The sequence below is a fragment of the Sander vitreus genome, chromosome 13 (genome assembly GCF_031162955.1).
Source record: "Sander vitreus isolate 19-12246 chromosome 13, sanVit1, whole genome shotgun sequence".
Lineage (NCBI taxonomy): Eukaryota > Metazoa > Chordata > Actinopteri > Perciformes > Percidae > Sander > Sander vitreus.
In genome coordinates, this window is record NC_135867.1 from 21,406,963 (window position 1) to 21,551,141 (window position 144,179).

Sequence of the window (144,179 nt, forward strand, 5' to 3'; positions counted from 1 at the left end):
GAATCAAATTGCTACCAAGTTATAAGTGGCTTTGTGTTAAAAGCTGCATTACAGACTTTATATTTAAGTGTATTTTGTGCTCATCTGGTGCATGTTGTTAAATACATTGTGTTAATCAAACTGCCGCAAACTAATATAGATATAGAAAACCTGGGGCAAGGTAGCACTCCAGTGTGTAGCAGTACTGGTTGGTTTGTGAGTCTCTCAACACTAAGTCTCGCATTGCCAGACCTTCCTCCACAGCGCTGCGGAGGGTCTGGCTAGTCCACACAGCATTACAGGATGGGAGAAAAACATGCTCTGGTTTATTGGCATTTCTTTAAACCAGTCACAATCGTCTTGGGCGGCGCTAAGCTCCGCACAGAGCCACCGTGCCGCTGCAAAATAGCCTCGGGAAGCGAGAGAAAACTCAGACTGGACAGATAGTCTAGCTAGCTGTCTGGGTTTACCCTGCAGAGATCTGAGGAGCAGTTAACCATAGTCCTCAGAAATCCACCGGAGTTTAAAATACCAACACAAAGAAAGCGTCAGGTAACAGACATTGGCTGAAAAGACATGCATCCGGCGGAATTTCCGGCGGCACCGGAGCAATTCCGGAAGTGGAACGTCGTGGATGTAGACTGCTGTGTGTATTTGGCGAACATTTTAACAATTAATCTGACCATGCATTTAGAACACTTAATCCAAAAACATTGTTCTGCATGGTACTGTATGCGTAACATGTTATGCTCCATTGTACCTCTGACAGCAGGTACATGACAGAAAGTTCGGCACCAAGAAACTACAGCATATGAAATAAGGCATCTACAACATGTAACCTGAGCTCAGATTCAATCATTTACTTTAAGTGAACCAATAATGGAATTGTCTCTATGCATATTCACCAAAGGTGGACTTTTCCCTCAGCGATGGCAGTGTTTTATTGGGTTAATATTCACACTGTTTTCAGTTTAACTTGGTGTGGTCAGGCATTGTGTACTGTACCATTTAAAAAAAGATATATCCACACAAAGCTACCGTAGTTGGACACAATGAAAAATAAATGTAAATGTCATGGTTTCAAACTCAAATTGTTACTTGTGCTATTGTGTCCAGTAAAGCTGTTGATTACATTTTATTTTAAAAAGCTGTAACATCACACAGCAGAATATAAATATGACAGCTACACTGTTGAGAAACTCACAAACCAACCAGTACTGCTACACAGTGGGGTGCTACCTTGCCCCAGGTTTTCTGTGTCTATATTAGTTTGCGGCAGTTTGATTAACATAATGTATTTAACAACATGCACCAGATGAGCACAAAATACACTTAAATATAAAGTCTGTAATGCAGCTTTTGACACAAAGCCACACGTTTATGCAATATCCAATGAATCAAATTGCTTGCAAATTGCAAGTTATGGATCTAGGGTCTCTTTCTAGCACCTTGTACTCCACCTAATCACCCACATTGGTGGGGCTCCAAGCCATTACGCACCGAGCTGTTCCCGTGAGAGAGGCCAGCAGGCAGAGTTAAACAACTTTAACCAAGAAACAGTCAGTTTTTACACAAACTCCTGGGCAGTTCAGTGCTTATGATTCGTTTTAGTGTTATAATGTTTTAGTCTTGTAAAACACCTCAAAACGAAAAGACAAGTCTGATTGCTGGGTACATGATTGGCCTAGCAGGGTTTGTTGTTGTTTTATTTCTCCAAAAGTTGAATCTGTCTCAAAGGCCGCTGCGTTTTTTCCGGCTCCCCCCTGCAGCCCCCACCGCTGCAGCCTAAACACACTATCCCCAGTCAAATTGAATGGGAAGAGTTGCGCATTCGCTGTACCTCCTGATGACTACCTGAGTGTATGTGAACGCAGCCTTATTCTGTCTCAAGTGCACAACCCTGCACACAAAGTGGAAAAAGACCAAGAGGGATTTAGTTGCCAAGTTTTGGGGTAAGAGGACTTACAGTCCTGCAGCAGCCTAGTGTGGAAAAGGAAACAGTGTTCTTGCTAGTGAAATCTGCTGGCTTCATGTCAGCCCAGTTTGGGTCCCGTCTGACATGAGCAGGAAGATAATTATAGTACAGTTTTTAAAATGGGGAGCACAATATGGACAGGGAGATACCATTACTATACGCTTTTAATACCATAGCAGCCAGCGGAGTCTGGCAGCTTGGAGATGCTCATGCCTTATTGCTGTGGGTTGTCCTAAAGACTGATGCCTCCTTGTGGGCTGCATGCAGTGTTTTTTTTTAAACTTATGCATAAGAGTGGCAGTTAATCTTACATAAATCTACATCCATTACGTTCCACTTCCGGGATTGCTCAGTACTTTAGTTCGGATATCCGTTACCTTGGGCTTCCTTTGTGTTGGCATTTTAAAATCCGATGGCTGTATGAGGACTATGGTTTACCTTTTCTCAGATCTCTGCAGGGTAAATCCAGACAGCTAGCTAGACTATCTGTCCACTCTGAGTTTTCTGTTGCACGACTAAAACAACCTTATATATGTTCCACCAAAACAAGTTCCTTCCCGAGGCTATATTGCAGAGACGCCGTTGCTCCGTCGGGCGCTTATCGCCACCCAAGATGATTGTAATTGGAAAGAAATGCCAATAAACCAGAGCACATTTTTTCTCCCATCCCAGAATGATGTGTGGACTCACCAGACCCTCCTCCACAGCGCTGTGGAGGAATGTCTGGCAATGGGAGGCTCATCTTACAAAAAGTGACAAATAGGGACCTGTCAGCCCTAAGACAGTTAGTGATGCACATAGGCTACTCATGTGGGCATACTGGCATATAGACAGTGTACGTAGTGGTGCATATTCAAGGCCAGCTGAGTCTGAGTGTGCACATCCTATCCATGAACATCGGCCCTCACACACTTTCTCTGCTAAATGGTGTAAGGGCCCTCATGGATCCTCATGTTTAGGGCTGGGTATCGCTAAAATATGTCAATACCGATACTGGTGCCAATACCCTGATTTTGATACCGGTTTCTGAATGATACTTTTTTCCAATACCAATTTCATCAAAATCCATTTGAACAAAAAGAAATTACGACAAAACACATTGCGGTACAATTTAGAATTTAATATTAAAATACAAAGCACACACACGTGCCCCATCTCTGTGCTTAACGTAGTATTTTTCCTGCATGCCTAGTTAGAAAGCCAATAAAAAGCATTATTAGATATTGGTAAAACCATGCTGCATGCTTATTGGCTCACTGATGCTATTGAGATTTACTCCTTAGGTATTGAATGACGGGGCATTTTTCGATACTATGGAGGCAATATGGACGGTGCCTAAAAGTATCGTATTTCTGTACGCAGCCCTACTTATGTTGCACTCAGATCAGATCTACTCATTTGCTGTATGCTTACAGTACATATAGTGTAGATGGCAAGCTTTTATTACCTGTTCTGTTCCTATATAACCTGATGTTCTGCAGTACAGAGGTCATTCTGAGTTTTTTCCACACACTTGACACAAGGCCTATGGGCATTAAGATAAGAAATTACATTTAAGATGAGTAAAAATGCTTGTGCTACTCATGCTAGATGCCCTCCTCATTTCAAGTTATTGTGTACTTTAGTGCATTTTACAAAACAAACAGTTCAGTCCTATCTTTCCAAATATGCTTTAACCTTTAATAAATCATACATTAAGATTAGTCAAAATCAGGTCATGCATAGTATTTGATGCAATTTCTATTGATTGTACATAATACCAATATTTTCTCTTTCTGTATCCCAGGGCCTGGAGGCCATGTGTCAAATTACAGCCTTAGCTGGCTAGCTGAGAACAGCTATGAAGGAAAGAAGCGGAGCAACATCCAGCCACGCATCCTTTGGAATTCACACATCTATGAAGAGGCAAACATACCCTCTGCCAAATGGGACACGTTTATGAGCTGCGATGACGAAGTAAAGAAGTTTCTTCAGAACTATCTTCTGTATGGGATCGCTTTCGTAGATGATGTCCCAGCTACAGTCGAGGCCACAGAGGCGGTGACCCAGAGAGTCAGCCTCATCAGGTATTCAGTGCTTCTTTTTGGCTTCTTGCTACTGTAACATTCTCATGCAACTATACTGAATTAGCAATTTGCATTCAATGGTGATAGCGCACAAGATGTTCGGCTTTGTCCACTTATTCCTAATCCGCTTGTGTTTTTTGTTATTGATCCACAAGGGAGACTACATATGGAAGAATGTGGTGTTTTACTTCCGATTTTTCCAGAGGAGACACTGCCTACAGCCAGCAGGCCCTGGACCGTCACACTGACACCTCCTACTTTCAGGAACCATGTGGGTAGGTGCAGCAGAGATGAACTGATATGGAATCTAAAAAACAGCCCAAATACATTTTTAAGGATTTTTTGTTTGTGAAGCATTAAAACAGACCACAGATCTTAAAGCAACACTAGAGAACTTTTCCTGCTTCGGTCTCTGCTTTAATGTCAACAGTTTATAGTATACTGAGCAGTTTTAATTTACAACGTATCTCAAAGGGTAACTTCGTTTTTTTTTTTTAACCTGGACCCTATTTTCTTATGTTTTTGTGTCTAAGTGACTGATGGGAGCAACAATCTTTGAAACTGGTCCAGTGTTAAGCAAGACCGCTGCATTTGGCAAGTTATTGGGCAATTGCGCACCTTCAATTTACATCCGAAAAAGTGCTTGTTTTACCACTGACATGCTCAGGTCATTATTCTGTGTTATGAAAAGGATCCCTACAGATCCAGAGATAGACCTTTAGCGATTTCTGAAGTGTTTCTGGTTAAACATAAAGGATCCTACTTTTTAACAAAAAGGTCTGTCTCTGTAGGGATTCTTTCCATAATGTTGTCAGACACTTATAATAGACAATTAATATGAGCCAGTAGTGGCAGTGGCAAGAACAGCAACTGTCCTTTTATTGGACAAAATTGACGATGCACATTTGTCCTATACGATTACATTGCAGCCTGGTTTGCGGCTCTCGCTCAATACTGGACCAGTTTCAAAGATTTTTGTTCACATTAGTCACTTAAACACCAATGCATGGGAAAAGAGGGTCCAGGTTAAAGCGAAATTAGCCTTTAAACAAAGGTTGCATTTTCTAACTCGATACCGCTGATTACTGTTGCAGAATCCAGGTATTCCACTGCCTCAAGCATGAGGGAACTGGGGGAAGGACACTACTTGTAGATGGGTTCTACGCTGCTGAAAAAGTACGCCAGCAGTCCCCTGAAAACTTTGAGCTGCTTTCCCATGTGCCCATCAGGCACGAGTACATTGAAAACTCTGACAACCACCGAAACCACATGACAGGCATCGGCCCCGTGCTCAACGTCTATCCTTGGAACAATGAAATGTATCTGATCCGGTATGTCAGCGCATTAGTTTGATGTCATTTTACTCATGTTTGTGCAGTAGTGAATTACCAGACATTAAAATTTTAGGATTTTGATGTAGGGGTAAAGCTTTACACGTCACGCTATTTAGTTATTAATTACTTCCCTTGCGTAAATATAATAACAAGGCAAACTCAGTAGTTACAGGATATATTCTCAGTTACAATGCAGTCTGCATAGAGTGCTGCTCGGGTGTGTAGAGAGTGTCCCTCTGGTGCTCTTCAGTTTGGGGATCCTACTAGTGTAAAAAGGTTGTGCCTCAGTTTCCTTCAACCTATTTATATACGTATTCTGTTTCGAAAGGAATATTCTGTAGTTTTAAAGGTATGATGAAATAACTTAAGTAGAAGGAGTCTTTTGATTTTCTTGACAACCATTCATCCAATCAACTTTACGCTTAACGGGTGTATTGCTGAGGACCCAAGGAAGCACAGTGTTGAGTGAGAGCTCTCGAAATCTATGTGACACCGCTGACACTGCTTCAGCGCCGAACGGCATGCTGGGTACAGCTCACTCTCCGTAGCTCACTACAGTACATTCAAGACGAGATGAGGAAAGAGAGACTACATTGTAGCGAACTCAAACATTACAAGCATCAGCAATGTCACTTTCGGGATGAACGCTTTTGTTCCCGGATTGACTTGTCCCAAATAGCTATCTATTAGCAAATGTGTTATGTCATGGCATGTGGACTGCTCAGAACCCAAGGAAGTGCAGTATCGAGTGTGAAGTTGTTTGGATGAGCCGTTCTAGAGAAAGCTGCAAACAGGAATACCATAGGCCAGGCAAGGTGTCTTAACTTGCAACAAGCAAGATTGTTGTATTATTTCTCTCCAACAGATACAACAACTATGACCGATCAGTGATAAACACAATGCCCCATGACCTTGTTCAGCGATGGTATGAGGCACATCGAGAGTTGACGACAGAACTGAGGCGGCCAGAGAACGAGCTGTGGGTGAAACTGACTCCAGGGAAAGTAAGAAAGTTACACTTCTTAAGGAGGGTGCATTCCGAAATGCCCAAGCCAGAAAACTAATATGTGTAAATGCTTCTCCAAATGTCAATTTCGATGAATTAATTTGCAGCTTTAGGATAATTGTAAAGAAAACAGAAAAGAGAATGTAAATGTAATTCAGTGTAATCTAAGGATTGTATCCTCTCTTTTCTCCATGAGGTGATCTTCATAGACAACTGGCGTGTCATGCATGGGAGGGAGTCTTTCACCGGCCTGAGGCAGCTCTGTGGATGCTATCTGACCAGAGACGACGTCCTCAGCTCTGCACGCTGCTTCGGTCTGCAGGCCTGATCCTGGATATGAACCTCCCCTCACCTCTTGGTCAATGTGAGACTAAAGGTGGTGCAAGTAGACTCCCAAGTTGGCTCCATAATGTTGTCAGGCAGCTCAGTTAAAGGAAACATTGAGGGTCTCTGTGCTGCCTTTACGCTTAGCATTGACAGAGGGGTAGCCAATATATGGTTGTGCCAAAGAAGGAGCTCTTTAATATTTAATGGGGAAATAAAGAAAAGAATGTCCATAATTTGTCTGCAGCTGTTAAGAGTTGGTGACCAAACCAGTGACTTCTGGCCTATACTTTACCCCCTGGAATAAAATGGTTCCTGTTGTCACCACTGCCCTCCCAACCATTTCTAAATGAATAAATAAATCTGTAGAACGATCTGAAGTCTTCATTAATCTATTGTCGATGTATAAAAAGTTGGAAGTTGAGAAGTTATCTTGAAGGAAAAGAACATCTGACCCTACATTCAGAACTTCAATCTTGTTGTCAGGTCACAAAGAGTTGCCGTGCTATAAGGCTGCGCCTGTAGCCACATGGCTATAGCATTATATAATATTTAATGTCATCTGACCCTTTACAACACTAAAGAAAGAAAGCCACTGAAACCCATACAAGACAAATCTGCATTAAGATCTCAGGGACTCTAACCTGGCCGAGTGCTTGAGCTACAGTGTGAGGCTCTAGTGTAAGTTTGCTGCCACCTAGATGAAACTTGATTATCAATTATGGTCACACCCTAGACGATCTACTATCTAATCAGAGTCTCTGAAGTTTATTACATGAAACAGTCATACTTCAGCCACAGCTGCTTGACAGTTTGTATTATTACAGAGCAACTAAAGATAGATCCGTGAGCCCATTGACCCTTCACTTCAGGAGTTAATTCCATTTTTGTATTTGTAATACTTAAGATATCTTATCATTTAAAAGACTACATTTGAATGTTGGACTATCATTTGTTTTTTTAAACATAATAATGTATATATACAGAAAATAAAAATCATTCTGATCATTTGCATGATGCAGATTCTACTCTCAAGTTTCTTTCTTTTTTGCGTCCTATCTCATGCAATTATTTGGTCTAATATTATGTAGCTTGTATTCCCAATGCAAAGGGCTCATCAACAAACAAAAACATTACAAGCATATCTACATTCATTGGTCTACATTTAAGCAAAAGTCAAATAAAAAATGGCACATGATAAAAAAAGCTGTTAAAGATTAAATTGATGGTTCAAATGCGAGCGTGCGCTCCGTCATATTGATTACATTGCTAAAGACTGGACATCCTGTTGTTCAGAAGAGTGCTGTTGCTCCAGTTGTTTTCAACAGGCCTTTTTTCAGGCTTCTGGCTCATCTTCCTCAGCATGGAGGCTGCCAGCTGTGGTTGCCACGGGAACACTCTCCGAGGCTTCCTGGGCCTGAGGAGAGCTCCTCCTAGTGGGCAGAGAGAGAGTTGATGTTACACACTTGAATTAGGAATGGCATGATGAAATGCAACATCAAAAAACCTAAAATCTCACTTCATCACGTGGGCCTCTGATACTTTGACCTCCTTGTACTTGTGTTTCTTCACCGTGCGAGCGATGAACCACACAACCAGGATGATCAGGACACACCCGAGCAATGCGCCGATCACCGCGCCAGCAATCACTCCATCTCCCGCTTCTGTACAAACATCAGTGAATGAAACCCTTTTTTTTGTATTTGTGTTGATGTACATTTTTTGTCAAAAAAAATTAAAACACACCAGGATTTAGCTCTATAGTGCAAGTTGAAAATCCCACTGCATTTGTAGCGTTGCACTGGTACTCCCCAAACTCAAACTGGGATATGTTTTTGAATTGCAGTATTCCAGATGTGGTCACTAAGGAAACAAGTGCACACATGTTAATAAAAAAAATAATGTCCACATGTCAACAAGTATATCATGCACGCACGCACGCACACACACACACACACACACACACACACACACACACACACACACACACACACACACACACACATAGTACTGACCTAGTCCCAGTACAGGCCTCCTTGTCCGAGTCTGATCCAGTCTGGTCCAGATATATGTTGGGTTGGGACTCCCACGCTCACTGTGGCAGGTCAGAGTGACCAAGTGACCTGATTCCACGTCACCGTGGACGGCGCAATAAGGAACAGTGGGCTTCTCTGACAGTGCACAAGGAGGATGCATGAGTTCATCAGGTGACTTTATATTTAATAAATCTACTTTATTTTACATTTTTATGAAGCACATGTTCTATCAGTAGACATTATTGATATTATCATACTATTTCAGCAAGAGCTTCAGACTGAATTGATCCTGAGAGGTTTAGTAATAGAATTTGTGTCACTCTGAGTCTGATATGATTATGTATTATTGGTCAATCAATCACTGCCAGCTTCATCTAACCACTATAATTATACACTATGACAGTGGTGGAAGAACTTCTGAGACCCTTTAGATAAAGAGTAAAAGCACCAGTACGCAACTTGTAAAAAAAAAACTCCAGTACAAGTACATGTCCTGCATTCAAAATCCTACTTAAGAACAAGTAGACAAATATTATGATTAAAATAAACTTCAAGTATAAAAAGTAGAAGAACTACATGTTGTTCTGCAGAGAAATGTCCCCTGTCAGTGATATATTGTTTTAAATGACATTATTAGATTAGTAATAGTGATGCGTTTGGGCAGCATTTTACTATTGTAGCTGCTTGAGGTGGAGCTAGTCTAAATTACTTTATATACAGTCCAGTGGTTTCCAAACTTGTGGTCGGGTCCCGCCAAAGGGTCACAAGATAAATCTGAGGGGTCATGAGATAATTAAAGCTTTGTTCATACTCACGCAAGCCACAGTGGTGCGGGCCTTCTGATTGGTCAAAAACTACATAAATATGGTTGTTAATGCTGCCAGCTGATCTTTATCTTGGTTTGTTTATACAGTATAGTGTGTTTATCACAGCCATCCTTTATGACAGAACACACACGTTGGGCTTTTGTGCTCTGCACCATGCCTGGATGAACCCTTATTTATAATGCTATAATGAATGATACTGTAGGAGCAACATGTTATAATGGTCACATCAAAGAAATGAAAAGATGGCATATATGAATCTGTGTACCTTGTAACAAAGACAATTTACAGATTCAAGTTTGTTAAAATGACAAATCCTTTGCTTATCGTTAATCAAACACGCCGTCACGTGTCTGTCCATTAGTCATCACGAAGCAGGAAGTGTGTTGGGAGTGACCTTACAACTCTCTGCTCCTGAGCTGAGATTCCTTACGGTATATTCCACGGTGCCAGCCTACTAATCATTAGGCTCTTCAGTATATTGATTGGACAGTAAATCACCTTTAAAACGACACTACTTTATTTAGATATCTACTGTGTTCTCACAATAAGGGTCAAGCTTACACACTTAATTGTAATTCATAATAGACTACTCACTCTCTTTAAAATACTGTATTACCATAATTATATGTAACAGCAAGTGATGATGAAAATCTTTGATCCCATGATAATCAACATGAGAACAGCAATACATATTCATACTGCACTTAAGTATGCATCACATTCGGCATGTAGAACCTGTCCTGCAAACATTTCCATAAAGGTTACGAAACACAAGACGTGTGTTTAGCATGCAGCAGATGCTGATATATATATTCTGTATGCAGCACAAGGACGCAGTCACAGTCCTACTCTAATTTCCAACACTGACAATGAGGAGACTGCTGCAGTAACCATGGAAACTGCTGAGGATACTGAGGCCTGCGAGGTTGTCCCTGGTAACTCAGTAAATGAGAGGATTCAAACTGAATGTAATTCCATAATCACACTATTCAGGGCCACTGCTTTAATAGATGTGTTGATGTTACAACACTGATGATAGCTACAGCAATGCCAGCACTAAGACATCTCATTAAAATTAAAAAGTACTCTTACTTTTACCTACTTATGGGATTTTATCTTAAAAAAACATACTCAGGTGAAAGGGAAAGAGTAGCTCCCTCAGACATGAGCCCTTCTTTTACATAAAAAAATATAGAGAAAGACATTCTCAGAAACCAGAAACTTCAGAGCTTTGGCTCTCCCATTTCAGGAAACCACACCCTAATTAGCAGGAGAATAATGGCCGATCACCAGCACAAGGTTCAGATTATATTTTGTTCAGCTCTTGTGCTGCGGACAGGTCCAGGTGTGAACACTGGTATAAAAGCACCATCACAGCACCAATGCGGACACAAACATTATCAGCTACTTCTGCTTGCCTTTATATTGCAAATACACAGCCGATACTGCTAACGGGTGTGGCCCAGTAGCATGAAATCCCCTACACACCCATTGTGCATTCTCACAGCGTTTTTGATTATTTTGCCTGATTAGACCTTTTCTCAGGACTTTATGGATGTGTACAGACCATTATTGTTGTTATATACTTTCTAACTCTTACCCAGTTAGTTATTGGACTACTTTTCCGACCAATGGGGGAATAAACTTCTTTTTTTTTTTACACCCTGTGGAGTTAACAAAACTTACCAAGAACGTTCACAATGATATTGGCCTCAGACTGTCCGTCCACATCAGGAATGTTGTGAATCTGACAAGTGTACACTCCGGCATCTGATGGTTGCATATTGCTTATTACTATTGAGGCGTTTTTGGTCAAGCCGGGAGAAGATGAAGGTTGAAGCCTGCCCTCATAAGATTTTGTAATGACATCCTTTCCTGATTGATAGTAATACACCTGAAAACAGATGGCCCCAGGTTAGACTATTTGACACAATAAAGACACAAAGGTTTCTGTATACTTACTTTATGCTATTTCAGCGTAAAACCTCATTGTTATAAAGCTGGTTTAATCAAGAGGGCCAGATGTTAGGAGGCTAAATAAAGTAACATTGTTATAATTTATAGAATACTCAATGATACTTGAGGTACCATGTGCTCGTCTTTAAAAGTGTTTCTATCAGTTGTATTTTCAAGGCAGTTTGTTAAATTAGCATTGCCAGAAAAGAAATGTATCACTTAACATAAAAAAAATAATATGGAAAAAGTAGAAATACATATGTTTTTGACTTAGTCCCCATTAAATAAAGTAGAAAAACTACTTAGTTTAAAACTCTGAATAATAATAATACTCCTGCGATCATTCGGAATGTTTAAAAAAAAAAACTTTGTTCATCTCACAGGCTTTGTTGTCTCAGTGAGGTGTGTCTCCTGACGGTTGGTCAAGAATACGCGACATACTGAAAAAAGGCGCTAACCTGTACACAAGATGTGTTTTTGGTGAATGTTCAAGCTTTGTAATAAAGTGAATTTGAAATGAAAGCAATTGAAACTTTGAATATCTTCCAAAATGTTGAGTTTTTTCATTAGAGAAGTTAAGACATTAGCCACGTTTTTTAAGCACATTTGGTGCAAAGCTGTGCAATCTGAGCAGCAGTGTGTATCTACCTGCTGTGGTATCATGGAGGCCGATGAAACAAAGTCCCACTGGATGGTAAGGCCGGAGGTGTCTACATTAGTCACGAACATACATTGGAGTAGGACACTTTGACCCAATGTAACATTGACATTTTTCTGCGGAGTTGTGACTGAGATCAGTTCAACACATCCTACAAAACAAAAGAAAACAGGTTTAATCCCAAATCAAACATTACAAAAAGCTCTGTGTAATTCAAACCTACGCACTAAAGTACTTCCCGAAATGCAGAATGTTACAAGAGTAAGAAGAAAAAATACCTATTATGCTCATAAGCACCAACAAGCGCAGCGTGGAGCCCATCTTCACAGAAAGTTGGAGTACACACACAGGTCTTACTTAGAACTGAACTTTCTGCACTCTCCACCGCTGACTCTTGCAAACAGCACCAGAGGGGAGGATAAAAAAAACGTTACCGTGTCATAAGCAAGGTTACAGTATGCTTGGTAATGGACTGGCTGATACTGTGCATGTTGATAACACAATGTTTGCATATCCATGTTTACCAGACTGGGTGTGTACTCTATTGTTTTTTTAAAAAAACAACGTTGATTTAGCCATTAATAATTTTGGGTGGGGGCAGATGAAAACTAAAAAAGAAAAAAACATACGTGTTCATACATATTTAATGTACTGTATATTTAATTGAATTAAAGCAAATCAAGTTAGAGTCAGTGCAGCCTGTTGTCTGTATTGTTGACTTTACAAGGCAGCTTAGGACCACAGTGTGTTGTGACGCTGATAAATGGATAATTCATTTTTCAGTACTTTGGCAGTAGTTTCACTACAGCTCATCACTTCAGCCTCCTTGTCTTGTAAGTCATTCTGGGTCAGGACTTCTGGCGAAGGAGAAGGAATTAATGTAATTTAATCTCCACCTGGCCTTTATCACTTGCCTCAAGGAAGTGTAAGCCAAAGCACTGCAACATGCTGCTTATCATTGGGGAGTTCACTCCCTGGTGCTGCGTACACTTAATAAAAGCAGTTTCACCTTTGTCGGTTTCGCTCACACAGCATAGGGTACAATGCTGACAGAGCGAGACAGTGAATCACACATGATTAATTACCTATATCTATAATTACCAGAAGCTGACATAAGCGATTAAGAATGTGAAAAAATGTTGATCAGGGGGTGACTGGAGGGGTGAGGGAGAGAGGCAGCGGACAACGTGGGAAGTGGATATGGCATGTGGAGCTCATTACCCAAAAGACACTAACGTGATAGGATGGGAAGTGAGACGATCTTGATGTCTCAAGACTTTGTCTGAAGAAAAGAACATGTGTTGGCAGCTGTGTGTTTGGGCAGAAGTGTACGACGCAACAACAAGGGGCAGTCTTTAAATAAATGAAATCAACAGCATGACTCATAGGCAACTGATCAGGATCCAAGACGAAGAAACACTGATGAAGAATCAAGTTGCCAGCATGAGTAAATAAGTGATGAGAGGGGATTAATCAATGTTGCATTGCATATCAGGTCCAGTCCACACTTCTGATCATGGCATCTATCTAAATTTATTTATTTTCATATTACAAAATATTATTACTTAACATATTGAAAACATCAGATTTTTTAAAACATCAGTTTTTCAGCGTACCTTTTTTGTGTGCATGGTTTGGGTTCCTATTGATGTGCTATTTTTAACTCATTTGTGGTGTATACTTTTCTTGAACATCAAATTATACAATTTTACCAAAATAGAAAACTATCGTCTCAAAATAACACTTTTGCAAGTAATTTGTCATAAATCAAAGTTTTGGATAAATTGTAAATTTGACATGCTGGTGGCACCAGAGGAAAAGTGGGACTAATCAAAATCATTAAAGGTGCTGTAGGTAGGATTGGGAAGATCCAGGACTTAGCCAAAAAATGTGAACATCGACAACTTCTCAGTCCCTCCCTCCTTTCTGATAAAGCCCAAAACGGTCTCCTAAGCCCCTCCCCCCACAAGGGAGAATGAATGCGTGTGTAAAGTATTTAAAGCTTTCCGTGTGTCATTTTATGCCCCGTTGTCATTCACAACTCGCAACATCTGAACACTTTCAGGACCCCTTGAGGTCACTTTTACGCAGGAAACTATGACGCTTCACTATGACGCTTCATGGTTCAGGTTTGGGATGAATTAAGAACGATTGTTAGCTTAAGTTACATAATCAACATAAATAACCAAAATCAACGATTAACATTTGTATTCATTTATTTTTGTAACATCGTTATTTAGAACACAGATGAAGATACCTACTGTAACAGTAATGAACAATCCAAGTACGAGTTCTTTCTAAAATAAAATAATATTTTGTTCGTTTCAAAAGGCACTGCACAGTGGCGACTAGCAGAGGAGGCTGTCTGTCTCGTCTTTTGTTTGTTTGATTAGTTGTTTGTTGCGATTATTTTCGGTACGAATCATCATTAGATGCATTGTCTTATAGACCGTTACTATGAGCCACTATGTGAGTCGCGTATGGGAGCTGGTTTTAATATTCGGGTCTATACTGTTTGTTATCAGCGTGGCAAGTGAGCCGGCCAGTAATGCGGAGTCGCATGTACGCTACAACAGAGACTTTCTCCTACAACTGAGCGCCTACGCAGGCGATTGGAAGCATACCGAAGCAAACATACCCACGGAGATAAAAAGAACTTTTAATGACAAGGAACACAAGAGAAAACGAGGGAAGGGGGAGGAGTGCGCCAAAGACTCAGGAATAGGAAAACAAAGGTTCCACTTCCAACTATCATTCTCTCAAACGTCCAATCGATAAAAAAAAAGCAGACGAGTTGCGAGCAAACACTCGTTACCTGCATGAATACAGGGAAGCCTGTCTCTTAGCCTTCTCTGAGACTTGGCTTAATGAGACCGTGCCAGATTCTGAAGTTTGACCTGACGGATTTAGTATCGTACGCTTGGATCGATGCAGCAAGGCTACAGGCAAGGAACGCGGAGGGGGCGTGTGCGTCATGATAAATGACAGATGGTGCAAAACAACTGTGATATTGAACTTTTATCAGTTTCTATGCGACCCTCCTATCTTCCCCGTGAATTTCCACAAATATTTGTGACTGTTGTCTATGTACATCCAAGAGCAGACATAAATAAGGCAGCAGACATTATTTTTAATACCACCCAAGAATTGGATGAAATCTCACCAGATGCGCCAAAGTTTATAATGGGGGACTTTAATAACTGCACCCTCAAAAAAACTCTGTCTACCTACTCGCAGTATATCACCTGTCCAACATGAAAAAATAAAATAATTGACTTAGTTTAGAGCATCCCGTGCTCTGGCCAACAACTTGAATTGAAATGAACATTTTACCCGCTTTGAAATAAATGACAGTGACACTGCCTCTGCTTGGCAACAGATTGAAATAGACGATGCTGGGATGGAGAGCACTTTGATTATTACGGAGGAGATGGTCCAACGAGTGTTTGAGAAGACTAATGTGCGGAAGAGTCTGTGGCCGGATAACATTGGAGGCAGAGTGCTGAAGCACTGTGCGGTCCAATTAAGTGGAATTTTCTGTTCCCTCTTCCAGCGCTCAATGGACACTCAGGTGGTTCCACTGCTTTGGAAAACAGCAGTCGTGACCCCCCTTCCCAAAGTCTCCCATCCATCCTCATCCAAGGATTATAGGCCCATCGCTCTCATCTCTCTTTTAGTGAAATCACTTGAGCGGATCATTAAAACACACATCATTAACTCCTGTAGACACGCCCTTGACCCTTTACAATTTGCCTATAGATTTGGGAGGGGGACGGACGATGCCATTGCAGTGCTTTTAAAATATCTGTATACCCACCTGGAGGTTGTAAAACGCGTGCTCGCGTTTTATTTGCAGACTTTTCATCAGCATTCAATACAATCCACCCACACATTTTAGCAAACAGACAGAGACAATTTCCAGCTAAACCCAACATTAATTAAATGTTTTTTGGATTTCCTGAGTGGGCGGCCACAAAGAGTAAGGGTGGGAAACACATTATCTGGGGTGCGCTTTATCTCAATTGGGACACCACAAGGTAGTGTCTTGTCACCACTGCTCTATATATTGTACACTGACTGTTGTCGTAGTAGCTACCCAGGATGTCATATAATTACATTTGCAGATGATACTGCTGTGATTAGTTTACTGGAGCGAGATAAAACTGAACGTGGTCCAGTGTTGCAGGAATTTGCTGACTGGTGTGAAGCCTCCCTGTTGCAGTTGAATACGTCCAAGACAAAATAATTGGTCTTTGATTTTAGACGTGGGGCTCCCTCACCCACTCCGACTCTGATAAGAGGAGAGGAGATAGAGATGGTGACGGAGTGTAAATATCTCAGTCTCATCATTGATCATGAATTATCCTGGGATCAGTGTGCTGATGTCGTTTTTAAAAAGGGTCAGCAGCTTGTATTTTTATTATTTTAATGTCGACAACACAATTTCGACTCTTTTTTTTAAACAAGTCCATTATCGAGAGTATTCTCTCCTACTGTATTGTATGCTGGTATGGACATTCAAAAATCCCCCATAGGAACAAATTGGGGAAGATTGTTAAAACCTGTGGAAAAATCATTGGTAGGCAACAGGTAGACCTGCACCAACTATATCTGACCAGATTTGCACAGAAGGCAGATAAGGTTTGTCTGGATACAACCCATCCACTTTCAGTGGAGTTCAAGCCGCTCCCTTCCGGTCGTAGATATAGATACCCCAATGTCAGAACCAACCGAGCAAAAAACACATTCATTCCTATGGCAATAACCCAATTAAATAAGGTGTAGGGAGGTGTATGACTGAAGGAATAGATGTGAAGTAGGATAATGTGCAGTAGTTTTTATTTTTGTATTTTTATTTTATTTATTTATGATATTGTGCAATATACTCCTTTTACTGTATTCTATTTATTGATGTGTTGGATAGGTAGCGCTGTGGATGTCTGGTTCAATGTTTGTGTTGTGGATTATGTGTCAATATGCCTGTACTGTTGCCTCTCGGGGACATTAAAGTTTTCTAAGTCTAAGTCTACACCCACCAAACAAGAGGAAACTAAAGCCTGTTACATTCCGTTTCACACCGTTTCAAGGAAACATGTGGGTCAACCCGGAAACGGTAGCAAAACAGTGCACAAGATTGAACATTCACACGGGACACAAACACCACTCTTCTGGGTCAAAGTGTTGTATTTATTGGACCCATCCACCTCTCACCCACCCAAAACGGACTTCTCAGACTTTATACAACGTCTCCTCACTTTCGGAGTAACTTTGCTCTGAGTGGGTAATATTGATGTGGATAAGTTTACAATTGCAAGCCCGGTGTGACTACATGGCGTAAAATGGTCCGCAAAAAGCAAGAAAAGTGTTGTGATACCAAGCGAAATGACTTAACCAACTGGCGTGTTATTCAAACGGCATTTCGTGAGACCAACCGACTAGTATACCGACAGTAAGTTATCATCTAGAGAGCCATGTCGCTAGCACGGATAAAAAGGTTGCTTAGAATTTCTACAGATAATCTACTTATTGTTCATTAGATTGTTGACATTATCTGATTGAGCTACTCCTTACCAACCCTTAATTACATTCCAATCACATTAATAGTCATTATTAATGCAGTTTAAATGTGAGAAGAGGGCCGATGACGGATCAGCCTCCCAGCATTCACAAACCTAGAGAGCTGTCTCACACAGTGAAATGAAGGTTGCTCGGCCTGAAACTGTGTCCTACACAAACCTCCAGCAGGACTCAGTGCAATACCTCCACACAGACCTATTCATCCACCCACGACAACCAGTGTTTCCCTTTCAGCAGACTGCGAGGAGGTGTGAATCAGAGCTTTGGCTCCAAAAGAGCGAATACTCATTGAAGGTGTGGTGTTTTCTTTTCCTTTTTGACAGACCTGTCTGAAGATATAGCTTTCACATTACAAATACAGGAACAACAACGACAACAACGTATAATCAAATATTTATCAGTTGATTGTTGTAGTAAAATAATTATTTACATATATAGTGTATTTGGTAGCAGTAGGGTTTGGTTGAGATACTGTAACTGCTGTTGTTAATAAGAAAAGCAGGGATGCAGTTCAGAAGTTGGCCAGCAGATGACAGGCTAGGCTGTTAGATGTAGGGTGTGTGTGTGTGTGTGTGTGTGTGTGTGTGTGTGTGTGTGTGTTCTTGTTTAACTGTATTCCTGGGGTCCCGACAGCTTTGTGGTGCCAAAATGCTGGACCCCACAAGGTTAAAGGGCTGTTTGAGGGTTAAGACTTGGTTGTAGGATTAGGGATAGACTTAGGTTATGGTTAGGGTAAGGGTTAAGGTTAGGCATTTAGTTGTGATGGTTAAGGTTAGGGTAAGGGGCTAGGGAATGCATTATGTCAACGGCGGGTCCCCACAAAGATAGTGCCACAAACCTGTGTGTGTGTGTGTGTGTGTGTGTGTGTGTGTGTGTGTGTGTGTGTGTGTGTGTGTGTGTGTGTGTGTGTGTGTGTGAGAGTGAGGGGAGCTTGAGACAGCTGATGGCAATAGAGCCGAGAGTGCCACACACTGTCCTCGCCCTCTTCTTTTGCTCTCAACCGCCTTTGGGGAAAGAAAATATATATATATGCCTTACATTTAGCATGACTTCACTTCCCTATAAGCAACCATACCACTAAGTTATAGTACAAAGCCAAATCATATGCGAGAACAAGACCACACAACCACAAACAATCGTGTGAAACATCATCACAGAAGAAAATGTCTCCTTTGCATTGTATTTTTTTTTTCATGGCACTATAAGCCAAATGCAGTGACACTGAACTATCATCTCACATTGGCATCAACTGCAAGCACGAAACACTGCTTTCACAGGGATAGACACAACTGTGCAAATAAACCTTTATTCAAAAAAAGTGGGCCACATGCAGTCAAAGGCAACATCTCCCGATACTTTTGGCATTCCTGAAATACAGAGTCTGTTATTGGAGAAGTTGACCTGTCACAAATTTGGAAAAGGAAGAGAGTGAAAAACAAAGGGCAGAGGATGGGGGAAAGGTTTAGATCAGCAAACACAGTGTTGCATTCAAGCTCTAACTTTCATAAAGTGCCGGCAATAAAATACGGAGCGAGCACATAGCTGACCCTTATTGCCATAGAGAAACATTACGTTTCCTTAAGACACATCTCATGCCATTTTTAATCATCTAATATCTGTCCTACAGTGACTGACTTTAATCCAGGGAAAATGCCAGAATAAATTGAGAAGCCGGCTGTTGAAATATGCCAGAAAAGTTTAATTTTATGTGTTTGACTTGTCATCTTAACACAACTTTCACTTGGCAAAAGGCAGTTTGTGCTTTTCGACACAGCGTACCATCTTTTAAAGCAATTCTCACAGTGCTTTCTCTGTGTCTTAATATAAAATACTGTAGAGAGATTTCAGTGTCTTAAAATGAGTTATTGTGCGCTGATTGATATTCATGTCATAATGCAAATGTTGGAGGGCAATGACCCGCTCATACAAAGCCACGCAGTATCAATTAATTGTGAAAATGGACTTTGACACCAATAGCATGTGTGCCTCCTTAGTTACATTCGTCACACCTTGTGCAGTGTATGCATTTTCTCTGGCACATATATGTAGCTATAATCTTACCTTTAACTGCTCCACCACCACCAACACCATCCTTTTCTACTATACCCTCAGATTTTCTAAGTGATGCCCCTGAGGGGGTTTTGGATGTAGTGGTTCTGCCATGGTCACATTGCATAAAAGAGATGTGTCTTAATATTTTATTAGACACATTATGTTTCCACTCTTCTTCATCGCTTCACTCTCTTTTCAACCCCCAAACAAGAACTCCATGGCAACACAGATGAACATCCTGTTAAAGGAAAATAGATGGACACGCGTCGTTACAGGAGAAGCTTGACATTTTATCATGTCAAAGATGATGTTTAAAGCGTTTGTGATTCTTGTTTGGGATAAAACACTAACATCGAATGTTTATTGACTGAACACTTGACGATTTTATTTGACGTTATCTATCCGGTCAATCCAAGAAAGTTATAGTGAATCCTTAAAACTGTATATCCTGTCCCTGAATCGGTAGCACCACTGTGTTGTAAGGTCTACAGTAACATGAGCTTTGCTTGAAATACTGAATTTTCTTTTAAGTATTAGCACGACTATAGCAATCATGACTGTAACGCCAATGGCTCAGCATTCTTGACTGCTTCTTTATAATTTCTAAATGCTCCAAATATTCCACATTGTTCAACCTAAATGCATTGGTTAGAATCAGTTAAGACAATTTATTAAAAGCAGAAAGCACAAGCATTCAAAGCCACAAAGCATCCGCTGCTTTTTGACCACTTTACGTTTTGTTTTTTTCTCACAGAGGAACAGCCATCAATTCCTGACCCATGTTAATGCACCCTTTTAATATTTTATGTTTTTATATGGAGTGCTGACAATAGAACACAGAAATGGAAAGCGCATTCTGCCGAGCTACTTCACTGACTCTGTATCCATCTTTTCAGCAGAGTTTTGCACTCTGAAGCAGAAAGAGGAAAATAATGGCAAAATCAGCAACAGCAAACCTGCCGATGTTTTTTTTCTTCAACACAAGCATTGAAATGAAGCAATGTTTGTACATCTCCTTCTTTTGTTGTTCCACTTACAGTACTTTTTAATTAGTTGTAATTTGATATTGATTTAGTATGGGCTGATTACTGTACATTCTTTAAATATTTATATACCTTAGCTCCTCCCAAGGTGAACTCACTTAGCAGCGTAATCAACTGTCAAAGTGCCTGGTGGAGGCGACTGAGAGTAAATTAAAAGAAATCAATTAGATGAGACAAACCTGTGCATTAAATCTACCTCGTATCTGAAGGAGGACACGCCAGGAGAGGATCATTACACAGGTCACAGCTACTAGAAGAGGCTTAGCATGATGGAATACATCACACACAACAACATTAAAAGAGCTTAGACACAATAAGTTTTTAACACAGCGATCGATCAAATGGATTTTGTGGAATATACCTCGTAAGAACTTTAGGGCAATAGATCTTCAGCCACTTCAGCATAAGCAAAACCCATAAACCACTTTAAAAAAAATAAATAAATAAACACGGAAAAAAAAGCCCAATCTATTTCAACACCTAACCTTTATCTGTTTTAATGATACGTTCCAGCACTGTGATCACATTTAAAACAGGTCCCGTATACGTTACGTATACGTTAGGCCTTAATTATTCTTTGGAATCAATATTTGACCCCTGACCTCAAATAACAGGGCCCTCCGAAGCTTAAGAAGAGTAACTGTAGTTTCAGATCAATTGTTTGACAATGGAGATTTCTAAATAGCAACCCCTTGTCATTAGATTTGTAAAAGAAAAAAGACAGAAAGAAAGACTTGCTGTGCAAAACACTTCTATACATTATATGCACACTGTGTATGAAATACTCAAATACATAAAAATACATACTGTGTGTTGTATATTTCTTGAAATAAAACCATTCAATATTGCCCTTTAATACTTAAAATTGTCTGTTGTTTTTTCTAATTTTCAAAATCTAAAACACTTACAGAACCATGAATCTGACTAGATCATGTATCTATTTTTTAACATTTTGTGTAAAGTACATTGGTATATACTGTGTACATTTAGCGAATGATTCTCTCCGAACTGTGCTGCTGCGTGCCTTTTCTTGCCGCTATGCATTATTTAATAAAACAGCTATGTCAACTAGTCTCAAAAAAGAAATGACATGGAGCAGAAAAAAGGGGAAATGGGTAAAAACAAGAGCAAGGTAGGCTGTAGCTATTATTTTAATGGTTACTAGGTGGTTGTTTTGCATGTTTGAGGTTAGGCATACAGCTGCTGTCCAGCTTGGTAGCTTAACCAAAATGTTGTCCTTTTATCTTTCTTTCTTTTTAAAGCTTTAGTACGTAACTTTTTGATATTAATAAACGTCTGTTACATAAGCCATTGCCAAATGAGTTGATACAAAGCGAAGTGGTGCGCGATCACGGAAGGCTTGTTTCATGTGGACGCACCGACAGTGTTGTTGTCATTACTTATAATTCCTCATGGGGGTGACATAAATTACGCACTATAGCTTTAAACATACATTTTGGCATTTAAGTGGATAAAAAAAGAGTGGATCATTGTGCGTAAGAATGAGCTTAACATCAACCTCTTTCTGATACCCCTTTTTGAATAGCTTGAAAGATTTTGTGATGCACCATTCGATTTTTCATTTAAGTCTGACTTACTCTAGCAACAATATAATTTGGCATTTTGAGTTAGAGATGTTTCGATACCGTTACCACTATTGGAAAGGCCTCCTAAAATGCTGGAATCAATATCGGAAAGTACTAGAGTTTATGCACCAATCCAATACTACGTAATTTAGCCCTGAAGAAAATCTACTTTAAAGTAGTTTATATATGTTATTTCACTGTTTTGACTGACTGTCAAATTGGACAATCTTTGTTCATGTTTCACAAAGAGTTTAACCTGAGCCAGGCCACACAACAAAGATAACAATCATATCACATCCATTCAGGAATAGTAGTATACAGCTGTTAAAACATAATAAAATATATGACACACTGGTATCGGTTCAGTACTCGTTATCGGCTGATACACAAGTTCAGGTATCGGAGTTGGTATCCAGAAGCAAAAAGTGGTATCGGACCATCTCTAGTTTGAGTAAAATAGAAGTTAGTAATGCTGTTTGGAAATATCATCCAACATCATCAACCAATCTTTTCCTTTTTCACCAGAGGTTGTTCAGTTGTATCAAACGTTGTTTGGCATCCATTCCTTGCCCAAATTTAATGAAACAGGACAACATAATCCACGATGTCACAGTAAGAAAAGCACAGAGTGCACTGGGGAACAGGGGACAACCGCTAGGCCACCAGGACGCCCCATCACTGTTCTTTTCTTGACAAAGTCATGTTCTCCAAACTATTTCAAAGAGCTAAAATGTCATTAATTCCAATATGATTTTGATATAAGAATGTAGAACTTGTTGCCATGGCAGGGATGGCAATGGGAGTTCACTGCTTTGGTCCAGACTGAAATATCTCAAGAACTATTAAATGGATTACCTTAGGGGCGCCTGGGTAGCTCACCTGGTGGAGCGTGCGTCCCATGTACGGAGGCTCGGTCCTCGCTGCATCAGATGCAGGTTGAGTTCCGACCTGTGGCCCTTTGCTGCATGTCATTCTCCCTCTCTCCCCTTTCATGTCTAGGCTGTCCTGTCAAATAAAGGCCTAAAATGCCACAAAAAAATGGATTACCTTGGATGTTTGTAAAGACATTGATGGTATTCTCATGTGATTCTAATGACTTTGGTGATCAGTCAAACTTGTCCAATGCTTTAGTTTGTGACTTAATGCCAAATGTCATTCCCATCAGCCTCAGTTGAACTTTGTGTTTAGGGTTGATTAGCAGATGTAAGCTAACACGCTACACTGAGACGGTGAAACTGCTAAACATCAGCATGTTAGCATTGCCATCGTAAGCATGTTAGCATGCTGACATCAGCATTTAGCCCCACAGAGCTGCTAGCATGGCTGTAGGTGATTAGTCTTGTTTAATCTCTTATACCTCTTTCACACCACTGACCAGGGTTGGGCCAGGGTTGTCTGATCAGTGTTCAACCCATTCTTTTGGAAATGCAAACCAAGCCAGTCTACATTGGTATATACATATATGCATATATACACATAATTTGTCCCGCCCCGGCAGGTAGTGACCCAGGTCGTTGAAATCGAGCCTAGTCCTACCCTGATCAAATCCACCTGGCGACCTGGGTCGCGATGGTTAACCCATTCAAACACACAGTCGTCCTGGGTATAACCCTGGTTGAGCCATTGGTGTGAAAGGGGTATTACTGTAATTTTTGCGGTTCAGGATTTCAGGGATTTTCATGGGTAATATAACACATATTCCGTTTTATCTTTAATGCCTCAGAGTGTATAGTTTGTTTTTTAATAACACTGGTGAGTTATGCATCACCATAGCCCACACCTACCCCCTAACCCTTCACCAAATCTGCATACACATGATGTGTAGAATGTGCACTCATGTCCACTTTTCTTTTCATGATGTGAATACTAAACACTACACGCCGAGCTGTGTATGTGTTGTGTATGTATGTATGCATGTGCACCATTCACACACGAGGCCTCAAGTTTCTGCTCCTGACAACATTGAAAGATTAGTGTCTGGGGATGTCACTGCTCAAAAATCATTATTGTGGCCTGGAACTGATGACTATTTAAAGTCATCAATACACAATTAACAACACATTCTGCTATGTGTTGAATTTGGTCAACGAATGATCAGTGTTTTTCTGACCATATAAATTACAAATACACTGATATTGACATATTATTGAAGAGTTTGACATATGTACAGCCAGTCATTCGTTCTTAACTGCTCATCCTGTTAAGGGTCACTGGGGGCTGGAATCCATCCCAGCATGCATTGGGTGTGAGGCCTGGACATGTTGCCAGTCTATCACATAGCCAACACACATGTAGACAGACACATTCACACTTACAGGCAATTTAGAGTCTCCAGTGGACCTGACCTGAATGTCTTTGGACTGTGAGAGGAAATCACAACACCCGGGGGACATCCACACAGACGCGGGGTCAACATGTTAACCCAACTGCCATACATGTAAAGTAGAGTATATGAAAGAGGGGATTTTTGTGCTGTTTAAGGCTGGTTTTCCAGATGTATCTAAACATAACTGATGTAAATAGACCATAAACAGATGGTATTTTTTTATCAAAAAAAAAAAAGATGGTATTAATAACTTTGCTGGGGCTTTGAAACAAGCTACACGCTAAAATGGTAAGTTTTGAAGAAAATTTGGATCGTGCAATAAGGCATGTAATGTCTTACTGGATCATTTCTGTTACTGGATCATTTCTGTTCTCTGTGCTCCAGGTGAAGTCACATTAGAGGATGTTCTCTTCACCTTCACCACTTTAGAATTTTGCTGTGGTTCAAGTCCAGAGTGCATCCAAAAAAAATGAAATCCAAATGTGTTACCATATATAGTGCCATGTCCTCCACCAGAGGACAAAACGTCTCAGCAAATTTATAAACCCCATCTGTCCTTAAATTTTTGTTCATGTCCAACAGTCCATAAGCAAGACAACAACTAAGAGGTGAGAGCTCCGACAAGGACCTGGATAAGCAATGGCAAATACACGATTGTATCCTCTTATTTTGCAACATTGTATGCTATTTACCTTTTGTGGACTAATATCTGAAACTAATTTAAATGCATAAAAAAGTTAAATCAAACAATATAGTATATTAGTCCTCAAAGGGCAAATGAAAAGACATTAGCTTTCTTTACTGTATAAGCCTTTATTTGTAAAAAGTCTGTTGTTTGAATGATAACCCTTTTTATACCACATACTTGAACACCTTGTATTTGTAAAAAAACACATTTTGTTCAAACACCTAAAAAAGCTGATTGACACTATAACATTAATTTGCACTGACAAAAAAAATACAACTTCATACTACACAAATGTTGATTCCATGAGTATTGATACTCCCAATGAAATCAAACACCTTATTAAACAACTGAATCAAATAAGCGCCCAATGTGAACAAAACAATTACAGTACAAAAACCAAATGCATTTTTCTTCCAGTGCCAGTATATCAGGTGAATTACATTTCCTTCTTATGATAAAACAACAACAACAGTAAGAAGAACAATCCATAACAAATGCAACAAATACAAGAAATCAGAAATGAACACAGAAATGAATCAAATCATTTACTAATTCATATTGAAAAAATAAAATGGGCTGTTGGTCTTGTGGGTTTCTTTCTTTTCGTTGCCAATTTTTATAAAGTGTTGGAAAAACAATTCTTTCTGGTTAAACATGAGATAGTCTCCCTGGCATGCTCTTCCAAAGAGGGAGGCATACTGATGAGTAACTGGGATTTAGCACAGCTTCTCGCAAGTATCATCACACAGTAATCAACAACAGACCATAACCAGAGGCAACTTATTAAAAGAAAATACAGGGAACACCCACTCAGTGTGCAATCACATGGCTTACGTTCAGATGCTACTGGTGAGCATCCTTTACATCCTTTGTAGTTGAAGGGCAATTGATGTTAATGCTTATATGCTGAACCTGATAAAACTACAGCATGCACTTGGTGCATCTATTCCAAATTGTGTGATTTACAGTAAATACATTGTATAGAAGTACATATTCATGATTCGCACGAATCACACCGTGTACGTTCTATGTTTAAGTTTTTCCTCCAGTTTTACGAACAGTTTGTTCCAGAAGATTTATAGAGCTGGCTGTAAAACAAGTGCAATTTGAGCATGTAAACACTGGTTCTTTCTTTTTCCTGGCTGTGGAGATGGATCGGATGGTGTGGAGTAAAAATATATGAAAATAAACCTTTCAAAACTCGGGTCATGCAAAACAAAACCTACAAGGTGAATACAAAATAATGACTGCACCAGCAAAAGTTCTTCCAACAGTGAGGAGTCTGTCAGCCTTGTTCTGGTGTTGTGTGGATGAAATTTTCTTGCGTGTTTGTGGTCCACTCTTGTTTTATTAGTGGTCAGCCTCCGTGCTATTCATAACTCAAAGAACAGTTTTGTGTTCACAGGTTCGGCCCGTCATGCATATCTTTTATCAGGGAGTGGTGTAATCCCAGATGAAACGGCCTAACATGAAGACTCGAGTCAACAAAAAAATGACATGATTTATAACTTTTACCATTTTAGATCCCAGCTGGTAATTATAGCAATGGCGAGATCACACTATAATACTGGGATTCATTTACTTGCAGAGAACCAAGGAACATTTGTGGAACTGTTTTTTTTTTTTTATCTTTGCATTTATCCAGGGGACAATTTCCTATCAATACCCTCACATAGCTAAACATATTTACTTCCGGAAGCTAGACCGCACAAACATAGACTTCTATTGTTAGCAAGTGAGCAGCTGCATTAGGGCAATTGGCCAAGTGCCTTGCTCAAGGGCACACATGACTGTCTTATTGAGGAACAGGAAAGAACATCCCACTCGCCTTCTTAAGGCTATCCTGCTCCTCTAGCCTCTATAAGCCAGCTAGCCGGTCATGCCCATAATATTTTTTTTTTGTAGATTCCTGGAGGACTCAGTCATTTGTTGTTGGCTGAGGTAAATGCTGCAGGTATAGGCCTACTGTGCTGAAAGCTGCAGCAAATCCTAAACTGGGTACGGTAAATGGGAGAGAGAATTTCATTCAAGATGGCACCATCCTATTTGCTGACAGTGAATCAAGGCATACTGTAATTTCAGCAGCATTAGCATTAGCCTTGTTCTCTAGGGAGCAGGTGAACCAATACAAGCTCAGAGCCACCAGAAACTCCATCACTGTAAGAGAGGACTTTGCATTGATTTCTCCATTATTTTGTTCACACCGTGTATTTCTTGTGTTTCATTTTTTAGGTTTTGTTTGCAGAAGTATGCCAATGCTAGAGAAGCTGTCCATGCCATTAGCAGTGAGGCTAGCTGGTATTACGAACTGCCATGTTTTTGTTCATGCATTAAGAACTATTAAGTGAAAGATATCATATTTACAGTACAATTCACATGTAATTACACATATACACTAGAGGCAAGAAAATTCACATTGAAATCAGTTCAACTCTTTTTTTTCTCCTCCTCTACTCCTTGAACATATGTGTCAAAAGAAATCTATCTTCTCTCTAGTATAAGCAAATATCCTAAAGTAAAAGCATAGAACAGAAGATCCTCACAGCTTTTGGGATGAATGTGCTGATTTCATTTCCAGAAAGCAGGTAATACATGTTCTGAGTGAAATGAGTGGTGAGTATATTTTGCAAGCATGCAAGGGCTGCTAATGTTTCTCCTTTGTATGTGTTTGGAGTTCATTAAAGATATGCATCAACTATATAAAAAAAAGAGTTAATACCTGAATAGGCATGTTTATATTCATTTCTGGGAATAAACAGACCTGAATGAGAATTTGATACTTGTTTTGGTTTGCATTACAAAATGTGCAAGTTGAAACCACAGAGTAGATGGATTAGGCTTCTTTCTGGTCAAACATGTTCCATTGTTTTAGTTAAAAGTTAACACTTATGGTTGCTTTAAGTCCTATATTTTTACAAACAATATGAGCTTGTCTTGCACTGGAACAAATAGTTTCCTCTGGCCTCACACTCTGACTCTACTCTTAGTAAAGATCCATCATATTGCCTTTGAACAGTTTGACAAGCTGTTGGTGTGCAGACCAGGATGAAATGATGCAACAAAAAATAAATTGTAAAGGGTATAATCCACTAACTATTACCACCTTCTTTTATTTTTTATTCTAAAGAACAAGGTTACCTGAAACATGTGTGAATGTGCACATCAAAAGTGCTGAAAACCCCTGACTTTCTATCCACATCAAACATCATATACCATTGAACCAACCATGGAGTAATATATACTGGAGAAAACAATCAAGATCTGCTCTCTATCTTATTGCGAAAACAAATAGGAAAAAAGAGAATCATATCTAGTAATGACTTCATTGCAGCGTATCAAATGAGAAGTTAGAATTGCAGCATGCATATCTCAGGGATTGTTAGTTAAAGGGGAACTCCACCCACTTCACATACCAAAGTATGCTTACAGTTCTTGGGGAGAACTACTGCATAATGTGGAAAAAGTAGTATAAAGCCTTTTAGTCTGATAAAATTCCTCAAGTGATGTCACTTGAGTCAGCGTCGGTTGGGTCTGAAGACTACAAGTTTGAAGATGAAATAAATCTGGGGGTATGGAGTTAGAAAGAAGTGAGCTTACCAGACCTCTCCTCGTCTTTGCTTGAGGCTAGCGCCCCGAGGCTACATTACCCGCTACTAGCACAACATACGCCCATGTTCAAACAACTGATGCTACTGTATTCAAGATCATTGCATTTCAATCTTGACTCACTTCCATTTGGCAATTTTTAAAGAATTTGTGCACATATGCCACCATTTCAGCCTTTAGGCTGCATTCACACTGAATCAGGCATTGCGGCAATATGCACAGGGTTGTGCGGTAGTGTGGGAGTGTCACTGAAATGGCCCATTTGTTTCTCCATTGTGTTTCCCACTCCATTTTGTTTTGTCTGATTGCCGGTAGGTTACGTGATTAGCCACCGCAGTGTGACGCAGGGATGCATTTCTCCAAAATTGGATTATTTTTCAACTTTTTGCCCCCACGGCTGCTGTGTTGTTGTTTTTTCCAGCATCCCCTGCGGTCCCCACCGCCGCAGCCTAAATGCACTACCCACATTCAAATCAATGTGAGGACTGCCGCTTTCGCCGCAATGTCTGATTTGGTGTGATTGCAGCCTTACTCTTACTAGTCACCAATAATACTGAATATGTATTTTCTATATAACACAATAGAAACTGATCACTTTTTTAACTGTGGCACACTTTCTCATAAATAACAACAAATTTACTTTCTTCACATATAAGACTTATCACTATGTTTCGGTCGTGTAATCCTTTGAACCTCACAGTTGACTGAGAGACAAACAATAGATTGTTGCAGTACTGCTGCAGACAGAAACAACACTTAGCTCAGTATGTCTTCCTGTAACTCTCATCCCACCTTGCTGTATACTTTCATGGGTTACTGGATATTTAAAAGGGGATCTTTTTTTTTCTTTCTTTTTTTTCCCTTTTGCATCTACAGTACAATGACAACTATGCATAAATTTAAACAAAAATAAATACTAAACTCGGATCACAGCTCGGGCCACATCACTGTACAAACTTCACTCTGACTTACGGGAACAAATTGGTTTCTGATCAGTATTCCTTTTCGGAGACATCTTATGCATACTACTACACCCTGCACTCCGGAGGGGAGTGGGTATTTCTGATGATAAATTGATCACTCTGCAGCCCTTCTATCTCCTCTTGTTTGTGTACTGTATATGTACATTTCCTTTTCTTCCATATTTGAATTTCTCAGGGATCACCATGCGCTGTGTATTCTAATGAGCCAATCACGTTTTTTTCTTGCCACAGAACCCAATGGTAGATTTGGTTGTGTAGGTTTTCACTCCCAATTGAGCCTGTTTGTGCCTGAAGTGAAGATGACACTGAGGAAAATGCTGATCTGCACTTCAGCTGAAGCTAAACAGGCATGGGAGGATTTCTTAAAATGTGTTTTTTTGCCCTACAATGTCCACTGTGCATCTGCCTCAGTCATCTAATGCTCTGACTTCATCTTAACTCCTACAGTACTTTTTTCCCCCCTTTGCAAAATGAACCTGAGCACTGGAAATGCAGTGTGTGTGTGTTTGTGTGTGTGTGTGTGTGTGTGTTTGAGAGCGAACAAAACAATAATGCATATGGATTATAGGCCTTTTGGTCGTTATTTCAATTCATGGCTATTTATCACACATTTTCTCAAGAATCACTGCACCATTCCTGATTAGGCTGATGTTTCTGATCCTCAGGGTTCGGAGCATTTGTGTGGCACTGATTGAGTTTCGAGTGTGAAATGTTGAATCCTTCTCACGTCTTCTGCCTGGGCTGCCCATTACTATCCCAATCAAATAATCTTGCTTTCAAAAACTGTGACTCCAACACAAATGCTCAACAAACAAACAAAGAAATACTGTATACTGAATGACAACTGGTCAAACTGCAGGCTGATATGTTGACTCTTTTGAATATACATGTCAGTACATCATTGCTGTGGAATAAATTCAAACGAATCACAAAAGCAATCCTCCCTTTACCTTATAGCAAACACAAAGCAGGATATGACGTCAATGAACTCAGCATCTAAAGAGCATGAGAATCAATCAATAGGAGGAAATAAACAGTACAAGTATACTTTCATGAGAATACTGAATGATAAAATGTATAGAATGTTTTTTTTTTCACACAATCAAAATGAGTAATGCATACCTTTGACTCTTTTATCTCATAATGCCCTAGCTCTAGAACATGTTCCAACACTCTCTGAAATCACAGTATTTTTCAAGACAAAATCATATCTACAATAATCAGCACTTGTTTTCAACCATAATGAAAAAAGACCCCCCTCCCCCCCACACACACACCCCCAAGGACATGTTTCTTAAAATAACATGAGAAGAGAAAGGAACACAAGTTTGCGTTGACTCTGGGCGGGAATGCGGCCGTCAGTCATCCCATCCACGCGGCCCTTTAATGGAACCCATTAGGCCAGAGCTGATGTCTGATAAAGAGAACGATATCACTTCAAAAAACCCAAGGAACAACACATAATCCAAACAAGGTTTCTGTACATCATAGAACCGGAGATTTCCGGGCATGTTATCCATGGGCGATGGGCGGGGTCGTGACGGAGGGGGGTGGGTTGGGTGGGGGCGGCGGGGGGGTGGGGGGGGGTCTGTTGGGGGGGGTGTCAAGGATCTCACTCAGCTGATGCCTGAACAGACGAGCCACCACTGATTTTATGAGCTGCAGGACAGGATTTTTGATTACAATAAGTATCAATAAAAAGTCAATGGGACTCTGAGACATCTTTTCTCTCTCAAGAGCGTTCACTTTCTCTTTTTTCTTGTTGTTGTTGGTTTTTTTTTAGCAAAAATATCATGCAGTCTTTAGTTCCAAAACCCCATGTGGGATCTTGTGTGTGTTTGTTTGTTTCTTTTATTCTTTCTTTCAGGAGGAAAAAGAAACTCAAAGCCTTGAAATTCTTCTCTCACGATTATTCTTAAACATTCAAGTCATCCTATTAATACTTTGTACAGAAGAAAGGTCCCTCAGATTTCACACGTGTATATATAAATATAATATATAGAAATATGCATATACATATGTTCAACTTGTATATGTGTATACATATTTTGGAACTGTATCAAAGCCAATTCAATGTGCTCTCAAAATATGGCCCATGATTCCTAGTGGGATGCACATCAATTCACATAGTACAACCAGTAGATTAGGTTGAAAAATCCAAAGGTGATAGGAAAAATGACCCGGGACCACTTGTCAATGGTGCTAACATCTGACAGGTTTGGGATCTTCAACTTGAGCTTGGAGGAGCGTCGTCGTAGCCGACAGTTGGCCCGGCTCCGCATGGCACTCCGATCTAGCGAGTGGTGGCTGAAGCCATCTCGGGGCGCCATGGGCTTCCTGAATTGGACCCCGGAGCTATCGAAGGACATGACTGAATTCCGAGAGTCACTGACGCTGCTTCCCAGGTCTGAAGGCATCACTTCGTTGTTCATCTCCAGTGTGGTGAGGAGGATGTTTCCATAAGCATCCACCTGCGAGGTGACGGGAAAGACACTGAGAGTCAGTGAGAGCTGAAATGTCGAGCAGTAGCCCCAAATTCCCTCAATAATGAAACTTATTCTAAGCCCCCCACCCGTCCCCCAAGCTGTCAAAATGCAGGGATGATATGGAACTTGCATGCCACAGAAATAGTTAACAAATAGTTTCTTTATACAGATATCTATTAGTGACTTTTCACTTACAAAAAAAGTGACACAAGTAATTTGAACAGCCTTAATGATCTGACTTTACCGTGAGGGCTGGCCTACATTTGATATGATTTCTAAATAAATGTACCCCAACTTTTCTTTGTTCCTCGAGATACAGATTTCTTCGCTGTGTAAATGACCTGAAGGTGTTGGTTTGAAACGGCACGGAAATGGAGTCCTTGCAATGTGAAAGAAAAATGAAGAGAACATTAAAACGGCTATAAATTCTGGCAAATAAGCACATTTTCTCAAAATTAAACAAAGCATGTGACATAAAGTTAACAGTAAACAACCTTGAATAAGCATAGCATTTAGTACTTCACACACAAAAAACAGGGAGGGTGGGCTTCATTCAGTCTGACCACTTTAGCATCTGCCATTGCCAAATTAAATTCCAAAGGCCTCATTTTGATATTTTGTCCAGTTTAGCTGGAAAATAATGTATGTTAAAATACAAGGCGGCAGAGTGAGAATGAATGAAGCCTACAGCATAAACATAGACAACAACCTAAATAGGAAATGAGAATGTTTACAGCACTGTTGAGCTAGATGAATCGCTATCTCAATGAAAAGGGCTATGCTCGATAAAAAGCAGTCAGTGCTTGAGGTACAAGCAATGGATGATGGTTGGTGAATACATATTGGGCTGTGGTGGCATCAGTATGCTTCTGGAAGATTACTTCAGGGAATACTGCATATGTGTCCGTGGAAACAATGACTATGGCTAGAAAACTTATGTGCAGAACATCGCTGTTTTGTACTTGAACTCTGGCTGACACAGAGAGTAAAAGAGAGGTAGGAGATATAGATGCAAACCTGTTCCCTCAAGCGCTTCTCTTCATATCTTGTACGCTCGTTGTTGGCTTTGTTCAGCCTCTCATTGATTTTCTTCTGTTGCGCAGGGCCCCGGCCAAAGAACACGTAATTTACAAAGGCATATTCGAGCAGGGCCAGGAACACAAACACAAAACAGCCCATGAGGTAGACGTCGATGGCTTTCACATACGGAATCTTTGGGAGAGTCTCCCTAAGGTGGGTGTTAATTGTTGTCATGGTAAGCACCGTTGTCACACCTGAGTACAGCAGCACAAACACAGAAACAAAGAATTCCCCGTCAGACACAGAAGTTTCCCTTTAAACATTCACACATTTACATTTAGACACGCTTTATAACTTACACTCACGTAAATAAAAAATACTACAGTAAGTAAAAATACTGCCACTGTAAAAATTAAATCCTGCATTCTAAATTTGTAAATAAAAGTACAAAAGTATTACCAGCTAAATAAATAAAACAATTAAGGTAGTCACTAAGTAACAGAATTGCCCCTTCCAATGTAATATTGTCATACACCATATTGTTTGAATAGTACTACTGATGCATATAAGAAGCATTGTAATGCTGTAGCCAGTAAGGGGAAAATAATTGTAACTATACTATTTCATCTACAACATCATATTTTGTTGGATGATCTTGTATGTATGGGAAATCTGTAGTAAATAAGATGTCAGAATGCAGTGCAGTAAGAAGTACGCTATTTGCCTCTGAAATGTGTAGTTTAACAGAATAATGCAGGTGCATTGTGAAACTCACTGCCCATAAAGTATTTGGCACTCTAAATAGGGCTGGGTATCGTATAAGTGATACAGATATCAACAGAATACCTTTTTTCCGCATCATTCGATACCCATCATGTGAACGGAGGCATTCAGTTATGAAAAATGCCACCACCACTTATCCACTAGCTGCTGCGGTAGTGGGCCAATCACACGTCACATTAAATCCAAGCACGCTTGCGGTGATTGGCTGCGAGCAAAACCATACAAATCTAGATATAAGTACAAAGAGGATTGAATGCAGGTCAAGTTTGACTGGAGAAGTTTCAATACTACTCGGTACTGGGGTATTTCGGTCGATACTTTAAAGGTATCGAGTACCGATACCCAGCCCTAGCCCTAGATATTTGTATTGTTTGACAATTAAGCCAAATACAGCAAGAAGTTGCACTTAATACACTTAATTTGTTACAGTGCAGTGTCCTACCTTAGCCTTTTAATTTGGAGAAGGCCACATATTTCAGCATACAGTAGCATAAATAACACTTTTAGAAAATTGGTTAAAACAATGTTATTATCTGCCAACTTAAGTCAAGTTGTTTACAGAGCCCCCAATATCTATTATATACTGTATATATATACACAGTATATATTTGTGAAATTTTGGCCGCTGTTTAAACGTTTGTTAGACAGTAAAATAACTGTTTCATAGGGTCAAAGGCCTGTAAATACTCTTCATATATGTGGGATCTTTTGTCAGAAATATGAGTGATCTGTGAGCTGAGAGCTTCTTTGTCATACAAAGTAATGTACATGTATTACATGGCTTAAGCAAAAGTAGTGAGAGGGTAACTGATATTGATATTGTGACATTCTGTGTACTTCTTTAAGGTAATTTAAGGTATTATATTATGAGTATGCATGTCCCTCAGGCTTACTTATAGTATGTAATTGGTGCTCTCAGATTGAAATGTCACTCATAACTCCATATTTGGACATTATATTTGGACATCATGGACATCAGTGTGTCTACTGTCAGTGTTTACACAGCACTATTGCGATTTGAATAAAGTTGATAGTTTCACGTGCAAGTAAATGTAGGCAACAACATTGAACATTGGACAGCCACATGCTGTTAGTTCTGCTGATAATCACAGGATTTCCACAGGTACCGTTGGAAGTTTAATAAATTCAGCGGTGGCTGTGTCTTACCCAGGGCCACCCGAGCTGCAGAGGCATCATAATTGATCCAGAAGGAGACCCAGGAGAGGATGGTGATCAAGATGGAGGGCATGTATGTTTGCAGGATGAAATATCCAATGTTCCTCTTAATCCTGAAACTCAGCGAAAGCCTTGGATATGAACCTGTAATAAGGAGAAATTGTGATAGTGAGTGATAGTTTGAAAAAAGAGCTGGGGCAGAGTAAAAAAAATCTGTGAAAAAAAGGAGAGAAGGGGGGGGGAAACGTTGGCGCAACTTAAGAGTTCCAAAGTCTGCACTTTGACAACACGCAGGGTAGTCATTTCTCCATTTGTTCAGATGGAGCACTTAATTTCCCCAAAGCGATGGATTCCTTTCCAGGGACAAGTTCGATTCCAATTAAACATGGCAGAAAGTCGCAAACACGGCAGATTTTTCTGCAACCCCCTATCTCAGCAGGCAGCTCCAGCATCCCTCTGAGAATTGTCACAGAGAGCCGCTGTGCTTTTCTTTCGCACTTTCTCTGTCCTCTAAACATTAGCAAAAGGACATTTCAGAGGTGCATAATTGCAACGCATGCCTTTACACTAAAAGAGGAAGGAAAATATATGTGGTTGCAAGGTGGTAACTCATTCCACTGAATGTTTTGCAGGGAAATACCAGCCGCTTGTGCCAAGACATTAATTGGTCTTTTGACTGCATTTAATTTAAACAACCACAACAATGCAATGCTGATGCAAACAGCAATATATACATCCAGGCAGGATCTCTCCACTTCAGCTATAACTAGATATTTACGAGGTTGGAAACAATACAAAGTGCTCTAAATACAGTTAAATTCCATTCTATGCATTCTGTCTACAGTTTTATTTCCAATATGTCACCAAAGAAAAAAAAAGGCTTCAGATAAGCCTGATGGTTTTTAATCTAAAAGGCTATTTGCTATGGGGAACATACAATGATGAATGACCTCATCATCTCCAGGTTCCTGTAAATCTTTTAATGAATCAATACCTTAGCATACATACTTCATCAAACCTGAGACAAGTGGCTTAGATCACCCAAGTACATCCGAGATTAATGGTGGTGACAAATGTTCACAGGTTTCATTAAACTCCAACATGACAATTACACTTGAATTTGACTTTTGAAAACTGGGGTTCACATTTTCTATTACCAACACATCACTTTTTTTGGTCTTTTTTTTGTTTTTGGAGCTTTTTCACTCTTGAACTTGTCTAAAGTCTATTGGACATCTCTATACAGTAGGTCAACGATTTAAATATAGAACTAATAGCATTCTGCATGCCATCACCACACCCTAACACAAATGTCCAAAGACTATCATACTGAATGTAGAAAATGCAGTGGAAAAAAGTCTACTTTCCAAAGTACTGTATGTGTTGCACTTTTTTGTTACACTGTACTGTAGTTTAAATCCGGATATTATTGTGTAACATTTTGGGGAGTAATCCTCTCAATGTGTCTCAGCCAGTGGTGGAAGACCTAATCAGATTCTAAAAAAAAACAGTTTGACATTTTGGGGAATAAACGTATTCACTCTCTAGCTGAGAGTTAAATGAGAAAATCAATACCACTCATCGCTGTGCACTAAATATAAAGCTAAAGGCAGAGATGCAGTTAGCTTAGCTTAGCATTAAGACTGAGAACAGAGGGAGATAATTAGCCTGGCTCTGTGGTGAAACAAAATCTGCCAAATAAAGGTCACTCTGAAGTAGAAAGTTGCACTAAATAGAAATACTCAGCAAAGCACCACAAACTTGTATACAAGTACCAACAATTCCTGTACAGTACATGTATTGTGCTTAATTGAAGTTCTGATTCTAATAGGAACACTGATGATGAAATATGTCAGAGAACAATTGCTGTAGCTATGAGTCAATGTTTGCTACTTTAGTTGCACTTTGCTTGGTTTTTGCAAGTCAGTGCACATTTTATACATAAGTGGAAATGGCTACCTACAATCTGCTGCATGGAAAAGGAAGTTATCTTCCTGCACGACCCAAATATAATCATATTCCCAGTGACAATAACATTTTTACTGTTGCCCCCACTCACAGAACTCCCAGTGGTGATACGGATCCAGAGGTGTTTATAAAGCATGTAAGCATCATTTTGTGTATGCAGTGGACACTTTCAGCCTAATTAGAAGCATTTTCTACAACAGCCTTACCTGTAGTAAACCTGACCTCCCTGGACACCAAGCGGAGTTCTACAATGGAAAACTGAGGTAACTCCAACTTGTCAACGCCCGTCACGGCGCTGTCTCCTCCTTGCCAGAAGAATACGATGTCATCTGTGGTATATCCATCTGTGACAAGGTCAGGGCAAATTCAGAGGGGAGAGAAGAGAGAGGGGGAATGAAACATGTGTAGTGTTAAGTGTGGTGAAGAAACAGACATTAAAGATAACCATGTTTCTATTTCAAGTCTGTTCCAAGAGTTTGGATAATGAGTGGAGGTCGCTTTGACAAACAACTTATTTTTTTTATCTACTTTATGTTTCATTACAGTCATTTAGAGCTAAGCAAGCCTCACATAATATTCAGTCTTTTTATGTAGACTTTTGGAGGTCACTGCATTGCAAGAATCTGGGACTCCATCCTATTAATTTACATCATTCTGTTCAGTAAGACCTCCAAAACTAAACTAAATAAAATTAAAATAAAAAGATTTTTATGCCGCTAACTAAAGGACACAAGCTCTGGTTCCCAAAAAAAGTTGTACATGGGGATTTAATTTTTTGGCTTAAAAACGCATACCGAGTGCTAAAGATGGGTCAATCAGGTTAACACATTTTTCAACAAGACATCACAGTTTTATTATATTAATCCTAACGGAAGCATTACGGATTGTAGCCAGACGGTCAGAGGTGATGGGGTTTAAGGAGAAATGTTTTCTCCAGTAGGACCACGCAGCACCAAAGACGGCACTAAAACAAAACAAAAACTCCTTCAGTGGAAAACATTTCTACCTAAGACTTAAATCCGTCTGTTCTTTCAGTGTGCAATCCCCAGAGGTGGAAAGTAGGCTAACGAAATACATTTACTCACGTTACTGTATTGACTAGTTTTGTTGCGTATTTTGTATTTTTCAAGTAGTTTTTAAAATCGGTATTTTAAAATGTGCTTGATTATGTTTTCAGTGAAGTATTGCATTTCGCTACATTACAAATCCCATACGTTACTGAGTAAAAAAAAAAAAAAAGGAGAAAAGAAAGAAAACAAATCACGCCCGGAACAACTACACCAGACCTTAAAAAGAAGTAGAAGAACAACTGCAATGTGTCGGACCCATGGATGTGGCGGCGAGCCGCGAACTGAGCGGGAGATGTTAGCATGGACGTGAATGAGCTGTTAGCCCTCAAAAATGACTTCTAAGTATTTATTTACTGAAGTCAAAGGTAAAGCCGTGTGCTTAGTTTGCGGAGAACAGATCGCTGTGTTAAAGAATTATAATTTGAATCGCCACTACAATACTAAACACGCAGAGAAATGTAACAACTTGATTGATGCAGAGCGGGCATGGACATCTGTAGCTATGCTAGTTAAGCTGCAAAAGCAACAAGGCATCCAGCGATGCAGCAGTCAGGACCAGCTTTGTGATATCCCACAAAAACAGTAAGCCATTTTCTCAAAGGGAGTTAATTAAAGAGTGTTTGGTGGACTCTGCTGCGCTAATATACCCAGAGAAAAAAAGAGACGTTTGAGAACGTGCCGCCTGACATAAAATTAATATTGAGCAGAATTGAGTTTAGCCTATTGGTCCGGCCCTCCACAACAGTCCCTGTTTCTCGTGTGGCCCCTTGAGAAAATGAATTGCCCACCCTGCCGTGGGACAACGTATGTAGGAGACTGGCTAAATGAATTCACATACATCTAATTAGCTCATACGGGCTATTTAGGTGTGTAGAAGCTAGCTGCTAGTCTGGGCTGTGAACAACCATAGACTGTTAATATTAATACTTATAATTAACAGTCTATGGGTCTAACCCATTTATGGAGTCAAAACACGTGATTTATGTTTGTGAAGAAAAGAAGGATGGCCCTCAGAACTAACAATGTATGGTACTTTCACTTTCAGTTGATTGTTTAAAAACGTTTTATGGGATGGTCTGAACTAAAATTGCACATTATACATTTCTAAGGTCTTAAATGTCATGTGTGACATGTGTTATGTTGTTATTACATGTGTATACATTTGTATAGATGTTAATAGATTTGTAGAAATTTTTCTTTAATTAAAAACAAAACAGTTTAGTTTAGTTTTAGGATTTATGACCCCTTGTCCTATTTTCACTACATGGGAGAGATCCCCCCGCCCTGTTTTACAGTTGTTGTTTTTTATGTAAATAAGTAACTTTTACTTAAAGTACATTTTAAATGAACTACTTATTACTTTAACTTGAGTATTTTTTCAGATAGGTAACATCACTTGTACTTGAGTAATATTTCATCAAAGTATTGGTACTTTTATTTGAGTACAATATTTTAGTACTTTTTCCACCTTTGGCAATCCCATTCTCCACTGTCCAGACTACTATGGAGCTATATCAATGCATGCATACCTGCTGCATGAATATTTATTAACATGTGTCACTTGGTATGGCGCTCCCACACATCCTTAACTGGCAGTGCAATTGAAAGTGACCACAGCAGTAGATTTATGTCAATAGGCCAGTATGCATTCACTGCAGAGCAATTTCTCAGTCTGGGAAGTGTTACAACATTTCACATTCTACTACCCCACGTCCAGACCTGGATGGCATTAAACTCCTTAAGGGACCAGGACTCATTGCCATTAAATCTCCCTCTGAGGTTATAGGGAAATGTGACATTGTCCATGAAATTGAAACAACTGCTTTCCTAATCAATCAAACTGATGGTAAATGTGCATGGCTCTCACTAGTGCAGAGCATTCCTTGAGCACAAACAGCAGATATTTTTGCAACTCTTTAATTTATGGCATATCCATATTTCATTGCTTACTGATTTCCCCGAAGGTAAACACTAAGCACTTTTATCTTGAACAACAAAAACCACAAATATCTGCCATATTGAGCAAGTGTGTTGATTGATGGAGTGGTCAATGAAAATGATCAAGCAAATACAATGTTTAATTACACCACTAGTACATTTTTCAACTGGATATTGATTTGTCTAAATTTTTTTTTGGGGGGAGACATGAAATATCAATTAAAGGATATTTTGTGATATCATGTAAAGTCTGAAATTACGTCTTATTTTCATCCTATGTGTATATACATACCTGATGACTTCACAGATACACATGCAGATGACAACGTTTCATTTTAAGAGTCAAGCTACCAGTTCACAATGTTCCATATCTTTTTTCATCCCATTATGATCTGAAAGGGCAACTCCATCAGTTTCACACATAAAGGCCAGTTTATTAGCCATGGGGAGTACTGCTCAACCCTTAATGGATCATAACTCCTGTGGCTCTCGGGGTAAAAGTGCAGAACAAATCAGGAACAGAAGGGCTAACCACGTAGTTCCTGAATAACTCTAGGAATAGTTGGAGATTTTGAAATTTTATTTCAGAATTAGCTTTCTTGCCGAGAATTAAGAAGATTGAATTGAATACCACACAACAAACTGAAAATATGAAGCTAAAGCCAGGAGACGGTTAGCTTAGCATAGCATAAAGAGTGGAAACAGGGGGGAAGCAGCTAGCCTGGCTCTGTCCATATCTGTTTGTTTAATCCAGATTATGCCTTGTCTTGTTGTTTTCATCTAACTCTCTGCAAAAAAGCAATTTCCCTAAACGCTGAACTATTCCTTTAAGGACAACGTTAGATAATGATAAGTTACTATACTTGAACAATATCTGGATATTTACAAATTGACCACGTCCTTAATGAATCATTCCTGATTAATCAGACGCTAAATGACACTTAACCCATAACTAATTATTATTTGCTTGTTACTTACATATTAGTTACTAGTTATGTGTGCAGGGTATTCATGATGATGAAATGATTATTGTGGATGGTGTGTGTGTGTGTGTTTTTCAGACATTGCACGACACTAGGGGTTAAGAGCCATATTGAGGGTGATGCAAGGTCGCTAATATTTATGTTATCATTTTTCCTTTACCACTCAATGATCCAGCAGTGGCCCTTTCCATCTGTCAAACTGACGGAACAGTAATCAATGCACTGTGATTTCTTCACTATTTCTCAAGGCAGTCATCAACTGCAGAGGTCAAACATCTGACAAATGGCACACATTGGCAAATAACAGCCCCAAATTATTTATTATAGAGGTAACGTGATATTTTTTAAGATAGCACTAACAGCTTTGTGGCAGTAGGGTTGGGTATTGTTTGGATTTTTACGATTCCGATGCCGAACCGGTACTTTTAAAACGATTCGATTCCTAAACCGATTCTTGAAAAACTGAAAAATTACATCAAAGATGTAATAGGTTTACTAGCGATCACGTGCAGTGAATGGTTAATATGCTTGTACGTCCGTTTTGATGAGCCCAGAGGGAAAATGTGGCATTTTAAAAGTAGCCTACATTTATGGTAGCTAGCTAACGGTAGACTACAGAGAAAGTGTGATATTTTTACGTCCGTTTCGGAGCGACGGAGGGAAAATATTTCAGTTGACACATTAAGTGGAACCGAAATGAGGAACCGAAATTTGCATTCTAATCCGGTCCGATTCCTACCGGTTGCGTAGGAACAGGGTTTCGGTACCCAACCCTATGTGGCAGTCATGCTTATTGCTTCTGAAGCTTGCTGTAAGTTAAGGGTCTTTCTTGTGAGAGATAAAGTCAAATTATACTCACAACTTTCAATTTCCAGGGTGCAGTTCTGTTCATCAAGCGGGTACCTCCTCAAGTCCATCATGCAAGCAGCAGTGGTGGTTATTCTAAGAAAAACAAAGAGAAACAGAACAGAATAGGAGATTTTCTAAAGATCTGGATACACACGAACACAGGCAATTGTATGTAATGTTTTCCCACAAATAAGAGGGAGGTGAGGTCACAGATTAACTTTAATATGTTGCACAACATGATGAACCACCAGTTTGTCCACCACTTAAGTTGCACTTTCAGAGTCACTATTTTGTAGCTGTTTGTTAAAAGACATTTAGGCAATATCGTTGGCATGTATCTTAATGGGTTCGAATGTAACTGTGCAGCACATTCATACTTCAGGGTCAAGGAAGATGGAGACTCTGCCTGTGTACATGAGGCATTGAAGCATTTCTCTGTTTTATCAAAAATGGGGAGAATTTTCCACAGTATTTGTCCTCCTTTACCAGAGCCTCTTAAATATGATTTATTCTTTATGTTTGAGTGTGTAGTATTTACTTTTATATGGATCACTAACTGCTCAGCATCTGTGGTTTTGTCAATGCACGTTATTTATTGCTAGTTCCAAGATGTGCATTTCCAGGTAACTTTAGAAAATATGTATGCATAGCAGTTTATTAATATCAATAAATCCAGTGGCCCAGGAAAAACAGCTTTGGCTACAAATTACACATGTAGGGGTCTTTGGCATTTCACTGAAATATTTACCGGTGCAGCTCATTTTAGTGATTACATTTCTGCTGTTCATACCAGCTGCTATGTGTTCATCATAGTAGCTTTCATTTGCTTACTGCCCTCCTGTGTAAATGAAATAGAAAAATTAATTTTCAGCTCATCATCTCAGTGTCAAAAGCCACCAGCTCTTTCTCCCTGTGAACGTGCTGATGGCTTCTGACACAGAGAATAGAGAATAATATGAAGTTTTACCCTTTAAAGCGCGTTTCACATTTTGGATACATTATCAAATGTTTAAGTCCAAGCCACCAATGCTGCTACAGTCTGTAGTTGTACATGGCTGCAGTAAGCAAATGTACACAACTAGCTGCAGTACCTAACATTATTAATACAGTAGATAATAAGCTGTTTGCATTGGAAATATATTGCTTGAACACAGGGTTTCTAAATTGGTCATGGTGAGGTGAACAGAGTGCTGTCAGAGGGTAATTGGAAAACAAAATATGTTCCGCTAAAGATGATTGGGCCAGATTAATACACAAGCATGTGGGGCCTCCAGGTCCATGATAGTAGGAGGCAACAGAAGGGTATATAAAATAACACATAAACAAAATGTGTGACAGGTATATATTTATTATTCACAATGACACTGAGCTGCATTCTGCTGCACAAGCATTAAGCTGCTCCAAGTGCATTCCGTTCAGCTCTACTGTACTGCACCTCCCTGCTGCCTCACAGTGCTCCTCTGCTCCGAGTGTACAGCAGAGCTACTACTGACACACACTGGGAGGAGATCAAATCACGTCTAATTACATTAATAAGAAAGGTCACTTGGAAATCATTATTTTCCAGGCAAAAGAGTTTGAAAAAAAACTGTCTTTTCAATGTTTCTCAGTAGCATAAGGTAGTTACGACAGGCCCCAAGGCATGCTAGTTACTAGTTATGAAACACACACACACACACACACACACACACACACACACACACACACACACCGTTGGTGTTCGACTAGCAGATGTGCTCAGATTTTCAGTCTTGACAGATTTTGCACCTAAACTATATCGTATCATCTTGTCACATGACCAACATCAACATACATATTAGCCAGCAATCATCACTGAATATCTGTATATGACAAAAATACCAAGGAAAATAAGAAATTATTCATTAAATTGAATATTTTTTTTTGTTAGTTTATTTATAATTTTTTATACTTTATGTAGAATAAGCATATCATTTTGTCATAGAATGTTTCTGACTATTTTATCCAAAAAAATGGCATAAAAAAAAGAGATGGGTTTGCCTTTTCTAGGGCATAAATAGCAAATTGCACAGTTTTTCATTTAACATGGGTTCTTCGAGCACGCGTATTTTCAAGGTGGCAATCTGAGTCACTCGCAATGGCCCATTCTTCACCCTTCACATTGTTGCAAGGCTTCAGTTATACACAGAGAAAAAAACGAAAGCCATACTCCTGAGTGTGTTGTAATCTGAGCATCTCTGTTCTTTGTTTCTATGGTCTGTGAGAGCCGTGTGGAGGCAATCCCAGACCACTTTTTTTTAGTACAGCACCTCTACGTGTTATGACAGTGAACTATAGAAACTTCCAACACATTATAACGACAGCCTTGGCCCTAAACACTGAAGTACTGGTAACAAAAATACATCACCAAAAAAAGTATGCCAAAGTTGCATCTTATTGTATGCAGTGAAAAACTAAATATGGAGAAACTAAAATGTGCTGCCTGAAACCTAAAGCTGTAGTGTGTTCCTGTGTCCTCCGTGATCATAAACAGGAAAGCATATCCTGTCAAGACACAGTTACTGTTCTTAAAAGACAATACCCCTGGTAGCACAGTGAAGTAGTGAAACCCTGGCAGCAGCAGCAGCAGCTTGGAGTAATGGATTTCTTCACCCCCTGGCAGAGAGAAGGAAGAAAAAAAACAACCCAGGACGAATAAAATTGACTTTATATGTGACAGTTAACAAGTCAGGGGAGAATCCTCATTGAGTAGGCACAAGTTGGGACGGCTCACAGCAAGGGCCTGGGATTTGGATATGTCAGCAGATGTAGGTCAGCAACTTACAGTCCCACCAGAGATGGTCAGCAGCAGTCCAAGACCTGAGCAGGCACTGCAGTCCCACACTCAGCAGTCCCTTTACTTTGTAGATTTCAACATGATATGCAATGTTAGAAAGTTTGTATTGTTTTGTCAGTTTCAATAAGAGGTATGAGACGACTACAAATTATAAAGCAAATAATGCAAATGTAACTTTAATATCATAACAATGCAAAACAAACTAAAACCAAGAACTTTCTAGCAGGCGCAGAGTCTGAGGAAGTAAACTTTTAATTCACAATTAAAGGTGCATTCCACTCATTTCTACAGGCCACTCTTGGCTTTTTCTGACCAATTATCGTGCCAGCATTACGTCACAACTAAAAGCAATCTGGAGGTGGATCACAGAGCCTCAGCACTATTAGTCTATATCGACGACGTTTCATTTACGGGATTGATCCGTGCCGCCGGAGGTTCTGACGGATGTCCCTCTTTTTAGGCCGGATGTCCCTCACCTTCTGCTTTCTTTGTGTTGGCATTCTAAACTCCGGTTGATTCGGGAAACATCCTCTGAGCTAGAACCGACAATCAAATTATATTTATCTTTTTTTTGAGTAATGTTCTCATCACACACTCGACAGCCATTTTGATTCCAGAGCTCGCATCCCTACATACAACCAAAACAAGTTCCTTCCAGAGGCTATTTTGCAGTGGCACCGTACCTGCGTCTGACGCTTACCACTGCCCAAGACGATTGTGATTGGTTTAAAGATATGCCAATAAACCAGAGCACTTTTTTCTCCCATCCCAGAATGTTTTGTGGACTAGCCAGACCCTCCGCCGCAGCGCTGTGGAGGAAGGTCTGGCAATGCGAGACTACAGCACTACAGACAGGGAAGCTTTCAGATATATGAGCAATAGTTTTGACACCTACACAGTCTACTCCTGTAGCCCTCTCTGTGAGGCAGCTTGCTTACCAAAGAAGATCATAGTACTACACCATGGTTTAATAAACAGAGGAACACGAGATGGGAAGAGAGAAATCACCATCTGGCGAAAGCTTAGCTCAACAAAGCCCTCAATGCTCTGAGGATCCAGTGCACTTCCAAACAGGATTGTCAGTCCGCTATCAATGATTCAGCCTCTCAACTCACTGGCAAGTTAGACAAAAGCTGCTCTATAATGCACACAGGGCTGGACACTTTCTACTGACACCGACTTCTTTTATTGATGTTTGGAATGACTTTGTTTGCAACACCCAAATGCTCTTCTGCACCACTCAGCAGTCTTCAGACCAGTCCCCCTCCCTCCTCTTCACATAAAAATAAAGCACAGGGTTGAAATCGAGCTACAGTATATCTCAAGTATACAAAAATGACAATTTAAGCAAGGTTTGCAAAATAAATATTCAGTGGAGGGACAGGGTTGGGGCCAGTTTTCAAGATTTTATATGAATTTTGGACCTACAATACACCATCATTCCTCCATCGTTTGATTCTCACAATGCATGGCCACCCTTGGGGGAATTAATTATGGGTAGGCATATGCACAGTTATAGACTATACATAGTCTCCAATGCACTATATTTACATATCATTGGCAGTGGTACTCAGTTTGTTTACTTAAGTAAAAGTACCAGGACACCAATGTAAAAATGTTCTTGAGTAAACCTCCTTAGTTTCTTTCCATCACTGCTTGTTGGACAATGGGAAGAATCTGGGGCACAGAAACACACATACCCACAGGTACCAGTCACCCATGTTGGGAAGGTTACTTTGGAAATGTAATAGGTTACCGATTACAATTTAAAATGTAACAGTAGAGCAACTATTTCAATTACTTTAACAAAATAATGTAACTTATTACATTTCATTACTTTTTGATTTCTTTTCTAAATTTCTAATGACAGCTTGAGAGGCAATTTAACTGTCAGACGGGTGGCGCTGCAAATTCAAACAGGAGAACCAATCGTAAGCATCAAAACAGCATCAAACTTTACTCAACGGCTGTGGCTAGAAATGGCAAAAGAAGACAATGTGCACATGGAAAACATGCAAAGCAACGAAATTAATAATCTTCAACATATAGCCACGCTTTTTACAGAAAATATTCAGATGTAACCCCCAATGTTACCCATTTTCGTGGATAACTGTAATTTAATTTCCCATTATTTTCCCAGGAACAGTAATGGATTACAGTTACCTTTATTTTGCAATTAAATTATGTAACACCGTTGCAACTAGTTACTCCCCAACATTGCCAGTCACCTTGGAAGGACTGGGAGCCATGATCTAAACACTACAACGACCACGAGGCAGCGCTGATTACTGTGCTGTATGCTACCCCAAATCACTACCAATGCATTCAAATATGGAAGATTTAGCAACAAGGACAACTATAGACTAAGTGTATTAAATCAATATAATTGATGCAATCTAAAAAAAAAAAAAAAAAGATGCAATCTGCATGGTTTATCCACAGAATAGAGACTGCAGGTACAGAGAATGCACCATTTAATGCTCAACACGAGATCAGTGGGTAAAAAAAATGTGGACAGGTAGAGCTTGGACTTCAAATGAATGAAATCAACACAAATCAGCACAGCTCAGATTAAAATCAATGGGAGCACTAGGAATCAAGGTAAATAATGGTTTCAGAAAAAGACAAACACCAGTATCAGCACATTTCACCGTGAGTGGATAGGGGAGAGCGGCGAGCGCAGCACTAGGTGCAGTAGTGTGTGTAATGTGATTGTCCACAGTTTGCAGTCTACTGCGCTCCAGAGTAGCGCTGGGGATGGATTCAAAAAGGCGGTCTTTACAAGAAAATGCATTTAAGACAACAAAAACCTGCAGCGATCAAACTTGAGAGGAACTGAGAACGCAACATGTACTGTTAAAGTTACATTGTTTTCTGGAAAGAAAATGTCCACACAACCCTTGGGCAAAGTCAAACATTTTCACAAAGCGATTTAATTGCATGCTTACAGGAAGCTTGTAAAGGTGCTGAAATCACCGTGGCATGTAGATTATGCACTGCTTCTAATTACCGTACATGGCTGAAAAAATGGTCTGGAGGACAGATCCAAGGGGTTGACGCCATCTGCCTTTTACCATTACTGCAGTGGGTGATGCAGTATGCTTGAAGATGAGATGTTGGAGAATGCCTGTGTCCCTAGCAACAGTCTTAGCTTTCTGTTTTTATGCAGGCATAAAGCCAGTAGAGGTGAAAATGCAGGTGTAATGCTATTTTCTTCTGGCACAAGTCCATTTTTACTATGCTTGTACCTGCTTGCTCCTTTCCTGGCTCCAAAGGAACCTGGATGTGCTGAGGTACGTACGCTGAGAGGAGCAGCTGGGACTGTTTATTCAGTGTCATTTTGGCACCAAATGGGGTGAAATTGATCCCGTTTCCACCTGCTTTATTTGGTGGAGGCACACGTATACGTTTTTCAGTGGTGTAACTAAGTACATTTACTCAAGTTCTGTGCTTAAGTACAAATTTGAGGTACTTGTACTTTACTTGAGTCTTTTCTTTTCATGCTACTTTCTACTTCTACTCTACTACATTTCGGTGAGAAATATTGTACTTTTTACTCCACTACATTAATATGACAGCTTTAGTTACTAGTTACTTTACAAGTTCAAAGTACAGAGTTCTGCACGCAAAGCACATGTAGTTTATAAAATATTATAAAAGTATTTTTACGGTGTGGTATAAGTACTTTTACTTAAGTAAAGGATCTGAATACTTCTTCCACCACTGAAGTTTTTCATCTAGTACATATGAGGTGGTATGAGGGCGATTTGATTGGCCTTTATTGAAGCACGCCCAAGCGGTAGTACCTCCTGACGTATTCCTCTAACAAAATATATATTCATCCTGCTCCGGACCCTTCTCAGGGCCGCACCATGCTGCTCCAAGATTGCACTTGTACATTGCTAGGCCCACGTGTCACAGAGGGTAAAGAACAAACCTTAAAGATTCATCTAGTAGGCAGACATTTCAGCAGCAGTGAGATTGCATTTCTACAAAGTTGATACCTTGTGAAGAGCCATAAAAGGAGAAAAGAAAACCTTTGCCATCAAATCTCCCTTTGTGTCAGCACCAATTCAGTAATTCAGGGTTTCTGAATACTGATTATTGTATTAATAATTCATTACTTTATATGATCTACACCTTGTCACTGCTTTTTCTTTTCTTTTTTTTTCATGGAACAAAACATGTTCCCAGATTCTTTGCCTCCATCAAACTACTTTGTTTTAATGACTTGTGTTGAGAAAAGCAGCAATCCATTCTGGGCTTTAACAAACCTCAGGACGCTTTCATACTTTTAGCCGTCCCCAAGGAATTCTAGATGGGTCCTTCTGTGCACATTTGCTGTTGACTGAATTTTCTAGTATTTTGAACTTTTATTTTTTGCCTTTCTGGGACATTTAATCTTAGATTAAATGTACCCCTCTCCTACCAAACTATTGTTGTCGTTTGTCCTGAGTCACACTAAGATGTTTTTAGACAATTCATTTTATAAATAAAGCTTTAAAGCCTGTTTTTCTTGCCAAAAATACATCTTTCATACTGCCACAGGACCAGAATACTAGCAGCGGTGATGTTGTTTTTCTGGCGCCACATGTGCCAACATTTTCACTTGCTGTATTACTTCCACATTACAGAGGCAAATGATGAAGGCAGCAGGTATCTAATTAAATGTTATCATGAGCATGTCCGGGTCTACAGCAGTCTACTGTTGGCAAATATCACTCCTCCTTCACATCCGTCAATTAAGTGTTTCTGTTGTCTCTCTCTTATATTCAATGACGTGTTTGCTCTTGCTCTAGATCAGAGATATTCAACAGGGGGTCGCTGACCCCTAGGGGGTCCTTAGAGTAACAAAGTGCAGGGGGGCCGCCAAATTATGTCTAAAATGTTTTTGAAAGGTTATTTTTTCAAAAATTCAAATATGTCTGAAAATATACAATAATATGAATCCAACCTATTATTAGGAAAAATAATTTGGCCTTTTTGTGAAAAAAAAAACAACATTTAACATTTGCACATTGAAGATAAGCTTATTATAGGTAAAGTAGCCATATGGTATCCATAGAGGTATGCTTAAGGATTCACTGTGCCTTCCACATGTATGTTTAACATTAAAACATGACATATATGTACAGTACTAGGGGATCCCTTCTCTGTCTCTCTTTCAGCTAAGGGGTCCTTGGCCTAAAAAACATTGAAGACCCCTGCCCTAGATTTCTAAATACTGCTGATGCCATCTATCCATTTTCTGTATGTGCTAATGGTGATTTAGGGTCACAGAGGGGTAAAGCCTATCCTAGCACCAATGAAATATTTTTTTTCCTGTATTTCCATATTTTCTTATTAATAAATCTTTCCAAAAGTAAAATTTGAAAAATAATCCATCCACCCGTAACTATACTGTACCACATTCCTTTTATGGGTAACTCCCAGCATGCACTGGGTAAAAGACAGAGAAACACCCTGGACTAAAGCTGTGTTCCGTTTCACAGTGTACACAAACAGTGCTCCATGCTCCCTGCTCAGTGGATGTCGGTTAAGGGAATTTCCTTCGACAACATTCCTCCATTTGGAACACCCTGCAATGTCACCAACGCAGATATCACATCCCATGTGCGTTACCCTGGTAACATACAATAAACACCTTGGATACGTTGCTGCTACTGTGGAAATTTGACACTGATACTGAATACATTGATACTGAAATAAAATATTGTAGAGCTGCAAAGATTAATCCATTATTTGTCAACTATCAAATTATTTGCCTATTTTGATAATCGATTTGATTTGAAAATGTCTCTGATTCCAGCATCTTTTTTTTGTTATTATTATGTTTTGGCCATTTTTAAGCCTTTATTTGACAGGACAGCTGAAGGCATGAAAGGGGAGAGAGAGGGGGAATGGCATGCAGCAAAGGGCTGCAGGTCAGAGTCGAACCCGGGCCCGCTGCGTCGAGGAGTAAACCTCTATATATGGGCGCACGCTCTACCAAATGAGCTATCCGGGAGCCCTGATTCCAGCTTCTTATATGTGAATATTGTCTAGTTTCTTCACTCCTCTGTGACAGTAAACTGAATATCTTTGAGTTGTGGACAAAACAAGACATTTGAGAACGTCATCTTGGGCTTTGGGAAACACTGATCCATTTCACCATTTTCTGATATTTTATAGACCAAACAACTAATCGAGAAAACAATCGACAGATTAATCGACAATGAAAATAATCGTTAGTTGCAGCCCTAAAATATTAAAACAAAAATGAACACCGTTAAAAACACACATTCCATTAACATGTATGTGACTTGTGAATAAATGCGATTTGATTACTATACAAGATGTAGAGTGTCATTCCAGGGAGGCGCAATGACTGATGGGTAATCTTGCTTGTCAACTTCCAGCGAACTGATGAACCGTTGCGTTCTTCTCTACACAGCTCACACTTCCCTTTGAACTGAAGCATTTTTGCTCCTTATGGTTTGGAATCTGACTTAACATGGTTAAATACCCTGTGCAGTCCACTTCACAGGGAACTACTAGGTGATCGGAACACACCCCTAGATTTCAACTCTGTGTTCTATGAAATAGAATTCTGCAAGCGCAACTGTGTTGCTGAATCAATATCACAGTACTGCCTCTTGTGGCGCACAACTGTCAGTTTGTGTGAAATAAAAAAGTTATCTTTTGGCCACATCTGTACACATTTGTAAAATCTTCTCTGAAAATTGAAACTAGTACACCAGTAGTTAAGGTTCACCCAGTAGATACATGTTGAAATGCAGAAAACAAAACAACAACAAATATTCAGTATTGATTAGCCACAAATTTAAATGAGAAATGTCGATGAAGAGTCTCTTACCTCAGCCCGTATAAGACAGTGCCATCTGGGTGCAGTCGGATCATACGGTTTTTTACTGTCACACCATGAAGAAAGGACTTCTTGTCATTTAGGAAGTAGGTGTCAGGGAGCCAAAGCTGGTCTGCTACACGGTTGTCCAGAGTCAGGTTTAGCTTCAGCTCACCATAGGCCAAACGCTTATCTCGCCAGCTCTGCTGGAAATACATAGTGATGGTGTAGTCCTGGGGAGAGAGAAAAATGTACATGAAGTCACGGACAAAAAACTATTCAGTTGTACTACGCACAAGATAATGAGCTACAGGAACAATTTAGCAAAATAAACTTTAGCTTTTCTGTTTATCTTTTCTGTGGGAACGGTTTATCAAACTTGAACACATGAACATAGATGTTATCACAGACAAAAATAAAAAAATTAAGTTGAATATTGATGCCAGTCCTAAAATTACAACTGACAGATAGTAAAATAATTCATGTAGACGACAAGAACAAGGTGGTGTTTACTAACAGACGTGAGCATATAAAACATTTTAAATGCCTCTATTCAGTGGTTTACCACAATGTAATTTAATGAAGGGCAACAAGAGGAATAAGCAACTCTGATAAGGCTACAACAGCGATAAAAGAAATGCATCTCCTACGAGGGCACTATAACACTGTTTTTATGCTTTTAGATCATGGAATTGTTTCGCTTTTTTACACAATCAGAAAAACTAAACTGCTCAGCATTTGTAAAATAGGACATGGGCAGCAAACCAATAAATACAGCTGTGCTAGTACTTCTGTATTATACTGTATCTAACTGGGAAAGTGCTTAAGCCAATACATCATTGCCCCTCCGTTAAAAGTAATATACAATCAGACAGATATACATTGGCTTCATTTTCAACCTACAGTCCAATGATTTTAAATACCATGTGCCATTAATCTCAGGTCATTTTTAACAGGTATAATATTTTACCCACGCGTCATGCGTTCGAGCATGATGATGCATGTTAAAGGAGACATTATGCTTTTCTGTATTTTCTGTCATATCTACAGTATAATGTTACAATGACGAATATTAAACGTGGCCAAAGGTAAACATATTTAAAAGAAATCTCTGCAAACCAAAACCTCAGATTTCCCACTGTTCTGAATGCTCCGGTTTCAAAGTTTTTTTCTACTCTCTGCTTCGTATGATGTCATACTGAGCTGGTTTTCTATATATGGTCATTATCTGCTCCAGGCAGGCAGTTACTGCAGTGTTTGCATTGCATGCCCTGCCACATGTAGCTGCGGCATATCAAAGTGTGGGGGTCTGGGTGTCCTCCCCCAGTGTTATTTGGAGTGTCAAAAACACATTCCCTGCATTGTGATACACTTGTATGAACCAATTTATGGTGGGAATACCTTTATTTATCCTATGAGAAGGAAAACACAGATGGCATTCAAAATATATCAAAAATAAAATGGAATATAAAGCAGTAAGGGGGCAGTAAGTTGACCCCAAAGCAACGAGGACAAAATAAAACAGGCTACTTATATTTGTCTTAAATGTGCGGTGAGGGGAGGATGCTGGGGTTAGTGTAGGCGGAGCATTTGGGCCCGGTCGCTACGCACACACTACACACTGCGCTCAGTGAGGAGCGGGTCAATGAAAGATGAGAAAAGTCTCTCTGCGTGTTCTGCAGTTTTAGTTTAGTTTGCTGTCACATTACTCAACCCCGTATTTGTGAATGCAAATAGCTGAAGTGAAAGTTCTGTCACAAAAATATGTTGCGTAGCGACGTTGCGTATCATTGCACATTTTTAAGTGGGTATATGGAAATCCTGGAGATTTTTTAGTGGGTATACTGCGTATACCTGCGTATCACGTAGACTACACCACTGCACACAGGTCTTAATGAGCGCTCAGCCATATTACTTAAAAAATCAATCAACCCTTTCGATCACATCTGTCATTAAAAATGAGCAATCTCAAATGCAGATTTGATGAAAGATAACTTTCTGACACTTGACTGTCGAGCAGTTTAGCTTTTTGTTTAATCTGTAAGCGCATTTTTTAAAAATATCTCACCCCTCGTGAAATTTAACATTCACACAATATAAAATTGAGCATTGGATTGCTCCAGCAGCAAAAGCGAGACAAATAAATAAAGAAAGAAAACAACACATAAAGAAAGAAGCTGCCTCACCATATGGGAGGAGTCACGCTGAGTGAAATTAAGAGAGTGCTAAGAATGACGTCACTCAGACACCGGCCATATTGCCTTCTTCACAGCTCAGCCTGCATTCCTGACTGCTCTCAAGTCTGTGCCAGAGCAAAACAATGAGTGCTGTCTGGCAAAGTACTGTAAGGATTACACTGTGAGCAAATCATCAGTAGTTAAATGAACTAGTCATTTTTATGTTTAGTGTGAAAACCAAGGTTTCATTGAGTGGAAAGATGTGGAAAGTTCTTGCCCAGCCCCGGCCTGGCTTGGTCACTTAGTCCAACAATCACGACTGGCAGTGTTTGTGTGTGGGAAGCCAGTGAGGGACAAAGAAGTTTGTAACTTACCATGTTTACTTCTGAGATGGAGTCGATGCTCGCTATGTTGATGCTCATTCCTACGATGACTGGAGGACCTGAGAGAACAATCAAAAAAACTAATATCACTGAAAAAGTACAAGAAAGATAACATGCAACTACTATAATTGGAATGCACTTCCATGCACAAAGCAAAATAAATATATGGAGTAGTGATAATGTTACATTCATTTACCTATTTTAACTCTCACTTATGTTCTTAAACACATCTTTTCCTTTTCAAGTTTCAAATTCTCAACTAAAACTATTTGATGACTTCAGTTGCATATGTCACATCAGATTTTGTATACTACATTTTTTGCAGCTCAGAAGTATGGATTTCGCCCATACATCAGATTTCAATATTCCTAGTTTAAAGTCCTAGCCTAGAAAACAGACAAATATTTCAATCGTTTCATTTGCTCTGGCAGATACGTCTGGCCCCCCTCACATTCAAACAGATTTCTAGCCGGCCTGAACCTGGACGGGCCAATCACAACCGCTTATCTCACGTGGGGCGGGTTTAAGACGATGACGATGAAGAGGAGCGTCATGCTTACCGAACAGAATTACCGAACGTAACTGGCATACTGTGTCCACGCACCGGGCTAATGAAACTCAGATCAAGATGCCAAACTAGGCAGTGCTGATCGAATATGATTCAGGATTATGTTACTGTATTTGATATCATAAAATGTTTTCGGAAACACATTTTGGTGTACGGTTTAGTTGTAATTTAAGAAAGTATGTGACCAGGTTGCCTTTTTCCTGCTTCAAAACCGACTAAGCACGGCCCCAACATGCATGTGGAGCTCAGAGCTACGCCGTTTCATTGCTCTGATTGGTTGTAGGTTACGTTTCCTTGCTGTGATTGGTTGTAGGTTTATTCAATTGCATGCAGAGGCATTTTGGTCCGTGCCGTTGCTAACGCCCCTTGGAAATCGAAAATGAACTGAGAGGTTGCAAACTAAAATGCATTTGTGAATTAGTCTGGCAATGCCAGGCTATAAAAGATCAACATCAGCTAGAATGCTTGCATTATGCATTATTTGCACATGTTGAACTACGTTGATGAAAAATTTAAATCTGTTTTTGCTGCTCAGAGACTGTACGTAAAACACAAAGCAAAGATCAGTTACTCTCCTGTACTGTACGATTACCGTACACACTGTTAACATGTAAACAGCTACGTCAACTCCCTTACATGTACAGATAACACTTAGCCCACTTCAATATTCACGCAAGTTAAGGTTTACAAGGATTATCCATTTCACGGTACCCATGTACACCCATGTGTGTCACTGAAACTAAGAGTAGGTGACTTTAGACATACTGTGTACTGTGTGATCACACAGATCAGCCAATGTACAACACTGTCTTTATTTTAAGGACATGTTTGAAAAAAAAAAAAAGGTATTAAAAAGGAAATAAACAATAAAGCAAAGTTAAACAAGACAATCAAACAAAAACAATGCGCACCAACACACCGAGGCGACATAACATGGCGCCATCTTGCCCCCTCGTAAAGCTAGACGCAGAACTGCAGTGAGGGCTGGAGTCTTTTCAAAGTGATGTCTTTTTCTTCCTTTTATCTGTTCTTTGCTTGATACATTTTCTAGCAAGCAGCAAAACAAAGAGAAGCCGTTACACCAGGCAGTGGATTTTGTGAGTGAACAGATTTGTTGACACTGATACTCAGTGTTTTATCGTTATAAATTCTTTCTCCTATGCATTTTTAGTCCACAACACCTAAACACGCTCCCTCCCCGTCCTTCCCTCCCTCAAACCGTGTCAGCCTTGCATTGCCTCAGTGAGAATGATCAGGCCACAAAATATAAAGTGCTGACACAGAAAACAGAAACAGCAGAAACATTTCAGTGATTGGTTTATGAGGCTGTGCTGAATCAGTATATTCACATAATCTTGTATTATAGTGGAAATAGCATTAGCATAAGGATCATAAACAACACAGAACAGCTGTACTTCAATAAGTCATGTTTGCGTGTATCATCCCCATCAAGAGGTACAGAGTCTACTTTTACTCAAATAGGATTTACACATTACTGTTTATATATATTCTATTTTTCCTGTTCCGTCCTTTTCTCTCTCTCTGCCGCTCTGTTTGTCTATGTCCTTATCTCTGACTCAAGAACAAAACAGAAAAGACGCTAATGACGAGAACAGTTTTCATACCATCCCGGTCAGAAGCAGCTAGAAGTAAGTTGTTTGTTCTTTGTTGGATTTGTCCTTGCACATCTGTCTAGATCACTTGTTTTCACATTTCTTCTCTTTTCTTTAAACTTTGCAAGGTTTCATTCCCCAAAAGGTTCACAAAAGACTTAGTCAAAAAAAGTGCAAAGTCACGATTTGACCAGAACAGCTCTACAACTTCCCCTTTCTTCTAAATCCTCTCAAAATACAACACTTTGAAATGAAAAAAAAATAATGGAAAAAAAAAGATCTTGACAATTACTGTAGACAGCATGTGTCATAGTGATGTAGGTTGCAGACTTGCACAGTTCAGATGCCATGAATATTTTTGACAATGTATTAATGTGCTTATATAACCCTAATCTGCCCAAATAACCTTCACAAGCCTAAAATAAAGAGTCTAAGTGCATGAAAAGGCCATATGACTTTACTTCTTTTTATGGAATATGGCTAAATAAATACATGCCAATGAAAGCTGTGAGTCTGCACTTTACCTGCACTAACTATAGTGTTTATCACTGTAATAACAGCATAGACCCACAAACTGTGTCTGGTTTCAATTACTTAGAGCATGGAGCTCATTGTACATTCTATAAAATATAAAGTAACAGAGGAATGAGCACATTTGACCAAAGGCATTTTGTGTGGACAAAGATATTAATGAAAATATTTTTTTAACAATTAGCCAATGGAATCTCTGCATTGATGGGTAAAATTTCATCAAGTACGCTTTAATCACACGGCAGTTTTCTCTGATGAAACTAAATCTGCGATTTTCTTTTTTATTTGGGGGAGACTTAGTTTATTGAATAATTTATTTCATTGTACATTGCATCAGAACAGTTCAGTGTATCCCCCAGTCCAAAACAAAAACAAACTAGACTTGCATGAAAGTATAATGGGGTCCAAGCACCCCACGCAAAGTCTAACCAAAGTCCCATTGACCCAGAGCGATTGTGAAACCAAGACCAATGTTGAATGAGGCTTTAATGGTGGTTTAACACACGTTTGTTTGCATGCTTGGACAAGCTCAGACGCACTCCTGCAGGGCACACTGCCAGGATCTGACCCACCTTTGGAACACAGGGACTATCGAGTCAGTGTCTGCACCAAAACTATTACAAAATAAATCATTCAGGAGTGATGATGTGTCTCTCGAAACCTTAAAGGCAAAAATCCTACGAATGCAAATGACATGTAACTCCCTAACTACACTTACTGTGCTGCTTTTTAGGCTGGCTGCACACTGGCCGCGTGGCGTGAGCATGTCAGCTGCGTGGCGTGTCCGTTTTTATTTCCGCTCCCATGTAAACAGGTTAGAGCTTGCACACTGCCTGCATGACACGCACATCTCAGGCGCCGAAAACGCGTGCATGCTAGAAATAGGACCAATGCCTATGTTTCATGCGACACGCAAGCGTGTTGGAAGGGTTTCCAGGCAAAATAGAATAGGAAAAGATGTTTATATGTCCTTTTGACACAAATACATTTAATAAATGACATTTTGATGTTTGAAAGTCTCTATGATGTGACATAAATGCAGATATAAATGTAATAATAAATAATTAGCGATTTTCAAATATTGCACCTGTCAGTACAGAACAAAATATTCTGTAGCCTATTTTGCCGTCAATACTGCCGACGTTGTCTTTGCTGTAATCAAATCAGTTTATATTTATCTATGGGAGCGTGAGCGTGAATCCATCTAAACTATAAGTAGCTATTGTGGTGCAGCTTGCAAATATAATTGCATTGGCACACACGCATGTGCTAAACCCCCACCTGGGTGTATAACATTGTTAATTGCTTGGAAAACCATGTAGCAGCTGTGTGGCGGGCAATTTATGCATAGGTTAACAAGTCGACGCAGTACACAGTAGTAGTATTGGTGCTCCCCAGCGGCCTCTGTCAATCAAATGTTTGCAAGTTTGTTCTAAAGTTAACTGTAGAAAGAAACATGGGAACCAACCACTGTATATGGTATCACTTTATAATAACAATCACAAAAAAATGGTAAATTGACAGGTAATTAAGCTTAAATTAATAGTTATTTTATTGTTAAACAATGAAATGAAACAATGATTTCTAATGTTAACTTATTCTCAGTATAATGCTAAAATCTGTTATTTTAACAGGCTATCATAACATTTTATATTTTATATTAAGTATTTGTTAATGATTACCAAATGATTTGTAAACCTTTAAGAAATCATTTTTAAACCGTAAAATTCACAAACAAAACTATTTGGATGATTATTATAAAGTTGCAACTGATGCTAATAATTCCTTGTTTATGGTTAATAAATATTTTGTAAAGCATCTATAAACATTATTTAGCTATTAGTGCACAAATAATTAAAGAATTCATATCATTAATAGATCACAGAAAAAAAAAGATTTAATGGGGCCAAAGTAATGTTATGTGATGCTTTAAAAACACTTATTAATCATTAACTAATTATAAGCCAAAAAAGTCACAACCATTGACAAATTATTAACCACACTGTATATCTAAAATGTGTTTATATAACACTAAACTAATGACACAATATCATACATTATAACATTCTGAATAATTAGTAAACATAAATGCATTGTTTGTTACCAGTAAAATAACCATTACCTAACGTTGAGTTAACTATCAATTCACCATTTTGTTAATGATGGTTATTATTAAGTGCTACCCTGCTTTTTGGTGGAATAATGTGTGCAGGAGTTTGTACCAGCCATGCCAGCTGATATCTACTTTCATTTGAGTAAATGGATCATATAATATGCAATTAATTATCTCAACTGGACCATTTGGTCAAAGCTTTGAAAAACCCATAAATTAGAAAAATATGATCATAATTGGGTCATTATTTCTAAGCTCTGCAGCAAACGAAACTATGTACTCTCCTGTACCCTCCTGTACTGTACTATCCTGCGCTCTACGATCCGGAGGAATTAGGGTCAGGAAATACTCCCCCCCGAAGCCTGAGGGGAGACAGTCGTGACTGTACTCATTTATGAGATTACAGAGACATACAGACCTTCTAATGTAACACTCTGGGCTCTTTCCGTTTGAATTCACCATTACTGAATGCACCATCAGAGAGTCAAAAGACAAACAACCCAAAGTATGATGTAGGAAACTGACTCAAATCCATAACCACTGTCTGTGTTAACATGTACCACGATTAATCTAAATGACTTAAAGATCATTTCCTCATATGGGGTATGGGACCCTTCCTGAAGATATTGGTTTATTACGATGTTTCTTTTCAAATACTAGTACTAAAACATTAACCAGCAAACCAGTTGACCGAAAAACGGCCCATCTATCCTGTCTGTTATATCCTGTAACCCCCCCCCCCCACGCTAAATGCCCTGAAGCTTTGTCATATTTCTTGACCCATCTCTTTCAAAAAAAGAAGGGAGGAAGTAGGGCCATTTTCCATTGCACTTTGTGAAGGTAACCGGTAACAGTTATCCCCAGAGATGTTAAAGTACATTCGTTCGCTAGATGAAAACAGAAAGCACCAAATCTCCCCCCAACCCCTCTTTCTCTCTCTCTCTCTCTCTGCATATTTGACCCTGCTTTAGTGAAACAGAGGCACTCACTTTGTCACCACATCTTTCTTAAAATAAAACCTGCCACCTGTACTTGCACTTCACACATTGGGAGAACAACAACATTCCTTTACATCTTTAATAAGCATTTATCCATTCATTTTTAACCACCAATTCCAACATTGTCTAAAAAATGCTTGATTTTCACTACAAAATACTTGGATATTCTTTAAAAGTAATACCAATAACAGATGAACAAAGTGCTCACTACAGTCACCTTTTGTCTGGATTGTATACAAAAGAAAGGAGTGCGTGAGAGAAAGAGAACATGCCGTCCCGAGGCAAACCATATTGTCAACCTGCTCCTGATTTTAATGTCAAGCCAATATCACAATATGAACAGCTTTCAACAGATGTCTGCTGATGGGCTGGATATAGATTGCATTAAAACAAAGAAACAATAAGCACTGATCTTGAATTGTCAACCAGTTATGCCTCTAGACTGAACTCAGTGTGTGGCTCCTAGAACTGGGCACAGCGACAGCGCTCAGAGCATAAGACAGATTTACTGAAATTTTTACTAAATAAAAGGTGCTCTGTTGGATTCGTGATCACTTGAGGCGTGGCAGAGTAATGATTTCATGTTCTACCAGCATGCACACAAGAACATGGGCGCCATGAGCAGAAACTCACTGCAAAGGGCTGGTAACTGTTGTTGGAGGTAATACCAATAATATAGGAGAAGAGGGTATATAATGGAGAATAATGAGGCTGTGCAAATGTTTTATGAGGTAAGACTTTGGTAGAGCATGTCCTCCTTAGCGTCTTTCTATCAGTTCATGAATAGACAGGCTGTTTGTATTCACATATAGGCTACCCAGAAAAAGTAATGCACTATTTAATTTGTGTATATACTTCGTAATTGTGAGCCAGGACATGCAGGGCTTCCTCTAAGGAAGAAGTCAGGTGACATAGAATAAAGAGCGACAAGTCTGCACAGGACGGATGTGGGGTGGATGGATGGGTCAACAAACACAGGACATTCACCCAGGATGCCGCTGTTTGTGCCCCTGTCCCATGTCAAATCATAAGTCAATGTTGATTTATTTGAACGTACTTTTGTCACGTAACTTACCTACTTAACTAACTACGTTAGTTACGTAACAAATGTAGCCTAGTTATTTTAACCCTAACCCTGATCTTTTTCTAAACATAACCCAGTAGTTTTGCTTCCTTGCAAGTTTGATACAGTACCATTCTCATTTGTCTAGTAAAAATATGGACAACGGTCAGTTAGCTTAGCTTAGCATAGCATAAGGCCTACCAGCACCTCTAAAGCTCGCTAATCAACATGTTTTATATCTTGTTTGTTTAATCCGCACAAAATATAAAACGCAAGAACGCTGCTGGCTCTCACAAGACTGCTGTCCTTTCATGAATGACTTTAGAAATAAAGTGAAAGACAGTGTTTACAGTGTGACTCATTTATGTGATGACATTTTCTTACGTTATCTGCCACCCTTGTTTTGCTAGTATTACCATGGCAACTTAACCAGATGCGCCAGATGGTTTGTTACACAGAACCATATGAGAAGCCATCATTGGATACGGTTTTAAAAAAGGCAGGCACTTTAAAAACAAAAAAAACCTGGCAGGTGATAGGATAAACTGTCTATCAGGTCTGCCATTGTTGTTCTGAACGAACAGTCGTGGCCGTCACACACACACCCAAACCATGGACGTAGATGCCAGTAGCTCCTCACCGGAGGCTGATTGGTTCGGTTAGCTGGTAGTTCAGACACAAATTGAAGTCTGACAAGATGGATTTTGGAGTGATATGTGACCGCAACTCTTGCGTAATCTTGTGATATCAAGAATGATCGCAAGAATCCAGCTGCCGTGCAAAGGAAATGGCAACTTACTGTCCATTAAATCCACTATGGAATTTCTGTTGAGGACAGGTATCAATCAATAACCCATTCATGCAAAGAGATTTTCCATTTGACATTTTTGAATTGTTCTAATGCTTTCAGCTGTGTATATCGAAGACTTTCTAAGCTTTAACCATCATCTATTTTTGCTCAGAGCATATTACGATACTCTGACTCTCTTTCAAATGGCACAGTTTACTGCAGCACTGGGGCTTCTGGAGGTGGGCATCAAGTCAGGATGTGCAATTCATCCTCCAGCTTTCTCTATGGCAACAAAGGTTAAATCACAATGTGAGAATTACCATAGCTATGTGAGCAACACAACCAAGTTATGAGGTACACTCAATTCCTATAGTGCCGAGCGACCAAACACAGCTGATAAAGAAACTGACCACCATGTTCACTCTGTTGTTTCCTTGCCAAGGAGATATTGATCACAAAGTGCAAAGGAGGGATATTTGCCAACTTTCTTGCCAGAGTCGTAGTACTAATGCCTGGCATCTGTTTTTACCCAAGCCTGATTGTATCTGACCAAAAAGTAATCTGGTTTCTGGTTTCCACACCCACCTTAATCAAACAGGCTGTTTTTGGCCATTTATTCGTGGACATTTAACAAACACAAACTATTCCTTTAATAAAAGCATTACTGAGACCAATCATTCTAACTAGGTAGCAGCTTCCCTGGATATCAATAGCACATCAGATACCCTTACTATTAGAGTAGAAATGACAAAGCTAATGACTTTGACCGAACCTTGTCTGCAAAGAGCCATCAAGCAGAACTATGTGAAGTGATCAATAAAACAACATATGCATATTGCATAATTAAAATGGCATTCACTGTTCACAAAAGCAATCGTGGTGGAAACAGTTAAATGGAATGTTGTACATACGGTAAGCAGAGAAATAAGCTTTCTGGGGTGTTATGGGCCTAATTCCTCTTATTTTTAATGCCTTCTTAATAATAATAATAACATAAGTGCATTTTGAAACTAAATGCTGTAACATTTACATTACGTGCTTACTGAATGGCCTGATGATCCCCATGGTAACCATTTACAATTAGTACATCATCTTCACAACATCTACAGTAAATTGTGTTTCTGCATCGGATGATTGACCTGGATCACGGCTGAGGGAATTATTAGCAAGGTTGGGAACTTTGCGATGACGACTGCTGCTGCGTCGTGTAGATTCCCTCGATGGTTCAAAAAGCAGCCAGTCATGCATCTCGCTGTGCTTATCATATTTCCACTCCTCGTTGACAGTTGCTTTTTTTATTTAGCCTAGCTGTCCCATCCTTTGCTTATTATGTATGCTGTGGTGTCCTCTCAACTCCAACAATGTGTTGCCATATTTAGCTTCAAGTCTGACAGTCTCATCTAGCCTCGGGGGCAGACAAGCTAAACTGATGTGGTGGGCGGGGAGGCTGCCCTATTTAACGATTTTCTTGGAGCTGTTCATATCTAAACAATATAGGTTCAGTGCCAGGGAGTGGTCATCCTGTTTTTCTAATTCGAGCCACTTACCAGAGTAGCTGGATCTAAGATATCTAACATCTCCAAATCCCATGGTATCGGTCAGTGTTGTAGAAATGTGACAAATGCTTTAGAAATCATTCTTGGTTGTATACAGAATCAAACAAATTTAAATAGCCAATCCATGTCACTGTATAGTCAACAAGGCTGTAATCGGTTGTCTTCAGGGCAATATTGTCCACATGATTACCCTTACTTCTAATTGTTATTAACAATATTACTAATAGGCTGATATCATAGACTGTATATACAGTCCTTGGCTGATATTTATACCATATAGGCTATATGATTTATTGGGAAAAACCAAGCAATTCTATGTTAAATCAGACATTCAGCACCCCCGTAAAGCCGGAATGGAATGATCCTTTGTTTCATAACCACATTTTCAGACACTGCGATGATTCGACTCGATTGGTAGTCAAATCAATCTCGTTAGATTGAATCGCTGAACAGTTGACTATTCGGGGTCACCCTTATAAGGTATGAATATAAATATATCCAGGACACATGCAATGATCATGTCATGTAATTGCTGAATTGTGGGGTACTGGCACCTTTTTTGGGACCAATTCAGGCACTAGTTGTCATAGGTTGTACTGTAGTAAAGGTGGTTCCTCTTAGTCTGTCAGAGAGTAATCAGCTGGGTGCTTGACAAATTAGAAAAAAATCACTAAGTGCTTCTATTATGGATTGTCAATGCCAGCTAAAGCTCCTACTGTACACTTATTATTTGTTCCTCAGATATAGAATATGTATATATGAACTGCTTTATCTTCAATGTCTGACAAAATCGGATATTGTTTTTTTTTTTATTAATGTTGCCAATAAACAAACTTGCACTGCACTAAAATTAAATACTGCATGATGGTGCATATGTTTGCCAACGTTACCTGTATATTCCATTGCTGAAAAGCAAAGCATCAGTCAATTTGGAGATTTCTGAATGGAGTTTGGCACGTAATTCTGCACGTAAAACCTCAAAAAGGTTTTATTTCTTGGACTATGAACATTGCTAATGTCTGCTTTAGACAGTGCTTTTCAACTCACCCTATGATCTCATGACGGGTCTAAATAACAAAAGAAATGTGCACTGCAAAAGCAGTTATAAATAATAAACATCAACAATTACTTCCACTAATAAAAGGTTTAATCAGTCTGATATCGGAATGCAACCACACGAGGGCAACATTCAGTAATGATATTCCCTCTCCCTATCTCCACTGCTTATAAATTGGATATTTGAATAAATGGAGCAGCATTCATTACCAGCTAACAGGTGCTGAGATTAGGGGCTGAGTTAAATCTTTTGGCATATCTGGCTTATATTCTGTACTTGTGCCAAGAAAAAAATTAGTTTTCAGCAGAAGAGAAGACATCTCAATGCAGCCCATACAGCATCAGCACATGATGAAATCTGATTAAAGAGGCTCCTTAAGGAAGCTAGACAGTCACATATATGGTTTGGTATGGTACACATTGGAAGAAGAAGCACTGCCCCCCCCCAACATCAATGTTTACCAGTGGAACCTTTCATGATGTTTACAATTCATGTAAATACAGAGCATTTGAATATTCAGTATGGCATAAATTCCAGTCCAGAGTATGACTATATCACACTGGATAAATTGCATTTGAATCGTGGATAGCGTTGTCATGTTATTCCACAGAATAGTAGTTGTAAAAACCTGTCAGTTCTGAAAGCAAATTTGGTGGACAGCAACGAATACACCGCTCTTATATAAAAAAAAACAACTCTGATAATCAACCCATTGCCTAGCAACAGAGGGTTCCATAGCAACTGTGCAGCATTTTCCTTACAGTGTTGCAAGAGAAGTATGATGATTTATCCAGCTGAGTCTGTGTTTTCTTTGGTTTACAATGGCTACTGCCCTCAACAAATAGAACATGTTACGTCGCACCAAACTCTTTCCCTGCATTCTATACAGTGGCCTCTTCAGTTATTTCCATCGTGGCAGAGAGTAAGCAATACAGTAGCAGAGAATGAAAAAAGAATCTTTAAAAAACCAAAGGGTGTCTTTGATACGCATCGGCTGTGACCAAATACAGAAGATCTAAAAAGTAACAATGACACCTTAATGTTCAATTATTCAACACAGTGTTTATGGCAGGTCTATTGAATTCAACTCCATGATTGGTAAGTGATTTCTGTGAGCATGATGTAAAGTTTAGATGCTTTAAATATTCCAATCAAGCTTCGTGTGAATGTGAAAAGCCTGAGATCTACCAACCGGTGTGTGTGTGTGTGTGTGTGTGTGTGTGTGTGTGTGTGTGTGTGTGTGTGTGTGTGTGTGTGTGTGTGTCATGTGTGTGTGTCATGTGTGAATTTTACAACCAAACGCTGACACATCCTCACCATTAATTAGTGTGTTGAGCTATGGGTATGTGAACACACCTACCCTAAAAGATGGTGGCACCTTAAGGCTGGTTACAAACCTTCTTTTTTTTTTATTAAATCAGATCATCATCCCAGGTACAAATCAATAAAATATGACTAAAAAACATTTCACATCATGCTTACTGTAGGTGGTGATCAGAATCAAAATCAGCAAGGGATTTATTGCCAAGTAAGTAACACTTAGCAAGGAATTTGCCTTGGTTGTTGGTGCATACATACACATGCATATTCAACATTATTATGAAATAAACAAACAATACATACATAAACAAACATGTGCCTATAACTGTTTAACATTAAGAAAGAAAAAAGAGGCTGTATGGATTAGTGCAGGATGTGCAAATATAGTATGTTGACCATAGTGGAGTACATTTCGAGGGAGGTAGTTCTACAGTTTTGACACGTTAGTCCACAAGGTTGTGAATGTAGATTGTCTTTATGAATGAAGATATATAGGTCACCACAGGGAACTACTGTAGTGCTGGCTGAAATTATTCATGCCGAACCCTCAAGACCTTAAATATCCCTAGACGTTCACAAGATGGGAATACTGTGTGCTGTGTTCAATTCACAACATAAATCATTAATCATATCAATTTCACTCTCAAAAAATAGTTTTAAATGCAGTTAGCCATAACCTATAGTTAGGTACAGCATATACACTCTTCAAGCTCTCAATTTTCTTTCTCATTTCTTTATAGCCATAGATGAAAATTAATACATGCTCCTCTTCAGGGTTGCGAGGAGCTGGAGTTTATATATCACAGCATGCACTGGGCGCGAGATTACACCCTGGAAGGGTCACCAGTCCATCACAAGGCTAACTGACAAACATACTCACACCTAAAGGCAATTTAGAATTTCCAGTTGACCTAACCGGCATGTCTCTGGACTGTGGGAGGAAACTGGAGCAGCCGGAGGAAACCTACTGTGACATGAAGCGAGCATGTAAACTTCACACAGAAAGATCACAGGTTTTGTGTGGAAAAAAAAACAAAAGCAACAGTGCTAACCACTTAGCCATCATGTGGTCTTAATAAATATTCAAAAACATTAAAAAGTCGTGTAATTGTCTCTCCTCCACAGTGCTCCCTGCCCTAACCATTTCAAAATAAAATGCTTGTTTTCTGCACGGCAGGAGACAGCCAAACAGTAGAATATTACCTCCCCACTGTCATAGGTTTACATTATGCAACATTGTTTGTGTATTTCTTATATATGGGCATTCAGCAATCAGAAACAAGCAGAAAATTTGATATAGAAAAAAAATATACAAACCAGGCTAAGGCGTTTTGTGCTTTTAACTTGAATTATATCTAATATGATTTGTGTCGTAGACTTTTGGACGTACAAAAACCGAGAAGTTGATCATCAAAACAACAGGGGACAGGTCTAATTGCCAAAGTCGCACATCACACTTTAGACTGTGGAATATCAAGCCTAAAGAAGGTGTGTCCTAACTTAAACCTGCGTTGAATTAGCCTTTTTACTGCTCCCTCCATGCAGTACAGCATCACACCACATTAAGGTTTTTGTATAACTGATGAGGCTGATGACAGGATTAATCAAAGATGGTGTTGAACAGGCTGAGATGTTTGGATTGTGACTAGTTTGACAGTGGTCAAAACCTTTAATTAAAAAGGAAGATATACACTCTTCAGTCAGGAAATAAAAGTAGCATGAAAAAAGCTCTCATTATTTAATAATTGCATCTGCAGTAAAAAGGTTAATGTTGGAAATGGTATACTTGATATTTCAGCATACCGTCCCCAGTGTGATTTGATTTAAGCCATGCTGTTCAATTTTATTGCCCAACAGGCCACCAGGAGACCCACTGACTTAACCCAGCAATTAATTCTGCAACTCTGCCTTAACGTTTTTCTGGAGGCCTAATTAATCATGTTATATATTTCCAACTTCAGTCATCTTACCTGCACTTACCATAACCATCAATTCTTTATTTAAAGAACATTACATAAGTTAAGTCACTTATTGGTCTTTGAGCCAATAAGATTATTGCTTTCAGTACTGTTGGTCTCACCTTGAGCAAAATATTTCGTGCATGTAATAATGAATGATGCTGTATATATTTCATTATAATAATTATTATGAAATATATTTTATTGTTATACATGCGTGTTACATTCAGCAGTACAATTTCTTGCACTAACACCACTGAACAGCTATGAATAAATGCACAGTGCACTGTCACGGCAACTACTGTATGAATAGAGAAACAGCCGTGTAAGATAAGTGATAGCTGGTGAATAAAGGCAAATCATTAAAGCAGCTCGGGCACAGCGAGGAGTTGAAAAGGACAGAAGAGAAGGAAAAAGAAAATGATGAGGTAAAACAGGAGAGCAGAGGCAGTACATCACAGGAAGCCAGAGAGACAGAGGATAAGTAAAGGTGGCCTCATCTTATCGTCCTATCCTGTCACAAACCTCCAACCTGATATATGAAACCTACTTAGAGTCCACACTAAGAGGCTGCGTATGAGCAACGCTTCCTACTTACATACACAGATTTTGTCAGTGAATTATGAAAACACTACATACATTCCCGGCTGCCTTTCCAACTCATAAATTACAATCCCATGAGGAGCATTATTAAAGTACTCCAAAGTGATAAAAAAAAAAGGAATTAGAGTTGATGGTTTAGGTTAATTTGATTTTTAGCAGATTTTAGATTTTGTTGGTTTTAAAACAATATTTGTATTGACCTTATTGTTTTAAAACCATCGAAAGATATGCAGATGTGGTTTTGACGGTTATGTACTGCACAAACAGACAGTGGTGGAGGACGTATTCAGATCCTTTAAATTACTAATACCACATTGTAAAAAATACTCTGTTACAAGTAACATTCCTGCATTGAAAATGTTACTTAAGTAAAAGTATGTATCATCAGAAAAATGTAATTCAAGTATTTAATTACATTACATACAGTACACTACAGTACTGGAGTAAATGTACTTAGTTACATTCCACCACCGTAAAGAGAGGACAGTAGATGGTGTGACTCATGATTCTGTTTCTGTTCAAAATATTTATATTTAAAATATGTTTGTAAATGAAATAATAACTCTTGAAGGTTAGTTTCTTTCTAAAGAAGGCAGCATGCCCGTGTACAGTGTGGCTGATTGAGGACAAAGTGTGCTCACTACAGGATTTATCCTGAAGCCATCAGGAAACATATTGGCTAAATAAGTGTATAATTCATTTAATAGTCCTTTATGGTCCAACTTATAATTTATTTACTTATAGACCTAATTTGTTCAGCAAGTCACCCATTGGCAGTTTTAACCGATGCCATCGTTTCCACGTCCCTTCATCATTTTAAAGTGAACATTTTGATGTATGGGGAAGGTAAAGATTTTTAGGTATTTGCTACTGAAAAAGGCTGTCTCGGGCTCCTTCAGAGCTAATCTCTTGAGTAACCCTACAGTGGCATGCCATGTAATGGTAAGTCCTGCCGAAGCTGCCTGCATAATTACATTAACCTGTGGTAATTATGTGTAGATCCTCCTCAACAATCATGGCTAATGTGTCTCAAGAGAGTAGGAGTCATAAAATTAATTCTCTATTAATATATTCATTTGTGACCATTATAGTAACTCTGGTGTGCACGCAAGTGAATAGGGGATCATGTTGTTGGCTGCCATTTTGACAAATAAATTTTTATTACCTCTAATTATTTATTTATTTACTTGCTTGTTCAAGCTGTTTTGACAATTACAACCAATTAACGTTTTGAGAAAACAACCGTAGACCTTAAATGTGAAATATTGGGGCACCCTGGAAGCTGAGGGGTTAAGGCACTGACGATGAACCTTTGCATTTCATCCCCCATCTCTTTCTCCTCATTTCCTGTCATCTTTTCAATGTCATGACGACAGAAATTATAAAACGGGATTATGGGTGTTATCATATCTACACAGTCCTAAAGTAAAGAAATGGCCAAAATGAAAATGAGAAATGACAAAAACACATGACAAAATGAAAATAACTAATGTGTCTGTTGACCAGTGCAGGATGTAAGAGAGGTTCAGTAGAATATAGCAGTTATTATAAAAAGTTGAAACTGAGAAACACATGCTTCACGTATTGTATATTATATACTTATTCTTTACCCATATGAACCTGACTAATGCTCTTTGCTTCTCCTGCACTGCCATCTAGAGTTTATTGCTCATTTATTGGCACATGAAATGATGATCCACCAAAGGAACAGAGAAAGTCACATTGTGTAGGTGAGATAAAAAAAAGAAAAGAGACATCTCATCTCAAACAAAGCAAAGAAAATAACGTGACAAATTAAAGTCTACAGAGCTGGATAACAAACTCTAAATGACAGACTCAAAAACAAGGAAAAAATAGTATTTCAAAAACAAACCGTGTAAATGTAAAGTCAGGAAAACAAAATAAAGTCACGTAGACCAAATGAAAAAAAAGTGGAATCAAAAGGAAAAGTGACAGTGTGTGCTGGGGAATGTTCAGAGACTCAAAGGAAGAAGGAAGGAGAGAAATAGAGACGGTGTGTTGTGCTGCTCAGTTAAGCTCATCAGTCAGTTGATACGTACGTCTGTATTTGAACGGTAGGCATGTGACCTTATAGGCAAAATGGACAGATCTATTCCAGATGCTTTAAATGGAGACCACACGGTATAAATTATAAACCAAATGAGCGCTTCGCAGGAAGTAAATGACAGTAGTCCGGTAGACATTTGACTTTATAAATAAAAATATGTATGACATATACAGTAGTTAAGCTAAAAAGGACAGAATGTCCGACTACATGGAGATCATCTATAGGCCATCCGATTGTGAACCACATCAGCAAAAATACAGCAGGTTGGCACAATAACACGTTTAGTCATTTGTAAATGTTTGCATAGCGGCCTTTGATTGAAAGTGATGTCTCAATAAGAGCAGCCACAGTGCACCCGCGACGTCAACGTACCCACCCGACAAAGACAAAAAAGAAATCTTGAATAATGGATCTTTTGAAAGCACGCACTTAAAAAAACAATGCCAACAAACAGTCAGCTACTTGAGTTATTTACTTCTTGTGATGACAAAGCTCAATATTTTGAGCTAAGGCTTTGTTCTGAGTTAATGTGCATGATTGTAACACAGCTGTTGTTGCAGGGTAGTTACAGGGAAATGACCATATACTACAAAATGTCCTACATGCTATGTGAGTCAAGGTAACGATCTATGCAAAATTGTCTCAATACATTCACTTAAGTACTACAAATTGGATGAATTTACTGTAAACCCACTTGGACATGAATATCACTCTGCTTCCTGCATTGACACTGAATATCACCACTGCACATAATTATTGTGTTGCGTGTACAGTAAGTGATAATACACACAATTTTTTTTTCTATATCATAACATCTTAGAGTGCATTACCATGATTATACCATGGTCTACGCAGCACAAAGCAGAAGCCCTGTTGCTTAATATACATTGCAGTTTAATATACATTGTGCAGATTAGAGTTAGAATGGTAACCAAACTGTACCGAATCCTTTATGTCCTTAAATAAATGTATTTGTCTGAGACTGGGATCAATCACCAAAGCAATCAGCAAACAACATTTGAATGTAAAGTTTTAGACATTAAACTGCATATGGATTAAAAATCACAAATGTTCTTGTATATGCTGAGCCATCACATACTCATAAGAGAGAGGTAGAACTTACAGTATCTCCACGCTGGTGTAAAGTTGTAGAATAGTATATACTAATAGAAGTAGGCCAAACATCAGAAAGGATGCAACTAAGGGCAATTATTATTAAGATCTCTGCAATTAAGCATATTAGTACAACTAACCCTAACATAAAGTCTAGCTTTAGTTTCTCTCATATTGTTGACTTCAACATCTACACTCTCCCATCTTGTTTTTTTCTCCAGTTCTAAATGATGCACACATCTTTTTTATGTGGAAGCCCGTTTTGTACGGCCTGCTGTTGGAGTTCAATAATGAGATGGCCTTTTAAGCGTGCTTCCTGGTAGTGAGGATGACAGCATCTATCTCCAGATGCTGTAAATGACATCTCTTTTCTTGTTTATCTATGTGAAACAATTGGATAGCTGCATCTTGCCCTTGGCCGTCCTATCCTGGCCCTGTCGAGGACACACCTCTCATCAATCACTGCGGGTTCAAAAAGTGAGCCACTGGGGACGTTAAGAGGAGAGTGGAAATGGGGAAAAAAAGCTCATGCAGCATGCAGGATGCCTCACCAATGTCTGACCTAGGGTTTTTTGTACTTTGCAGTCCACTGCGATACATTGTGGTGCAATTCTATCAGCATTTTTCTCCTTCATTTCAAAGTTGCTGAAAACAACACTTTGAATGGGAAGATGAAGTATGTCCTTTCTCCTGCATGCCATCTCTCACCACCCTTGCCCCCCCCCCTCTGCCTGCCTACATACACACCTCATTTAATTCAAATAGAAAATCTAAGTGAAGGGAAAAGGAAAAAGCGCCCAGCTTGAGCTTTTCTCCCGTGTTTCCTCCGAAAAATAAATCACTGGGCGTTCTCTCTTCATCAGGATAGATACCACTTGTTCATGCCCCAGCATCCATCCTGAGATTCTGACAACAGACTTCTGTTTTGCGCTGAATAGGCATTACTTCGAGACTGAGTTACAACGGCCTGTGTTTTCAGCCCGTATGTGAGACAGCCCATGTGACATGTGGCAGCATGCAGACTAAGAGATTGTCCTCAGTATTGTAAAAGTGTCCACTGGTCTTGAAAGAACTGCTGTCATCTATATCACTTAATGGCTGCAGCTGCCAAAATGCAGGTTGACATCCTGCACGCATCAATCAGCAGTCATGTTCATGGAGGGTACAACTATCGTGTGGAAAGTGATTTCTGTAAATAGCTGCACACATATGTAAAGAGCATTTAGTCTGTTATCTTATAGGATACAAAGGATAGCCTGAGATCAATTACACTTTCATTACATACAGTATAGTACATTAGAAAGTTAATATAAAGCGCTGCAGCTCCTGCTTTTTACATCCCTTTCATATTCGGTCAATTAAGTGTCTATTCTACTCACCAGTCTCACGGCAACTGATCTGCAGTTCTATGGCTATATTTGATGCTTTTCCATTACAAACAAGATCAAGCTGCAGCTGGGGCTCATTTGGGTCAATGTGAAATGAGATCAGTAAAGCCCAGGCTGCGTATGGCAGACAGGGACAGGTGACTGTACTTTGATGACTCGGCTGCAGGATGAGCTGACACAGAGCTGCATCAGAGTGGTAAAATGAATGCGGCCTATAGCCAGAGATCAGGTGCTTACTGTTGAGGCCACAAGCTGTCTTACGGATAGAGTCAGGCTCTCACATCCCTGTGCTCCTGGCACCTATTGATGCTTTTTAATGTTCGAGATCGTTAAACTGCAAAACATAAACGCTAATGCTCCTTCAATTGGAACCATTAATGGCTCGTGTCAAATTCCTTTACAAAATATTTTGATTTCATGTGTGACATTACAGTCCAAGGACAGGACCCATTCCTTTCTGTCGTTTTTTTGCCTAAAAGATACATAAGTGAACTCTCACTATATATATCCTGAACAGAAACATTTTGCATCTCCACATGCACCTCTGAAGCCCTTTATCAATGTGAAGTTATCCAAAATAATCACAGAGCAGATTTTCACTTGCAATTTTGAGCAGTCACGTGGATTTCTAAAATCTGCAGGGCTATCTACAACAATTGACAACACTTCATAAATTACCCCAATACAGCACCTTCTGTTAGACATTTACAGCCTCTCCAGTTTCTTTGTCATCCTGTTTATGCACATCTACAGTATGCTCGGCGGAATTCATTTTCTCTCTGCTACACAGCTGACAGAATACCATTTAATACACACTAAGCCAGTATCACTGTTTATTACACCAGACAAGGACAAAGTAAGGAAGGAGAGTAGCTTAGGAAAGCATCAGAGAACTGTATTTGTGCTGATAATCTAAATTATTTTCCATGTTCAGTATAAGAAGGGAAGACAATGTAAATGCTGACATAATCATCAACCACAGCAAAGAAGCTGAATAGTATGAAACAGCCCAATGCATTACATACATTACAAATACTTCTAGAGGAGTCTATACACACTATACAGTACATGATCTTGTGTTTATCACACAATCAGGACTGCTATTGCGTATATGCTAATGCATATTCATAAATAGTGATCCAGTTCTTGTTTGAATCATTGTGTTTGTGCTAAAATGTACCTTCCTATTGTCTGGGAAATATGCCTGTGGAAGTAGAATTCATATCATACCGCATTGCCGTCATTTGAGCAGTCCATGTTTGAGTTTTTACAGTAATCACCGATAGGGGTGTTTATTAAAAAGCTAAACAAGCTTTACCTCACTTCCAAATTAAATGAACTAATCTGTTTAGTTGAAACTGATGGGTTGATACTGACTTGCCACCAAGCAGATTACCTAGTCATTAAAAACCTACCCAACCATCTTAGTTTTCTTCTGGCTTTTCTATGTAATGAAGAGAAGAAGATAAGTGTGTACTTTAATCAGTTAAAGAGTTTCAAACCCATTGCTGAGTGATTTCCCCCTACAGAATAAGGTTGCATATGGTGCAACTTGCAGTTTTCTGTAATCACATTAAACACTGTGATATGCACTGTATGCGCACATTTTCAACGCAGCACATCCAATTTAATGATTTAAATAATCATTTCTTTATTTGCGGTGTTTTAAATCTGTTAATTCAAATCAAATTCATGTGGTGTCTTCATGTCAGACAAAAAAAATATATATATATATATATATATATATATATATATATATATATATATATATATATATATAGTATATAGTTCTGCATGTATCAGCACTATTAAATGACTTATTTGGTATGCTACATTGGGTTGGTCATTTAAAAATACATTCTCTCAATGACTACAAGCTCGTCCCAAAGTCACCATTTCAAAAGTGCTTGCCTCAGAACACCCCCTGGACACTATTCAGTAGTGGTGGTGGGTGGGTGGAGGACGGGGGGGACTTCTCTCTCTTCCTGATCAGTTCTTGTATTTGAACACATATTTCGCCATGCCTTGTACCAGCTATATACAGTATACTAAAAAAAAATCCTACCACAGCATATTTAACTATGTATTCATAAAATGCTGTAGTGTTGAATGTAAATATACATTTTAACACATGTGGTTCTTTGTTGTCCAGAGGTGTCCTGCACTTGGTTCAGGCTCAGTAGGAAGAATGGCATGTTCACAGCATTTGTGATATGTCACCCTTCATGCTTTGTTAATGGTGGAAGCTGAGATCATAAAAGCCATTCCTGTGATGGTGACAGCTTGATTTGAAATATGTCCTCCAGAAGGACAAATGTGTGACCGAGGTGAGAGCTGAGCTGGCTCCTGTTATCTCTTCCAACGGACTGTACGTCACATTTGTTTCTCTCGTTAGAATCCTCAGCAAGTCTGCACGCTGGTGACCCATTACTCTTCATGATTCCAGCTCTCCTGCGCAAATCATTCATGGCGACAGAAGCAATGGCAGATTATCCTGCCCATTTTTCCTGACCGACAGTACAAACCCCACTCGGCCGTCCACGACCCCAGGTAGCAGTAGTGCACACACAAAGAAATAATCTCTTACTAGATCACATGCAGAAACAGATAAAGGCATACATGTGACCACACACCAAGTGGCCTAAGTAAATGGCACAAGTAAAAGACTATCAACAAACTTTCCAGTGATTGGCATCTGCTTCATGGCCATAGGCAGTATTTGTACGCATGCTGACTGGGTTGAATAAATATTCCAGAAGTCTTTCCATGCACATTGAGGTAATGAGCAGAGAAGACCATGGCTATTTACAGTATGTAGAATAAATGCACAATTTGTCTGAAGAAGAAATTGAAATGAAATGTTACAGGTTAAAGGAAAGGGGAAAAGCCAAAAAGTATAATATGAACACTTTAAGGCTTAAAGATATGCATAAATAACTGCGTGGCCGCTTTGCGTGACATGTGGGTGCTGTCCTTCAGCAACCAGGCTTCATTTGGTCCTGCCTCAGCTACATCCACACTCCACCTCTTTGCCCATTTTTGGATTAGCCGGGAGCAGGCAGAGTCGGGCACTGCCAAGATGGCGACGGAGCTGCCCATGCAGTGAGCTTCCCAATGGCTCTTTAGAAACCAATGGCTGTCGTCACAGAGACTACGGCCATGTTTTATACAGTCTATGGGCATGATTCAAATGCTCTGCATACATGCCAAAGCAGAATGCCTTGCATTTCTTCACCACAATCTAAAATAAACAGCCATAAAACATTCATTTTGTTGCTGTTGTTACTTATAAAAATTATTTAAATTAGCATCTACTACGAGGTAACACCATATTTGTAAATGTATTGAGAGACTGGTTAATAATTAAATGGGCCTCTTATGAAACTAATTTAGCTAGGTCATGTATTTCATTACTCTACTTAATAAATGTATTCAGATACATTTAATGGGTCATCACTTTTATGAAAACCACTTCATCATAGAGCAGAACTTCCCGTTGTGTCAACAGGTACTGTATGCCTGTACTGTACGTGTTGAGGCCATGTGTCAGAGAAACCATCCCAAGAGTTGTTTATATCATTGTGGGCTGTGTTGTTCAGGAGAGGCAATATTTGCAGTCGTGGTTTTATTGTAGTGGCAGGTAAGTCGACGGAGAAATAATCATTTGATGCAGAGACATGCAAGGTCTCAAGCACTCTCGAATGCCTATGTGTTTGTGTGTGCATGCATGCAAGGCAGTGTGAATTAAAAAATGATTTAAAAAGTGAGATATGGTTGCAGTGACATTTTTGTATAGATACACGATTAATGATTATCTAAATTGCAATTCATTTGTGATTTACTGCGATTATTATGATTAATCACATATTTGTTCACATACATTGTTACAAAATACAGTAGATATTGCCAGAAAGCCAGGCTAATGTGACACTCAACTGAAGCATAAATAGTTCTGGTTCTAATAATTCTCTGCTTCTTTCTAAATGCGCAGCAAAAAGCTCAATTTAAATGCATATATATGTAAATCATGAAACACATTGATGATAACATTGCTTATCAAAAAATGCTAAATTAAAGGATACTGTTATTTTATCTTTTTACTGTTATCAACAATTCACACATTATAATCAATTTATCTTACTAACAAATATCTTCTATGTAGTCAAGGCAATAGCTTTGACTAAAGCTTATGCATTTTGTTAGAACAGAGAATATAATTTCTTAGTAATCCACATTACATGTAAAAGAGCAAAGTTGTTGCATTTGGCTGAAAGTCATTACAATCAAAATGGCAGGTGTTCTTTTCTCTTAGGTGGGTAAACTGGAGAAGCAAAACAAACTGTATATATGGGAAAGTGTCCCTGAGCATGCTCAGTGACATCTGCCTGACACTGAGCTGTTGAAAAAGCAGTCGCAAAGCTGTTTCAGAATAAACTACACATGAGACTGACTAGCAGCCATAAAACGAGAAATACCTTAACAAGACATGTTTAACTTAACAACAGGATGTTTACAATTACAAGTGACATCTGCCCAAGAACCGCAGTGTCACAGGAGACCTTCCAAGTGCAGGAGGTTCAAGGCAACCAGGGGTTCACGGTATAAAAGGTCCTGTTCATCATTGAGTACGTTTACATGCACACCAATGTTCCACTATTATTCCGAATATGACAATATTCCGAATTTGATACAGGTCATGTAAACAGCATATTCCGGTCGGATATTCCGAATAAGGCCTTTTTCCGAATATAGCATTTTCCGATTAAGACGTGGCATATTCCGGTATTATTCGGGTTTTAGAAGCATTCTTTGGACATGTATACAACGCATTCGGAATATGCGTCTCAATCTGGGTTTTTACCGCAGTTTACGGCCTCTTGCCTGTTTACGGCTTATAGTCAGCTCTGTGCGTTGCTATGGTTGCTGTACACAAACTGACCAGCCAACAGTTTGCAAGGCTGCAGACGCAATAAGAAGGAGAAACACAGCTACTTTTAAACATTATCAAAGACTTGGATATCAACAGGTTTTTGGATATGCACATACATCGCTACACCGAATTTTTCAAGAAGCTGGTTGAAGGAATGAAAGAGGGAGGCTGTGGTCGCACGCTCCAACAAGTCCGCCACCACTGGTAAACTTTGAAAAAATCATATTTTGCACGGCTACATGTAAACAGGAATTTTAGTTGAATATTTACTTTCACTAGCCAACAGCTTAGTTGGAATATTGTCTTTTTCGGAATAAGGGCAAAAACCGGAATATTATGTGCATGTAAACGTAGTCAATTTGAGAAGGTTCTACCCTTTAAGTCAGAACTTTATGCAAGTATCTGGTCTCCAGGCAACAATACTGATGGTACCAGGTGCACTGGTGCCGACAGTATTGTGGGACTTGTTCTGCCACTAGAAAGTCACAAGGGAAGATGGTCTGAGTGCAATTGAATGACACACCAGTCTGCCATCTTGACAATAAATGAGACAAGGCCCCTCTGGGTTTAGATAACTCCAAGCAACTCGCAGATCATTGTCATCTGTTATTTCAGACAGTGGTCCCTCGTAATCTTCTAAAGCCCTCCTTCACTGTCTGAACTGCTTGCTCTGCTTAACCATAATAGGAAGGGGAAAAAAAATAGCTATACTCACATAACAAATACCATGCTGTTTCATGAACCCACTATAAAGGTCATAGGTGACTATTGTCCCATTGTCTGTCACTGCAGTATCGAGCAGGCCATTGCCTGCAAACAACTTGTTGTGATGGGGCCATCAATCTACTTTGAGTAAGCATCCACAATTCCAGAGACAGATGAGGAATGGACTGGCTAAGGTATGTATGGAGGTGATTGAACCATTCTTTGATTGGCTTTGTTCTCTACCTTCTTGTCTATATTGGGCCACCAGACATACAATTGGGCACATCTTGCCAACCAAGAGGCACCCAAATGATCCTCATGTATCTCCTCCATGATCTGTGATCAGTCACAGGGAGGTATAACCATTCTGGTACCCCAAAGGATGTATCTGTCTTCCAGACACTATTTGCAAAGGCCACACAGGACAGGATAATGTCTTCCTCTATCTAATGTCTAAAGTGTACTGTAAAATGGTGGGACTGTATGCCACAAACACTAGTCTAAGGGTCCAAGGGCGGCTAACTATGTAGGGCCTACAGTCTGATTACCTCAGCAGGTGATTTTACAGATGAGTTATTTCCCTCTACTAGACTACTAACAAGTGAGAGAATTATTTGGTTGGCCAGAAAACCTGTATTGGCTCTCCATGGCACATTGTTGGCAACTTCTGTACTAGTAGGCAGTTGTACCTGAACAAATCCTTATGCCTTTTAATATTGGGCTCATGTCCAGTTTTTTCCTTCAGGACTGAAATGATGGGGGCCACCCACTTGGAAAGATGCACTGGCCAGATGATCCCCAGTCTGTGCAAATACTCCAACACTTTCTATACTTTACCCGTCATGGCATTAAGCACAAGCTGGGCTTGTAAAAGTATGGGGTGTCCTCTTTATGGATGTGTTCCCTCACATTAAAACCCTTGAGGTGCCGAGCTCCTTCTTAAAAAGTTGTACTTGATTTTTTGCCAATTCAGTTAGATATCTCTGAGCCAATCATGGCTCAAATCAGTCTCAAATGTAATGACCATAAACATTTAAACTGCTCGGTGTCCCCTCTGAATATTTCTAGCAGTAATGCTTGCAGTAATCTGTAGGTCCCTGGTAAATATCAAGTGCTTTCTTGAAAGTCAGGGAAGGTAACTCTGCCACCATAAGGCACTGTACTGTATGCCATCACCATTAACCCTTCAGAGTAGAGCTGTCTTAGAGCATATCATCAAACACAACGCAAAAGTCACACTGCTCCAACAACTGGTGCAACTCTGCCACAATATACACGTCAAACTGGCCTTACTTACTGGAATGGCTTTGAAATTTGAAATTGGACCACAAGGCTTCGGATCACAGTGGTTGAAAGACCAATTCCTCATATGGAAAATCGCACACAGTAGTAGTAGAATAGAGCAATTTTTAACCTCATCCATAATCCCATTAACAATGTCCCAGTGTTCCAATCTCTCCCTATACTGACGACACAAACTCACACAAACAGGACCACATTATCCTAACACATCCTCACACATTTTCTTGAATCATCTGTCTAACAAGGAATCTATTTCTCAAAAAAGCATTTGCCGATTTACTATCTAGTTAAAGCTAGCGTACAAGAGACATTGGTGTGTGAGAAAGTGTAACTACAGAAGGAGAAACTGGAACTAAAATGTGTTTAATCCTTATTTCATTAAGGTTGCATATTAAATAGAAGATTAAAAAACGGCACTGAGGTAGCGTAGACACTCGTCGAGGCACTGCTTAAAGGCCACTGGCTGAAGTGACATAACCAACAACTCAATTTTGTCTGCAAATGGATTTCCAGCCTAAACAGTGATACAACATACATTCCAAAAGTAAACTTGAAGACTTTATATTGATGACAAAAGGGCAAATTGTTAGGACGTCACATGCAAGGGCTATAATCCAAACAAGTAGATAATGAAAGAGAAGAGATACATACACCATTTTTCTGCAAATTAAATAATGATAACTATAATTACAAGAAAAAATACAATTCACATCCCCTGCAAGATCCTGAATGCTGGGATTTGGGTCTGTGTAGCATTTCTTTAAACCAGTTTGGCTCACAGATCAATGGGGAGTTGAGGACAGAGTCTGGAAAGAGTGACTGCAGAGTGGGCTTTTCATCTGGATATACTGGTGCTAAGGCCACAACACATCAGTATCCTATGGTATTTCTCTTGGCAACCTCTTTCTGACCATTCACACCATAGTGTTTTTCCTTTAATGTGCACCTTTGAGTTTTTATTTCAAAAATGGGTGTTGGCCAGGCTGTTTAAAACCCTCTTTGTTGAATCTGGAGAGCTGAAGGTCGTCAGCAGTTGTGTCACGACAAAAGTAGCTGACTGATGTTGGAAATATGATGGACTACAGCTCCCTAGCCCGAGGGTAAAGCACAGCTACTCTCTGCCTGGGATACTCTTTAAAACTTGCTCTACCCACTCTAGTGCATTTACAGGCTGCTAGACAATAGTGTGCTATAGCCAATAAATATTTAAGCAACCAACACCGAAGTAGATATGTTTGCTGTAATCATATTCAAGTCAAAGAAGCTGTAAAACCAGCCAATAATGAAGTATAAGACATTAGAAAGAAATTATTTTATCTAGAACCAGAAATCTAAACAATTTGTCTTCCATTGTTGCTTAGAATTTACAGTTATGTAAGTAAAATAAAGTGCCACTGATAATAATCCATTAGTTAGACTATTTAAAGCAAATGGTGAAATGATACAGATAACCAACTGTGCCAATAGTTTGTATACACAGCAAAGTAGTATACACAGAAATATACAGTAAACATGTCTCTTTTATCCATTCTTATTCTTATAATTAAAACAAAGTTTTACAATTATTTGTGGACAAGATGTGTGTTCCAAATTGTCACAGTGCGTTTTAAATTTTGCATGATTTTAAGTTTTGCCGGCTGTTTTTAGTCAAATATGTGCCAAGAAATGTTATTAGTCAATGTTGTGCCTTTAGTGGGGCAGAGTAAGGTGTGGACATGTTATAAAGGCAAGGTGATAATTCCTTGACTGAAATTAGCTGGGAATTGAAATATTTTAAAAGTTCATAACTACTGTCTGAAACAGTTGTGAATTGGATATTTCTTTGCTGCTTGCTCTCATTTCCTTCCAATGAATCTTTGAAACTCTGGAATGGCAGCACTCCAAAACACAGAATGAAGACGTAAACTCAACTATGACATATTTTCACAATGGCTAACATCCGGCTAACGCATTTTGGCACATTAGCTTTCATCAGAGCATCTGTTTTTGGCAGAGCACCCAACCTGAAGAAGGTTATATGAGGAGGCGCACCTGCTATATGTTTTTCACCGCTTGCTCTCATTCTCATCAAGTGTGATGTTGTCGCATGACTGACAAGCTGCTGCCTGCAGCCTATTTATAAAAATAAAAAAATCCATCATTTGTCTATTATTTCTGACTATGATTTTAATTCATTATGGCTAAACAAGGGATGACCATGAATTTTGCAAGCGTTGGGGTTTTCTGCATGTTGATATGTTTCCATATACGGTAGATTTTTGGCCATGAAACACTGGAGCTGGAGCTAATTTAAGTGGCGGCAGACACACTATTGTGTTACTTGCTCTCATTAAATTAACATCACACTCCGTTAACATGCACTGGAAGTAAGATGCCTCTTTTGTTCTTTGTTTTTGGAAGTGGCCATTAGCTTTTCTGAATACAAAGTGTTTTTTTAATACATGTCTACAGCAGGAACAATAAAGTGTTGAAATAAATAGGTTTAATCATATACTGCATTCAATTAGTACCATCAATGTGGCTGTCAGTCAGCGTTGAATTATGACGTCTTCAGTGAGTGGCCTTGTACAGTCCAGGCCCCAGATGCTAATGTTAGAATGATGAAACAGGAAACATCCTCTTTAAATCTATCCTGTACATTATAGGTACAGGTGCCATACTTCATTTAGCAAAAATGGGGTTTCTCCCAAATTTCTCCAAACCTTTAATTTTACATTAAAGTACCATGACCATTAGCTGTTGGCAATAGGCTAGTTTGCTGTTCAAAAATCCAACTATTTTTGTATCGCTAAACATCTATTGTGGTTAAATTGTTTCAGTAAAACAATCAACCCAAATGACATACACTAATGACTTGCCCCCCGCGCCTGCTATTTTCAGCAATTATCAAAATAACCATTATTCTAAAGAGCGGATGTTGCACAATTTCCAATAGAAGTTAATGGGGCAAAAGTGTTTTCCCTGATCTGCTAATCAAATGCTCAAAAACACTGCTACGTAATACAAAGACACCATAAAACAACTCCAATCTTAAAAGCATTTACAAAATCAATACATTCACTATCCCTGGTGTTAAAAAACAGTGTTTGACTGCTCTTCTCTGTGTGTGCCCTACTTCTCGAGGAGCAGCCATCTTCGATACGTGAATAGATGCATAGTAATGACATGGTAGCAGTCACATCAAAGCCATTGCCTATATTTTGCCACAGGCCCACACTTCGACAGATTTCAGAGGATTGATTTGTAAATACTGTGCACACACCTTCACTTGTACATACCCTCGACAACAGAGACCCCCCAAAACACATGCAGCTGCAACACGTACCTCCAAAATCAGGCCTTAAACGGATGTCATATCCCTTCAGCAACTTGTCCACGGTGGTCTTGGCCACAGACATTCCGGTGCTTCCAGTGGAAGAGCTGAGGGCAGAAACCACAGAGCCATTTTAAGTGGTGGAGGAAAAGCAGCAAAAACAGATACTTTTGTCATAAACATTTTGTTTCTCTACAGCACACCTACTGTACGATAAATGATGACTGCACGTACTCTCTGTTCTCAACATTAATGACATGAACTTTGAAGAGGAAGCCCTTATGACTATGTGGTGAGTCTTTGACAAAGGGAAAGAGGACTTAGGATGCATTAAACAACACCCAACACATACATTCATTCATGCATCGGATTTCTTCTAACTGAAGTATTAATTTGACATAATTGATCTATTTCATCCTCAATTTTAGTCAACTTCGGTTTTAATTTTGCATCCTTGGCTATCACTGCCAAACAATAATGAATAAACATTCACACAGCAAAAGATCTTAGGTAGTAGATATATTTTTTTTGTATGTTGCAGTCAGTTGTCAGACAAATGTATAAAAAGCATGCTGACTGGTGTGTTGTCATGGGGAAGGTTGAGAAATGTGCCTTGTGTATGCATTTCCCCCCTTGTAACCCCCTACCTACAGTATATTCATCTAATCAGTTGAGGGGCTGTGATGATGATACACATGTCAAGCATTTCATTGATGTCAATCTTTTCAAAAGAAGTGACATTAAAAGTAAGAATGTCACAGTTTGTTTCGCTCTCAGGAGCACACTCGTATTCATTGGCATGTATTTAAATACGCTCTGTGTTAGAACACAGCCTCCCATCACGCTGTCAAGAGGCACAGGCTGCGTTGGTCTGAGCCTGGACTGGAGACAGACTATTCCCAGGAGGAACGTACAGTATAGCCCGCACTAGTCTGACTGACACTTATAACATTGGTGCCATGACCTGCATCACCTGGCCATGGCTGGCTCTCCAGCTGAGGTTCCTTGTTACGGGGAGGGTGTGGAATGAGCGTAGGGGGGAAACGAGGGGATGAAGTGGGTTAAAATTGGTCCCCTGATAGGAGCTCTAGCCCTCGGCTCAGTCAGGGAAGCACTGTTCAATTAGCTCACAGATAGTGCAGCTGTTCATCAAGCTGGCCAGTTACAGGACTTGCGAGTTTGACACCTGAGAGCGTCATTATGACGGGAATATCAATGACACCTGAAAAACATACAAGATCCCCCCCCCCGTTTATTTGTTTTTCCGGGTTATTATTATAAGATCAAAATGTCAAAGCAGTGCGAGCCAGTTGTCACTGAAGTCCTACATCTCATAGCTGAGGCTGTAGGTTACTGCAGCCAAGGGAAAGGAGTAGGCCATGAGGGATATGTATGTATCAGTGCCTTTAACAACAAAACAATAAAGAAATTGATCTGGAAATCTATGATGATGTTCATGAAGGCTTGTGCAGTACTCCATATTGTAAACATATGAAGGACTAGACAAGAGCTTATTTACTGAAACGTTACATCTTACACCCTGCCTCATCTTGAACAACAACAGATGATGTGATCTGCTGGGATTTTTTTTTTCTCCATTTTTTAAATAGATTTTATATTGATTGAATAAAATGGGCAATTAAGAAGACTACATGAATGGCAATATTACTTTGCGTTTATAGAGATGAATGCAATAAGTGGGCTTTCAGACAGCACTGTAGACTCATACATCTAGCTGCTTACCCTGGAGTAATCAATCGATCGTCGGCTGATTGATCCTATCAGCAAATCATCGGCCAGCACTACTGTAGACTACTGAGGGCTGTCATTTTTAGGCAGGATCATAGTGAAAGTCGCCCTTTCCAATATCCCCATTTTGATATCGGGAGTAGGTTACGTTTCACAATAGGCTTGATAACGTGCACGCGCATGTTTTTACGCTCGCGCGCCATCTAATAGAGCATATATCGGCAGCAATGCCCCTAATAAGTAGGCCTGGGTGCCCCGTTAATGCGATTTGCCACATCTCAGCCTTTTATTGACCGCTAATCACGTCTATTGGTGTGAAAGGATTTTTTTTTTTTTGTCCCAAGCGACGTTTTCTTACCTTTGAACAAAGCAGAAGAAGGACAAAGCCGCCAGAGCAGAGAAAATTCCACATAATTTATCTTCTTGACGACCCAACATCTCCACAAATCCTTATATATAGTTTCTATAATCCAACCAGTCCAGTGGTCCTCCAGAAAATGCACAAAGTAAAAACTGGCAATTAAAAAAATAATAATTGCCTTTTAAAAATGTCGAATAAACTAGCCTACATCTACGCATGCGATGTCTTCATTAAAATAGGCTTCTTGATTTAAAAAAAAAAAAAAAATCTCGTAATTGGCCCCCGCTGTTTTCCCCGGCTATGGAAATCCGTGCAGGTCACAGAGCCCCTCGACCAACACCAGAAGATCAGACATCTTGCTCAAAAAACAGCATACACAATACTTTTAAAAGTAATGACAAGTATTCTTCCCCTTAAAAAAACAAACACTGGCATTAATGACTGAGCGGCAGCCTCTTGATGATCAAATTGGTGGATGAAATTTCCCAGTCCAAATCTGCAGAAGAGGCATGGTTCCAGCGATGCTCTGGCGCCAGACTATTCCACAATGTGATGTTGTTAAAAGATATTTGTTTGAGCTGGAAACGCTGGTCGGCTGAAGGGGAGCGGTGGGTTTAAAAAAAAGAAAAAAGAAATCTTCATTCCCTTCTTTTTTTTCCCCCGTTGCTGCTGCTGATGATGATGTAGATCAGCGCAAAGTCACTGAGGGGAAAATGCACATTGAAAAAGCACTGGGTAATATCTGATGCAGACGTCAGAGCAGGCTATATCACTCCTGCTCTGGAAGGAAAATAAAATGAGATGCCGAGAAATATGGATGGCCCCTTATACGCCAATGCATGTATCACAGCGTCGGGTATCATATCAAAGATGTAAACCTATTTGAAAAGTCCACTTGCCTCCGCTGTCCAACGATACATGGCGTTTCAACACGTTAATGTGGTCCGCTCGTCTTCTCCTCGAAACACTGAACAAATGACAGACATTCAACAGTCCGAAGAGACATGATGGGGGGGTCTCTTGTCTCCTTTGGATTTTTTTTCTTAGTTGAAATTAAAATGATGTCCTACTGGGGTAGGGGAGAAGTGTGTGTGTGTGTGTGTGTGTGTGTGTGTGTGTGGGGGGGGGGCACCTAAGGTGAATTCCTTAGCGACAGCCTGTTCATGCGCTCAATTGTCTGTCTATTCTCTTTGAAACCCATTAGGATACCGGGAGTGTGTGCCGGTGCGTTTTTATGCATTTCATCCACTTTCCACAATTTTTTAAAACACGCACACAGAGAGACACGCACGTACGCACCACACACAGTCATGCGCGCACACACAACACGAACAAGCACAATCTTTTTTTATTTATTTATTTAGGCTATTTAATTGCCTGTCACCAACCAGGAGTCGCTCTTTTTGTAGGCTATTTGAAACACAAACATCCCTACTGGAAATTGCTAATGCGCACATCACAATTCAAGAATCACACAAGCTTGTGTTTTATACAGAGGAGGAGGTTTTCTTCAGGGATCTCTGTGCTGTCCAGTTGCTAAGCAACCCAGCCAGCACTGATGCAGTTGTGGTGATTCGAAGGCTATGCGCAAAGGCTCATTTAAAGGAGTAGACCCAATGCTGTCACCACTGTGGTGTCAGTGGGACAAAAGCAGGCAGCAACTGATGTGCCATGGAGCCATTTCTGTTATGATAGGGGCGAACGAACGCCATTTACAAGAATGCATGGAAAGGCAATGTAGTGTGTCAGAGAAATCACACTCTACTTTTGCTTCATCATCATTGTCCTACTCCTCGTCATCATCCTCATCACCACCGTCACTGTCAGGGCCACTGTGATAAATAGCAGAGTCAATCAGTCTTTAGCCTCAGTTTGGTTTTGAAACATGCTCAACAGGTATTTGTTGCTTTTGAATTATCCTCTGCTGTCCTTCATACTAAGGAAAAGTTTGGCCCCTACCATAGGTGATGTCACAGCACTGAACAAAAAGGATATGCATTGGCAAAGAAGGAAAAATGACAATTATGTTTATCTGGTGATGTTTTCTGGTTTGGACAGTAATGTCAATTGTTTGAGTGTCAACATAAAACAAAAAAGTAGAATAATTATACATTTGAATTTTGGCTTTTCTGTGCTCCAGCTTTGGAAGAAACTGTATTCAAATATATATAAAAGCCTAGGCAGTGTCTTGTTTTTTTAAGAAGTGAAAAATGAGGTTCAACACTCTGTCCGTTCATTTTCGTACAGTCCCTAAATGGAGAGAGATACTGTGTGTTTGTTTGTAACCTTGTAAACCTAATAATTCAGTGGGCTTTCACCTTTGAATCCATGGTAGATAGTACCGGATTGGATTTTAAAATGGGATTCAGTGATCTAAATGCAAATTATTCACCAGGCAATTTGAGAATAAACTAGCTTGACGTACTCTCGTTTTTTAATCAGTCTATTCATGCATAGGTTCCAAGGCAACCGTAATTGTGCTCTGGATTAATGCAATAAAAAAGCAGTCTTGTCCATATATATTCTTTGAAGACATCTCTCCTCCATCTCCCATAGCTTATGTTAGTAGAGCCAGAGTAGAGCAATGCCAGTACAGTACAGTAATTTAATGTAATATGGAGTTACAGTAGAACCAGTGTGGCACCATAATAGATGGATCCCTCCGATCTCTGGGCATGCTCAGTCTGTTTTCCACCAGAGTCGTTCTTACTCACAATAGTGCTCCCATTCACAGCATTCCCTGATTACTGCAATTAACTTTAATTGGCATCAATGACAAGGAGATCCAAGCCCTTGAGATGTACCATGCTCTTTTTTGCTCCATTCATATGTTGCATAACACATGTGAGTTACTGGGTCACCCTTGCTCCTATGATATAAATAGTATCACATGGTTAATGCATTGGTGCCTTACAGTCACTCCATGTTCCTCTTGCTGTTCTTATCTGTCAAACACCCCAATCGTCTCTAAGTAACAGATATATTTAACTGATGTGCTTAGAGATGTTTAAACATGTTTCATCCTCACTTAGCACAACTTCACCAGCAGTCTGTGACATCAGTGAATATGTGTATTTTATAAGGGGCTGCCTTAATGAGAGTTCACTTAATGTTAATGTGTTGTGTACTCTCTTTGATGAGAGAACACAATCAAGGCTTCCCACGAAGAAGTTAAGTTTCATTTAGGCCAACGCAGTCTGTAACTCAGAGGTAAAATGACAGCTTGAGTTCATGTTTGGTAAACCTCACTGTGAGAGGGCTTTCCTTTACTGGTTGAATCAAATCGGTATCACCGCTGTCTCACCTTGGTTTAGAAAAGTAGAGCAAGAGACCTCCCTTGAGAGACAGAGACTGCAATATTGGCCTGATTCAAGTCTGAACTTGATGACCTGTGTCTTTACTGTATTGTGTTACCAAGACTTGACCTATTTGGACTAGATGGACAGCGGTGTGTTAAGACTTTTTTGACATGGGTGGCCCACTTTGCATCTACTTTCATTACATTACAGAATCTTCCAGTTTCTTACATTCCTCTGTTTAAAAATGTAATTTAAGAGGTAAATACACCTACCAATCACATACAACTGTATTATACAGCTTTTATAGTTTATCCTCTGTGCTCCAAATCAAACCAAAATCGTATTCTTGTTCTTATTCTGGGATTTTGGTAGGCTAACGGCTAATCCAGAGCAATTGCTACCTCTCAGGTTTAAAGAGATATTTTGCTGATATAAATCCAGCTCTGTGTCATGGCAGTGTGGGCAGTGTGTGCAGATGAGCAGTGTTTGTCTTCCCTCCGTGGCCGCACCGCATGGAGCTCCCAGCTGAGCAGAGCAGAAGAGGTCTGCTGAGTTCGGCGGATGACGGTAAACCTCAGCTGCTCCGAGCTCAGTACACTGGCACCATCGAGGGAAGCCAAAACTGTTCATCTAAACACACTGCCCACACAAAGATGACACAGAGCTGTCCATTAATTCCATTAAATCCATTAATTAAGTATCTTTTTAAGACTGAATGCACCTATAAACCCGGTTTACAGTTGATTCCACAGAAGGTCCCGCCTCTGACTGGGCAGATAGTAAATCATAGTTTAGGATAATGGGGTGGCACCTGGGGTGGTCAATTTCAGGCCACTCCCTGGACATGCCCCTGTAGATAGAGGAGTGAGTGATGTGACTTTACCAGGACAATGCAACTGTCCTGAGCCCCCTGTATGTTGCTTCTATGCTGAGCCCAAGCAGAAAGACTGTCCAACCCATCAGGTTCAGTGAGGTGTATAGGTAAAAGTCTTTATTTCAAAGAAGCTGCAACCAAAAAGCAACAAAATCGAGAAAAGATACCAAAGAGGAAACCGAAACATATGCATTGAGACACAGAATTTGCCAGAAGCGTTCTAGAATCAACATGTGTTTTCAGTACTCTCGATTCCCCCGGCCACACACAAGCCAAACCCCTCTCAAATTGGGAGCTTAGTGGACCTCCTGCCTCATGACCTAATTAACTGACTATGAAGTCAGAGTCAAGTTAAAACCTCTGATCTATGCAAGCAGTGTGCCAGGTTCTGTAAATAGGAGTTTGACAGCAGGTGAATCAGCTTTAATCTGTATAGGGGTACTGTATGTACGTGCTGTATGACTAAACTTCATGATTATCCACTGTTCACCATTGTATCTAATGCTGTGATCACACTGGCAGGTCAAAGCAGCACCACAAGAGCTCACCTCCCCACCGTGTAACTGCGCACCTGACAAGCTTTGAGAAAATGAAGGTTCATCTTCAATGTAGATCACGCCATTCATTGACCGCAGCGATGAGATTGGAGGCTTTGAAAACACAAGGCACACAGCTCTGAAGCACTACCTCGAAGCAGGCTACCAGGCAATTGTTGCTATGCTACCGTAGAAAGCCCAATCAAAGTGCAGTGTGTTGCTCGTTGAGGCTGGGCTGCACCACAATGTTCCAAACACTTCTGAAGAGCGCTGTTTACACGCAAACCATAGATAGCACAGAAGAGAGAAGGTAAATGCATGGTAATGCTTTAGCTTTGTCCACGTCAGGTTTCTGCAGGGAAAAAACATGTAGACAGAATGATGAATCGCATTAATAATATCCACTATTGATCATCATACTGTATGTGAGGTAATATATGTACTACAGAATGGCAGATGGAAATCCTCTACATAATTTATGACCTCACACTGAATGACAACCATTCAGGATTGTTAAACATTGCCATAAAAACGAGTGACATTAAGGTTTAACATTACTACTGGGTTTAATGCTTGATTCTGATGTTAGATTGCTCACAGTAATGTACCAATGTTCCAACATAATTGAAAATTAACGAACATGTCCTTATTGACCATAAACAAGAAAGTCGTTGCCTTTGAAGTAAGGCTGGGAAAATGTAATACATATTTTAAAAAGATCAATAATGATGACATGAGGTGCTTGTCCTCAGGGCTTAGATAATACTAATCAGACTAAGCAAAGGTTAGGTGTGTCACACCACCCTCTGTTAAATAATTGTATTTTGTGCAATTACATGTAATATGTGTCCATAGCCAGCCAGCAGCTTAACACACAGTCTACCTGTTTATCCTTTTAAGTGAGAAAACTAAAGGTTCGCCACCCTGCAGGCGGCACACAACTAACTGACCTGAAGCACTCCTCTGTCCTCTACACCAGAGGATTGCACATCTCAAACAGTCACATGGCATGTGGGCTTCAAAATTAGCATGTGCGAAGCGCAACATTTGATGCTAAATAGCTATTGATGGAGGACAAACACTAATACAAATCTGTAATTCTGTCCCACCCCTCACCTATGTCCCTTTGAAACTCTCAGTGCATTTCATGTATAGAACATTTGGGGAGATGCATATTCAACCAGACCATTGTCGCCTTTTATTGATACAATCAAAATAATTAATTGTTTGTAAAGGTCTGGCATGGGGTTAATCTTCTCATCCAGCAAAGTCTTTTGTCAGTAACAGCATTACCTCCCTCTCCTTGAGAGTGAGCGTATGTAAGTGTGCTTGTTTGTCTTTGCATGTGTGAGTAGGTACATGCTCTCTGCATGTGTAGGTCATAGATTCCTCTTCGTTTATATACACCATGTTTCTTTTGTCTTTCAGCTAGGTGGATTTCAGCATGCCATTGATTTATCTTTTATCAAACACTGTCTCACTATTTCTCCCTGTGAGGATGGCTTACAGCTGTAAGGTAGAGGCTTTATTTGGTCATTTTCTTATTCCTCTGGCAAAAGGGTAACTCATGTAATGCCCTTATTTGCATCCAAAGTGTCCTCATTTCAGTTTTCTTTCAACTCAAATGTCAAAGCCTGATGCAACAGCCTTCAGTTGTCTCATAACATGGAAACAATGAATGTCAACACTAAAGCAAACATGGATTCACCACTATACGCCTCGAATATGTAACATTTCATAAATAGTAGTATTTCGTCAAAAATAGCACTGTAGCATCCCTTCCTCTTTTCCTATCTGTATTCTACGTGGGATTTCAACACGGAACTCCTACGAGAAAGGGTTAATGAATTCCTCACACAGATAGATATTGCCATGGAAACAGCTGCGTGACTGCTTGCAGCTTGTATACACACAGGAGGAAAAAAAACAATGGTGCCAAAGGTATTTCAAAATTCAGAAAGCAGAGGCTTTCCAGTACACATAGCTGCATTTACGATTTTTTATTTTTTTTAACAAGCACAGAGCCACAAAGAGCGAAGAGTAGCCACCTTGCACCCTCGGTCCTCTCTCTTTCTCTCTCTCTGAAATTCAAAGGAATGTGATTGGCATTGAAGATGCATTTGCAATAGCTATGGAGTTAATGCATTCAAAAATATGAGGTCTGGATTCGGTAGATGGGAAATAATACTATGCTCTGTCATTTCCTTTGCAATAACAAAGTACACACACAGCCACTAAAAAACACACACACACACACACACACACACACACACACACACACACACACACACGTTCTAACACAATTCCAGCAGAGAATAATTAATTCACAATATGAAACAGACCTAAGGCAATGTGCCTCGCAGTAGAGCTGAGAAAGAAGGAATAGACTGAGGGCCATGATGCTTCTTACGCTCTCAAATACAATAATGCACAAAGTCATGTATGGCTGCACACACACACACACACACACACACACACACACACACACACACACACACACACACACACACACACACACACACACACACACAGACACACATGTACATGCAATAATTATTTGTCCCTTAAGATTATACAATCCTGCCCGTGTTTCCAAAATAGGTGGAACAGCACACTATGAGCTAGTAGGATAAGCTAATCCATTTCCACACAAAAACATGTTCTTTTAGTGCCATTAGCCATCCTCCCAATAGCGAGTCAATAGTCCCTCGCACTGCCCAAATGGACTTTTACGCTTGAGTCTGCAAATATGACTCTATAGGTTGGTTTCTGCCGTATTCACTGCTGGCACTCAGTTGCTGTAGCAAAATAACCGTACTTAGATTCATAAATATTTTGAGATGCATTGAAAAAGCTTTTACGTCCTTAGAGAGAAGTTAGCATAGTGATGCAAGGAACTGTAGGTTGTAGTGTTCAGTAAACAAACAAATAGAAAAGAGAAATAAACAGGGATAAGCAGGAACATTGCACACAGATAAGCCTTTATTTGTGACTTGCAGAAATCTACATAGCTTTCGGTCCATTTTGGACTAAAAGGTTCTCATTCACTTGAGGTTGTTTTTCAATCAGAAACAGGAGCAGGGAATTCTCCCAGGATCTGAACCACATTCCATCGGCATATGTCCTGTCCATTAAGCTGGATGTAGAGTGTGCAGTGTGTTCCATTTTATTCAGGTTCATACACTATATTATATGGCAACCACAAAATTCTTCATGCTTTACGTTAAAAGCAAAATGGCCATGTGATGTAGTGCAGCTGTAAGATAACAAGACGGTCTTCGATACTTTGTGTCAGTTCATTCTAATATTTTCATCATATTTGTTATTTTGAGTTGCTGTGTCCTTTGTGATTTCTGTTCAAATTCTCTGCAGAAAAGGAAATAATAAAAGAGTCTGTGATGTTGCTTTTCATTTGTTCCCTGTTAAAATAACAACGCAATCAAAATGAAACGTGATAATGAATTCAAACAGGCACAGATCACACACATACATTGTTCACATTCACTTGACAAAAATGAATTAAAGCTATTTTCAGAAATCAACACAAATAAGCTATAGTTAGGCAGGAAATGTCACAGGTTGGGGCTCACATGGGATCAGTCAGTTCATAATTTGATGAATGCATCGGCCCATTCTGTTAAGTTTTTGAGCCACATTCATCCAAGTTAATTAAAAAGAGACAGACTTCTGCAATCCCCTCATCACACAGCATGACGAGCTGTGGTCAAGTATAATTACACAGCTGTAAGCAGATCATAATTGGATAATATTTTTTTAGTAATTCCTTTTGGGATCCAATCCTCCACTGGGAATCTTTAATTGATGAGATAGCTCACAGCTGCCAAGAAGTTACAAGATTAGGTGACTATCATAGCTTATCACACAGACGCAGAGAAGTAAGTCATAAAGCAAATTAGTGGGAGGCTCTGTGACTTTGTCAGGCAGGTACGTGAAGAGATATTATCTTATTTGCTAGATGAGCCATGGATGGACACTATCAATTTTTTATAGCTAGACATTACACACCAGGCTTAACAGTGACATGCAGGTAAGATATTAAAAGGTGCATTTCTCGGGCCTTCTCAGTATAAAATCTTAATGTTTCCAATTATCAACAAAGATTGTCGACAAAATAAAATTCAAAGGTCCATGACCAAAATGTTGTGTCGCCAATAAAGTCAGAGCTGACTGTGCAGGACTTTAACCTTTTCTTTCTTAAGAAATACAATTTGAAAATCTATAGTGTATAATAGCCTTTTGTTTAAAATGTTCTCCAAAACACGTCATCCACCCTCTGCATACTAAGGATGTCACCCAGCTCATATAACTCGTCAATACTTCATGGCTAGGAAACACAAAAATGACACGCAATTTCGAGGACACAAGTTAGGTCATTTAAAAAGGTACACACTTAATTTAAGGAAATATAATTGAGGGAAAGTAAGCATTTATAGTTTAGACATTTTGGGAAATATGCTCGTTAGCTTTCTTGATGAGAAAATCTATACCACTCATGCTTGTACATTAAATATGAAACTACTGCCCGCAGCCGGTTAGCCTAGCTTAGCATAACAACTTCAAACAGGAGGTAACAGCTAGCCTCGCTCTGTCCTAAGGTAACAAAATCCACCTACAACCACCTCTTAATCTCACTAATTAATATGTTACATCTGGTATGTTTATTCCATACTAAAACTGACATGTAAAAACAGCGTATTACGGTTTTAGGGAGGGTTATGTGCGGGATTACTTCTTGGTCAGACACAGTGACTTCTTGTCCCGTCGTCACTGTGAGGTTGCAAAATGTCCTCCAAATTACAACAACAAAATACGTAATTTGTCTATGCCCTCTAGAACAACATATAGACGCCCTGTGACATTTGTATTTATTACTGTTGTTGTATGTTAAACTTTTTTTGACTGAATGGAACGTTCAAATCTCAAAGAAAATGCGCATGAAAGAGACTTTGAGATTCTGTATTAATATTCTTTAAAAGGAAGATCACACATCAAACTCACCATGTTCATCCTTGAAACAACTGCTATGATTAAGCACGTAGCACCACCTCAGATGTCAGACTGACTCAAAAAACCTTTGATTACATTAGCAAATGATAGGTTTACACAGGTTTAGAAGTTGCTGTGACTTGTCTTACTGTCTGTCAGCAAGCAGGAGGTTCTCACCAATATCCTCAGGTCACAAGTCTCCATCACCCACACCTCCAGAATAACGACCAGCTAATATGGCGGACATAAAGTCACATTCAGAATTCCCAATTATTTCTGAGACACTTGAACCACCAGGGAGTGGAGTTGCAAAAGAAGATTCAATGATTAGGTTATATACAGTAAGAAAGGCACTTTTTTGGTTTGAGAACACATAACACCATCCTCCATCTTTAAGCAGGGGAAAAGGGGAAGGAAATGTCTTGAGATTCCAATGAACAGGAAGCTTTACTTCCAAAACAGACGGGAAATCTCAGCACCTGGTGAGTTGTGTTGATTCACTTGTATTGATCAATAACCCTATCAACCAACCGCAGATATATTATGGTAATTTTGTGCGATGGGGCAGTAAAATCTTACTTATTACCCCATTTACAGTAATGCAGAGCTGTTATTTATTGCAGACATTATTTAACCTGATATTTGCTTTTGAATCAGCTCTGGTTGTATGCTGACCTTGAGCCTCTTGTTATCACCACACATCTTTCATTATAAATATCTGGACGTGTGGCATGAAATCCTGAAATGAACATACATTTTTTTTTCAACGAGAATGTATTCCTCAAATGAATAAAGCTGAAGAATTCAAATAAAACAGTGACACGTTTCTACTGAAATTAGTTGAGTGAAAATGTATGGCTTAAATTTCAGCAGGTGTAAAAGCTATCTGCCTCTTCTTATGTAGCTGGTCTGAAATTCAGACATTACATTTTTTATATGTAAAGGATACCTCTGTAAAATATTTGGGTTAACATTATTTTGTAAATTTAATATCCACACTATTAAGTGCTAAATGAGAAATCACACAGTGAACAGAGCACTACACACACAGTACACGGTATGTAAATCAACAACACTCCAGATCCTAAAAATAAAATAGCTTCCTAAATCTTGTTTCTTTCTTTGTTTTTTTTTATTTTTGAGATCTTATGCTGATGGTTCTCATCACAATGCACTGCCATCTAAATTCAATTACAAGAATGATTCAGTTGAAATGTTCTGCAACACAATGCTTCCAATGTCCTAAACCTAAATCTCCTGTAATGTATCATACCTTATGATTTCTGACTGGTAGCAACATGTACTGTATGTTCCTGGTGATCTAATATATACAGAAAATTAAAGAAGACATATATATATATATATGTCTTCTTTAATTTTCTCGTTTTAAGTGTTTTGACTTTAGTTATATAATGCTAGTCAATGAAAACCGGGGTAATTCTGCAATTACTTTTATGGAACAGTAATGTACATAACATGTCATGGTTCAGGTCATGTCTTCGTCAGACACAGCTGCTTGTTGACCTTTAAAACTTTGCCTAAACCCAAACAGCCAATCACAGACGATCTGCCAACATGTCCATTTCTGTCAACACGTCCTCTTCTGTTGACACACCTACCAATCTCTTCCAATATGCCCATGTTTCAGGGCTGCAGCAAGCTGACTCTGGAGGGAAAATTCACCAGAATCTCAAATATCATCACAGGGGCCTAATCATTTAATATGTTACTCCAGATCTGTTACAGGCTTCAACCTTGACAGTTTTATTAGGCCTGAATCTATTAGCCACATCTCGGTCTACACTACCACCTGCCTTCACGTGCTTTTGTGTGGCCTGGCTAACTGCTCCATTGGTGCACCACCACAGATGGCTACAAGACACTGACATTGTCCTTCTCAATTACAATTATTACGTTTTTTCCTAACTTTACCAGCAAGCTAAACCCATCCTTGGGTATTCCCAAGAATGCAGTTAATTATCCTTGGCGGAGATTTTGATGAGACGGAGACTCTGGAGCCTACAGAAACCATGCAGGCTAACCATTTAGCCCCCCAAGGCCAAGCGTCTGGTAGCCGGAAAACCCACGCTTCTGAAGAAGGCCTTTATAACTCCTCAGCCACTTAGCTGGACAGATAAATTACTGTGCCCACACACTCAGAACAATGAGCTTAGCCGCTGCACTCCAGACTAGCTATTGTACATTATGTTACTGGCTGACCTTTAGTCACAAGAGAGGGACACCAAGCCCTAGATGGCCACTGTAATCTAGAACCTGTTTAATATAATCATTTTTAATGGGTAAGGGCGTAGCAAAGACAGTAGTTGCAGCCACTCTTGCAGATGGCTTATGTATAATGACCCACAATAACCTCCTCATGTCTTGTGGAATGCAGTGGAGTCAAGAGTACTATTCAGCCAAGCCATGGACAAAGTCCAGAACAAATATGCAGACCTTGGGCCCACCCGTCCAGGTTAAAGGTACAATATGTAACATTTCTGCATTAAAATGTCTAAAAACGACCATACCTATGTTACAATTTTTTTTTGAGTTGTGTTCTTACACTATCCCAAATGTTTCCACCAAATGGCAAACCCAGAGAAATCTGTTATTTTATTTTTCATTTAGGCGCCCGTCAGTGCCGTCATATAACCTTTCACCCTCTAGTTACTCGTAACTTCCGTCAAAACCATAGTCAAAACACGGCACCCAGATGATATGTTCAGGAGTAATTGTAAATCATACAATGTCACAGTAAAAAATACTTGTAACCGTAACACTGCTTTTTCTGCCACAAGGCATCATTTTGTGATTAATTACATGCTACTTTGCAACACAGTAATACAACAGAAACCTTATTTATTGATACATATCAATATCGATCAAGCGTAACGTAACTACAATGTGTTGGTTGACAAGTAGCTAACGTTAATGCTTGGTGGATAACATTATAGGGTTACAACATCGTTCAACATGCTCATAAAGTTATTTTTAAATAAAGTTTATGATTGTTTTGACCACGGATAAAAGCAGCGCCGGGCTAACCCACGAATAAGTTCACTAGTAACGTTAATGTTACTAGTGAACCTACTCCCCCCCCGGCGCAAAGACACTTCATTCAGGATGAGTGCTGACAACACCCCCGGGACAGCCAACAGCCACCCAATATTACAGCAATCCTTATCTGGCCAGCACTTAACTTCAGTGCCAGATGCTAACGATGCTAGCGCCAGTTTAATGAAGCGTCGGGAGACAGGCCATATTAGAGCCAGGCATCTTAGTCACAACAGCAGCCATCCACAACGTTAGCTGCGTCTCAATTAGCGCTACCGGTGTTTGTGCCAAAGATCTCTCCCTGCCGAATTTCTCCCCCCTTCGCGTTTAGCTGTCTTTACAGTTAGCTAAATTAACCCGACAAAAGGTGGATTAAGCACCAAAACGAATAGTTAAGATTACAGAAACGTGAAGGGGGAGATCGTTCTGGGCAGCTTGGAGATGTTCTGCTGCTGCACTGCTGGCTAATGTTAGCTTGCTGGCTCACTAGCTAACTGGTCAGCTAGCTACCAATACAGATCAAATCAATAAAAACGTATGTTGTTGGGGACAATGCAGTTATTTTCTTAGAATGACATGAATAAATGTTACTAAACGTAACGTGAATAAACTTTAATGGGTGCACTCGCCCGTGAACAGATGCATTCTAACCAGCGATGTGTTTAACAATAAGAACTACAACTCCCATAATTCCACGCAACTACCCAACGTCATCAAACGTCTGTGTTTACAATCCATAGTTTTGGTTGAGAGACCCCTAGTGGCAGAAAGTTACATATTGTACGTTTAACTGAACCGCTATCAAAACTTATTTGGCTATCCTTAGCCGTCTAAACTGGTGTGAACATGCTTAGGGTAAATCAGAGTCAGGAATGCAGGCGATTTATTGTATTCATTACATTTCTCTTTTTCTCGCACCTGCTGCCAAACCTTTTGACCTTCACTGGTTACCAATCAATCCAATCAATACATTGTTAAACCATTAATCACCAGTGAGTAAGTTGTAATATTTATTTACAAGCTAACTTATAACTGGGCAATTAACCTGAATCAGATCATCAAAAAAAATGCTCCCTCTATGGTTTTGACCACATTGTTTAACATTTCTGGAGAGTAAAAAGTCCTTCTGAAAAACACTGCAATTTTGAAGACCACACACCATAGAAGCCATCATGACACCATTATGATCAGGTAGGATTGGGAGGACTTCTTTCCGTCTCGTAATCTATCTATGTGTATAAATTGCACCATTTATCAGCAAGTGCTTACATCCTGGATGCCATTATCTTAAATCACACAGGTAGTAGACCGCTGTGGTGTACGCCAATATGCTGCATCTCTCTCAAATTTCAGCCGTGTGATCCCATCAGCAGCAGGAATTTCACTTTCAAAGGGGAAATCCCCCATGCTGGAGAAACAGATCAAAATAGTTTTCCTGGCAGGATTACAGTGCTGATATTTTCAGTGCCAAAAAACTATTTTGGAATCCTTATATTCAAATACAAAAACTGATTTTAGAAGTATTTTGATGTGAGTTGTAGAGGTGACAGCAGATGCCTCCTTCACACTGTGTAAATGTGCCTTGGATGGGTAGTGAATGGCCGTGGTCAGTGGACCACAGTGCACTCCAAATGTATTATTTTGAAGCGTCTCACTGTCTCTCTTGCTCAGTCCCGGCGTTACGGGCGTGCTTTAGGGGGCCGGGCCCGCCCCCAGAGTCAGCTGTGCCCTCCCTGGACGGACAAGCCCTTTTTTGTTGTTTTTTTAACTGATGAGCCTGTCACCAATCACACCTTTTGTTTTGTACAACATTTTTTATCCAGAGGCTACCATAATAAATAAAAAATATATAGTTTTGAATATAAATAAATCATGAATAAAAATAAAAGGGTGTTTGTTCTTAATTTTATTAAAATAATTGTAAATGGATTTGATTGGTTTGTCAAAACTGATGCGGTTAACACGGAAATTGACATGCAGCCTGCATGTCAGGCAGCTAACGGGAATTTGGTTGAGAATAGGTAGCTTAATGTAAAATAAAGAGATAATTTAGGCTATGGATATACGGTGTATCCTTAATGTTAATCAACGACCACCAAGGTTGTTGGAAGAAAAAGTGACAAAGACGGCGAAAGTACAGGGTGTAACGTTAGTTCTGAATCAAATTTTCCTGAAAACTTTTCCTGCACGCTTGTTCTCAGGCAAAAAAAGAACTTTCAACAGCACCTGCTATGGTAGCAGAAGCTGGCTGGAATACTCCATCCAGGCAGACGCTGCATTTTGCTACCCATGCAGAAAGTTCCGAAGACCCTCCTCTGCTGTAGACTCGACCTTTACGTTAAGTGGATTTTGCGATTGGAAGCATGCAGTCGAGACTGCGAAAGGACTCAACAAACATGCATCATCAAAAGAACACCAGCTCTGTGAAGCTATGTGGAGAGATAAGGAGAGACGTGTTCAAACGGGTACAGAAATTGCTACGTTGGTAAATACAGAACAGTTGCAACGTAATAGATACTACCTGTCAGCTATCATTGATGCCACTGAGTTCCTTACAGTAAACCAGCTACCTTGTAGAGGAGACAATGATGGTTTTGATAGTATGTCTGGAGATGGCTGTGGCCTATTTTTGTCCTTGTTTGAATACACTTTAAGGAAAGATCCTGCCTTGGCCAGAATAGCACAGTCTATTCCACACAACGCTAGATACACTATCCATGATATTCAGAACAACATCATAGACATTATGAGTACTATGTTCACAAAGCAGATTGTGAAAGAGGTTGGTGAGTCGTTTTACACTATAAAAGTGGATGGAACTAGAGACCCTACAGGAACAGAAACTATTTCCATAATTGTGCGTTTTGTCAATGACCTGTACGAGCCAACTGAGCGTCTTCTGACCATTTCCAAGACTGACAAGGGGGATGCAGCTAAATTGACTGACACAATTATTGAGGAATTAACAAAAGCAGGACTGAGTACCGAAAAAAATCATCAGTCAGGTGTATGATGGCACCTCCCTGATGTCGTGCAAACACGGAGGAGTGCAGAAACTTCTGCAACAGAAACTTCACAAAGAAATACCATATGTCCACTGTGTCAATCATAAACTTCATTTGGTGGTCATTCATGCTTTGGCAACTGATCAAGCCTTTTTGGATTTTTTCCACAATGTACAACATGCTCTACAAGTTCTGCAGAAAACTTACAGTCTCCCTTCGCTATAAGGGACAGACCCTGAAGCGACTCTTAGATCAACGCTGGACTGGTCATCTTGGCACGGTCAAAAATCATTTGATGAAGAACCCCCCAACACAATGCTACAGGCAGAGGACATGGATCTGTTTACAGGTTTGCAACTTGTAAATTCAGCATGTACATGTATTGAAAATCTATGCTCTGAGACAGAATTCATGGCACTCTTCCAGTGCTGCAAGGATGCAACAGAGGAGAATGAAAGAGACAGCGCACACCAAACACATCCTTTGCTATGTATGTAGTTGAGGAAAGAATTACACACGAAGATCCCAACAACGAAACTGAGCTGCGCAGGTTGTATTTAAGTTGTATTGATGCAGTTTGTGGGGAAATGAAGGAGCGTTTTGGGGAGCGCAACTGTGTGCTAATAGTTGCGCTCAAATCTCTCGACCGGGAGGATTCTACTTTTTTGGAAAGTGAAACCTTTACTGGACCTTTCTAATACAGCCATTGTGGAGTCGGAATATACAGTGGCTTACTGGTTCCTAAGTGAGCAAATGAAGGTCTCGTCCCCACCTGACGGGGGTAAATGGACAATGAAAAACGTTCTAAAACACTTCCACAAACCTCTCAAAGCAATGCCGAGCGTGATGACAGCGCTGAAACCCGCTTTGACTTTTGGTGCAAGCACTGCACTCTGTGAGAACTCTTTTTCCACACTAAAGAACATTCTTACAGATCATCCTCTCAGCATGCTTCATCAAAGAAAGGCCAATTTAATTAAGTTGGCATTTGAAAAGGACTTAACAAAGAAATTCAGGGAGGAGTGGAAGGACAGCCTTTTGAGAAGATTTCACTCTGCAGCAAAGCGTCGCCTGCTGCTCTACTAACGGTGAGCTTGTACATGCTGGCTCCCTGTAGCCCAAAGGTGGACATGAAACAGGTGTGGGAAAAGAAACAAACAGGAGGACAAAGAAAGAGAAGTCGGGGCTGTGACCTGCTGGAGCAGAGTTGTGTTTTTTAGTCTTTTTAGTCATGTTCTTTTTTTATAGGTGTGCAGAAGGAACCGGTTGGATTTTAAATAAATTATTGAAGAAACCTCCTGTGGAGCTTACGTTTTTTCTAAACAGTGGAAACGCTTTGTTTTGCTGGTAACAAAGGACCTCACACTACTGCGTGACATAAGCAGTATGAGTGGATGGCATTCAATTCAGATCACTATATGAGCCAAACCACTAAAGCACATCCTCTGGCTCATCAAATCACAATCCAAGTATCCAGATCCACCACTTAATCTATCCTGGCATAATTAGATGATGATAGAATTTGCAGTGAAACAACTGAAGCCAACATTGTCTGCCCATTTGACACTATGCTTATTATGCCAAGAACTCTCCTGTTTGAGACCAACATATGCATACTTGTAGTGGCATATTGCCACTTTCAATTCAGTTGTTCACACTTTTTTTTTTTATAGATTTCTTGCTGTCTTCCCTCCTTGCTTGTCTGCATTGATAATGAATGGGATGTTGTTACTTTGCAGCCATCGCTCTTGCTAATAGAATTAAGGCATTACTTTGAAATTGCCAACTTTAGCAAGACGCATTTTGTTTTGTCAGACTAGGCTGAGAAAGTCCCTGTGTGTGACTATTGAGTTTAGAACTCACCGTTTACTACATTCATCTTCAAAATACAAAACAAATAACTTTCAAAATGAGGACTGATGTTACATTTGAGGTTAAGTGAAACGTTCCTAACAATATGTAACCAAAGTATGAATGTCAATGTCGTTTCAGACGCAAGCAATCAGCAATCACTGTACTGTTCACACTTCATTGGCCTCACTGATTGTAATGAGATCAATGAATGGATACACCAGGAGAGGGAGAGGCTGGATGTTAAACATGTCCCTTCTTTTCCTTAAAAAACTGCACCATTTGATAATAATCCTTACCAATAATGTATGTATGATTATATTTATTATCATATACTGATTCATTATAAGAGGTGATGTTAGTTATACTTTCAGACATACAGTACATTATCTACCAAAGGCTTTGATTTAAAGAAATCAATATTATAATGTGCCTCGTCTTGCTGGCCATTCGCCAGTTTATACAACAATATAATTCATATGAAACTATATGCGTGTCCCAAATCCTACATATTATATACAGTTTGTACTCCATGCTAGTCATAGTACAGTTTTAGCAGTTAGTATAAAAATGAACATACTTTTCTATTTTATACTAACAGAATATTGACCACCATTCACAATTTACATAACTTCTTTCAGCTGAGAGCAGAACCTCCATTTCCATTGTGCATTGCATTGTAGGAGAATAAACACACACAAAAATGCATTTTGTCTGGCTCGAGTCAAAACTTGCTTAGAATTAGTAATGCAGTATGGAATTGGGACATGACATTTGTCTGTGAGGCATGCAAGTATGAGCAGGGTGGCATTAATAACCAAAGTCAGTTGGTGGATACATCTGGAGCTAAATGTTTTAACCACTTTGTATCAGTTGCTTAATGGTAAGTAAACCTGAAAGACTGAGTACAATCCCAATGTATAATTTATTTTAAAACTATATATGAAAAATATTTAAAATATATATTTGCAGCCAAAAACAGACAAGACTAATCTGTTCGATGTTCGACCAAGTGTTCGATGCTTGAAAAAAGCTAAATGAATTGTGACCTGACCTGACTGCATGCAGATAGGACACAATAAAAAACACAAGACAAGTACAACATCCAACTTTGTATAGTTGTCCACAAGAGACTGTGAGAGAACATAAGACATGATGAACACAAGAGCCTTAAGCCTTAGTTTGGGTGATGCAAATTTTGTCAAGTAATACCTTCATTTCCCTTGAACCTTTCAGAAAGATACAACGGAGCATCATCTGCATAGAAAGGAAAAGCAATTACACGTTGTACGCCACTATAAGAAGTTTATACTATAAGCTTGATGAAGCTTTGTGATGGACTAGCTACCGGTGCAGGTGATTCCTTGCCTTCTACCAAATGCATGCTGTGATGAACCATCTCCTGAGCCCAAAAAAAAGAACTAGGGTGCTCATGATCACTATGCACATTTGTTTCATTAAAAGTATTCATTATATTTGCACCTTTTTTGATTATGTCTGCAGGACTTTGGATGTTATCACATTGACTATATAAATAAGACATCTAATATTTATTTAAACATGTAAGTTGATCTATTATTGAGCTTTCCTGGCACACTAAGAAATAATATTTTTCTTTTATTACTTAACTTACTAAGGATAAGTTGGCTGAGCTAAAATAGTTTTTTAGAAATGCACAGCTCCATAGTCACACAGTCACAGCAGGTAGCACCCAAGTATAGCCAGAATGTAACGCGTTGGCCACCAGGGATCTGCACTGGAGCAACTGGAGGTAAAATGCCTTGCTTAAGGGCACCTCATTGGGTGACTTGTAAGACATTTCTAAAAGAATCACTGCAGAGGTACACACGCAAATTTGTTTTCATTCATACTCATCTTCCTCGAGGCACCTATTTTTCCTACAATCGTGTAGACTTTGTTCTGGCCCTAGTGATCCAAATCACGCAGACTCCCAACAGGAACAGCTGCGGAACCCACTCTTGGGGAAAGGAGGTGTGTGTGTGTGTGTGTGTTTGTTTCTGTTTGTGTATGTGCATCATTATGTCTGTGTGCATGTGTCTATTTGTGCAGTGGGGTTCAGCCAGGGGACCTGAGCCATCTTTCAAAGCAGCTGCGCTACACTTTTAGAGAGGTGGCCTCACATAGATGGGACTATATTAATCAGGTGTAAGTGGCACATTCTATATTAGTTTGATATGAAAAAATGAGATATTATTCTCCTTGAGAGATTATTTAAACCTAGTTCTAAATGCATACAATAAATAAAATCATATAATATAGCAAACATCTAACTCAATGATTTGTGCCATAATTAAGCTTATAATGCATATACTATAATCAATATAACAAATAAGCACACGACTGACTCTCTCTCTCTCTCTCTCTGTCTCTCTCTCCCCCTCTGAGATGGTCAGTGCTGTATTAAGCGCACTTGAAGCCTGATTATGCATTCTTCCGTAATGCAGCCTTCAGTGGTCACTAATTTAGAAACAGAATCTTCCCCAGGGCTTCTTTCTGCTTTGCTTGGTATATATGGATTCCCATATAGATGATTCACCTCGTTCTCTAAAAGGCACAGGGCTGTGAACTCATGGGCAGGTCCTACTGGGTCAGGGTTTGGACCGCAATATTTCTCCTGGCAGGCCATGCTTTCACAGTAAACCAACCCAGAAAGCAGCGGTCATTACTGCAGGCAAGCCAAGGCCTTCTCTTGTGGTGTCAAACCGAATGTAAACTAATCTGTCAACCTAAATGTGCACAGCTCAGTATTCTGCATGTCTAAGAGACCCGAGGGAAGAAACTCATATACTGTACAGCATTAAGCAAAGACAAGACCAGAGCCAACTAAATGGCCTGGGAAGCGAATGGATTGTGCAGCATGACAGAGAATTGAGAAACTCAGATTATGGTCATTTTAGTCAGCGATATTGCACATTTTGATTTGACAACATGTCCATATGATAAATGTGAATCATACTGCAGCCTTTTTTTTATCCACGTCTTGTTAGTCATGATACAATAATCATAGCACTTGTGTGGCCTTATTCTCTCATTTGTTAAATATTTTTGAGTGTGGCTAGCGTAACCTGTCCCTTGGGTATCCTATGGTTATTTCTGTGTGAAGATCCAGAGTAGGTGCGTAAAATGTGGCACATTTGTGCCTTCTGATCTCATCTGACAGAGCAGAGAAAAAATGGTGGCGACAAAACAGTGCTGATTTGTGCAGATGTGGAATGTCCTAAGGGAGCCCTTTTGCACACGCGCTTCATTGATTTCCCAACTGAGGGTAACAGCAGAGCCAGAGGTCAGACCCCAGTGCCCTTGCACATATATTCATCCTTTTATGGGAATAGGATGTACATGTGAGCAGGCAACAAAGTGTAATATCAAATTGTCCACACATGTCACCACTCATGTTGAATGTCCTCCTGTACCAGCGAATGAACAGCCTTTCATGAGCAAGGACCACTCCATCATCCAAATACGTTTTCATTTATTAATGAAAGATGATGAAGTCGCTTGTAGTTATCAGTTAGCGGACTGTGTTGTGGGGAAGCTTCGGTAGGGAATCCGCCATAACACCCGGGCACGACATAGAGGGGTGAAAGCGAATGAGAGGAGAGCGTTACAGTAGGTGGGTATTTATAGAAATGCCAGAAGAAGCGCGGTTGAGGTGTGGCCTTGCTCCCGAAATTCTGCTAGGTAGCATCAAATTACGACGAGGACATTTCAGAACCAGATAGATGTGATTCCAATCAGTAACACTTGACATCCTCTGGTTAGTCTAGTAGTGGTCCAGTAAAGCTATTGCTACTTTTCATTAGAAGCCACTATATCATTCGTACCACACTGTCATCTCAGAAGTGGCGTGCGACCCTCTCCATGCACATTTATCATGCCATTACCGCTGAGGGATAGCAAGCAAGGCCAAAGAATGAAAAAGAAGAAAACATTTAATTTTATTGCCCTTTGGAATTGATTTCAGTTGAGTTCAGTCAATGCCAACACTTCAAATACTGTTCATTGGACCAGTAGTTTAATATCATGGCGTATTCCATCATTGTCATTTCGCTGTTCAAAATCATCTTTTAGTCAAGTTGCGTAAAATGCTTACAGTGTAATGTTGCATTTTCTCCATCCAGCATATTGGCTTTATTTCTGAAATACTGTATGTACAAAGGGAAAAAATACATCTGTTTAAAACAGATCTCTGCTAAATAATCCACCGGTAATAAATGTAGCAATTTCATAAACTTTGTCTTTGTTTGGATAAAACTGCTGACATGCCCTCTAGTCCTGCAATTGTAAGTGCTTTTGTACAATCAGAACCTGGAAAGACAGGATTGATTTATGAATCTACCTCCATCAGCCCGGAGGTATTGATAGACCACTCGTCACACCGCATCTCATTGCCAGTATTGATTGTGCTGTATTTCAGGGTGGGGGGTTGTGACCTTAGACACTGTTGTGGATTACCTGACTGTCACTCACTTCACATCAAGGGTCACACGCAGCCCTCACACAACCCATTATACTACTGTATGTACCAGAATAAGATCACTCCTTCTATTGTCCATGTAGAGCACTCTGTGTATTGAAAAAGAGTAGTGGATTAAAATCACTTTTTATAACTTGAAATAGTGAAGGATCTAAATTTCTATCATAGACTGTAAAAATAATGGATGGAGCTTCCAGGCCTGAAAGGTGAAGCCAATGCGGAAGTGCCTTAAACCTGCATTCAATCTAATTTCCAGCAAGGGATGACTCCACTGGTTGAAAAAAAAGAAACCAGCTTGCATAGAAGTCTATGAGAAAAGGACCCTACTTCTTCACTTCTCACTCATTAATTACCTCAATAAACATTTTCATAATAAGTTTATGGTCTCAAATTGCTAGTTTCAAGTCTTCTTCAATTCAGCATGATGTTCATTTTGTAAATGATGGTCCTATTTATTTTAAAATAGACAATAAAGCAGGGCATGCTTTAGGGCATGGCTACACGCTAACCTGTCAATCAGGACCATAGACTGTTAATATTTACAGTCTATGATCAGGACAGAGGTTTAACAATGCTAACCATGGTGTACCTTAAAATAGCTGTAACTTGTTTTTGGGTGTACATGTTTTAGTCTTAAACTTTGACTGTATGTTTTCTCTTCTTTAAAGTTGATTGGAACATTTTGGTAGCCTAAAAATGTCTTGTTCAGTGTTTGGTAGCACCTTGCCAACCACGGCTAGCTAGCTAGCATTAGCATTAGCTGTTAACTTGTCGATTTTCTGTGTACTGCTGTACATGCAAATGAATGGCACCAGTACACAGAGGTCTGCGTTTATCCGCCGATAAAATTTAGCCAGATGATTCGTTCAGAAGGGTTGAAAATCAACAGCTCTGTTCTTTAGCGTTTAGCTTAGCACTGCGCGATTGCAACCATAAACAACACTGGCAAGGCCGCGTCATCCTCCTCAGCTTACCCTCTCGTCCAAAAATCATCACGTCCAGTTTAAAAAAAAACAACAACAATGGCGATGGCCAAATTGTCAAACTCAATGCCTCAAAAACGGCAGTCCACAAACCAATGGGTGACGTCACGGATAGGGTTGGGTACCATTCACTTTTTTTTCACCTCAAATTCGGTTGCGGTATCCAACGATACCTTTTTTCAGTACTTTCCCTCTGCAATAACAACAATTAATTTCAGTTGTAAAAATAATTCCAAAACTATTTATCCTTTTTACTTAGACCATCTTGTTATGTATATAGAACATTTTACACACCACACAAAATAACACCACCTTCTCCCCGACAAACCGTCCCTACAAACCATGTAAATCAAATAACTATTCATTTCTCACACCGCACTGAAACTGTGAAATCCAAACAGACCCGAGATATGTAGTCAGAGATTCACTTGTAACCAAGCTGATGGGAAGAAGCTCCTTTTAAATCTGCACCTATACTCTGTGTCATATATTCTGTGTGTGCTCTAATCACGTGTTAATATGCCTATTTATTAACACCTGTGTGTTTATGTGTGTGTTAGTGTGGGTGCAGCCAGTTCCATGTGTTTTGCATAATGAAACCTGCTTGAAATATTGCAGGCTTGGGCTTTTTGTGCCTCCGTTTATGTTTGTGTTGGCATTGCGTGGGACAGCTCTGGAAGTGTGACAGGTAAAGCATCCACCTGGCCCCGCTGGGTCCACCTGCTCCCTTGCTGGCAGGTGACGCAGAGGGGGCAGACTGTTGCCATAGGGAACGGGCGGACCAGTGAAAGGATTTCTTTTAGGGCCAATCTGGAGGACCATGGGTGAGCACTTACTTCCTCAGGGCTACTGGCATCTGCCGGCGCTTGTAGACTGGCACAAAAGGCAACACATAATTAACGTCATTATCTCACCTGGCATTGATAGTCTGGGTGCAACATATTCTTTTTTCCTTTAATGGTGTGCTGTATTAAATAGGAGGCTGTGCATCAGTCTGCTGTTCGCATTTGTGGTATATTTCTGTCTCCTTCTTATGTTTCATTGGAGCACCCCTTCAGAAGCCCCCACCCCCTTCATGTTGGTACCATTATAGCTCCTATGACTGTACTTATCTCTATCTCTCTATGTGTTTTTGTGCATCTAATGCCACTGAACACATCAGAAGCTTCCACTGACAGCATATGTTTGTGCTGCCTGGCCACGTGACTGGAAGGAATCCCGCATGTGGAATTGAATGTCCTGTTTCCCACACAGAAACAGGACATGCAGTGAGCTAGAATGGTTGAAATATGTTGATGAAGAGATGACTAATAGCTGGAAATGCGTGATGGAATATTGCGGATGCTGGGTTGTTTGCACTGCTTACTTTAGTGCACACAGTGACAGGATTTCAAACGGCGTCATGAATTAATTTGACTAACCAATTCAAACGAAATGTTGCTTCAGAAAATACGGCTCTAATTGGAAATATGTCAAAATAATACACATTACTACTGAATCTATTATCAAAGGATCTGATATAGGATCTCAATATTATATATTTCCACGTACAGTACATACAGTGTATAAAAATCATAGTGAACTTAAGAATGATGAATGTCCTCTACTAATCAAATCCTAAACAAGGCCAGTAGTACAGCATGGGTTTCAAAAGAGGGTGCCATACTGCAGTTATTGACTGGGGAAGATGCCAGTACATTTGCATTTCTCAGCAGAATTCAGTAAAGGGGGGAAAAAAAAATGGGGAAACCCCCTTGAACCGAACAAAGCCCAAAGATATTCAGTCTCATGAAAGTAGGCCTCACAGTGGTAGCAAAACGAATGGCATCCAAACTGTGTCTCATGAGTGAAGCGTGGGTTAGTAGAGAATTACTCTACAACAGCAAGCCCATTGGTTCAGAGAGGAAAAGACAGCTCAATCCGCTCCTAGGGTGAGGGGGCTGGTGAGGGGTGGACAACGTGAAGAGATGAGGATCCAGGAGAGGAAGGAAGCATGCATGGGAAAAAGATCTGAGCATGTGGAAGGAAAATGCCGTAAAATACGGACCTGAACAAATCTGATAAGATAAGAGTAACAAAAGGTATATGACGTGAAAGAAAAGCCTATATTAGACAATGAAGGCTTGCAATATAGTTGCTATGGAGATGAGCAAGTCTCCCAAGCCTCGTCATTTCTCTGACTCCTCCCGTGAACGCTGGGATAAAAATAGACATGGGCAGAGAACAAAGAGCTATTTAAAAAAAGAAAAAAGACAAGATGAGTGAAGAATAAAGGTTGTGGAAAAGCAGGGACATGTGTATAGAAGTGCATGTGTGTGTCTGTATATATCTGTCTTTGAGTGGTCAAGGAAATGGTGTAGAGGTACCATGCCTCTCGGTCAAATGGTGGAGCAGAGTGAGTAATAGACATAGCCTGCTTGTCTGGCCGAGGAAATCCCATCATTACCATTTGACATTATTAAAGCAACCGAGAAACAATGTGAGGAGCTGCTGGCTTTGACTTTACTAGCCACAATGACCACATTATATACACTGGCAGTATCTGATCCCTATTCCTCCTCCTCCTCTGTTTTCTCCCTCTTCTATTATAAATAATACTCATCAATAGTAGTGGTAGTAACATCATGCACATTGTGTGACAAGACAGCTGTTACCCATTCTTATCCAAAAAAGGTTTTATTATTATTTATTATAATAATATGTATTTATTATTTATATTTATTTTTTACTCATTTGTCATCTTTCATTCATTGTTTTGACTAGTACTACTACTATTACTAATGACAATAATAATGATCATCACCATAACAACAAAATATACATTTTGATTCTGATTGGAAGACTATTTTGTGTTACTGCTTTTTTAAATATGTGAGTGTTTTAGGTACGTTTTTAAGTATTAAGTATTGTACGTTATACAGGTGGAGCTGATTATTTTTTATTTCGCGCTGTATTAGATATAACATGCTTTAGTCTAATGTTGGGTCCCTATTCCATACTACATACAGATTCTTAGCAGGTTTTGCTTATGAAGTGTGTTCACAGGAGAAGACTGAATGAAGTATGCTCAAAGCAGACTTTAGTATGCAGACTAAATCTGGTAGATTTTGGAATGTGTAGCTGATGCACACTATTCTCCCACAATGCAATGCAAAAAAGGAAATGGGAGGAACTGCTCACGGGTGGGGAAAAAAAAGTAAAATAAAACTAGTTTAAATTCCACTAGTTTAGCAGATATACAGAATATGTAACTTATGTCTAACAGTTGTGATGTGTTCATGTGCATAGTGGGGGAAACACCTGCTGGGTCAAACTTGGTAAAGAGTAACTAAATACTTCCTAAAAAATTGTTTTTGCTGACCTACAGTGGCTTAATTTCTCACCTTGCTGAAATGATGTACAGGTGGACTCCAGGATGCTGTGACATCACTGTTGGGTGGAGTTACAGATGCACCAGAGCTCACTGATGACCACACCCAACCACACTTCAATAATGTTGGGTGTGATCGGAGGTGGAATGGGACTGAAATTTTAAATAAGCGAGGGGAGACTTGCTTAAGTTACTCTTTAAAATGAAACACAAACTGTGAAATGGTTCTTAAAGGGTCACTCTCTGGACTCCTAGATATAGACTACCTTGTCTGCTTCATACATGCAGCTTCACGTGTGTACAAGTTTCGTGTTCACTAGTAAGCCATCAAAACAACAACATCCAAAATCAAAATGGGTTTATTCTGACTCAGGGGAGAAGACAGGCCCAGAGAGAGACCCAGAGAGTGGCAGCTGGCCCTAGCTAACAGGACAACTGCTAATGGGACACCCCATCTGCTGCTCCTGTTTTACTGCCCATCGCCCATCCTAGTGCCAACCTCTGTGCTTCTGGAAAATATCCGGAGCTCCCCTGCTGTTTGGCATCTATCATCTCATAACATTATTTACACCAACCTCCACAATGCCATAAATATTTGACAGGGCAACTTCTAGTGCATGAAATCAAATGGCAAATGTCCAGCGGTTAACAGTGCATTAAGTAAAGTTTTGCACTAAACCTACCAGTTTAAGCTCGACATATGATGCATTGGTGTGTAGTTTAAACTGCTGGACAGTGAAGTTGCTACACCTGGACCACCAACAGCATTAAGTTGCTGCGTTCATGTTCAAACATTAATAATTTAACAGCAGAAAGACCATTCATTTTTCAGAAAGAGCACTTTTACTTTTGATCCTTAAGTACATTCACTTTTATTCAGATGCATTTTTAAAGGCAGGACTTTTTAATGGATCATTTATTTATATTGTGATGTTAAAAACAACCTCTGAAGTTGCCCTCAATTAAGAAATTCTGTATTACTGTGATTATTTTAACGCGGGTGTTATGTTTTTTTCCTTCTTTTTCCTCTTGGCTTACTCTCTTGTTAATTGTCTTTAGCAACAGTCTAAAAGCCTCAATAACAGGCTTCATGACACTTGAAAAAAATAAATGCATATCTTGATAAGCGTTTTCCATCTGCAGTCTCAGCAACAGTCCATCCATCCGCTGCCACGCAATAACTTCCATGAGCTGTGGTGATGATATGGCTTTTTTCATTAACAAGTAAGGAGCACTGTTCTAGCAGACCCCTCTAATTTCTAAAGTGCAAAGCATCACTCTCCTCCACAGCATATATAATAGCCTCTTTTCTCTTGTGCCGGATTTATAGCTGCTATCAGTCACATGTCCGCACGCCAGACACCAGAGTTATGATGATCATCACGATGCGAGTGAACCCTCCACTTCCTCATTCCTTCAGCCTCCTGCCTGGATGAGCAACACATGGATCAAACCTGCCTTTGCAGCACCATCTGGTGACCACTGTTGTGATTCAGGAAGCCTTCTCGCAGATGAATGAAGGAAAAGAAATTCAACCCGTGCACGTTTTTACATTCTACCTGCAATACCACTCTGATCCTCTGGATGGTGTCTCAAACCTGTGTCCTTCCTCCTCAATGATGGTCTGGGGGGATTTTACAACCCACACACAGACAACCAACGTGAGAATTATCACACTTTTCTGCTACATTATTGGCACAGTTCCTCCTAAAACTATTACTCTTTGCTACATATGGATGGACTCCTCCAAGAAGGATTGTTGGCCCTCACATGGCCACTGTTATTATCTCACTTCCACCCACTGCTCTGATTAAAGCTGCTGAGCAGGCTCATTCTGCCACTATAAAAGACACAAATGTGTACAGAAGCCACATATTAATAAAACAGTAGATATCCTTCCTTATTATATTGTCTTTTTTATTTTGTTTAATATGTGGTACAAAAAGAACATTTGTTCAGATTGAAGGTTGCAAAACTGAATTGAATTCCTCTTTATGGTTTATCTTAAAATATTAAAGATTTCCGCCAAAGACCGACTAAAGATGTTAAAACAGTTCTATTTTGTGTATAAAACAAAAGTGGCTAAAGAATTCCTAGCTCTTTAAATTCTACCTTTGTTACCGTTTGAATTCTATATTTCACGTTGCATTTGGAAAGCCACCAGCCACCAGCTGAGGAGATGAGACAAATGCAAATTTCTCATTTTTTTCCGGGTATTAAAGGCCCTGATGGCCTATTTTCTCCATCACCCTCTTACATTGCTCACACATTTGTTGTTTCATAATGAGATTTCTGTACTTGTTTTAGGCTGTGCTTTGAAGGGGGGCAGGGCTCCGTTAGAAAAATGTGACAACATGTACTTAATTAAACTGAATGGTTGTTGGCTTGTTTGCATATTTAGTCAGGCCACTTTCAATCACATCTGATCAAAACACACCTACATAGTCCCGATGAAGCAGATTAGCTGAAGTTTTGACTATAAAATAATACCTAAGAATCTTATTTTTCCAAACAGTAAGATTTTGCTTATTTAGTTGTACTGTAGATATTTAATGTTAGAGAGAAATAGTACACAGTAAGTGATACCTCATCATCAGGACATTAGTTACATTGGTATGTAAATTAAAGCTAAATGCATTCATTCTGATGCAAAATGAAAATTTGTGATAAAATAAGGGGGGGGGGGGCATTGTGTATATTGTCATCTTAGAGCAGATTTGTTATTAGATTACGCAAGGTTAGGTGTAGCACTTTGCTAACCCCTAGCATGCAAGTTCTGATCATCTGTATGTTGAGGTGTTGCCCTCTTCCTTCATGATATCAGAGACAGACGCTGCTCTTGTAACACCATAATAGCTTTCATCTTTATTTTCAGCACGACAATATTATCATTGCACTGGGCACAAAGAACCCTACAAATAAAAAGAAGGGTTAGGTTTTTTACACCAAAAAAAAAAAAAAAAAAAAACTTTGATCCTGTAATTAGAAAACAGATGAAAAAAACTGTCTGTCCCGTGCTAAAGGCTACCCTGTGATTGACATATCAAAGAGGAAGCATTGAGTTAGGTTTTGGATTTGGGTTCATTTGCACAATTTGTCTGAGATGATGCGGTAAACGAACATGATGGCTCTAGTACTCAGATACTTTACTTATAAAATTAAAATAACACAACACAATTACATTACAACCATGTAAATACACGCCATTACAAGTATACCGTAAATCATGCATTTATAATCCTGTAATCCTACTGTATCTTCATTTTGCAGAGACCTGGTTCAAGAGTTAGGCAGTATACAGTATGTTAGGATCTCATTTAAATTGTGGTTCTTTAGGCAGATACACAAAGAGCAGCAGTGGTATTATACATACTGGTTCTAGTCTCTAGCTGACTGTCTCAACAATTGATCAGGAGTGAAAAAAAAAAAAAGCTGCTTCATTACCGCTCACAGAATTACATTTCATGGTGAAGAGCTAGACTAAATAACTGCCTCAATGCAGCCAGATTCACGAGAGTCCCCTCATCTCAGATAACTATTCACACATCTCCCTCAGCTCTCACTGCAAAAAGCCACCTCGGAGCTTCTCTCATCGCTCTAATTTCCCTGGGGCCTTTATGTATGCGGATGTTTTTTAGAGATGGGTACAAGCTACACACATACCAATCAAAACACTTCTGCCATTGTCGTGTACTTCCTCACATTTCGGCAGTAGGTCTGTGATAAAAGCCTGTCCTTTTCCACCATTTGGTATTCCCAGCTGCAGCCTCAGTTTGTTATATTGACTATGATGGCACATCACTTGGAGTGCACTCTGCACTCGCTCACTTTACGAAGGACACACGCCTTTTAAAATCTGCACATAAACCTGTCATTCTCTCCTGAGACCTGTTCTTGGTAGGTGGATGCATTATTTGTGGCACTTTTTGCACTCATCAACTAGGGTGGTCTTCAATATTTTGCATAAGGCACTCCAATCAGCTAAAGGGCTACGTGATTTACATTCACTGTCAGTTCTGCACTCCTGTATCACCATTCCAGACATGGCCCGGGTCACTTTGCATCCAAATTCAACAGATAGTCTGTCCAGCGTTGGCTGATAACATTAAGTACTCTTCTATTTTACTCTTTTGTCCCTGAAGAGGAAAAGAGGCTCCAAGTTGTCTTGTCTATGTATGTACATGTCGTGCATGAAATATAATAACTTTATTTGTATAGCACTTTTTAAAACCAAGTTACAAATTGCTGTACAGTAAAAACAATACATTAAAAACCAGATCCATATTATAATATAAATGAAATAAAATACTTAAGATTCAACAATAAATAATATAACAATATTAGCAATAAATAACAACAGTAATATAAAAAACAGTTATGAAAAGGCCAAACGATAAAAGTGAGTCTTTAGAAGAGATTTAAAAGAAGCCTAAAATCTCATGGCAGGGAGTTCCACAGCTAAGCCCAACAGCAAAGGCCCGGTCACCTTTAGTGACAAGACGAGATTTTGGAAACATTAGTAGAGCCATGCTGGAGAATCTCAGGCATCGGTCCGGCTCGAAGGTAATTAGCAAATCACAGATATAGGCAGGAGACAGGCCGTTCGGGGCTTTAAAAACAAGTCTATATATCTATACAATATCTATATACATGTAGTCTATATCGACGACGTTTCAATTACGGGATAGTTCTGGTGCCGCCGGAGGTTCCGCTGGATGTCCCTCATTTTCGGCCAGATGCCCCTCACCTTCTGATTTCTTTGTGTTGTAATTTTAAACTCCGGTGGATTTCTGAGGACTATGGTTAACTGCTCCTCAGATCTCTGCAGGGTAAATCCAGACACCAGACGCTTAGCACCACCCAAGACGATTGTGATTGGTTTAAAGAAATGCCAAAAAACCAGAGCACTTTTTCTCCCATCCCGGAATGCTGTGTGGACTAGCCAGACCCTCCTCCGCAGCGCTGTGGAGGAAGGTCTGGCAACACGAGACTAATATAAGCCCACATGTAATACCAGGGAGTCAGGCTGCATATGCAGCCAGCTATTTGTCCACATTACAAACCCTGTGCAGAATTAGCTACTTTAAAGCATTCACTATAAAATAATTACCTTACATTTTACACAGTAACACTGGGATATTTCATAGCACAGCAGGGAATTAAAAAGGCGACCACTGTAATCAGAGATATTAGCACAAGTAATTGCCACAGCTGAGAAACATCTAGAGCTAAAGAGAAGCCACGCCATGAGACAGACACTAGGAAGAATAGATTGTGTCCTAGATGAGAATGATACAAACATACAAAAATTAAAAACAAAGAATGACTTGCTTTAAGCCATTAAAGATAGCCACCATACCCGCAGGTTAACTCTGAACAGCCATGTTGCCATGGTAACATTCAGTGACACTGCTTGACCAGTGGCACCACATGACAAAAAGAGGAAAACATGGTTCATTATTTGTGGTTTGCTAACAATGTTGTGAAGCGAGTAATGAGAAGGGAAAGAATAAAAACAAATCTAAAGCTCCCAGGCATAAAGGCGATGTGTAAAATGTGGTGTGACCAGCTATGAAGATGGAATCCAGCGGGGCGTCCTACACCCCACAGTGGAGGGGTGGGGTAGTAGGGAAACGAGTTGAGCACAGCTTTCCCAAAGCCCGGTTATTGCATGCTAACCACTACTACGACCTCCGGCAACTCAAGTCTTTCACCTCTGAAGTCAAGGTGGGGGAGGTCCGCATTCCAGCTAAGGGAGATGGTTGTTGGATTTGATCTTTTACAGTCCTATTTATAACCTTCTGTATCTGAACTGTGCATCAGTGAGGTAAAACAACAGGCTAATACATAGCCTGTTGCTTCAGCTCTCAGATGATGTCATCAGTTCAGTCAGGTCTTGGGGACATCATAGCGGAGATCAAAAAATGATCTCACTGAAATCAATGGCAAAATGTGGCTGAAAAAAAGAGAAAGTTGATTAGCCGTCATTACAGATATTTCACGTATTAATAAAGTAATTTAAGAGCTCTGACACTGAATCAGGGTTATTGAAGGAATATATTTCAAAAATGAAATTATTAGAACGCTGTTGAAGCAATGGTTATATGTAATCGTCCTGTCTAATAAACGCTCACTTTACAACCAAATGTAACCAGGTTTTGATGTCTTCTGACGTCAAAATCACCGAACGAATGTTTACTGGCATGTATTCTTTATTAATGTGTTGCATGATTATTGTTGGGAATTCATTAGCTGTTTGTATAGCCCGGTTTCTAAACTACCTTGAAAGTTCTTTACAACCAAGTAAAATCCAGCAAGACTGCACAGTAAAGGAGGCATAATGTCTTGTTTTGTCCAAACCTCAAAGATTTTCATTTTACAAAGATTAAAGAGAGAAAAGCAGCAGATCCTCACTTTTGAGAAGCTGGAATAAGTAAATGTTTGGTATCTTTTCTTTAAAAAATGACTCAAAACATTAATTCATTATGAAAATAGTTGCCATTGCAATTTTTTGCACAGAGAATATCCATCATACTGCTGTCTCAGAAACTGGGAGAAACATGGTGCAAGAAGTTGCTGTCACACCAGCTGTCCAAAAAAGAGAGGGAGCAGATTGCACAAAAGCTGTTTCCCCAATTCATTTTGGATGTTAGGTGCTGATAGCAAAAATAATTACTGCAGCTATGGGCAGCGATTTCACCGAGTCCTCCGGTGCTACAGGAGCACAAATAACAAGGCAACAGACCCAGAATGCCTCCACAGATTAAAGTGTACCAATGAACAGCACAGGCCAATCAATCTGAGCAGGCGCGGTACGATGATGAGTGAGAGCTTTACAGTCAGTGAATGAAAAACTCACCTCCCCATTATATTCTGTGTTAAAAGTGATGCCGCCTAGAAATATATATACAAATTCCATGAAGCTAAAAAATCTACAGGAGAGTGTTGTTTGCCGTGCTGCAAAGATGTTGTACTCTTAATCTTCATTCATTGTTTATATGCTGATGTTGATTTATGACAATTCTGAGTGACAGAATACGTCATCAATGTGCGTGACTGAAGTTGTATTGAGTGAAGTTGAAAAAAGCGATGTGTCATTTCTGACTGCTTCGTTGAAACAATACTATGAAAAACACACAGTACCGGGGAGAATAAAGTTGCCAAAAAGAAGACGGAGTCGTTCTTTTGCAACAAAAGCAAAACGACATGGGTCATGTGAACATAAAATATCAGCATAATAAAAGACTTATTTTATTATTAAGGTAGCTGGTAGTTATAGCAGAAAAATACCAGTGAAAGAAGGGCAGGCGCGCACACACACACACACACACACACACACACACACACCCTCAGCTTTGCAGTGCTTCCCATCACAGCTTAGTATTAAAGCTGCACCAGCACCACGATTAAATTATCATGTGTGTTGGGCTCCTGCAAGATCATTGAGGGTTGTGATACAGTAATAAAGAGCAAAAAAGGAAAAGGATGAGGATAGAAAAGGGAGCCGTATGAAAAAGTAGAAGAGCTTCTGTACTGTAGTGTGAGAAGGAAAAATAGGCCAAGGCTAATCCCCAACATTACAGCTCAGCATATGATTAAGGGGTGCTGGAGTAATTGCGTAACCACGAATTCCATTAAGTCATAAAAATAATATTATTTTAACAATTTAAGATTTCTCATTCTGTGTTTCTTACATCTACAGACCTGTAAATCTTTAAATACAGGAAAATCTTGAGCTTACGCGCACCCCTGAAACTAATTATTTAAGCACGTAAGGCTGAATATTCATGTTTTGATGGGTGACTAAAACCTGGACAAAGCCTTATAGCTCAAATCAAACATTATTTGTATTTAGCCTTTCGTGAAAGAATGCAATAAAGTGCTTAAAAAGTAAACTAAAAGAATCTTACAGTATAAAAGAGCAAAAAAGTAAGCAATGTACAAACATGAGATGGCTGAAAATCACAGATAAGGTACAGCACATGCAAAGAATTTATTCAGAAATAAACCTCATTACCATTACATAAACAGTACCATGAATCTTTAATTTAATATTATCAATATTAATCATTACCAAGGATTATCACAAAATCATTATCAGCAAAAAAAAAAGCCCCTCTCCTGAGTTCAGCTGTTGGCAAGCTGAGGGGTTGTTCCAGTTAGATAAAAAGAGATGCCCAACATGTATTCTTACAATCAGCTGTGATAAAACATTTGGCAGGTCCTTCGGTAATGCTGCTGGGAGAGTCGTGCATGCTCAGCTGGGCCTAATCCAGTCTTGTGATGTAAACTATGGGATGTTTACTCTCTTTTTTTTGGGATGAAAACACACTTTACGTGATCGTGTTGCAGATACGATAGATAGATGTGGTGTCGGAATCTGATTTTGAGAAGCCCCTTTCTGCCTAGTCAAGCTGTGCTCACTGTACCTGCAAAAACACCAGACCAAGGAAGTCAGTGCTTTTGCAAGTATTCTGTGTTTTCTGTCTTACTAGTTGCATTACATTACATTTCATTTAGCTGACGCTTTTATCCAAAGTGACTTCTAAAAAGTGCATTCAACCATGAAGGTACAAACTCCGAACAGCAAGAATCAAATACAGTAGAAGTAGCTTCAAATAAACAAAAACTACAAAGTGCGACATGTAGGTGCAACATTTTATTTATTCATTTCTTTTATAACCATCATCTTCTTAGCCAAGGTGCAGTCTGAAAAGATGTGCTTTTGGCCTGTGGTGGAAGGTGTGTAGACTTTCAGCTGTCCTGATGTCAATGAGAAGCTTGTTTTACCATTTAGTAGCCAGGACAGCAAACAGTCAGGATTGCGTTAAGTGACTTGGTGTAGAGATTAGTGTTAATTTTGACAGCAAATTCTGATTTAGTCTTAGTCTTTTGAATAACACACCATTTAGTTTTAGTCTTATTTTAGTCATCTGAAATCTTTTAGTCTTAGTCTAGTTTTAGTCGACTAAATATCATAAGTCTTTTAGTCTTAGTCTAGTTTTAGTCGACTAAATATCATAAGAGTTTTAGTCTTAGTCTAGTTTTAGTCGACTAAATATCATAAGTCTTTTAGTCTTAGTCTAGTTTTAGTCGACTAAATATCATAAGAGTTTTAGTCTTAGTGTAGTCTTAAGTCTTTTAGTCTTAGTCTAGTTTTAGTAGACCAAATATTAGCAGATTTTAGTCGACTAAATCTACAGTGGATTTAGTTGACTAAATGTTTTTTGGTCATTGGAAGTATCCATCAGTCTGTTATGGAATGGTATTAATGTTTGAATATGCAATACAGACACAGATTTAACGGTCCATCCTAGACCTAGCTCTGACATTTCTGTTGTTCATGAGACATGTCATTGCCCTCGGACCGGGTGCACTGCAAAATGTTAGCGTGTTGCTAACGAGCGAAGTCAACTGAAATCAGCCAAAGCTGTGTAACTAAGACCGTGCAACTAAACACAACTAAGTATAATGTAAACAACCTTATTGTTGTGAAAACGTCCTCGAAACTGTGCAAAGTTCTGCAAACTCGTCCTCCTGTGTACCTGCTGCTGAGTTTGTTTAGCTGTTGCGCCTGCATTTGCCGCGGCTTTTTAAAATGGCTCTGCTGCTTCCGCATAAATCAACCTACCCTCAAAGATTCGCTCTGATTGGATTTCATCCCAACTTGTCCCACAAAAGAGTGGTTCTGATTGGATCTCTTCTCCATTCGTCCCTCCCTAACATTTTCGTCTCATTTTTATTTGTTGACTAAAGTGTCTGTTATATTTTGTCACAGTCTTCGTCATCATATCTGACTTTTTATTTAGTTTTTATTTAGTTTTCGTCCGTGAAAAAGGTTCGTTGACGAATATTCATGATTGTTCATGAGTCCTGCATCTCGAGTATGAGTCAAGTCTGAAATCTTTTGAGGACGAGTCTCAAGTCAAGTCTGAAGTCACTGTGTGTGCGACTTATGTGCGACTTGAGTCTGAGTCGCAAACTTGAGTCCCATCTCTGACTTGGTGTCCCTCGTGAGGGAGCAGCAAACAGATTGGCCGATGCAGAGCGGAATGGACGGCCTGGGGTGTAAACTGGGCCTGATTAGTTCGCAGCACAGCACGCAAGTACTAGTGTCCTGAAGCAAATGCATGCAGCAACTGGTAACCAGTGAAGGGAGCGGAGGACAGTGTTGTGTGAGAGAACTGCTGCTGCATTCTAAATGGGCTGCAGATGTCAGATGGCACTTGCAGACAGACCAGCCAGGAATGAGTTTCAGTAGTCTAGACGTGCGATGACAAGAGCCTGAACCAGAACTGCCTTCTGGGTTAAAAGGGGCCGTATCCTTCTGATGTTGTGCAGCATGTATCTATACGATCAGGTTGTCGCAGCAATATTGGCAGTAAGGGAGAGTTGGTCGTCGAGTGTCACACCCAGTTTCCTAGCAGTCTGGGTGGGGACTACCACAGAGTTGTCGATGGTGATAGTACGGTCCTGTGTGGGAGAGCCCTTCCTTGGAAGGAAAAGCAGTGCGGTCTTGTGAAGGTTGAGTTTCAGGTGGTGTGTGGACATCCAATGATAGATCTCAGTCAGACAAACAGAGATTTGTGCTGCTACCTGTGTTTCAGACTAGTAATCAACATTTACATTTCACTGATTACACTCTTCTCTTTTCCTTCACCTTAAAGCTATGGTGCTTAGTTTCTGTCGCCCCCATGAGGAATTCTAGGTAATGACAACACTGTCGGCGCATCCACATGACGCAAGCCTTCGGTGATCGCTAGAGGGTGAATTTTTTTATACAAAAAATTGTTACCCTCAGTCACTTGATCAGGATATGACGGGAGTATTTTCATCGGCTCGGGATGGGATGGGAGCGACAATTGATTCCCGTGTCACCCTCTAGTGATCGCACACCACCCCCACCCCTCCTCCACGCAGTTGTAGTTGTTGTAGTAGTGTTTATCCCGTCAAATCAAGGAGAACACTATTCAGAAGAGGTAATTATCTTTTAATGTTCATTGTCTCTTCGTCTCCAAAACTGAACGCTGCTGTTGTTCTTTCTCAGCGGTGACGTAAAATGCATCACTCGAGCTTCTGCGTGAGAATGTCGCCGGACTACACCATTTTGTAAACATAGCCATACTGAGAAATACAGAGAGTTTTGTTATAGGCTTAATTAGCTTTGTATCAACTCATTTGGCAATGGCTTGAATGTAACAGACGTTCGTTAATATAAAATAGTCGCACAATATAGCTTTAACTAAGATGTAGTTTCCTAATCCTACAGGGTTCCCTCTACCGTTTTTATACATTTAAGTCTGTTTACAAGTCTCAGGGAGTACCACTGCCTGTTAAAAAAAGCAATATAAAGCCTTTTGTGGCTCCAAAGGGGGCTGTGTGAAGTCTGATAACTTGCCTCAAGTCACTTAAGCCAAGTCAGTTTGGGTTACAAGTTTGAAAAAAATATCTGGGGGAGAGAAAGAATGAGCTAACGGAACTGTAGCCCACTCCTGATCTCTGCTTAAGGATAGCAGCTCAAGGCTACACAAGCCAGTAGTAGCGAAATGGTGCATTCATGTGCTCCTCAGATGATCCCATTTCCCGAGTTGGAAAGTCATTCTTCCGACTTCGGTGTGTTCATGAGAGTTACAGTAAGTTGAAATGTTGAAACAACATGGACGCTACAAAGGAGATATATTGAGTGTTTAAACAACACGTTGATAGATGTTTCCAGTATTCACCTGACTTGTTATCAACTAATAAATAACTTTTTATATAATCTTATAGCTAATTTAGCTCACTCTACGTGGACAGAAACTAATGGTAACAAACTAACACCATATTACAAATTACATGTGAGTGTGAAAAATGTATATGCAATACGTGAATTAATAAAATGCGTCTTACCAGCAACCCAACACTTACTTTCGTCTGCCATGTTTTTGCGTAATACTACGTCAAATCGGCAAGTTGTGTACCAAAATGTTGGCCGACTTTTCAAGTTGTTGTTCCAACTTGAGGGGGCATTCACATGAATTTTCCAGTCCAGAACTTTCGGCGGACAAGTTGCATTATAGGTAATGTAGGCACCAGGTTTTGATAAGGAGGAATAATGCATGTAATAACGTGCACTGCTAAATCAGTAGTTTCCATGAGCTTTGGGGGGAAAAAAAACAATAAAAAAATGCTGGCAGTGAACATTGTAAACCAGGCAAAAACAATTGTTGCATGAATGTGATTCATATGAGATAAATTTGCAGTTATTGACCATGACCATTTGTTGGTGATGCTGAGACTGACATTACTATTATTATACAGTATGTTGATTATCTAAATGCATAATACACAGGCATACAAAGTTGCAAGTGCGTAACACTTTACACCCTGGGGTCTCCATCTAGTAGATCTGAGATTGCACGCTGGCTCATAAGGGATTAAAAGGTCTGAATTGTACTTTCTGAAGAAATCTGGAAACTAGTGTAGTGAGGCTTACATGGGCATGATATGATCTTGACTCTCTTGATTGGTTAAAAGTACAGTGGCTGCACTAATTTCAGAAGGTGGAGTGAAAACCGGCTGGGAGCAGAGTAGAGGATGAGATCAACTAAATCTAAACAAGGAGAGATGAAAGCAATTATAGCTTTCTTGAGGTCAGTAAGGGATAATAAAGGAGAAAGAGAAAGACTGAACCACCGTCTTCACTTGATCATTAAAAGAGAGATTGGAATGGGTTTCCTGGTGGCTTAGCTCACTAAAGCATGTAGCATGGAAGCTTCATCCAATTGTTGGCATGCCAGCCTCCTTTCCTTCTCAATTAATTCTGCCTCTCACTTTCAGCTATAAAATAAAGCTAAATAATGCCCAAAATTACTGTTGGAAAAAATAAAACTGATAACCTTTTAATCTGCTAACAAATGTGTTATAACTAATTGTCAATAATGAAGATAGTTATTTAAAATCTGCATCCAAAAGTACATTGCTGTGGTCCAGAATGACAGATTCGGTGTAGGTGTGAGCACTCTCAGACAGTGGTAATAAGCACTTGCAGCAAACACTCCACACACACCATCACAATTTATATTCAACCACACAAACTGGGCTACCGTTTGTGGCAAGATCCCTGACAAGCTCTCACAATTTATACTGTTCTACCATCTGCACTGCTGGGGAAGCATCACTGACAAGGCTAGTACACTTATGTTGTCAGATGGAAAGCACTGCAACATGTCAGTTCTTACTCTGAACAAGAGTAAAGATTATGTTGAGAATATACTTTAAGAGTGGGACAGTGATTCTATTATTTCTATCCCTCCATCAGGCCAATGTAACGGTACATGTGTGGGTGGGGAAAAGGGGATCTTCTGACATTATTTCCATACATTCGCAAGTTGTGTTTCTAGTACTTCATGTCAGCAGCTCAACTGGAACAGTAATAAAATGGAGACGTACCCATGTCCAATTTAAAAGAGAGGGTGGGACCAATCTTTATTTTTGGAAGTAAGACTTTGTATCCTTGTTTGTATAATTGCACACTAACTGTACAGTATAGAATACACACTGCGTACTAGCAGTGCCAGGGCATAGATAGAGAAAAAAGCAATACAGTGTTAAACGGTGTATCATTCTCACCTTGTAGAATGGCACTGTTAGCCTTATGGCCATACAAGCTCCATGTTGAGGCAAATATCACCTTGGACATACTGTAGCATTAGGACTTAGACACACCAACTATGGAATCACTCAAGGGAAGGGCAAAGCAGAGGACTAAGTTTAAAAATGATCTTAAAGGCCAAACCACATAGAACGTGTTTTTGACGTCCGTCCCTCAGAACAGATAGGCTTCCATTTTATGAAATGTATCAATCTACACTATCATGAAGTGATAAATAAAAACAATGCTAGTCCGCATGCCGTATACTTGAAAACCAAATTTCTCCAGTGTTGTGAATATGTTACATTCCATTCTGCAAACAAACTCTGGACAAAGCCTCTCTTGTCTGTTTTAATTGGTATTATAAATGTGTATCATAAATTGTAACACTGTATGAATGTATCTGCATGAACCTACCTTGAACCAATCCTCCTTACCTATGTAGCCTCTTTCTCATCTATCTACTCTCACGCCATCTAAGTGAATGGAGCGATTGTTAGAAAACGTAGCCTATATATGTCCTCGAATGGAACTGCGAGAAGCCGCTTCTGACTGGCGCCGAGCTTCGCCAACGTCTGTCTGCGCGGCCATCTGACGGCATCAGTATTAAATTGAGAAAGTTTCATGACCGGTTAAAAACGTCTCATAGTCGCGTTAAATAGTAGTCCAATTCGGTGTTTTGGTACGGTTGGTTTTAAAGCGTAACTCTCGCCAAAATGCAACCTAGGGTCTTTTTGTGAATGTACCCAAGTCAAACTTTCGTTTAAAAGCATATTTAGGACGGAATCGCCACTTTTAAGATTTACCGTATTTTCGTTTTTCAGTCAAATGGCCTTTTGAATGGGAGTGCTAGGGGCACTTTTATGCTAGCCTCAAAATAGCTATTTTTAAAACACTAAGAAGGCTCGACACAACATGAAACTTTGCTTGAAGTATCGCCAGGGGCTCTACACCTTAACGAAAGCATTGACAACATTGTTTGTGTACCCAGAGTTTACTAAAAAGAAAAGTTTTGAGCAACTCACGTTAGCAGTTGTTGTTTACGCTATCCGCCATTTTCCCAGTCAAAAATAGGCGATCTGCGAATAAACGGACTCCATAGGAGGAAATGTCATTCTTATATGAGGCTCCTTTTTCAACTACAAGGTCAATATTGTGTTTCACTAATGACAAAACAACGAATTATCTGTGCAATTATATGGAACTAAGCTTTAGGAGCTTTCCATCTTTACTCTCCTCCCTCGACTATTTTTGACTGGCTCGATAGACGGCAACCGGAAGAACAACAGCTACAGTGAGTTGTTCAAAACCTTTCTTTTTAGTAAACTCTGTGTACACAAAAAATGTTGTCAATGCTTTTGTTAAGGTGTAGAGACCCTGGTCATACTACGAGTTAAGTTTCATGTTGTGTCGAGCCTTCTTAGTGTTTTAAAAATAGCTTTTTTGAGGCTAGCATAAAAGTGCCCCTAGCACTCCCATTCAAAAGGCCATTTGAACGAAAAACGAAAATACAGTAAATCTTAAAAGTGGCGATTCCGTCCTAAATATGCTTTTAAACGAGTTTGACTCAGGTACATTCACAAAAATGTCGTTCTGCTCCGTCTTTCTGTTGTGCCCCATTCAGGTAGTGTTTAGTTTTACAATATGAAGGTTAAACTCTGCAATTAATCTGCGGTTGTATGGATGAATGCATGAACTGTGGTGGTCCATTACACTGTAGGCTATATTCAACATCACTGATAATTTTGTATCAATAGAATGTAGAAAACATTACACTTCATAAAGTTTTGTATCCATAACATGACTGTTTATGACTGTTTTATTGTACAGTTTAGCAGTAAAAGTAGTAGCCTCTGTAAGCCAATCCTAAATTTTTCAACTTGGGAGCAAAATGTGCTCCTTGGGGGAAAAAAACTATAAAGCCCTGTTCATGCTAATTAAACAACTGGAATTTAGGGTCAAGTGTAGTCGTATCCAGGCCCATCTCCCTGATGTGAAAACCCCCTTACTGGACTACTGAATATAATAATATTCCATTATATTTTGTATTTTGAATTGTTACCTGCCACCAGAATTTTGTGATTTCCTTGCCATAAATATAGACAGTTTTACCATAAATTGGTGCCTAAAAATGTATCAGAATGCAGGAACTGAAGTCCTTTACGCTCATAATTTCCTAAGGGAGGAGCCCCAGACCCCCCTGCTTTATGTGTCCCCCCGAAAGCCAATTTTGTGCCAGGAAAAACCCTAAAGTATTATCACAGACAGCCATACGAACATATTAAAATGGCAGAGTTAGAGAGTTAAAACAGATGAAAAGATAGGAGAATCGAACAGACAGTGACAACAAAAAACAACATACTGTAGAGAATGACAGTAACAGCATAAACATTTCACCATCTGTACACAAATGTAATTAGTGAATGCATGTGTCTGTGAGTGGGGCTGCATGGGCATGGTAATGTGGGCTGATGTGGATACAGTGCCAGGGCTGAATTTTTGTCCCAGTCCGCCCCCGTCTGTAATGCTGTACTTTTGGGTAAAGCGGTGCTTGCTGACATGCTCACAATGACTGTACTTACACACTAATGTTCAGCAGGTATGATGGTTACCATGTTCACTATCTCAATTTAGCATGTTAAATGTTTGCTCAGTCCATTCAATACACTACATCCGAAACGATCCAATACTACTTGTTTCAGTCCGGACCAAAATGACGGACAGATCAACTGCCATCCATGAGGCTAAATGCTGTGGTGTTTGGCATAGGTTTATGCCACATACTTGTCTATATGCAAATCAACATAATTAATAACCTGACAGCATAGTTCCAGCCCAGAAGTATCCAACTGTGGAAGGTGTCAGCGGTAAGGTGGAGCGACAAGCTCAAAGTAAATTTCTACTGTATGGGAAGCAGAAAAAAAGTCAAGGCAGCAAAAATGAGCACCTCTACACTGCCAGGTAGACAACAATCTTTTTTTTTGTTCACCAAATAATTGTTTCCAGTGTGGGGTTAATAAGACCAGTCACTGACTGAATGAATGCATGCCACAGGGAACACCCCCCTCTGTGATACCTCTACTGTAAGGTAGTGTTATTCATCCTCTACACTCACATTTTCCAGGAAAATCTGATCATTAATAGTGGATGTATTCGAGATTCAAGTCTGCATTTCTCACACTGACATCACAACCCCATGGCCCCAGTGGTAGGGGATTAAATTAATGGCAAACTAGCTTGCTACAGTACTCCTCTGTCACTCTGTTCCCAGACCAAACATGGGGTTATTTTGTTCAATTTAAAATGTGTTATTCAAAATAGTTTCCTGCAGTGTGATTGCACAGCCACCTCGTTATCAAAATAATCATTCATCAAATTCAGAGGACAGAGAGTCCTCAAATGTCGGTCCATGTGTACGGTATCAACTGAGTAACTGTGAAAACCAGACACTGTTTCTGGTAATTGTCCCTTGTGGGAGTGTATAAAGAGGAATAATGGTTCCAGTGTGCTTCATTTGAACCAGACAATGTTATTATCTACAATTTTTCCACTCAGTAAACAAAGCATCTCCATGCTCTGAAGTACCGGTCATAGAGAAATTTAAATTGTGATCTACTACTACAAAAGAAGCACTTGGATCAGACCACAATCTGTGACATTCCAGCATCAATGAAAGACTTTGTATAGCTATTCTATAAAGTTCTTTATAGTAGACCTACTGTACATGTAAATAAAAAAGAAAACCTTATGCTTACGGAATCTTTAATACTGTATTAATAATACGAATAACTCAACATTTAGGAAAATATGCTTATTTTCTTACTTACCAAATGATGCCACTCTCACCATCTTAGCATAACGACTGGAAACGGGGAAGCAGCTAGCCTGGCTCTGCCCAAAAGTAACAAAATCTGCCTTCCAACACCTTTAAAGCTCACTACTTAAAACGTTGTGTCTTGTTTTATTTAATCTGTACAAAAACAGTATAAATGGCTTTTCCAGTCTTTATGCTAAGCTAAATTAGCTGGCTGCATACTTCAGGTACAGACCTGTGAGTGGTATCAATCTTCTCATTTGACTCTCAAGAAAGCAAATAAGCATATTTCCTAAAATGTTATTCGATGTACAGTAAAGCTTCCAGTTTATTAGGTACACCTGTACACTTTAATGTAATCTAGTACAACAGCGCTGCCTTGGCTTTACGAAGCCTACTGCTGACATGATTAATTAAAAGCAAATGCCAAACATTCACTGATTACAACATTTTAAATGTGAAAATTTGCTGCTTTTCTCTTTTAATTTACTTAATTTGATATACCGGTAATTCTAAACTAAATATATTTAGGGTTTGGATTATTGGTTGGACAAAACAAGCAGTATGAAGATGTCATCTTGGGCATTTTCTTTTACTATTTTTCACATTTTATAGACTACAGGATTCCTCCAAAAACAATTAACAAATGAATCCATAATAATAATAAACTATTATCTTCAGTGACAATGACTACTGTTCACAAGGATAGCTCTGCTTTCTGTTCTGATAGAAACCACAGGATGACTAAGACCTACCACAGAGTTGCTTTTGCTGATTTAATATGCTTCACTGGAGTCTTTGCTGCTGTCTTGACTGCACATGGCCGCACTAGCTTCTGTCAAAAACCCATGCATACCTCTGTGACACACACACACACACACACACACACACACAAGTGTGATATTTGAATTGGGGCTTAAAGCCACACAAAGTCCTCTGTTTTGATTATTGATGATTGCAGTTTGCTTTGCCAGTCCAACACATTCGAGCGGCTACTGAAGACTTAACATGGTTGTAGACATGAGGCCATATTGGTCCATTGATCATACAGAGAATCCTAGAGCTGACAAGATAATTGCTTCAGAGCCTTTCATTACCATACCTCTATAACTGATTGTAAAGGTTGTGACCCTTCTTATCAGCCTCTTTCTGCCAACATGTTGATCAATTCCAGTCATCAGACAGGCTTTTGTGATGGTCAGAAAATGGGATATAATCAATATATATATATATATATATATATATATATATATATATATATATATATATATTTTTTTTTTTTTTTTCGCAATCAAAGATCCAATGATGTTTTACGTTAACCTTATCATTGAGAAAACTAACTTATAAACCACACCTATAGATATAGGGGTGGAGTGGATCAGATTAAAATGGCTGGCTTAGATTTTCAATAACTGTATTTGACTTACCACAACCTGCCATTACTGTATAGCATACACTTCTGTAAGCCACCTATAGCATCCCTGACCCAGACTTTGGGCCCAGATACAGTAAAGTTGTTTCTCTTCCACCACAGCCACTCGCTGCTCTTTTTTTTCATCTGCCTCTGAAGATGCATTTGGCTGTTGATGAAAGCCCTGGCCAAATGTTTTCAATCTGTAAACTTCACTGTTCAGCCTTGGCTTCAGGCTCAGAGTGTTTCCGTTGTCTTTACTTCCATATGCCTGATCTGAAGCGTTAACTGCATCTTCCTATGGCACAGTGAGCTCTTCAAAGTAAATAGAAGGCAGAATGATGGTCTTTTGTAGAAGGTCTGGTCCTACAGGCTGGTGTTTGTTTTCTTTGGCACGGCGCAAAGATGATTTTGTATGTTTGCATTTCCCACTCCCTTGTGACCTAAATTTGTGCCTGCTCAATCATTCTTTCTTATTTTCTTTCCACCTAAAATGCCATAATGATGTACGGTTGTCTTTCAAAACACATCAATTATTAATTTCTGTTGGTTTACTTTGAATTACTACGTACATACTCTGCAGCAAATGGCTATGCTGTCAACAGAAAGACTAACTTTGCATCCTCTTAGGATCACAAGTGCTGCTGTCTCTCCTCTTTCTAGATAAGCTTCTTTCCCTCTTCAGCTTCATCACATTTCTGTACTTAACATGGGAAAGCGTGCCTACAACAGGCAAGATGTGATTTAGTGATTTAAATAAAACACTTTACTTTGAGTATCCTTCCCAAAAGCATGTTCGATCGCAAGGCATAATTGAACAGTTGCAAGGCTGTTGCATACCTAGATATATATGGTTTGATTTGTTTAATAACAAATATTTGTGCAAACTAAAGGCTGATTTCGGCTCACAGTTTAATTCAAGGATCTGAAGTTGTTATGTCTGTCTGACTGCTGCAGGAAATGTTCCCTGGAAGAAGTCATTCTTTCGGGTATTCTCCATCCCCCCCAAAAAAAATCTTGAAAGCATAGTTTCTGGTTCGTAAAATCCACATCACTGCAAACTCTTTGAAGTCTATAGAGCTGACTGGCAGACAGGTTCTTTTCCAGTGATGCTACATGTAGCTCAAACCACCAGAGCCTGTCTGGTGATGCACATCTAAGAAATAGTAACCATGTTATTTTTTTCCCAAACTTATAAGAATTAAACATGCTCATCGCTACATGGAAACTTGTATACCAATGAAAGCCCATACAGGCTGTATGTGCTTTTAATTGTGAAAGAAGATACTGTCAAGCTGTGCTGTAAAATGACTGGTGCTACCCTTAATGACATCCAGTTACTGTATGAAGTGAGGGTCACCTCAAAGCCACTGACTATTGTTTTGGAACCTTTACATATTGACTTCCAGATGCTTCCATCAGAGCAGAGCTTTTGTCTCCCCAAAGGTAGCAGTAATAGATACAGATTGACATTTGTTCTACTTCTTGGTTTTTAATTCAACAAACTATAACTCCAGATGCAATGTCATTGTGTCTTTCTCCATGATTCATGGTGACAGAGATACGGATCTTGTGTTGTGTATGATGTATTTTATGTATATTTGTTGGACCCATAGACAGCAAAAATATTGGCCAGAACGTCTGGGTCTGAAATGAATGAATGAAATGTGAGGCCAATGCGAAATGTGAGGCCAATGCGAAAGTGCTTTAAACTTGCATTCTATATTATTTCCAGCAGGGGGCAACTCCACTGGTTGCATAAAGAAGCCAGCTTGCATAGAAGTCTATGAGTAAATGGCCCTACTGCTTCACTTCTCACTTGATTTATTACCTCAGTAAACATTTCATAATGAGTTTATGGTTTCAATCGCTAGTTTCAAGTCTTCTTTAATACAGCATAACGTTCATTTAGTAAATTATGGTCCCATTTTATAATAGACAAAGCAAGGGATGATTCAGTGGCGTAGCTACACACCAATCTGTCAATCAGGACACAGGCATGGCAATGTGTATCCATGGCACTGTGTACATTAAAATAGATGGTCTTTTGGTGTTGTCCATGTTTTTCTGTTCAACTTTAACACTGTGTTTTCACTTCATCAAAGTCAAGTGGAACATTTTGGTCAACTAAAAATGGTTTGTTCAGCGTTCGGAAGAAATTTGCTATCCAAGGTTAGCTAGCTAGCGTTAGCGGTTACTTGAGAGAAAGTCTGTCGATTTTCTGTGTACTGCTGTACTTCCAGATGAATGGCACCAGTACCCGGAGGTCCTGGTTTACATGACAGTAAAACTTTTCCCCTTTAGCGTTTAGCTTAGCCATTGCATCCATACACGACACTGTCTTGGCCGCGTCATCCTCCCCAGCTTCAGCCTCTCGTCCCAAAGATCGTCACGTCTGGTTTCAAAAAACTAATATAGCAATGGCCAAATTGACAACTTCGAGGCTTCAAAAAGGTAGTCCACAAACCAATGGGTGAGGTCACTGCTGCTACATCCATTCTTTTTACAGTCTATGGATGGACTACTGTCTTTAAAGCAAATTGCTTCTCGGGGACATTAAAGTTTTTTGAATCTTGAATTGAATCTTGAAAAGATATTGAGACAAAATACATTTTGACATACCAGAGGCCTCGTATATGTAACTGGCCTTACAGTTGACATGTGGCTGGGACAATGGTATAATGTGTATACCTTGCTAACTTTTCACAGGATCTGTGCTGCATATCGTCCTACTAACCCTTCCTGCTTTGATCTGTGTGGTGCAAGGAAAAACACTACAATAAACATAGATATACATTTTTCCCCATCACCCAGCTAATCTAAAATCCCATTATTAGAATATGAGAAATACATCTCATAATTCTCTCTAGTGTTAAAGAGGCATTTATAATGTAGCTCTTTTTCCAACATTATTAGAATTTTATGAGCACTATTGATAGTATTCATCATTGTATGACTATTACCCCCATTCTTACAGAGCCAAGCTTTGGCTGAATTTTTTTTCTTTAATATAACATTAATTGTGCATTATTTATTATATCCTTATTATTCTATTTAACTTCAGCAGCTTGAATACTCAAGATAACAGAGCTAGCAGCTGAGATTGATGTAACTACACAGAAACTGCAGCATTCTACAGTTTCACCCTCTGGGGTGCTAGTCCAAAGTTTCTTTGTTGTACTAACAGTTTGTGCTTGTGGTGACATTTTTACAGAAATTCTTGGAGTTACTATCTTTTCCAAGAATATCAAAACAATATGTTTGGGCTTTGGGCAAATCTTGTTATCCCCCAATCACATCTTGTAACCATCATCAGATTTTTTTTTGTTAATGGCGGATGATGGTGGCTATGTGATAATGGACACATTAACCTTTATTTTGCCAGACAGTTTTGGAAGAAGTCTTACATTAAACAGTGTAAAAATACCTTATATGTGATTACATGTGTTAGTGTTCAGATACTTCATTAGCAGATAGAGCTTCTAATTGACAGCTAACACAAAACGATTTTTCCAAATTATTCTACTTTCAGAGTAGAAGTCTCCTGAGATGGAAGATTGCTCAGTCTACCATGGTGGAATTTAAGAGGCTGATCTACAGACAAGCCAGAGCTATTGTAAAATAACTTATTATTCTTTGAGTTTTATTAATTATCATTAATACCCAGAGCTCGGTTTACACCTATCGCCATTTCTAGCCACTGGGGGACCGTAGGCAGGCTAGGGGAACTCATATTAATGTTAAAAAAAATGGGCATGGGCCTTTTAAAGACTGTTGTCCAATGATAATAGAGTATTGTAAATAATCATTTTAATAGGCTAATAAAAAAAAATTGTTTTTGGCTGTATTCCAATCAGAAAACAGTTCTTTGTCTCTAGAACTGTATAAAATGAATGTGCACAAACCTCTCTTTGGGAGCTGCCTTGGAATACTGAAGTCATAAGACTTGGTGACTTTTTCTCTGTAACTCCTCTGTAATTAGTTACATCAAACTATTTGCAATATTCACCTTCAACCATCTATGTGTTCTCTTTGCTTTTGTGTTTGAGTCAGTAAATCTCCATAACACAACATTTATTAAACCTTCAGTTATTAATTTCTACTTTATTTAATTTATTTATTTAATTAAATTACTTGACAGGTATTCTGGTACATGTGATGATAAAACAGACAGCATTCTCTTTTAATTTAAATCAGATGTTCTTACTTATTGCTTAAAATATAGATATCTGTATTTTTGTGTCTTGTCTTGTTATTTACTGATAACTAGTGTGCCCATTTGGAGCGCGAGCCTGTTTAGAACGGGACAATTGCTTGGTTCACAGTATTTTTCTTTTCTCACAACTTTATCAATCAGGCGCGATTCGGCTGCGGATCAAAATAAATCAATCAGTCAATTATACACATTAAAAACATATACACGTTTTTTTTTTGTTAACTAAAAAGGGTTGAGCTCATATTAAGCCTCACAGTATTCTGCCAAGATAGAATCTCGCATTTATGTAGCAGCCCTGACAACTTGCACCTGTGGCTCAGATCTGGCCACACCAGAAACAACTGAAGCAAAAGTTGACCCTTGTGAAACAAACAGCACTAATACACAACCTGGAACTTAAGACAGTCTGATCCAGTATAGCACACACCTGTGCAATCTCCAGAGAACTATTTTTGAGAACAAATATATTTATATATGCTCACCTAGTCTCACGAGGCCTGCTGTATATATACACATCTGGGGACTACTGTGGAGAGGGTTTCAGTTTAAATATGTTCTCTTCTTCTGGTCTTCGATTCAGCCGTCTAATTAAGGTCTGATTAAGGACCAAGAGAATGCAATGAGCTTCAATTAACGAGGTGATGGGATAGAAAATCAGCAGTACCCCGAGTGCCAAGAAGCAGGATTGAGAAGCATTGCTGTAGAGTGATGTGTTTGGCCATGAGCACCTCTTGTCCTCAGAGCAGACACACATCTTGTGTGGAAAATGCCAGAGTCCCATCTGGGATTATACTGAGCTAATATGGTCTAAAATCAGATTGCTGCTGAGTCTGCTGCTGAGCATGAAACCAAGCAGCAGTCATGGCGTCATTATACATTTAAATTAAAATGATGATACATTACATTGACGACCTTGGGTCATTTCGGAGCGCACTTCCAAATGACCTATTTTGTCACTGTGTTTACTGTAGTAACAAAGACTCTGGGAGACTGGATAATGGGTACAGAGAGTGGACAGATTGATGGATGGAGCAAGGACTTGTTAACAACCAACAATAGCTTTCAAAAGCAATTAGCATCAAGCTAACAGTGTTTATGTGTTGAATCCCAAAGCACTTGGTGATCAATTACATGGTTGACAATGATTTCTGCTGCTTGATTTTTATGCAAGGATCCCAGCACTTCCTTTATGCACAGTTAGCAATACACAACACTTAAATGCAAAGTTTGGCTCTGTGGTAAATGTGCATGTTTCAATCAGAAACATTTCTGTCAGGAAGTGAAAACTGCTACTGCAAAAATGTTTACACAGTTTTATTCGGCAACACAGACTCTCTGCGGTTCTCCCTGTCAGACTCCACACAAGTCAAGATGAAATCAGCCCCGAGGTGTACAGAGCAGAGCCCTGAAAACACATATCGCTGAGATGTGGAATGCAAGTCATTATGAGGGACAGGCCTGCAGAAACACACCACGGCAAGTGTACTTGATTACTAGGGAACCGGAACAGGAAGACACTGGGGTGATGAATCCACACAATGAGCAGTGTGGCAGAACCACTGAATGACAGAGGAGCTGATGGCTTAAATTAAGAGCTGACAGCTTCAATGAACTGCCTGCCATTAAAGGCTGAAAGTAATGAGCACAAATTAGAATAAGCTGGTGGCCAGCTGATGTGGCGTGCATAACTTGTTTTTCCTACCTGAACTGGAGCGTTGTCTGCAAAATATACAGTATACATTTGACACAGAATGTACATTGTTTTAGACACAGTGATGGGATTGACTGTTCTGTAATTTAAGCAGCTACTTAGAGATGTCACGAGAGGGCTCCACAGTGGGTAGTTATTCACCAATTGATGTCATCTGACAACACAATGTGCCCATCTGCAAAAATCTTAACACGCTGCTTTGTCTTCATGAAAGAAAAAGCGTCAAGACTTCAAAACATCTCGCATTTATGTATCAGCCCTGACAACCCTTGCACCTGTGGCTCAGATCTGGCCACACCAGAAACAACCGAAGCGTGGAAACCCTGGTTTAATTTTCAATACGTGGTTATTAATGTAGGAAAAACAGCAGCCTTATTTTCCGGAATACAAAATGTCAAAAAGGACACACTCATTGGAAAAGAGCGGGAGAAAACACAAAGCGAAAGGTTGGATTTAACAATGAGATTGCCCATCAAAACGTCTTTCAGATACATTTGATGACACCTTGGAGCCGCTAAGTGCGACCTTTTGGCTGGCAGTACCTCTTGAGGATTAAGTGTCTCTTTCAGAGCGCCCCCCAGAAGTAGATGTTATCGAGCGATAAGGATTTGTCATTCACATCCAAACTGAAATGACAACCTTTGAGTCTCAAGTCTGCTTCTCGAACAATGTGACAACAGAGATTACAGTGTTTGGACGTGGAATGTGCAGTAATGGTCAGATTTCTCAAATGTATGAGCTCATCGGGTTGAGAATACCTCAGCTACTTAATACTTCCCATATAGTCGGCTGTACACTGTTTACGGTTAGGTACATTGTTAAATAAACTATGGCACTTTTTCTTCATACAGTATATATATATTTTTAAAGCCAACCCTTCTTTGCCTGCAAGCTGGGACTAATTAACAAAAGCAGCCGAGACATATACATATCTAACTGACAGTTTTCCAGTGTTTATAATTATTAGCTGGAGGACATGATTATGCAAGCTCAAGGAATAATTGAACGGAAGCTAACTGTAAGGCACTTGGTAACTGTAGAAAGCGTGGAAATGGCACATTGTGCTTGATTTAATGTACCGCTCCTGCTTTAGCCACATATCTTAAAGAAGGTATAGACAATAATGTAGTGTAAAATGTCTTGCTTTTCTTTCTTGACCATGATTGCAAGTATTTTCTTGCACGCTGGGAGGTTACACATTAAAACTGTTAATGAAGAGATTTAAGAAATAAGCCAGAAGGCAGTATACGCAGCAGGTGGCATTGATGATATAGGCAGGAAACCATTAAGCATTGGGGAGTATGGAGGATTTTCAGAGCCTTCTCCCACCTCTCGCCCACAGGAGTTCAGAGCAAATCAAATTTATTACAGCCTCTAATTACAATTACAGTCTCAAAGGGCTTCACAATGAAACAATAAATGGAAATGATAAATGAAAATGCCACTCTCAACTTTAGCCCCTTAGTGAAAATGAGGGGGAACCCCTTCCACAGCAACTTAATTAGGGACAAGGATGCAAGAAACCTCGGGGTGGGTCTAACAGAAAGGAATCCTGCTGTCCCCTTTCCCTTTATACAAAAAAAACAAAAAAACATTCAATACTGTAGGTGCTAAAAGTGGTGACAGTTACACTGTATTTTAGTTTAAAACAAAAGTCACGTTCCTGTGAAGGGAGGCTCATACATGGTTTTCTAAGTTGTCCAATGAGCTATTATAAACTATAGGAAACAAACTTAAAATCATATCTGGTTATGAAAACAGTGAAACTATCCTTTAATTATGTTATGGTCTATCTTGTTAAATTTATTTAAGACTAATGGCTGCATTTTAACTTAGGTCACCTCAAGGTCTGGGTATCATCTGAGATGATAACGTAACTTAAATCTTAGAGGGCTTGGCTGCAAAAGTTGCTCATTTATTAATCATTAATGTTAAGTGTTTATTTAGTTTACTACTCGCCACAGTAGTTGGACTGCATGAGCATCCAGAACACCAATATAATCAGTACTACTACTGTCACAGAGAATACGTTATATAGCACAAATACTGTGTAACATTTAGCAGTAATACTGTAAATTTAAGGGCAGTTTGAACACCATGGTGACGTGTAACATTGTAACGTTATTTTTCAAAGATGAGGGTTTTGACAGAACAAGACGTAAGTCTTGTACATTTCCATGAAGCACTCAGCGTGCCTCGGTCACTTCACTTGCAATCACTTTTGTAAGTTGAAAGAGGCAACCCCCCTTTCGATTTGCATTCTTATCTGAGAACTATTCCACTGAAAAAAAGACATGAAAGCAACATGTGTGCTATCTAACATGAGCTTAAACACAACAGGGGTCTTTTGCATGCTAGCAAACAAAAACAAGTTGTCAGTGTGGGTTTCAGAATAAGGCTTTGTAATAAATCCAAAAGATATTCGTGCTGCAAATTGACTTCAGCAATTATCAAATCCATGGAGATGTAATATTTCATTGATACACCTGGGAGTTGGCAGAGTGCACTGCTATTTGCTGCTGCATGAGCAGGGGTTAGAGGTGACATCACATGCCTTGCACAAGAGCACATTTTTAATTGAAGGAGAGATTTTTTTTCTTCCCTCTGCTCCTTTCTCTGACAAGACCACCCCGAGTCCAAGGTCACAGAGTGGGAATGATCGGCTCCCATGTCCTACTGCTGCAATAACTGGGCTGTGATTACTATATCACTGTCAGCAGCAGCTCACAGGCTTGGCATCTCTGTCAGTCGCGGTTGGACCTTGGGCACCTGCGTCAGTGCTGAAACCGCGGAGCCCCCGTGAATAAGTGGGCCCACTCACTGCTGTGTCTCGCCTGGGAGGTTGGTGCGCAAAAACGCACAAGGAGGAGGAGGGGCGGGGGGGTGGGGGAGAGAGTCCCCTCCAGCTGTCGAGAGCATCACTGACAAGCTGGTCGGTTAACAGTGAGCCCTCCCCGCAAACGTTCACCGCTCGGGATCAGGGTTTGCCCCTCCTGACCAGCACCAATCTGAGATGGGTAGACGGAGGGGGCGGGAAGGTTAGTTTGAAGAGGGCAGAGCTTTGCGAGCGGACGCCGATTTCCCTATTAGGCTATTTCACCGCTGGAAGAAAATAAAAGCCAAAGCCAGTAGACAATAACAGCTGAGGGAGAAATCAGTCGGACCACACGTCAGAACCTAATTAACTCCAAGGAAAGCCAGCCGGCAGAGAGAAGAAACGGCAAGAACGCATCCCTTATTGCTGCTGGTGAGATTATGATTTCTTTAAATGCTTGTCATTACCTATATATGTGTTTCATGTAACGCCATTTATGATAGGTTTCGCATATGTCGCTGGCAGGACAATAGCCGGAGATGATTTAAAATGTGCTCCATGGCAATGTTTCATTCACATGCAACAACTGCTGTTTGTGTAGCTACCGCATTATAATTGATGGTTTAACAGGTCTCCCTGACATTCTGAAGTGGACGTGATGCTGATGTAAGAATGCGGCGCTGCATGCTTACAGCGTTGCCTTGTCTTTTAAAGATTTGCTCAGGGAATGAAGTATTGTTTGGGCAGTGTAAGCAACACATGTGGGAGCTTTTGTGTGTGTGTGTGTGTGTGTGTGTGTGTGTGTGTGTGTGTGTGTGTGTGTGTGTGTGTGTGTGTGTGTGTGTGTGGTAAATGCAGTTGAGACAATGGCGGTGTTACATGGTTCTCTCTAGCTTGACTTCTCAGGACAGTCAAATGGCAACACAATGCGACACCATACGCCAATTCTTACTTTCCATTAATGGGCAATTAAACGACGGCGCGCGTGACGTTTGTATTCATAAATCCGCACCTGCACTAACTCCAGCCTCATGCTTTGACCCAGCGTGCTGGAAATCCTGTCACAAACAAGCTACCGCAACCAGTGACAAGACCTTGGAACAAACCCGCGTTACAGCGAAGGGTCTGGCAGCTATATGCGTCCCCCCCCCCAGCACCCACCTCCACAGCAGCCTTATTGAAATAAAATGTCTGTGTTTCCGAATCGAGAAGTTTTAACTGACGCAAAAAACAACTGATTATCTCTATGATGAAGACAGAAAAAGCAACACTTCCATGTGGTTGCCAAACGTTTTTCACTCGAAATGTATTTCTCTTAATAATTTAAACTCAAAATAGTTGTTTAGCTGTAGCATCTAATGAGGAAGCATAAGCCTGCCTCATTAAAAAACCTAACATTCTCTCTCTCTCTCTCTCTCTCTCTCTCTCTCTCTCTATGTTATGAAGTGTGTTAATAGCCACATATGCTGAGCAATGTCCAATTGGAATGATGTTTTTATTTATAACATCAGACCAGACTCAGTTGCAGAAGCACATGCTGCACAAACAAGACACACTCAGAATTACTGTTGCATTGATGTTTGTTTGCTGCCTAAAAAGTAACATAAATGGGCAACAAATGGTTTCCACCCAGTGTAGGAGAAAGTCCCTGATTGTGCACCCCTGCTCTTAAAAATTATTATTTATGATGCATCTGTTTGCACAATCGACAACGAGCTGTATATAACAAAGAAACCTGTTGGATCTGCATTATTAAAATGTGTGTGCACACAGGTTAAAGCAGGCTTGGCATGCAGATATTTCCCAGCAGGAAGAATTATGATATTGCATTAATTTAGCTTCATCTTGTTAATGTTTTTCAACCAGCCTATGGCTGCATACTAGGTTCTTAAATTGCATCACCGGTTCCTTCACTTGCTTGCCTTCCTCGCATCTTACTCCTTCCCATCGAGGAAGCATGGGAGAGACGTGAGGAAATCATGCGAGGAGAGAGGAAATGAGGAAATGTGTTTTTAGAGGGATGAGACGTCCTTTCCTCTGAAGAGTCGCATGAATTTGTCAGCTGTATGGACGGAGTAAGCAACAGCTATCAGCTGCACGGCTTCCGGGAAGGCTGCTCTTGTGTATCCTCGCTCATAGCTCCTCAGAGATCCCCCCTTCATCCTCGCTCCTCTGGGCAGGAATAAGAGCTTTGAGACGGCCTTCACAAAGGAGGGCCAGACAGCCTGTTCTCATGAACCAAGCATTTCGTGGTTTTTTTTGGGCTGTACATTGATTGTAGCTGAATACGAACGCCGCTGGCCGCGTAAAGAGGAGGTCGGGGTGGATGGGTGCGTCATAAAACAAAGGACTTTCAAGCAAGGGAGCGGAGTTTGCTTCCTGAGGAAAAATGACTTTCACCCAGGAAATGTGTGTTTGTGTGTGTGTCTTTCTTCTTCTTCAAACCATGATCTTTTCCTAAACTTAACTAGTTGTTTTGGTTCCTAAATTTAACTCTCGTCGATGCATAACGCTCACTTTTTGTCACCTAAACTTAACCCTAATGTCCGCTGAAACTACCAGCAGCTCGTGGTGCTCTGTACCCGGCTCAAAGTCACTTAATCTTGGGTAAACTGAACTACCAACTACCGCTGATACGACCATGCGGCGCACCGTAGCCGGCATCTCAGAGCTCTGTAGCGGCTAAACACATCTACTAACTGCCGCTGATACGACCGAGCTGTGACGGCGGTCTGTAGCCAGCATCATGAAGCTCTGTAGTGCCTTAAACTAGCAACTGCCGCTCAGCATCAAGGAGCTCATAGCCGGCCACTGTAGCCAGAGTCATGTGACCAGCTGGTGGTCTCCTAATTTCGTAGGATATCTTACGTTTTGGCGTGCATACATTTTCGTACGATATCATACGGATATCACTATGAGAATGCTTTGGGCCAGAACAACTTCCGGTTCAACAGAGGATGTGGAGCTAACAAATAAGAGAAGTGAGATCCAGCCAATGTCAGAGGCAAAGCCCTGTTCTTAATTACTGGATCCAGATCCAGATCAAGGCTATAAGAAGTATTTTACTCTGAGGGTCATTCATCACGCTGGCCTTTGCCTGCCACATTTTAAGGAGTTCCTTTTCTGCACATCACATATTCATGTATTTACCACACCTCTAATTTGATGTAATGCACAGTCATCTGTAGCTCCTTGCAGCCTTTCCCCTGCCATCTCTCAGTCTGCACGCTACAGGGCTCATATAATGCGATGACTCCCTGGACTCATAAGTGTGACCACAAGTAAATGACTTTCCTCAGCCAGGTTCTTCATCTGTTGAGACATACACAGCAGAGAGCCCCTTTTCACAGCAAATGGCCGTGTGGTGAAAGGGAAGCAAACTCAGATTTATTGGCCAGCAGGGAATGTGTCAGGGAGAGCAGATTTGTTTTTGAGAGAGGCGTTATCTTTTTCCGAGAGTTGCAGATGGATTTGTTGTGCTTCTGTGACTCACTGTGGTGAACCTGCTACATCTGAAGTAGCGTGATTAGAGGATTTGTTTGTAATTGCTATTATTTGGATTCTGCATGCAGATGCAGCCAAATAAAACGGGTAGCGAAGATAGAGGCAGATTGTTGCAAGGATTAGCATTTCTGTATCATTCCTCGAGGCACAGTCAGGCATGATGCAGTAAAATGCAAAGTATCTCGGGTGATTACAAAATAAACGAGGGTAATATCTCCCGGAGTGTTAAGGGAAAGCACTGTCTTTGTTTTTTGCAGGAGGCAAATTTTTTTTGCCTATAAATTAATGTTAATGTTAACATATTTTGGAAATGACTTAGTATACTAAATAATAGGGTCACCCTCCATTATTGTTCATGTTTGCAGAATAAAAAAGCGCGCGCACACACACACACACACACACACACACACACACACAGAAGCCACACACACAGAAGCTTGTTATGGAGATGACAATATGTACTGAGATCCACCACACAGCTCAAGTGGACGTGGGGCTACGGTATCAAGCTACTGGCTGATGATGATAATAATCACAGCTGACAGGACGTAATCCAGAGAGCCCTCTAAGTATATTGGAGCCTCGACCATGATCATGTCAGTCATGACCAAGAATCTTTGAGGGGAAATTTAAAGAGTTGCTCCATGGGGGCAAATATGATGGGAAGTGGAACAAGGCAGGACAATGAGAAGGCCATGCTGGGTTAATAGAGACACGAAGAAACAGATACACACGTCTTCACTTCACTTAACCAAGGGGGTAAGCTTCTTCTTGGAACGCGTAGCTCCTATCGAGCCATTTTGATGCTAATAAGCCATCACCTCCCGTTAGCATTCCATTGACTGCCATTCATTTTGGCGCCACTTTGACAGCGAATAACTTTACATCTGAAGCGTTTAAAGACTATTTGTCCATTGTTTATTTCTAAAGAAACACGACAACGTATAAAAGGCTCCATTACCTTGTATCTCACGTTTATGGCTCT

The 144,179-nt window shown here is 39.7% G+C and overlaps 3 protein-coding genes across 4 annotated transcripts in view; 1 reads left to right on the forward strand and 2 right to left on the reverse strand.

Annotated features, from left to right (window-relative positions):
* tmlhe (trimethyllysine hydroxylase, epsilon) overlaps positions 1 to 7,719 on the forward strand; it is an 8,700-nt gene extending 981 nt beyond the window's left edge. Inside the window, exons 3-7 of one of the 2 annotated variants that reach the window (XM_078266451.1) lie at positions 3,741 to 4,020; positions 4,176 to 4,295; positions 5,115 to 5,351; positions 6,220 to 6,358; positions 6,557 to 7,719. In XM_078266451.1, the coding sequence (XP_078122577.1) occupies positions 3,741 to 4,020; positions 4,176 to 4,295; positions 5,115 to 5,351; positions 6,220 to 6,358; positions 6,557 to 6,688 (908 nt within the window). In that variant the 3' untranslated portion in view covers positions 6,689 to 7,719. The remainder of the gene's footprint in view (positions 1 to 3,740; positions 4,021 to 4,175; positions 4,296 to 5,114; positions 5,352 to 6,219; positions 6,359 to 6,556) is intronic. The other variant, XM_078266452.1, reaches the window with a different exon arrangement.
* Positions 7,720 to 8,020: 301 nt separating this feature from the next.
* On the reverse strand, positions 8,021 to 12,482 carry LOC144527379 (V-set and immunoglobulin domain-containing protein 1-like). Its single transcript, XM_078265343.1, has 7 exons — positions 12,440 to 12,482; positions 12,152 to 12,312; positions 11,234 to 11,441; positions 8,700 to 8,855; positions 8,431 to 8,547; positions 8,204 to 8,348; positions 8,021 to 8,117 (listed from the first exon to the last, which is right to left on the reverse strand). The coding sequence occupies exons 1-7, from the start codon at positions 12,480 to 12,482 to the stop codon at positions 8,021 to 8,023; spliced, it is 927 nt and encodes a 308-aa protein (XP_078121469.1).
* A 19,657-nt stretch (positions 12,483 to 32,139) lies between these two features.
* gabrb4 (gamma-aminobutyric acid type A receptor subunit beta4) lies at positions 32,140 to 83,588 on the reverse strand. The gene is made up of 8 exons (XM_078265881.1): positions 83,516 to 83,588; positions 54,506 to 54,573; positions 51,967 to 52,187; positions 42,306 to 42,388; positions 37,662 to 37,799; positions 35,479 to 35,631; positions 33,526 to 33,782; positions 32,140 to 32,493 (listed from the first exon to the last, which is right to left on the reverse strand). Exons 1-8 carry the CDS (start codon positions 83,586 to 83,588, stop codon positions 32,140 to 32,142), a joined length of 1,347 nt encoding a protein of 448 aa, XP_078122007.1.
* Positions 83,589 to 144,179: the final 60,591 nt, after the last annotated feature.

Bases quoted from the DNA above. Each gene is read 5' to 3' on its own strand.
- LOC144527379 (XM_078265343.1), bottom strand. From the start codon at position 12,482: ATGGGCTCCACGCTGCGCTTGTTGGTGCTTATGAGCATAATAG. The intron at 11,442-12,151 runs GTAGATACACAC...ATCTGTTTTCAG, and splicing joins CCTCCATGATACCACAGCAG to GTGTATTACTATCAATCAGG. The intron at 8,349-8,430 runs GTGTGTTTTAAT...ATGTTTGTACAG, and splicing joins CACTATAGAGCTAAATCCTG to AAGCGGGAGATGGAGTGATT.
- gabrb4 (XM_078265881.1), bottom strand. From the start codon at position 83,588: ATGTCTGTGGCCAAGACCACCGTGGACAAGTTGCTGAAGGGATATGAC. The intron at 54,574-83,515 runs GTACGTGTTGCA...TTGTTCTCTCAG, and splicing joins TTTAAGGCCTGATTTTGGAG to GTCCTCCAGTCATCGTAGGA. The intron at 52,188-54,505 runs GTAAGTTACAAA...CTCTCTCCCCAG, and splicing joins CCATCTCAGAAGTAAACATG to GACTACACCATCACTATGTA.